The 122018-nt window shown below is 44.3% G+C and overlaps 1 protein-coding gene across 2 annotated transcripts; it reads left to right on the forward strand.

Moving 5' to 3' along the window:
* Positions 1-17105: 17105 nt before the first annotated feature.
* MCM10 (minichromosome maintenance 10 replication initiation factor) lies at positions 17106-100792 on the forward strand. 2 transcript variants are annotated; one of them, XM_073619506.1, is made up of 21 exons: positions 17106-17499; positions 19993-20074; positions 20712-20753; positions 31902-32204; positions 34721-34846; positions 36547-36690; positions 36778-36940; positions 41246-41411; positions 42507-42674; positions 53662-53778; positions 54201-54397; positions 56071-56171; positions 56253-56366; positions 56475-56592; positions 57146-57362; positions 79834-79975; positions 83435-83550; positions 89807-89920; positions 97919-98064; positions 98880-98922; positions 99379-100792. In XM_073619506.1, the coding sequence occupies exons 2-21, from the start codon at positions 19996-19998 to the stop codon at positions 99460-99462; spliced, it is 2700 nt and encodes an 899-aa protein (XP_073475607.1). In that variant the 5' UTR covers positions 17106-17499; positions 19993-19995; the 3' UTR covers positions 99463-100792. The 2 variants fall into 2 exon arrangements, with proteins under 2 accessions (XP_073475607.1, XP_073475608.1); XM_073619507.1 differs by lacking the exon at positions 19993-20074.
* Positions 100793-122018: the final 21226 nt, after the last annotated feature.

Raw genomic sequence — 122018 nt, forward strand, 5'->3', positions numbered from 1 at the left:
AGTTTGTGTTGGGGGGCTTTGTGATGGGGGGATCTGTCATGGGGGGGCTTTGTTATGGGGTGAGTCTGTGATGGGGAGGGGGGGTCTGTGATTGGGAGTGGTTCTGTAATGAGGGGAGTCTGTGAAATACTGATAAGTTCATATTGATTACAATTGTTCTTTATTTTAAATATTGTACAGTTTTTTTCCTGTTTTTTTTTTTTTTTTTTTGCACAAATAAGATGTGTGCATAGGAATTAGTTCATATTTTTTTTAAACTATAGTGCGGCCCCCCAACAGTCTGAGGGACCGTGAACTGGCCCCCTGTCTAAAAAGTTTGAGGACCCCTGTACTAAAGGCAAATCTACTTTGCACTACAAGTGCACATAAAATTGCAGTCGCTGTAGATCTAAGGGGGATATGCAGGGAAAATAAACAGCATTTTATCTTGCACATGATTGGACGATAAAATCAGCAGAGCTTCCCCACATTTCAGAACTTCCCCTCAGATCTACAGTGAGCTACGTGACTACACTACAAGTGCACTTGCAGTGCAAAGTGGATTTGCCTTTAGTAAATAACCCCCACTGTGTCAGCACAGGGTAAGTGTTCTTTTATTTTTAAAAAGATAAAAAAAACCTAAAAAAGCTAAGTTAAGATATTCACCCTTTTGAAGCATTCAAGTACAAATAAACTATCAGCTAAATAGGCAAAACTGAGCAGTACAGTATCTACCTGTGAGTCTTCTGGAAAATGAAAAATGCTGGGTATGACGTCATCTCGCAATCTCTTTGTCTGCCCAGTAGTGTCAAAGCAGCTTTGTTGGAAGTGCAGGCTGCAAAGCCTCTGGTACCTGGATGGCATCCACAACTCTCCTGTACTTGTGGCTCTTTTCATAGCTCGACACCATTTATCCAATAAGGCAGGATTTGATCTAGGAAATCTGTAATAACAATATTTAGCTTATATTGTATTTATTTTTAATATAGCAAGCAAAACAATCATAAGAGGATCTTCAGTCACCTAAAAAGAAAAGAAATATTAAAAGTCAGCTGCTACAAATACTGGTCTAGGCTACTCCAGAGGAAGTGGGATTGGGTACCTTTCAGAAATAAGTACTCGCTCCCACCACACATCCCCCACAAAAATAACCACCAATAATGTTAAGGAAACTGCTACGACTTTTCTATTAAAAAAAATATTTTAATGGCATCTGTATGAAAATACACTCAGAGAATGATGACCGAGGAAAAATTTAAATCGGAACTCCAGGAACAATCTTTTTTTTTTGCAAACTTACATTGGTCCAGCTTGGCTTCATTAAAAATATCTCCATCTGATATCCTGAGGGCTGAAAGGCTGGTTTCACATATTTGCGGCTGCAGTTTGCAGTCCTGTGCGTTTCTGTATATCAGTTCAGGTGCAAATTTTTCCCTGAATTCACACATGAACCGGAACAAAAACGCAAAAGGACCCTTTTCAAAACCACATCGCAGCCACCCCAGACATGTGTGAACCAGCTCTATTGAAAGCCAGCACAGAAAGCCGTCTGCACTACATAGCCATGATCTTCCAGCTACTGCTATATAGAGCTGCACGATTAATCGTCAAGAATCGTTATCGCGATTTTTTCCCCGTTGCGATCTTGACAAAGGGTTTCCCGATCTTCCCCGATCTCAGCCATCAAAAGTCAAAGTCTGGGCAGTCTGCCAAGTTTTAATACATTATATCAGTGGAATGTTAAGTCTAAACATTGTATCAATTTGTCTTTTACATCAAAGGAATAGACTTCTGTATGTAAATTAGGAACGTTTAACCACTTAAAACACTAAACCTTTTTCTGACAGTTGTTGTTTTCAAAGTTAAAATCATTTTTTCACACTGTATTTGCGCAGCGGTCTTTCAAATGCAATTTTTTTGGAAAAAATTACTTTAATGAATTAAAAAAAAAAAACTAACCAGTAAAGTTAGCCCAATTTTTTTTTTGTATACTGTGAAAGATTTTACGCCGCGAGAATCATGATCTTTATTCTAAGCAAATCATGATTGTGATTCTCATTTTGGCCAGAATTGTGCATCTCTACTGCTATAGCAGCCTTCCCTCTGCACTTTGACTACAGGGGGTCGCTTGTTAAGCACCATTGTCATTCAGAGAACACCATGTATTTTTTTTTTCAATGCAGGTGTTCTCTGATTGAACAATATGGAGAGGAAGTCGCAATCTCCACCTTTTCCAATCAAAAAATTCCTTGTATTTTTTTGAAAAAAAAAAATTACAAGGCATTAGGTGAATAGTGGGTATGCTGAATGAGTGACACCCTGTGTGCAGGGAAAAGGCTGCTGGACCAGAAGATCACAGCTGTCACTGTATGTAGCGCAGACTACTACATTGAGTTTCAGGAACCCCAGCAGCCCTCCAGATATCACATATGGATACTTACACTAAGCCAAGCTGGACCAATGAAGTTTGCAAAAAAGATCATTCCTGCAGCTCAGTTTGAAACTGTCTATTCCATACTTCAGTCCTCAGTGACTTCCACAGAATTAATCAAAAATTGTAAACGATCTACACTCAACAGTGGATCGTGGCTGCAATGTCAGGCTCACTCTTCCTCCCGTTCTCTGCCCACACCTACAGTATGTACAAGCTTTCAGTTAAAGAGCTGGAGGAAGTGTCAATGGACTATAAGTGTGCAGATTACCGCTCTTGTACTCCAATAAAAAACTACAAGTCTGTCTGCTGTAAAAGCAGAGTCAATTTCAAAAGGGACAGCTGCTCATGGGGTGAAAAACCTCTGCATGCTGTCACAGGGGGAGGTGCTTTGTGAGTGGGAGGTTGCTAAGCAACACATTACATGTTACACCCTAAATGTGGCTGTAACATGTACCATGTTGCTAAACCTGGAGTTATCCTTTAAGGTTGTAATGTAGATTACATGTAAAGGCCATTTATGCTAAAAGTAATGTTAGTTTTCAAGAACAATCCATAGAGGCTGCCTTTGCTACTTTCTGAAAGTTGTATGGCTGACCCTTTTGCTTCAGTGCTTTGAGTCACTAAACCAGAAGAATAATGCAGATATGGCTTCTGATTTTACTTTGAGAATTTAGAAAATACAGAAGTCAGCATAATACAAAAGGCAACAAGTATTTTCAGAAGCAGGTCAGATATGGTGGCACCATGCTTCTCTTAATAAAGGCTTACTTTAAAGTTTAAATGTAGTTTTGATAGATAGATAGATAGATAGATGGATAATAGATCTATCTATCTATCTATTATACATTTATAACAATCCTCAGGAAAAAAAAAAATAGAAAAACGAAGATAAAACAAATATCAAGCAGTATACAAGATAAGGTACCTGTGAAATGTAATTCCTTTTTCTCTTGCCTCAAGGGTATACCTTGATTTGCATCCTGAGGCAGCACAGGATACCGGCATCTTGATGCTGTCCTCTGAAAAAAAAAAAACAATTTAATGTGAATGAGTGTCAGAATTTTTCCAGTTCAGAAAGGCCTCACATTCCATGGTAGAGGGAGCAGATGGAAGATGCAAACTATGCAAAAATGGATAGAAAAACTTGCATAGCGTGATACCGTAAGACATAAATTTATTAAATAGGATAAAATTATATAGTTACATAGTAGGCGAGGTTGAAAAAAGACACAAGTCCATCAAGTCCAACCTATGTGTCAGTAATACATTGTATATCCCTGTATGTTGCGGTCATTCAGGTGCTTATCGAATAGTTTCTTGAAGCTATCGATGTTCCCCGCTGAGACCACCACCTGTGGAAGGGAATTCCACATCCTTGCCGCTCTTACAGTAAAGAACCCTCTATGTAGTTTAAGGTTAAACCTCTTTTCTTCTAATTTTAATGAGTGGCCACGAGTCTTGTTAAACGCTCTTCTGTGAAAAAGTTTCATTTCTATTGTAGGGTCACCAGTACGGTATTTGTATACTGAAATCATATCCCCTCTCAAGCGTCTCTTCTCCAGAGAGAAGAAGTTCAGTGCTTGCAACCTTTCCTCATAACTAAGATCCTCCAGACCCTTTATTAGCTTTGTTGCCCTTCTTTGTACTCGCTCCATTTCCAGTACATCCTTCCTGAGGACTGGTGCCCAGAACTGGACAGCATACTCTAAGTGCGGCCAGACCAGAGTCTTGTAGAGTGGGAAAATTATCGTTTTATCTCTGGAGTTGATCCCCTTTTTAATGCATGCCAATATTCTGTTTGCTTTGTTAGCAGCAGCTTGGCATTGCATGCCATTGCTGAGCCCATCATCTACTAGGGCCCCCAGGTCCTTTTCCATCCTAGATTCCCCCAGAGGTTCTCCCCCCAATATATAGATTACATTCATATTTTTGCCACCCAAATGCATTATTTTAAATTTTTCTACATTGAACCTCATCTGCCATGTAGTTGCCCACCCCATTAATTTGTTCAGATCTTTTTGCAAGGTTTCCACATCCTGCGGAGAAGTTATTGCCCTGCTTAGCTTAGTATCGTCTGCAAATACAGAGATTGAACTGTTTATCCCATCCTCCAGGTCGTTTATGAACAAATTAAATAGGATTGGTCCCAGCACAGAACCCTGGGGAACCCCACTACCCACCCCTGACCATTCCGAGTACTCCCCATTTATCACCACCCTCTGAACTCGCCCTTGTAGCCAGTTTTCAGCCCATGTACTCACCCTATGATCCATGCCAACGGACCTTATTTTGTACAGTAAACGTTTATGGGGAACTGTGTCAAATGCTTTTGCAAAATCCAGATAAACCACGTCTACGGGCCTTCCTTTATCTAGATGGCAACTCACCTCCTCATAGAAGGTTAGTAGATTGGTTTGGCAAGAACGATTGTTCATGAATCCATGCTGATTACTGCTAATGATACCGTTCTCATTACTAAAATCTCGTATATAGTCCCTTATCATCCCCTCCAAGAGTTTACATACTATTGATGTTAGGCATACTATTGATGTTGGGCCCTTTTTAAATATTGGTGCTACATTGGCTTTTTTCCAATCAGCTGGTACCATTCCAGTCAGTAGACTGTCTGTAAAAATTAGGAACAACGGTCTGGCAATCACTTGACTGAGTTCCCCAAGTACCCTCGGATGCAAGCCATCTGGTCTCGGTGATTTATTAATGTTAAGTTTCTCAAGTCTAATTTTAATTCTGTCCTCCGTTAACCATGGAGGTGCTTCCTGTGTTGTGTCATGAGGATAAACACTGCAGTTTTGGTTACTGAAGCCCCTCGATTCACTCGTGAAGACTGAGGAGAAGAATAAATTCAATACCTTCGCCATCTCCCCATCCTTTGTAACCAGATGTCCTTCCTCATTCTTTATGGGGCCAATATGGTCTGTCCTCCTTTTTTACTGTTTACATACTTAAAGAATTTCTTGGGATTTTTTTTGCTCTCCTCCGCTATGTGTCTTTCATGTTCTATCTTAGCTGTCCTAATTGCACCCTTACATTTTTTGTTGCATTCTTTATAAAGTCTGAATGCTGAGGATGATCCCTCAACCCTGTATTTTTTTGAAGGCCTTCTCCTTTGCTTTTATATGCCTTTTTACATTGGAGTTAAGCCATCCAGAACTTTTGTTCGCTCTTTTACATTTATTACCCAATGGGATACATTGGCTAATGCCCTTATTTAATATACTCTTAAAGCAAACTCATCTCTCCTCTGTATTCTTTGTTCCTAATATTTTATCCCAATTTATGCCTTTTAGCAAGCTTTGTAGTTTAGGGAAGTTGGCTCTTTTGAAATTCAGTGTCTTTGTATTCCCTTTATGTTTCCTATTTGTGTGATTTATACTGAAACTAATTGACCTGTGATCGCTGTTACCTAAATTGCCCCGTATTTCCACATCCGTGATCAGGTCTGTATTGTTGGTAATCAGTAGATCCAGTAATGTTTTATTTTTAGTTGGTGCGTCTACCATCTGACCCATAAAATTGTCCTGCAAGACATTAAGGAACTGGCGAGCCAGTTCCCTCCGCCCAGTCTATGTCTGGATAATTAAAATCCCCCATTATGATAACACTTCCCATCCTTGCTGCTAATCCAAATTGTGATAGGAGATCTGTCTCCACTTCCTCCCTCAGGTTAGGGGGCCTATAGCATACTCCCTTACTAAAACTCACTAATGATTTACTAACTGCTAAAACCAACAGCCAGTACTCCATACTCCTACTACTTGACCTCTCTGCGGCCTTTGATACTGTTGACCACCCGCTCCTTCTCAATAAACTACATTCCCTTGGCCTCCAAAATTCTGCTCTATCCTGGTTCTCTGCCTATTTATCACAGCGCTCCTTCAGTGTCACCTACAATTCTGTTTCCTCCTCTCCATTTCCCCTTTCTGTGGGGGTCCCCCAAGGCTCGGTTCTTGGACCCCTTCCCTTCTCTATCTACACCTCCTCCCTTGGTCACTTAATAACCGCCCGCGGCTTCCAATACCACTTATACGCTGATGACACCCAAATCTATCTGTCTACTCCTCACCTCACTCCTTCAGTCTCCTCTCGCATTACTAACTTACTAACTGACACATCAGCATGGATGTCGCACCACTTCCTTAAACTAAATCTCTCTAAAACTGAACTATTAATATTCCCCCCCGCCGTGCCCCCCTCCATGACTTTTCCATCAAAATCAACAATGCAACCATCAGGCCCTCCCCTCATGCCAGGGTACTAGGTGTAATCCTAGACTCTGACTTGTCATTTCAGCCTCAAATCCAATCATTGTCAAATGTTTGTAGAATTCACCTCCGTAACATCTCTAAAATTCGCCCCTTTTTAACAAATGAAACCACCAAGCTCCTCATTCACTCCCTTGTTATCTCTCGCCTTCACTATTGCAACTCCCTTCTCATTGGCCTACCTCTCCATAGGCTATCCCCTTTTCAGTCTATCATGAATGCTGCTGCCAGACTTATCCACCTTACCAACCACTCAGTGTCTGCCAACCCTCTACTCCAATCCCTACACTAGCTCCCAATCACCCAGCGAATTAGATTCAAAATACTAACCACAACATACAAAGCCATTCACAACTCTGCCCCGAACTACATCACTAATCTTGTCTCCAAATATCACCCAAATCGACCTCTCCGCTCTTCTCAAGATCTCCTGCTTTCAAGCTCTATCATCTCCTCCTCCCATGCTGGCCTCCAGGATTTTTCCAGAGCCTCTCCCATCCTCTGGAACTCGCTACCTCCATCTATCCCCTACTCTTGCTACCTTCAGGCAATCCCTGAAAACTCATCTGTTCAGGAAAGCCTATCACGTCTCCAACTAATCTCCTACCACTTCAACCAGCTCATTCCCCACAGTTACAACCTTTTGTAACACCTGCCCCACCCTATTAGATTGTAAGCTCTTCTGAGCAGGGCCCTCTTAATCCTCTTGTATTATAACTGTATTGTCTCCCTTTTATATTGTAAAGCGCTGCGTAAACTGTTGGCGCTATATAAATCCTGTATAATAATAATAATAATAATAAAATACTCCCAGTATTATTTTCCCCTTAGCTTCATCCCTTTGGAGCTCTACCCATAAGGATTCCACCTCCTCCCTAGCTCCCCCAGTGATGTCACATGATAGAAGATCATCAAAAGCATTCATATAGCTACAGGACAGCTAAGATAGAACATGAAAGACACATAGCGGAGGAGAGCAAAAAAAATCCCAAGAAATTCTTTAAGTATGTAAACAGTAAAAAAGGAGGACAGACCATATTGGCCCCATAAAGAATGAGGAAGGACATCTGGTTACAAAGGATGGGGAGATGGCGAAGGTATTGAATTTATTCTTCTCCTCAGTCTTCACGAGTGAATCGAGGGGCTTCAGTAACCAAAACTGCAGTGTTTATCCTCATGACACAACACAGGAAGCACCTCCATGGTTAACGGAGGACAGAATTAAAATTAGACTTGACCCATAGATGGTATGCATGGTATGTGAACACTGAATCTCTGGCTCCTATTAGAGTGCTAGCCCTATGTTGATGTCCAAGATCATTTGTGCCAAGTTGTAGATTCGAACCAGGATCTGTTGTGCCTACCCAGACAGTCGCACCTTTCCAGCTAGTTGGTTTATAAAGCCTTTATGATTTGGGTGGTATAAGCCTATCCAAATCAACATCTGGTAAGCCTCCTTCGGTTCATTGGTGGTGGCTCACTTACTATCCTAGTTCATCTGAGGTGTTGACATCTGATGAATATTTGTCCAAGCGTTTTTCAGGATTATTTTCTTCATCCTTGGACTTTTATTTACACATGTGTCAGCTATATTCTGGACCAGGGGTCCTCAAACTTTTTAGACAGGGGGCCAGTTCATGGTCCCTCAGACTGTTGGGGGGCCGCACTATAGTATAAAAAAAATATGAACTAATTCCTAAATTCCTATGCACACATGTTTTTTGTAGTGCAAAAGAATAAAAGAATGAATAATAAATAATAATATATATATATATATATATATATATATATATATATATATATAATATATATATATATATATATATATATATATATATATATATATATATATATATATATATATATATATATATATATAGGGGATGAACAGGGGGACAGAGGGATGGACAGGGGACAGTGGGATGGACAGAGGGGTGGACAGGGGGGACAGTGGGATGGACAGAGGGGACAGTGGGATGGACAGAGGGGACAGTGGGATGGACAGAGGGGACAGTGGGATGGACAGAGGGGATGGACAGGGGGACAGAGGGGATGGACAGGGGGACAGTGGGGTGGACAGGGGGACAGTGGGGTGGACAGGGGGACAGTGGGATGGACAGAGGGGTGGACAGGGGGACAGGGGAATAGTGGGACAGTGGGGTGGACAGAGGGGTGGACAGGGGGACAGTGGGGTGGACAGGGGGACAGAGGGGTGGACAGTGGGGTGGACAGGGGGACAGTGGGGTGGACAGAGGGGATGGACAGGGGGACAGAGGGATGGACAGGGGGACAGAGGGATGGACAGGGGGACAGTGGGATGGACAGAGGGGTGGACAGGTGGACAGAGGGGTGGACAGGGGGATAGTGGGGTGGACATCGGGACAGTGGGGTGGACAGGGGGACAGTGGGGTGGACAGGGGGACAGAGGGACAGTGGGGTGGACAGAGGGACAGTGGGGTGGACAGAGGGACAGAGGGGATGGACAGGGGGACAGAGGGGTGGACAGGGGGACAATGGGATGGACAGAGGGGTGGACAGGTGGACAGAGGGGTGGACAGGGGGACAGAGGGGTGGACAGGGGGGGGACAGAGGGGTGGACAGGGGGGGGACAGAGGGGTGGACAGGGGGGGGACAGAGGGGGTGGACAGGGGGACAGAGGGGGTGGACAGGGGGACAGAGGGGGTGGACAGGGGGACAGAGGGGGTGGACAGGGGGACAGTGGGGTGGACAGGGGGACAGAGGGGTGGACAAGGGGACAGTGGGATGGACAGGGGGACAGTGGGATGGACAGGGGGACAGTGGGGTGGACAGGGGGACAGTGGGGTGGACAGGGGGACAGTGGGGTGGACAGGGGCACAGTGGGGTGGACAGTGGGGTGGACAGGGGGACAGTGGGGTGGACAGGGGGACAGTGGGATGGACAGGGGGACAGTGGGATGGACAGGGGGACAGTGGGATGGACAGGGGGACAGTGGGATGGACAGGGGGACAGAGGGGTGGACAGAGGGGATGGACAGAGGGGTGGACAGGGGGACAGAGGGGATGGACAGGGGGACAGAGGGGATGGACAGGGGGACAGTGGGATGGACAGAGGGGTGGACAGTGGGATGGACAGAGGGGATGGACAGGGGGACAATGGGGTGGACAGGGGGACAGTGGGATGGACAGAGGGGTGGACAGGTGGACAGAGGGGTGGACAGGTGGACAGAGGGGTGGACAGAGGGGATGGACAGAGGGGTGGACAGAGGGGATGGACAGAGGGGTGGACAGAGGGGATGGACAGAGGGGATGGACAGAGGGGATGGACAGAGGGGATGGACAGAGGGGATGGACAGGGGGACAGTGGGATGGACAGAGGGGTGGACAGGGGGACAGAGGGGTGGACAGGGGGACAGAGGGGTGGACAGGGGGACAGTGGGACAGTGGGGTGGACAGGGGGACAGTGGGATGGACAGGGGGACAGTGGGATGGACAGGGGGACAGTGGGATGGACAGGGGGACAGTGGGGTGGACAGGGGGACAGTGGGGTGGACAGGGGGACAGTGGGGTGGACAGGGGGACAGTGGGATGGACAGGGGGACAGTGGGATGGACAGGGGGACAGAGGGGTGGACAGGGGGACAGAGGGGTGGACAAGGGGACAGAGGGGTGGACAAGGGGACAGAGGGGTGGACAAGGGGACAGAGGGGTGGACAGGGGGACAGAGGGGTGGACAGGGGGACAGTGGGATGGACAGGGGGACAGTGGGATGGACAGGGGGGTGGACAGGGGGACAGAGGGGTGGACAGGGGGACAGTGGGATGGACAGGGGGACAGTGGGATGGACAGGGGGACAGTGGGGGGGACAGAGGGGTGGACAGTGGGATGGACAGGGGGACAGAGGGGTGGACAGGGGTCCTCACTTGTTAGCAGGCTGTTGCCTGAAGCCTCCGCTCTCGATGTCACCCTCCGTGCCTCCTGTCTGCGTGAGGAAGACGTGAATCTGTGCTGTGAATCGCGCGGGACTGTGCTGGAAACTACACTTCCCAGCATGCAGCGCGGCACACGGAGCCCTCCATTACTGGGGTGGGGGAGGCGGCTTGAGCGGAGCGGATATGCTCCCTCCTGAAGCAGAGTGGACCTGCCTAAGCCGAGCCGACCTGGCCCCGGCCCGGGCCTGGCCTGTCAGGAATCCGGCCCTGGGTGGGGTGGGCCGGATAAATGACCTCGGCGGACCGCATGTGGCCCGCGGGCCGTAGTTTGAGGACCCCTGTTCTGGACTTTTGTTTTTCACTAGTTGTTCTTTTGTGTCTGCATATTGGCACTTTATTCACATTTATTATGATATTATCACTTTATTCACTTATTTTGTGACTTTATTTGATTTTTTCAACTAAGATATGTATATATGTATGCATTGCAGTGTATATATGTAACACGTACCACTTCCCTATTGGGTTAGTTTTGTAATAATAGGATTTTTTATAACAGCTTACCTATAAGCCCTCATGCACACAGGCTGTTAAAAAAACGTTATGAAAACGCCAGTATTTTAGCAGCGACTTTTTTCAGCTTTTTTCAGTGTTTTTGTAATAGCGTTTTTTAGCGTTTTTCCGCGTTAGCGTTTTTGAGCGTTTTTTTTTTTTCAAATTTTTTTTTTTTTTCCAATGGATCAAAAACGCTAAAAAACTTTGGTGAATGACGTTTTTGAGCGTTTTTCAGCGTTAGAGCGTTTTTACAGCTGAAAAACGTCTCTCAGAACCCACTGGTCCTGGGTTTTTTTTACAGCTTAAAAACGCCTATGCCACTTGCAGCTCAAAAACGCCTAGGTGGGCATGAAGCCATAGACTAACATAGACAGGCCTTTTTAAGCTGCAAAAAAAGCTCAAAAAAGCAGCTGTAAAAACGTCCGTGTGCATGAGGACTAAAAATCCTTTTCTTGGAGTTTATAGGACACAGAGCCTCAAGTAATTACTTATTGGGTTATAGCCTACCTTCAGGTGTTGACACTGGCAATCATTAAAGGAAGTTGACTCCCCTATATAACCCCTCCTCCTTCCAGGAGTCCTCAGTTTTTGTAGCCAAGCAATATAGTTATACTCCATATGACAGAAGGGAGGGACCTCTGTGTCCCATGATGTACTCCAAGAAAAGGATTTTACAGGTAAGCTGTTATAAAAAATCCTACTTTCTTTATCGTACATCACAGTACACAGAGCCTCAAGTAATTACTTACTGGGATGTCCCAAAGCAATACCACTTGAGGGGAGGGAGACACAGCCCATAAGGCACCCGCAGACCTGAGGATTTATACTGCTGCCTGCAGCATACAGCGCCCAAAGGCGACATCCTCATTCTTTCTTACATCCACTTGATAAAAATTTGTGAATGTATGGACCGAAGACCAAGTTGCGGCCTTGCAGATCTGAGTAAAGGAGGTCTGGTCACGCACTGCCCAAGAAACACTAACCGCTTTGGTAGAGTGCGCCTTAACCTGAATAGGGGAATCTTACCCCTTAAATCATAAGTTTAAATTATAACTTGCCAAATCCACTTAGCAACGGTGGATTTTGACGCTGCCTGTCCTTTCTTAGGACCCTCTGGCAGAATAAATAAGACATCAGTCTTACGAATCTAAGCAGTCTTCTTTAAATACATTTTAACTGCTCTTACTAGATCAAGACAATGTAGTGACTTATCTTCCCTGAAACATGGTCTTGGGAAAAAATTATGGCAGGACAATGTCTTCATTCCGATGAAGGTCTGAAATCACTTTTGGCAAAAAGACTGGACGAGGGCATAACACAACTCTGTCCTCGTAAATATTCAAATATGGCTCCTAACAAGAAAGAGCAGCCAAATTTGATACCCTCCTAGCTGAGGGTTTAGGTGTTCTACTGCAGTGTGCTAATGCACATGCATTAACGTGCATTGAGTTAGAGTGGAACTAAACCATCCTATCCTTTACATCCAAGGAAGCTTCTACCTTAGCCTCTGTTTGATCTGCAGTTGCCATAGTGCTGCACATGCGATTAGCTATGACCACCAGCCAATTGATGGCTTGGCAGTTCAACGAGAGCCAGCATAAGCTCACTGGCGACAGACAGTTATCATTCACAACATGTCCCGAATGTAATTGTTTTTGGAAACAGTTAAATCGGTGGGTTTAGTTCTGCTTTAAGGCAGGCCAGAGCACCACAATGGATAAAAAAAAACGTACATGATCCTTTTTTAAAAACAAACCGCACCATGATGCATAGTAATATATGCCTTCTGGTGCACTACTGTGTGTTGGGGAAGATGATGTAGCTTCTTAGACGATCTGCTTGAGAAACGCACTAGTTAGGAGTGCCGTCAGCAGCTCCGCCCTATGCGTTACGTCAAAAGACTTCGGCAGGGGCATGTACCTCCTTGTCACTTTGCATTTTTTAAACCTGTGACAGGCATACTTTTAAAAAAGCTACTAAATGTAAAGAAAAAGGTAGGTCTGCATGGTGGCAGTGCTGCAAGGAAACCTTCTTACAGCCAGAAATTACAACTTGAGAAACAATGATTATTCTGGATGTTTATAAGCTCATTCTAATTTTGTCTGTGGTCATCTCTTCTTCCCTGTATTTCTGTCATACATTACAATGGTATTGCACAGTGTGGCCCCTCTTCCTACTCATCTGGGGTTCCCCACCAGCGCTGTTAACTCCTCCTCTTCTGTGTCTGCCACCATACCAAGCTTCTTGGTACAGGGGCAGACGTGTGGGCACTCTCCTGAGCCTAGCCAGCCCGGGTTCTGCCCCACCCCCTGCTAACAAGCTTTGACTGAGAACAGCAGGAGCCAATAGTGACCGCTGCCTCAGCAAAGCCTTGTGATGAAACGTGTAAGGCGTGGTTACGTGGTACGCATACGTCTCTTGTGCGTTTTTCCTCTGGACTTCCGGTTTCTGGTAGGCAGGCTGTGGAACGCACGCCGCTACCACGCTGTTGCTGCGGCTATCGGCTTTGAGCCAGCCGGTGGAGCACGACTGGGGGTGCAGCGGAAGACGGGGAGCACTTTCTACATCACTACATCAAGAATTTTCTTATTGGACTGATACATTACAGTTTTTCTCAGACTTTATTGATTTTCTTTCAGGACACTGAATTTTTATTAGCACTTTTTACACTTAGTATTTTTATATCGCTATTTTTGTGTTTTTGTTACTTCTTCACAGCGGTTTAATGTGGTTTTAGACGACAGATTTTTTACAACATGTCATTTGGTGTTTTATATCACCGTTAGTTAATTCTTTATTTTTTGTGTATTGTATTCCACTGATATAGTTCAGATCACATATTTTCTAGCACTTTGCACTTTACAGTATAGTATAATATTTTGGTACATTCTCACCTGGAGTATTTATCACTTCACATATTCTTTTATTCATCTATTCTTTATTCATTTTTTAGTCATCTATTTACTTATTACATATTATTTAATACTTATTGTACACCTTTTTGAACAGCGCCAATTCCCCCATTATAGGATCTCGTTTGTTTGAATTTCACCAAGGTGATAGTCTGTGTTGGGGGGGGGCTGCAGTTCCTTTTTTCTTCCTAAGCGTGGAATAACTGATTTTCAATAAACACGCCTACTCCCATGGGAGGAGAGGCAGGAAGTGCCACAATAAAGTACAATATAAAGGTAATTACAGCGATAAAAAAAATTTGTTGTGGGGCATTTGAACATCTATGCAATTAACTGAAGGGGGTAAGATTAAGTTAAAAATTTGAGTGGAACCTCACTTTAACCCTTTGATTGCCCCAACTCCCTTCCCAGCCAGTGTCGGTGTACAGTATTATCACTGATCACTGTATTAGTGTCATTAGTAGGAATGTCCCGATACCACTTTTTTAAGACCGAGTACAAGTACCTTTTTTCAAGTACTCGCCGATATCAATTCTTTTTTTTAATGTCATGTGACAGTGACGCACTGATGGTTGGCACTGATAGATGGGCACTAAAAGGTGGCACTGACTGATGGCTGGCAGTGGCACTGATAGGTAGCACGCACTGATGGCTGGCACTGACTGATGAGCACCGATAGGTGGCACTGATGCAGCACTGATGAGCAGTGCACTGATAGGTGGCACTGATTATGCAGCACTGATAGGTGGCACGCACTGATGGCTGAGCACTGACAGACGGGCAGTGAAATAAATGACATGAGAGAAAAAGAAAGGAAACTAAACTACCGTATTTATCGGCGTATAACACGCGCCGGCGTATAACACGCACCCCAATTTAGGAGGGAATTTTAAGGAAAAAAAACTTTTAGGAGGGAAGTTGAAGGGAAAAAAACTTACATTTAAATGCCCATCATTGCAGCCTTCTCAGTGCAGCCTTGCCCCAGTGCAGCCATGTCAGTGCAGCCTTGTCAGTGCAGCCTTCCCCAGTGCAGCCTTCCCCAGTGCAGACTTCCCCAGTGCAGACTTCCCCAGTGCAGACTTCCCCAGTGCAGACTTCCCCAGTGCAGACTTCCCCAGTGCAGCCTTGCCCCATTGCAGCCGTCGATCCCCTGTCCCTGCCATATTGGGCTTCAAAATCGCCGACCGTGATTTGAAAATGGCGCCGCCGGCGCCGAAATACACAGAGCCGGTCCTCGGCTCTTTCCGGCGGCTCTCGTTCATTTTCGGCTCCACTCGTAGTCCCGAGCGGAGCTATCCGAACCTAGCCGAGTAGGTTCGGATAGCTCCGCTCGGGACTACGAGTGGAGCCGAAAATGAACGAGAGCCGCCGGAAAGAGCCGAGGACCGGCTCTGTGTATTTCGGCGCCGGCGGCGCCATTTTCAAATCACGGTCGGCGATTTTGAAGTTTTGACACCACGGGATCGCAGGGGATCGGCGTATAACACGCACCTGCGACTTTCCCCTGATTTTAAGGGGAAAAAAGTGCGTGTTATACGCCGATAAATACGGTATATTGCTATGCTGCCTGCGATGCCCATCTTGGTACACCCTGCACTCGGCCGCATAAAATCAGCAGCGCACATCTTGTTACACCCAGCCCGAACTATATGGGCTGGGTGTAACAAGATGTCCACTGCTGGCTTAATGTGGCCGAGAGCAGGGTGTACCAAGATGGGCACCGGGATGTTCAAGCACTGAGCATGTTCAACACAGAGCATCACTTCAGTTACCAAATGCGATGGCTCCGGTCACCGATCCCGATGGATGATGCGGCTGCGCCCTGCACCCCTGCCAGCTTACCTGCTTGAGGACTCGCTCTCCACTCCGCCTGCTGACTTCCTGTTGCACACCGCTTCTCTCTCCCATCCCAGGCATCGGATTAAGCATCGGGAGCATTTGTGTGAGTACAAGTACTCACGCAAATGCTTGGTATCGGTACAACCCTATCCATTAGCGACATCAATATCAGTAAGTAACCCTCCCAGCCAGTGTCTGTTAGCGCCATATTGTCCGCCACCCTATTACAGTCTCACTATAAATAGCTACGAAAAATAAGGATGAGGGCACTCTGGTGGAGGTGGATGACTGGTCTAGAGGGACTAGAAGTAGCTGATCACCGCCATTAGCGCCTATAGCTGCTTAAACTCCAGTATGCATACTATAGTTTGTAGACACTTTAAATTTCCCACAAACCAATTGGATTTTTATTTTATTTTACCAAAGACATATAGCAGAATACATTTTTGGAAGAAATTAGATTTTTTTAATTACTGGATATATTTTATAACAAAGTGCAAATATTGATTTTATTTTCAGTCTTTTTTTGTTTATATAGCAATAAATAAACCCAGTGTTGATCAAATGCCACCAAAAGAAAGCTCTACTTGTGTGAAAAAAACAAATAAAAAATATTTGGGTATAGTGTTGCATGACTGCGCAGTTTCCAGCTAAAGTAGCGCAGTGCTGAATAGCAAAAAATGGTCTGATCACGATTGGGGAAAACCTTCCAGAGGGGAAGTGGTAAAAGGAAATAACTTGGCACTTTCACACTGGGATTGTTGAGCACAATTCCGTTAAATAGAATGGGATGATATTCTATAATCAGAAGTATTGATCACACAGACTGATCTACATAGAGGGGTCAGGCTCTGTATACACAGGTCATGTGACCCTCCCTCCAGCCATGACCTCATAGAGTGCTGGTACACTTCTATCACTCCAATATTATATCCAATGGATGATGTGTCGGTGAGATCTCACACAGTCCAATGTTCTGGAGTTTCAGTAAAGAAGCAGCTTCCCTCTCTCCTCTCCTGACACACACACACACCCTCCCATCCTATTACACATGGCAAAACAAACAGTCACACGTCATTTTCATCACAAACCTGCGATGAGAGGCTCGAGACACTTACCAACCAAAAGATGGCCACCAAACTGCACGTACTGGGAGGGCAACTTGCCCACACACTTCCGTCTTCACGCCTTCTTGCCAGCAGTAAAAATGGCGCCCGTGAGGTCGCTCAGGTGTTTCGTCAGACTAGACGACCCCCCGGTGTGGCCCAGGGTATAGCAATTGAGGCTCATTAAAAACGTATCGTTCTTAGTAACAATAGACGCCTATGGGTAGTGGATTTCCCTCACTGAACACACTTTCTACATTTGCCTCATACTTTCCAGCTCCAAGTGGAGTTGCTGGAGCGATTGGCGCCAAACGTCATGACGCCCGGTGTGGGCGGGGCGACATTGGATTGTTGGCGGGTATTCTGAGTCTGTGGCCGGGTTGTGTTGCTTCTAACCGGAGGGTGAGGGAAAGTGAGGGGAACCTGGGGCTTCTGTATACACAGCCTGCTGAGCACCGCGTCCTAACAGCACTGATAACGAGGTAAGAAGCCTGGTGAGCCCACAGGGGGAGGGCATCCTTCATAGCAGTGCACCTGGATAGTTCCTTCTCACTATAATGTCCATTGAATCACACAAGACTACAAATCCCAGTATGCTTTCTTCTCCCTGGAGTCACAGGTGCAGTGTTCACCCCTCTGATCGCTGCCTGCGCGCCTGTCACCCACCCCCCCAAGCGATCAGCGCCTGTCAGCCCCCCCCCCCAAGCGATCAGCGCCTGTCAGCCCCCCCCCCCCCAGCGATCAGCGCCTGTCAGCCCCCCCCCCCCAAGCGATCAGCGCCTGTCATTCCCCCCCAAGCGATCAGCGCCTGTCGGCCTCCCCCAAGCGATCAGCGCCTGTCGGCCTCCCCCAAGCGATCAGCGCCTGTCAGCCCCCCCCAAGCGATCAGCGCCTGTCAGCCCCCCCCAAGCGATCAGCGCCTGTCAGCCCCCCCCAAGCGATCAGCGCCTGTCAGCCCCCCCCAAGCGATCAGCGCCAGTCAGCCCCCCCAAGCGATCAGCGCCAGTCAGCCCCCCTCCCCGGCGATCAGCGCCTGTGAGCCCCCCTCCCCGGCGATCAGCGCCTGTGAGCCCCCCTCCCCGGCGATCAGCGCCTGTGAGCCCCCCTCCCCGGCCGATCAGCGCCTGTGAGCCCCCCTCCCCGGCCGATCAGCGCCTGTGAGCCCCCCTCCCCGGCCGATCAGCGCCTGTGAGCCCCCCTCCCCGGCCGATCAGCGCCTGTGAGCCCCCCTCCCCGGCCGATCAGCGCCTGTGAGCCCCCCTCCCCGGCCGATCAGCGCCTGTGAGCCCCCCTCCCCGGCCGATCAGCGCCTGTGAGCCCCCCTCCCCGGCCGATCAGCGCCTGTGAGCCCCCCTCCCGGGCGATCAGCGCCTGTGAGCCCCCCTCCCGGGCGATCAGCGCCTGTGAGCCCCCCTCCCGGGCGATCAGCGCCTGTGAGCCCCCCTCCCGGGCGATCAGCGCCTGTGAGCCCCCCTCCCGGGCGATCAGCGCCTGTGAGCCCCCCTCCCGGGCGATCAGCGCCTGTGAGCCCTGCCCCCCCCCCCAGCGATCAGCGCCTGTGAGCCCTGCCCCCCCCCCCAGCGATCAGCGCCTGCGCCCCCCCCCGTCATCCCCCCAGCGATCAGCGCCTGCGCCCCCCCCCCCATCATCCCCCGAGCGATCAGCGCCTGCGCCCCCCCCCCCGTCATCCCCCCAGCGATCAGCGCCTGCGCCCCCCCCCCCGTCATCCCCCCAGCGATCAGCGCCTGCGCCCCCCCCCCCCGTCATCCCCCCAGCGATCAGCGCCTGCGCCCCCCCGTCATCCCCCCAGCGATCAGCGCCTGCGGCCCCCCCCCCCCCGTCATCCCCCCAGCGATCAGCGCCTGCGCCCCCCCCCCGTCATCCCCCCAGCGATCAGCGCCTGCGCCCCCCCCCGTCATCCCCCCAGCGATCAGCGCCTGCGCCCCCCCGTCATCCCCCCAGCGATCAGCGTCTGCGTCCCCCCCCCCCCCGTCATCCCCCCCAGCGATCTGCGTTCCCCCCAGCGATCAGCGCCTGCGCCCCCACCCTGTCAGCCCCCCCAGCGATCAGCTCAGCTCCCCTGTCTGCCGCCCCCCCCCAGCGATCAGCACCTGCACCCCTCTTCTCACCCCTCCAATCCATCGCTGCCTGCACCCCTCTTAGCCCCCCATAGCTCTGCCTGTAGCCCTCTCAGACCCCCAATCCCCGTCTGCAGCCCTCTTGGCCCCATTCACACCTAAGTGTTTTGTGATTGTGCGTAAAGTCAGAGGTGCATGAAAAATGTTGCGCCTTTATTGTTAAATGGTCCCCCCCCCCACAAATGCAGGAGGCACACAAACAAGAAAAGTGAAGCTCAAAAAGCTACTTTGGTGCATGTGTAGGGCAGCCTATTGAAATGAATAAATTGTCTTGTGCATGTGAGAATACACCCATAAATGTGATGCCAACTGCCCTTGTAAACAGGGCCTCAAAGGCTGACATGCACTGCAGCTTGGACCCCTTCTCACCTCTATCTTCACCTCCTTTCTTGGGTCACTTGAAAACCTCCCACGGCTTCCAATACCATCTCTATGCCGATGACACCCAAATCTATCTCTCTACTCCTCACCTCACTCCTTCAGTCCCCTCTCACGTTACTAACTGACACATCAGCATGCATGTCACACCACTTCCTAACCACGCCATATGGACATTTATTTCTTTCATTTATTAATTATGCTATTTGTTCATTCGTTAATTTGCTTCTTGTTGCATATATTAGTTTGTTCACTTACTTGGTTGCGCATCTATTTTTATGTTACACATGATTTTGAGCTGAATATTCCAGTTTTTTAGTGGCAGCACCGTCACTTTACTGGTTTGATACCAAATACATTTTTTTTCTATGAGCACTTGTATTCATAATAGGGGGTAGCGCAGGTTTTTTCCACGTTACAAAACATTAATGCATTAATCTCCGGCTCTTCTCCCCTCAGCGGATGCCAACTGTACCCCACCTCTTATCTCGACTAGCAGTCTCCAAAGTGGTTCCAGCAGCAGGAAAGAAGAGATCTTCAGGCAAGTGTGAAGCAATACACTGGGCATAATAGTACAGGGCTGCCTTCACTCTGATGTGCTGCAATTTACCCACACCGCGGGTGCAGTGCACCTGCAGCTTTTCTGTGGGTTTGCTGCACTTAGCCATAGACTTCTATTATATCCTGCTTTTTTTAATCACAGCCAACTTTACGAGCCATAAGCGTGCTGCTGCTGAATGCAACTAAGGGCTCATTCACAAGTGCTGCACCTCTGAACAGCTATTCGAGTGTGTATTGAGGAGGCAATATGTTGCCTCCTCACAACCTGATTGAAGCCTATGATTGCTGTGCAGTGCACGCGTTTGCGACATGGTAGTACTGCAATTAGAGGCTCAAATCAGGTGTGAGGAGGCGACACTGTGCCCAGTGATCTTTGACTTCTCCAGTGTTGTTCAGGTAGATCTCTACCTCTTTAATGTTGCCTACCCCTGTTTTACAGCATTTTGCCTCTTGTGCTGATAAAATCCGCCTTTTTTATGGAGCCATCTTTTGTTCCAGTTGGTTTTGATAATTTTTAGGATGTGGCACGGTTAAGGTCCTTCATATTGAATCTTTAATAATACACTGTATTTCTTCATGCCTATTACAAATTTATTATTTCCTATTTTTATATTTAGGTATCGCACTTGGTGGAGGTCCTGCCTTTAGAGTAATGGAAGGTGAGCAATCTTTTAGTTTTTTTTTTTTTTTTTTTTTTTTTTTTTGTTTAATATATATAAATCTCTATCTCTGACTATATCTCTATCTTACCTAGTTAATTCAGAGTTTGCAAAGGGGTGGTGGGTAACGCACCTCTGGACAACATGTTAGCTTGAAGGCTCATGCATCCCTTGTGTTCTTAAAATCCAAGTTTGTCAAGTAGCATGGCAACTTTGCTTCCTTGTTTGTGTAAACTAGTTTATATATTGTACAAAGTAAATTGTAAAACAGATGTTTTGTTTACCTCTTCTCTTCCACTTACATTAGCTATATGTAGGGCTGCAACTAACAATCATTTCCCCCCTCACCTTCCAGGACAGCTACTTGAGAGATGATTGGCTCCGCCCTCTACAGGAAACACAAATCAAATACAATTTAAAAGGCCCCTCCCTTTCCTCTGACCCTCAGTTGTTTTGTGTTTCCAGACACTCCAGGAGCACCGACACGTTTTTTGTTTTCTTAAGGTCTGGTAACTGGTTGGTGGACCCCCCCTTTTCTAAGGGTTACTTGCCTATGTGAGTGGTGGCAACTCCCTTCCTTTTTTCCCCAGCGCTGCTGTGTGGAACTGTGCCCTCCTAAATGCTTCATTTCGATGTATCAAGATGGCGTCAGGAGGACTTTCGGTGACACGGCAAGATGGCCCAGGAACCGGAAGTCACATGACGCACTTCCGGACGCCGAGTTTTTTTAAAGGAGCATGGCGTGGAGACACTGAGGACATGCTGCAGGGGTATAGTGTGCTAAAAACGCCATTCTAAGTGCAGTTTTTCAGTACAGCAGCAGTCTTCTCTACGGCCGTTCTCTGCTTGCTTCATGGAGCTTGAGGACAGGTCTGAGGATGGAGCATCTCCGCTCATATTGAACCAGCGGCAGCATCTGGGTCCCATACTCTCCCCAAGGTAAGCCCTTGTCTGTGGATAGTCTACAGCAAGGGACTTTTTTGTATGGAACCTTTTTATTTATGGTCCTTGTTTCTGCTTTTTTTCTAGGCCAAACCGGTGAAGAAGAAATGTGGGAACTGTAGGGCCAGGCTTTCTGATAGTTATAAAAAGCTATTTTGTGAGAATTGTATTCCACCCAGAGCTAGTTCAGAGTCTTCCTCTTTTAAGGAGTTAATGACTTCTATGAAGGAGGTAGTGGACTCCTTTCGGTCACTTAAAGGGGTTGTAAAGTTATATTTTTTTTTTTTTTTTTTTAAATAACAAACATGTTATACTTACCTTCACTGTGCAGCTCGTTCTGCACAGAGTGGCCCCGAACCTGGTCTTCTGGGGTCCCTCGGCAGCTGTTTCAGCTCCTCCCCGCAAGCATTTACCACCTTCATGCGAGCTCCCTCGCACGGTGGTGAGTGCTTGCGGGCGCGCTCCCGTGATACAGCCGGCGGCTATAGCCGCTCGCTGTATCACTCGGCCCCGCCCCCCGGCGCGCCGCATCATCGGATGTGATTGACAGCAGCGCGAGCCAATGGCTGTGCTGCTTTCAATCCATCCACTGCAGCCAATCAGCGACCAGGCTGAGCTGCAATGAAGCTGACGAGGAGCGAAGATTCGAGGCGTCAGGTAAGTAAAACGGGGGGCCTGGGGGCGGCGGTACTGTCAAAAGTTTTTTCACCTTAATGCATAGAATGCATTAAGGTGAAAAAATGTTTACCTTTACAACCCCTTTAATGACCGGGTTACTAGTCTAGGCTCTTCCTCAGCTAGACCCATAGCCCAAGACCTTTCTAACTCTGCCAGGTCCCTTCCCTTGTTAGTATCTGAGACTATTAGTTAACATGATACCTCTGATCTGGAAGAAGGTGAGAATACAGTTTCTTCATCTGATGAAAAGTCTGCATCAGAGGAGGATACAGGTAGCTCATCTAAGTATCTTTTTCCAGTTGAGGATATTGATGAAATATTAAAAGCAATATATACCTCAGAGCAGATTGAGATGCCACAACAAGCCCAATCTGTACAGGGTAAAATGTATAGGGGTCTACAGGGACGTAAATCAATAACTTTTCCGGTACATCAGTCTCTTAGGAACATGATTCTGTCTGAATGGAAAGAACCTGAAAAAAAGTTGTTTCAATCCAGGGGACACAAAAGATTTCCTTTTCAGTCTGAATTTGAGGAGGTTTTCTTTAAGTGTCCTAGATTGGATGCCCCTATGTTGCAGGTGTCCAAAAGATCAGATCTTTCTTTTGAAGATTCTGGGGTCCTTTAAAGATCAAATGGATAGAAAGGCTGACTCATTGCTACATAAGGCCTGGGATGCTTCAGCTTTTTCCTTAGGCCCGGCAGTAGCATCCACCTGTGTGGCTAGAAACTTAGACGTATGGGTTCAGCGTCTGGATGATCTTCTTGCATCTGACACCCCCAAAGAAGAGATTAGGGAATCCCTCCCACTCATTGCCAAGTCAATCGCCTTCTTAGCTGATGCAGCAGCAGATTCAGTGAAATCCGCAGCCAGAGCTTCTGCTCTCATTAATTCAGCTAGGCGAGCTATCTGGCTTAAATCTTGGGAAGGTGACCTTACTTCCAAGAATAAGTTCTGTGGCATTCCCTTCTAAGGCAAACTCTTCTTCGGTTCTTCCTTAGAAGAGGTCTTAGCTCCTTCCTCTGAGAAAAGTAAACGATTCCCCTTTTCCCAAAGGAATAAGCCCCAGAATAAGAAGCCCTTTCGTAGCTTCCAAAACAAGGCTAATTTTAAAGCCAACAGGCAACAGACTAAAAAGAAATGGTCCTTTAACAAAGACAAGCAAAAGGGGGGGCTCCCTTTGCTCCTTCAGCCTCTTCCAAAAATACCCAGTGATGCCAGGTTTGGGGTAGGGGGAAGATTGTGCCATTTCATCAAGGAATGGGCAGAAATTTCCACCAATTCCTTTATCCTTCAAACTTTGGAAAAGAGTTACAGGCTGGAATTCAAAAGTCTTCCTCCCCAGAAGTTTGATTTCTGTGTGGGAAACAGAGGGAGTTATTTCTCCTGTCCCAGAAATTCAGAAGTTCCGGGGATTTTATTCTCTCGTCTTGCTGGTCAAGAAATCTTCCGGCGGCTTTCCTATGGTCATAAATGTAAGCGTCCTGAACAAATACATAGTTTACAGATGTTTCCGAATGGAGGACATTTATTCGGTAAGGAATCTGTTGTTGCCAGAGGTCTTCATGGTGACCCTGGACCTTCAGGACGCTTATCTTCATGTACCAATCTGCCAGAGCCACTGAAGGTTCCTCAGGTTTGCAGTTCTCATGGGAAATGAGCCATCTCACTGGCAGTTCAATGCCCTTCCTTTTGGTCTCTCGGCAGCACTGAGGATTTTTACAAAAATCATGGCAGAAGTCGTGGCCTTTTTTCGGATTCAAAGTATATCGATCGTCCCATATCTAGACAATTTTTTGATTTTTGCTCGAGACAAGGAGTCTCTTGTTCAAGACCTACAGTTGGTTTTGCGGACTTTTAAAAAAATTAGGGTGGAAGGTCAACCAGCAAAAATCTTGCCTGGTACCCTCACAGAGCATACTTTTCCTGGGTTATCTAATGCCCTAAAAAATGTTCTTCCCGAAGAGAAGATTTTGAAAATTCTTCTCTCTGTGCAGGCCTTCAAGCTGCTCCCTCAGATTCCCTTCGGCGGATCATGCAGTTGCTGGGTCTGATGACTGCGGCCATTCCAGGGGTGCCTTGGGCCCAATTGCACTCCAGACCCCTTCAGGCTTTTCTTTTACTCCATTGGGATCGCAGGAAGGATTCTCTGGATCAGCTGGTAAAATTACCAGAAGGGAATTTTCTCGATCTCGCCTGGTGGGAGCAGCGAGAACATCTGCAGAGAGGGAAGATTTGCACACAACATTCCCCGGTCAAAATTACTACACACCAGTCTGTGGGGTTGGGGTGCTTACTCACAGGACTGGCAAGCACAGGGAGCCTGGTTGCCAGAGGAAGCAGGTCGCTCCTCAAATTTCAGAGAACTTCTGGCTGTGAGGAAAGTACTTATATCTCTGGAAGAGAGGGTCTATTCAAAAGACCTATTGATATTTTCAGACAATGCCACAACAGTGGCCTACCTGAACAAGCAAGGGGGCACTTGCTCAGAATCGCTTCTGTCTTTAACACAGCAGATTCTGTCCTGGGCGGAGATCTATGTCACTTCAGTAAGGGCAGTCCGCATCAAGGGGTCAGAAAATGTGCTGACGGACTATTTGAGCAGGGTGAGCATCAGTTCCAGCAGTTGGGAACTACATCAAGGCATGTTCCAGGAGGTGGTGCTAAGACGGGGTCTCCCCACAGTGGATCTTTTTGCCTCCAGTCTCAACAGGAAACTGCCGGCGTTCTTCTCTCTGGAGAGAGAAACAGAGTCCTCGGGGACGGATGCTCTGTCCTTCCCGTGGGACTTCACTCTGGCCTATGCCTTCCCTCCTTTTCCCCTCTTGCCCCTAGTTCGGAAAATTATTCAGGACAGGGCAGAAGTTGTTCTGATTGCCCCCTGGTGGCCCAGGAGGAGTTGGTTCTCCTCTCTTAAGGCCCTATCTGTGTATCCTCCCTGGCCCCTACCAGTTCGGAAGGATCTGCTCCATCAGGGTTCGGTGTTACATCCAAACCCTCAGACCTTCCATTTGACGGCCTGGAGGCTGAGTGGCGCATCCTACAGTTAAAGTGATGTTCTGAGAGGGTTATTTCAACTATCCTGGACAGCCGTAAGTTGGTCACAAGAAGAATCTATGGGAAAGTTTGGAAAACTTTTATTTCCTGGCAAAGGAAAACTGGTTTAGATTCTTTTTCTACTCCCTGTATATTGGATTTTTTGCAGGGGGGAGTGGAAAAGGGGCTCTCTGTCAGCATCCTTAGGGTTCAGATTGCTGCCCTATCTTTATTTACAGAGAGAAGACTAGCGGAAGATCCCTTAGTCAGGAGGTTCCTTTTAGCCAGATCTAGACATACTCCCAGGGTCATCAAACATATTTCTCCCTGGGATCTGTCGTTAGTATTAAATGCCCTCACAAGGGCTCCTTTCAAGCCTTTGCATGAGACTTCCCTGAAAATTATTTCTTTGAAGTTGTCCTTCCTTTTGGCTATTACGTCAGGGCGAAGGATTTCTGGTCTAGAGTCTCTTTCCTGTAAAGACCCCTCCCTGAGGATTCTTGAGGACAGGGTAGTGATTAGACCTGATTCTCTCTATTTACCCAAAGTTTCTTCCAACTTTCATAGATCCCAGGAGATAGTCCTTCCTAGTTTCTGCACCTCTCCCAAAAATACGGAAGAGGAAAGGTTTGGTCTTTTAGACATAAAGAGGTGTCTTCTGCTTTATCTAGAAAAGACCAGTGGGTTTAGGAGTTCCTCCCAACTGTTGGTTTTGTTCAGTGGCCCCAAGAAAGGGTCCAAAGCATCTAAAGGTTCTATTGCTAGGTGGATTAGGGGCGCTATCTGTGAGGCATATAAAGCGTCAGATCGCACCCCTCCTTCTAGAATTAGGGCCCATTCAACGAGATCCATGACCACATCATGGGCAGAAAGAGCGGGGGCTTCATGGAAAGAAATCTCTAAAGCTGCCGTCTGGTCCTCCTCTCATGCATTTGTCAAGCATTATAGAGTTCAGATGCTTTCCAGCCAGGACCTTTCCTTTGGTGGGAAAGTGCTTCAAGCTGTCGTCCCTCCCTAAGGTATAAAATCTTGCTTATCCTCTCAAGTAGCTGTCCTGGAAGGTGAGGGGGGAAAACCCCCATTAGACTTACCGGTAACGGTATTTACAGGAACCTTCCAGGACAGCGTCTATATTCCCACCCTATTCAATTTTTGCACTTGTGGACCATGTTTACCTGGTGGTGGTGTGTTTTATGGTTTCTGTTTTTTTTCCTCTGCCGAGTGCACCTTTGGTGGAGGTTACTTGATCTTCTAAACAACTGAGGGTCAGAGGAAAGGGAGGGGCCTTTTAAATTGTATCTGATTTGTGTTTCCTGTAGAGGGCGGAGCCAATCATCTCTCAAGTAGCTGTCCTGGAAGGTTCCTGGAAGTACCGGTAAGTCTAACGGGGGTTTTTATAATCGATTAGTTGGCCAAATCTTGTTAATCGATTAAAAACCTCAAAACTGAGGTGTATAATTTAGTTAATATGTATAGTATACACAAATTAACTTTTCCTTCGAAAACTCATTTTAAGAACGTTTGTTTGATTTTCTAATAGTGGGGTCAGATCGAGGTTTGTTTTCAATCGCAGTGATGGAAAAATTCGAAGGAGCAGGACATTCACCTTTTCCTCTTTCAACCACTGTGTGGTCAATTATTGCTCTGAATGTATGTGTGATTAGGAGCACAGCTGCCACCCTGTAGCAGTGAAACTGCTATGGGACAGACAGCAGGTGGTTGAACCCATCTTGCATGGCTTAGTCAGAGCCCAGACTTGAACCACATTGAAAATCTGTGGAATGACTTGAAGACTGCATTCTACAAACGGTCACCATCAAATGTCACTGAACTTGAGCAGTTCTGCAAAGAAGAGTGGGCAAATATTGCAATGTCTAGATGTGCAAAGTTAGTAGAGACATATCCCAACAGACTAAAGGCTGTAATTGAGGCAAAAAGTGGTCCAACAAAATACTGACATAAGGGGGAGTTGACCCTTTTTCCAACTCAGTGACACACATCTTGTTCCTGACCCAGAAGCTTCGTGGATGATGTCACTTCCAGGACCTGGTTGTCGCCGTCCCTGGCCATCGAGGCCGGGAAAGAATGTAATTCAGTGCGATCTGTTCTGCATTACATTCAGTGGAGCACAGGGGAGACAACCAGGGTCTTTTAGACCCTGAATGTCTCATTAACCACTTCAATACCAGGCACTTTCCCCCCTTCCTGCCCACGATAATTTTCAGCTTTCAGCACTGTCGTACTTTGAATGACAATTGCGCGGTCATGCAACACTGCACCCAAACTACATTTTTATCATTTTCTTTTGGTGGTATTTGATCACCTCTGGGGTTTTTTTTTTTTTGCTAAACAAACTAAAAAAGACCAAAAAAAAAAAGTTTTTCTTAGTTTCTGTCATAAAATTATGTTTTCTCCTTCACTGAAGTGGCACTGACAGGCGGCTGTGATGGGCACTGACGGGCGGTACTGACCCTATGATGACAGGGTGGCACTGACGGGTGTTACACTGGCACTGTAGTAGGCACTGATGGGTGTTATTGCTGGGCACTGGCACTGTGGTGGGCACTGACATACTTTATTATTGGGGCACTGCTGGCAGCTGTTGGGCACTGATTGGCATCTGATGGGGGCTGTGCTGATTATCAGCACAGACCCCCCTCTGGCTCTCCCTGTCAGCGCGAACCGAGGAAGGCTGTTTACCGGCACTTCCTGGTTCACGCGATGATCAGCTGTGATTGGTCACAGCTGATCACGTGGTAAGAAGCCTCTGACAGAGGCTCCTTACCACGATTGGAGATGCGGCATGTCAGACTGACACGCTGCACCAGCCATCGCCCCGCGCCGGCATGTTATCCTGCTGGACGTCATATGACGCACAGTCAGGATAACAGAACCACTGTCTGGCCGTCAATCTGTTATAGGCCGGGCGGGAAGTAGTTAAAGAGAACTTGTCACAAAAAAATCATCAGAGTATATAATGAAAAAAACAAAATTAAAGTTACACCAAAGCACATAATTTTTTTGAGGTCCCCCACATATACACACACGCACAAATGAAAATGCACGCGTATGCATGAAAACATAGATTGCGATACACGTTACATCAGGGATCGACAAATCCCAGACACAAGGTCGCATGATGACCAGAAGCCACGTCCCGGTGCCTGGACCCCCTCCAGTTCACCCACAGCTGGCACAGGCATGAGCAACCCCCACTGCACGATGCCCCGGACATGCAACTCCTGGCCAGCCAACCCAGTTCCAACATCCAAAAACAAACAAAAGAAAACTCCAGCTCTGCTGCTTGCCTGCAGCAGAGACAAAGTTTTCCCTTTCCTCTCTGCACACTGGCACGCATCCCCTGAAACCACCCAGCGAGAAAGCCGCCCCACCCAGCAGCACACATTCCAGTTCTCAGGGATTTACTGACCTGTACGGACGGTGTACTGAGCTGTATGTGTGTTGCACTGTATTTTCTGATATGTAAAGAAATGATGCATTCTGTTTGCAGGCCAACTAATTGGCTAACCGACTCCTAGATTATGAAAATAGTTGACAACTATTTTCATAATCGATTAGTTGTTTCACCCCTAGCAACAGTATCTCACAAAAGTGAGTACACCCCTCACATTTTTGTAAATATTTTATTATATCTTTTCATGTGACAACACTGAGGAAATGACACTTTGCTACAATGTAAATTAGTGAACGTACAGCTTGTATAACAGTGCAAATTTGCTGTCCCCTCAAAATAACAACACACAGCCATCAAAGTCTAAACCGCTGGCATCAAAAGTGAGTACATTTTTCCCTCCCCGGTGTCATGTGACTCGGTGTTACAAGGTCTCAGGTTTGAATGGGGGGAGCAGGTGTGTTAAATTTGGTGGAATAGCTCTCTCGCATACTGGTCACTGTTCAACATGGCACCTCATGGCAAAGAACTCTCTGAGGATCTGAAAAAAAGAATTGTTGCTTTACATAAAAATGGCCTAGGCTATAAGAAGATTCCCAAGACCCAGAAACTGAGCTGCATCACGGTGTCCAAGACCATACAGCGGTTTAACAGGACAGGTTCCACTCAGAACAGGCCTCAATATGCTCGACCAAAGAAGTTGAGTGCACGTGCTCAGTGTCATATCCAGAGGTTGTCTTTGGGAAATGGACATATGAGTGCTGCCAGCATTGCTGCAGAGGTTGAAGGGGTGGGGGGTCAGCCTGTCAGTGCTCAGACCATACACCGCATCAAATTGTTCTGCATGGCTGTTGTCTCAGAAGGAAGCCTCTTCTAAATGATGATGCGCAAGAAAGCCCGCAAACAGTTTGCTGAAGACAAGCAGACTAAGGACATGGATTACTGGAACCATGTCCTGTGGTCCAATGAGACCAAGATAAACTTATTTGGTTCAGATGGTGTCAAGCGTGTGTGGCTGCAACCAGTTGAGGAGTACAAAGACAAGTGTGTCTTGCCTACAGTCAAGCATGGTGGTGGGAGTGTCATGGTCTGGGGCTGCATGAGTGCTGCCAGCTGGTTGAGGGAACCATGAATGCCAACGTGTACTGTGACATACTGAAGCCAAGCATGAGCCCCTCCCTTTGGAGACTGGGCCACAGGGGAGTATTCCAACATGATGACCACTGCCTTGCTAAAGAAGCTGAGGGTAAAGGTAATGAACTGGCCAAGCATGTCTCCAGACCTAAACCCTATTGAGCATCTGTGGGGCATCCTCAAACGGAAGGTGGAGGAGCGCAAGGTCTCTAACATCCACCAGCTCTGTGATGTTGTCATGGAGAAATAGAAGAAGACTCCAGTGGCAACCTGTGAAGCTCTGGTGAACTCCATGCCCAAGAGGGTTAAGGCAGTGCTGGAAAATAATGGTAGCCACACAAAATATTGACACTTTGGGCCCAATTTGGACATTTTCACTTGGGGGTGTACTCACTTTTGTTGCCAGCAGTTTAGACATTAATGGCTGTGTTGAGTTATTTTGAGGGGACAGCAAATTTACACTGTTATACAAGCTGTACACTCACTACTTTACATTGTAGCAAAGTGTCATTTCTTCAGTGTTGTCACATGCAAAAATATAATAAAATATTTACAAAAATGTGAGGGGTGTACTCCACTTTTATGAGATACTGTATATGTCTTTTTAGGATTCAGGAGTACATTTACCAATGGCCGCTTTCAGCTGACAGTGCAGAAGCCGAACCACGTTCGGGAAGCATCCCAACAATATTGTTGACAGGAAAATTCCTCCCGTGGAGCTATTTTGTTCTCCTGAAGGGGTGGGGGCTGTGGTACTTGCCAGGACAGTGCAGTGATTACTGTTAGGGGCTATAGCTGGTTCGATGGATCAACTTTGGTATCAGCCTGCCCATAAATGGATCAAAATTTAGCCAGTTCCAACCACCTGAGCTTCCAGCAATCTATTGCCAACTTTATTATTACTCCCATGTTTCTGGAAGGACTACACTGGGTTTTCTTTTGAGGCCTCATTCACACTGGACGTTTTTGGATGTTTTTACTGCAGCTGTTTTTGGCTATAGATGTTATTTTTTTTTCTATAGTCAATAAACTCCCCATCATGTTATCCTATGTATCCATGCACACATAGGCTGTTATCAGCGTTTTTTGGCTTTAAAAAAAAAAAACAAAACTAGTGTGTTCTGAAAGGAGTTTTTCAGCTGTAAAAATGCTCTAACGTCAAAAAATGCTGATTAATGCCGATAAACGCTCAAACATGTGTCTTACCAGCGTTTAACCTTTTTTGTTCCATTGGAAAAAAAAAACGCTGTTAAAAAACTCACTGCAAAGCTACAGGTGTTTTTATAACATTGTTTTAATGTCTTGTTTTGGATGCGGCCTTATATTTGAGTAGAATTCACATGATCCTTATCTCATCTATTCAGACAATGTGTGGTGTGACATTTTAATTGGGTACTACACTTGTTTATCTTTAGATTTCAGAGTGTCAATTGATTCCTTAACAGATGATATATCTTTTTCTTTAGTTCTTTGTATAGGAGAGATTGGTCTTATAAATAATTTATAAATAAACAAATTAAAATTGTAAAAAATAAAGAGAAATAATTCCCTGTTCACATTTGTGCCTTGTGGGAGCATGTGTGACATCGAGCACGTTGTAGTAAATGACTCCTCCACATTGTAAATACCAAGTTGAAATTTAGCGTGGACATTTACTATCTGGGACATTCAGATTTGGCAATACTTGTACATGTGCAAATAGTTTGAAAATCCTTCAGATTGACAGGCACCTTTTTACATCCAGAAATGTAGGCAGCTTGATGTAGGAAATGTGTGACGTTATGCTTCTCAATTTGTCATAACTCTCATGTCATTGGTATAAGTAATTTGATCAGAGATTTTTGCCTAGGGACAAAACTGACTTTCATCAAATGTTATCTATTGTTTTAAACGATATAATGGTCTCAGTAGCAATCCTATGAATGTTCTCTGTGCATCTCACCAGATAACACTGACTTGGAGCTTTTGACTTCTTTGCTGGAGGAAAATGAAGCTGCTGAAAGCAGTGATTCACACTTTTCTGATGCTTCAAATGAGCCTGACGCATATAATGAATTATTTGATGGCGATGAAGAAGGGTCTTACCATGAAAGTGACAGCGCAGCTGAAGAGCAGGGAACTCGGGTGAAAGAAGATTTTAATACACTGTTTGGTGATATTGAAGATCTTGAAGATGATAAACCTGCTCTTCCAAACAATACGCAATCCCCTTCACCCACTCAGGAAAAATCTAAAAAGGAACTGGAAGGTACGTTTTGCTTATTTCCACAAGTGGAATTGTTTTAGGGTGAATTGTGTTTCTTGCATGTACATTTCATACCAAAATGTGAATATATTCTACCACATGCAGCTGCATTGTAGTAATTATATATAACTATATATAATATTATAAATATATAATATGCCTTTAGTCTTGCTTTTTAATTTAGCAGGGTATTGTGAGTGAGGCCGGGCATACACTCGACTGGTCGAAATTCGAACCTCTAATGGGCAGGCTGAATGTACAAAGTTGGTGGATTGATCAGCTTGCGTATAATTAGCCTGTCGAATACTCTTAGGATTATGGCTAGTGGCTGCTATAGCCGCTAACAATAATCACTGTCTTCTCATACTGGGGACGGCTTTCCCCGCTCGGAGCAATGGCTCAGCAGGAGGGATTCCCAGCCAGCACTGTCTGTGCTTATGGGGGAATCGTGCTTGTTTCTTGCCTGCAACCCAGGGTTGCAGGAAAGAAATTTGCACCATGTATGGCTGGCCTTAGACTATATGCAGTCCTTTCTTCTTACTGTAAATAGCCTATTGTAAACCGTGCTCAACTAAAAAAAAACTGATTGTTTTCTAGTCTAGAAGTGTGATCTTTGTAAACGTATAGATCACCCTTAAAGAGGTACTCCAATCTGCCCCCAAAAAATAAAAAATCGGCAGCTACAAATTCTGTAAAACAAAGTTCATCATCTGCTGAACAAAGTCCAGCAGATGATCTACTGTTCCAATAGATCAAATAAGAACACAGGTGCTGTATAAAGTGCTACTGCAAATGGAATCCAACGATATCCTCCACCAAGTGACGTCACCAACATATAGTCAGAATGTACTCTTACCCCACAGTGTGGACCCTCTCTTATGGAAGGCCAAATACACTTTGGGATATATCAGCTCCAGGCATCAATAAGGAAGTAGTGCAGGCAGTGCGCGTCTCTCCAGCCATTCCTCCCACTGCAAAATCAAAGCCTCATATCAGCCAAGCAACACCCAAAAGAAATAAAATGGGGATTCCAATAGTGTAAAACCTTTTTAAGGTGTTTATTAAAATACATGCACTAAACAGAAGGTGCATCAAATGTTTGAAAAAAAAACTGCAGCGTGAATTCCTTTAAAAAAGTTGCGGTGACTAGGATAGCGTCTCCTCCCCCGACCGGTTTTGTCACGATTGGACATCTTCCGGGGAATGGGGAACGCTTCCTGTCCTCGCAATTAAATAGCAAAACAAAGCCAGACAAGCCTTGCTTTCACACACGGATGCAGCGGCGCTGTAACCAAGCCTCAATCTGAATCACTTAATGACTAACGTAGAGCCAGCGAAAGTGATGGCTTAGCCAAGCCTCCTATTCATACTGAGGCCTGGCTAAGACAATTAGTGTAATCGCCTTCAATAGTGGAACCACACTCAGAGGAAGAGAATCTTCCATACCCGGATGTGATATTCTGAGTGTCCCCAAACAGGGAAAGTAAGAGCAACTAAAATATATAAATGTATTCATATAAATTTACAGAAATGTATGTTGTTGGGAAAGCAAGATATCGCTAGAATTCAAGCAAGCAATAGATTACAACACAAATGTCAATGTAATTATTTATAAAAAGGAAAAATAAAAATATTCTAAAATACATTTAATTTAGAATATGTATAAAATATATATATAGATAGAGATAGATATATATCTATCAGGACTAGGAGTTATTAACAAAGCAGTTCACATCCCAGTCGACATTCAAACCGTGTGGAATGTAACTTTTAAGGATACTGAATAATGTAGCTGCACTTTACCTGCCCCTGGATCCAGCTCTATCCAAACCCAATCTGATTCTTCAGTCTGCTTTGGGTCCAGACACCAGCATCTTGACAAAGGGAAACCAGCAGTGAAACCTTTCGGCTTCACAGCAGGCTTCCAACTGCGCATGTACGAGCTGCAATGTGCTCTGTGAATGGTCCCGCAGTCTTCCGGGACCTGTGATGTGTCCCAGAAGGCTGTGGGGGAAGGAGGGTGGACCGAGCTTTCACTCGGATCACAGTGGCGATTAGACCAGAAGTGCGGGAGTAGATACCTGTCCCCCCCCCCCCCCCCCCCCCCCCCATAACAGTTGCTTACAGTTTCGCTGCACTTTAATACCCTAAAATGCATTGCCTGCATTTAGGTAAACTCTTTACAGCTTTCTGTACATTCCTACCCCCCCACCCCCATTTGGCTTCTGCTGCTTTCAATCAAATACTGTAAGGAGGAAGTGGGGACAGGGCCAAGTCACACTGTGTGTGTGTCTATAGAGCTTGGCCTGTGCAGCGACTGTGGTTATGCTTTACTGGCTTCTGAGACTGACCATAGTGTTTGTTTTTTTTTTTGTTTTTTTTTTATAAAGCAAGCATAGTCTATAGAATGTTTATAAATATGGAAGATTGTTTGGAGCAATGACTGATGTCAGGGCACTAAAGACCTGTTCAGTTCATCTAACCCTAATGGTGGTAGTGATATACTATTTTCTGTTAAGAGGAGCTACAGAAGATGCAGGAGCAAATGAGAAGGCTACAGGAACAGCTTCAGCATACTGGGATTGCTCAGTCACCATGCACAGCACTGCCTCTGAAATTGCCAGCCAAAAACATGAGGATAACAGGTGATCTGTGCAGTTTCATTTGATTTATTGATTTTGTGTAATTATCCGGGTTTATGGAACATGAGATCTAATGAATTATAATATTGTATCATACAATGTATAAATGCTGGAATACATAGCTTGGCAAAAAAAGGGAGAAGTCGCAACTGTCATATTGCTGGGTTTTGGTCTTCTATCTTGTATACCACTGCCCAGTTTTGTAGAAAAACATCTGTTAGATGTTCACGTCTGCAATGGGCACATTCCAGTTAAAAAACACGTGAGACTTATGCACCAATACACATTCTGAGTTTGTAGCTGAACTATCACATCCAGATTGCGTCGTCTGTGCTTTTAAAAAATGTGATTTATAAGGTAATAGGCACAGTTCTCAAAGCTTTGCATAAGCATAGGGATCCTCTTCTTCTTTTTTTTTTTTTGCCAAGTGATTGTAATTTTCAATGTCGTTAGACTCAAATTATAACTATAAAAATGGGGATCCTTATCCTGGTGGTTTAACAATGTGGTCTTGAGCCTATTGTTTGCAAAGTTCTCCCCAAGAAGGTGTGATATTGCGGAAACAAAATGGATGTTTCCATTTTGGCAAACTGGAACACCAGTATTTCTGTTAATTGAGCTGCAGCATGGATCATATGAAAACATTCCTGCTAAATGGAGATTTCAGATACAAAATCCCATTAAAGTTTAATGCACTAAAACATAGTTAGATTGTATGTAAACCCCGTTCATGAAATCTGACCTGGGCGCATATATGTAATGTTTACTTATCTCTCTCCAAAGCTCTGAGTGCTGTGTCTTTCTGCTGCTCTGTTCCTCTGTTATCAGCATGATAACTTCTGAAAAGCTCTCCAACACCAGATAACAGCAGCTGGAAATTTGTGTTGGGGTGGGAGCTTAGAGTTAAGCAGAGAGCTTTTCTATTCAAGCTTCAGCTCTACAAGTTCCTTCTTCCTCTGCCTATGTGGAGGGAGGGGTGTGCCTTTCCTCCAATCAGCTCTCACACAGTGTGGGCCCAGACTCCCCTCCCACTGCTGAATGAGGAAGAAATATTTGTGACATGATCCTCACTTTCTAAAGAATGTAGAAAGGGAAATACAGCAGATATACATGTAAAACGTAGGTAGGGAGATTTTTATCATCTCTCTGTATCATCTGAGGATGAGTGTTTACATCCTCTTTAAGGCTGAAAGTGAATCTCTAGTTAAACTTTTCCAGAAGCTTTGGAAATGTGAAATTGTTAGAACTCCTGTCATGTTTTAAAATGTCTGTGTTCCATTTGGAAGATGTTCTTCACTTAGTGTCTTTGTGATCTAATTGTCACTTTGGCAAGAAGTTGGGAGAAATCTCTTATGGGAACACAGCAATAATAACCTTAAAAATAACATGTACTAATTTAAAGCCCCATCCCCATTCTTTCCTAAAAACCTGCCCAGTCCTTTCATCTTGCCTTCATGCTTGAATGGTCTAAACTCCAATAGATTTCAGTGTAAGGCCATCAACGGGTTTACAGAATGCAGAAGCATTAAATTCAGTCAAAGCCACTAATGTGTGGAATGAGAGACTGAGGCACTGGAGCAATTCTCCTTTTGTACTGTATAACAAGTAGTTGTGATTTTGATTTTTGATACTTGTAAATGCTGCTATTTTATCAAATTTTCACCTGAAATGTTTCTTGCTCTCATGAAAATATTTGCTTGTAGCACCAAAATCACAATGCAGTACTTTAAAAGAAAGGAATTTTAAACCTATGCAAGAGTCCAGTACCTTTGCTGCTCAACTTGTTGGTCCATCTACCTCATGTATGAAAAATCAGGATACTGCTAAAAGAAAGCTTCCAATGTCTGGTAAGAACAACACATAGTTCTACATTGCATGCTTGTCCCTGAATTCTAAGATTTGTGCTAATACGTTTTTTCTTTTTCGTACTGCAGAGAACAATAGCCCACCACAGAAGAAAATTCCAATTTCATCTCAGGCTGGAAAACCTGTTGATAAAACTAGCCCTGCAGCAGTAGCCTCATCTCAGCCTGCCCCAAGCAGACCCCCTTCCAGCCAACAGGTGTCTGTTGAAAAATTCTCCGGACTACGACTCAGGTATAAGTCAGGATCTGGGATAATGGTTTTGATCTGGTTTTTCTCTACCACTAATTTATTCTCCTTAAAATGGAGAAATACAACCCCTCCCTATGGTATACTATCTTCCTACTTGAGTATTTATGAGATAAGGGTTGCTTTACTAAAACTGGGTAGTACAAAATCGGGTACATCTGTGTATGGTAGCCAATCAGCTTCTAAATTCAGCTTGTTCAATTAAGCTATGACAGTAAAACCTGGAAGCTGATTGGTTTCTATGCACAGCTGCACCAGATTTTGCACTCTCCAGTTTTAGTAAATCAACCCCATAGTTCACTGCATATATGAATTGCTTACATGCCCCTGTTCAGGTAACTAGACCCATTGGCAAACCTTCATGTGACCAATACGAACCTTATTTAGTGAAATTACAGCCCGCTTCTCTTCTGCTTGTATTTATGCCTATGCACTTATATGCAGTCCAGCAGACATCTGCATAGTGTTTGTGTGTAAACTTCTTAGCACTGGATAACCCTTGTTTTCCATTACCCTAGCTGAAATGAGCCGCCAGAGGGATTTGTCTGTGCAAACGCACAAATCCCTGTTCTGTCAGGGGAGAGGAGACATATTGTTGTTCCTACTTAGTATGAACGATATGTCTCCTCCCCTAGTCAGTCCGATTCCCCACAGTTAGAACACCCCTAGGGAACACACATTCAACCCCTTGATCGCCCTCTAGTGTTAACCCCTTCCCTGCCAGTGACATTTATACAGTAATCAGTGCATAGTTATAGCACTGATCGCTGTATAAATGTCAATGGTGTCAAAAGTGTCCGATCTGTCCGTCGCAGTCCTGCTAAAAATCGCAGATCACCGCCATTACTAGTGAAAAAGAAAAAATGTATTAAAAATGCCATAAACCTTTCCCATAGTTTGTAGACGCTATAACTTTTTTGCGCAAACCAATCAATATGCGCTTATTGCAAATTTATTTATTTTTACCAAAAATATGTAGAGGAATGCATAGTGGCCTAAACTGATAAAGAAAATTTAATTTTTTTTTTTTTAAATTGGATATTTATTATAGCAAAAAGTAAAAAATATAGTTTTTTCTTAAATTGTCGCTCCTTTTTTTGTTTTATAGCGCAATAATAAAAACCAAAGAGGTGATCCAATACCACCAAAAGAAAGCTCTATTTGTGGGGAAAAAAGGACGCAAATGTTGTTTTTGGTACAGTGTCGCATGACCGCGCAATTGTCAGGTAGCCTCCCTGGTGGATTTCCCGAGTGTGGCTCGGGGTTAAATTTCAGCACCATTAGCGGTAACCCCGAGCCACACTCGGCATTACATCTCAGGATCCTTGTACGATATACTTACCTTGTCCCCAGGATCCTGCGATGTCCCCCCCGCTGTGTCCTTCTCCTGAAGCCTCTCTGTGCCGGGCTCCGTTCCCTGCGAGCGTTGCGACACACGGGGGGCGGAGGCTGGCGGCAAATTCAAAAAAGTGAAAATTCATAAAACATACAGTACACTGTAATCTTACAGATTACAGTACTGTGTGAAATCATTTCACATCCCCTTTGTCCCCAGTGCTTTGTCCAGTGCCCTGCATGCAGTTTTATGATATTTACTGTTCTTTCTGCCTGGAAACTGGAGATTGTCCATAGCAACCAAAAAGTGTCCCTTTACGTCAAAAGTGGTTTTAGACCAGCTAGAAAACAGCAATAGTAAATTAGAACACTTGCAGAATTGAGCGATAGTGAATCGTGGGGAGTTTAGTTTTATTATTATTATATTATTTTTTAGAATTATTTATTATAATTTTATGTTTCAAACTTCATCATACCCGGGATATCTACTAGACTCTTGGTGGACAGATTTAAGTGTGTTATTGCTAAGAATTACAGGCCTACAATATAAACAAATTTCTATGCAAAATAATTGTACCGATTTGAGATGCAAAAATCTGAAATAATCATACCGCCAGGGAGGTTAAAGCGACGCAGTGCCAAATTGTAAAAAGTGCTCTGGTCAGGAAGGAGGTAAAATCTTCCGGGGCTGACATGGTTAACTGGTAATTGCACAGTCATGCAATGCTGTACCCAAACGTGATGTGCGTCCTTTTTTTTTTTTTTTTTTCCCACAAATGGAGCTTTCTTTTGGTGGTATTTAATCACCTCCTGGTATTTTTTATCCTTTGCGATTATATAAAAACGAAAAAAGACCGAAAATGTTTGAAGAAAAAAAGGTTTTCTACTTTTTGTTAAAATACAATAAACTCAATTGTAGTCATACATTTAGACCAAAATGTATTCAGCCACGTGTCTTGGGTACCAGTACGTCGCTGGTTCTTGTTGGGCATATGTTGTAATGTGTGTGGGGGGTTTTTTTTTTTTTTTTTTTTTTTCATGCAGCCTGTGGGTTAAATTCAGGTGTGATGCGGGAACCCACACTGGAATCGCATTGGTTCCCGCATCGCACCAATGTGAACCAAGCCTAAAAGCAATTGTGGGCACTGTTGGGGCTACACTGATAATCGGGACACCGATGACCAGTGTCCTGATTATCAGTGTAGATGTCCCCTGTGTGGATTTGCTGTCAGTGTAAGGAGAGGAATGCCAATAACCTGCAAATCCTGTTTACACTGTGATTGGATACAGCTCGTCACATGATAAAGGGCCGCTGTGACCGGCTTTTTTACCCTGAACAGTAAAGGACACATCGATGGCAGGGGACTTGCAGGAAGCACGATCATGGGAGGACATCCATAGATGTCTTTCGGTTAAAATAGTTATTGACCTTTTGTCATGAAATGTGAACATAGCACATATATCTGTAGTGTTGTCTCTCTCCAAACCTCTAACGCCCTGTATACACGATAGGATTTTCCGACGGAAAATCTGTGATAGGACCTAGTTGTTGGAAATTCCGACCATGTGTAGGCTCCATCACACATTTTCCACAGGAATTTCCGACACACAAAGTTTGAGAGCAGGCTATAAAATTTTCCGACAACAAAATCCGTTGTCGGAAATTCCGATCGTGTGTACACAAATCCGACGCACAAAGTGCCACGCATGCTCAGAATAAATTGAGAGGAAAGCTATTGGCTACTGACCCATTTATAGTCCCGACATACGTGTTTTACGTCACCACGTTCAGAACGATCGGATTTTCCGACAACTTTGTCCGACCGTGTGTATGCAAGACAAGTTTGAGCCAGCATCCGTCGGAAAAAATCCATGGATTTTGTTGTCGGAATGTCCGATCAATGTCCGACCGTGTGTACAGGGCATAAGTGTTTCTCTCTGATGCTTCTTTCCTCAGTTATTGGCATGTGTCACTTCTGAGAAGTTTTCCCAACACATGAGCTAAAATTTGTGTCGGGGAGGAGATGAGCGCACAGCTTGTCTATTTAGAATACAGTTTTGCATGTTCCTTCATTGCTCTGCCTATGTGGAGGTGGGGGGGGGGTCCCTTTCCTCCAATCGGCTCTCACACAGTGTATAAGAGCTGTAACTGCTGCTCTCCACCCCCTCCTCTGTACTCCTCACAGATGGAGGATTTCATCACAATTGTGCTTTTTTTTTAAGGGTTGTAGACAAGAGAAGACTGCAAAACTTATGTCGGAGGATTTTTCATCTCTGTGTATAATCTGCGGCTATTCACTTCACTGGGTATATGAGAAAAGCACCTCTAACCACCAAGGGCATCCTTCTTCCTTTTTTTTTTTTTTGCCTGTCTTTTTAGAAACTACCTGTAACCAATGTTTAGAATTGAGGGGCATAGCTTCTAAATAAGAAGCAGTATATGGCCACCCTTTGTGCTTATCTGTGCTATGTACATTTTAGCACCTTATTAATAAAAAATAATGCAGGTTATAAAATCCACCCCCCTCCCTCGCGCCCTCACTTTTTTCTTTTTTCTTTTTTTTTTTTCTCGCCTTCTGTGACTTTTTTTGGGGATATTTTTCCTTTCACTTCCTGTCTTATAGCCAAATCAGAACGTTAGATGGAATCCCTCCAGGGAGTTATGGTTGTCACCAGGGATACAAGAACTAGTGTCTCCATCCATTTGTGGTGTGGGATTTTCTATCACTCTTGTTAACCATAAACAGGACAAATAGGGTGAATCTCCCTAACGAACACAGACGGCAATAAAATCCTGTTCAGTTATGCAAAATAAAGGGGAACTTTTCCCTTAGTTATACTTTAAACGATCCTTGGTATGACTGGAACCTATTTAAAGACTAATTCTAATGTCTACGTTTTTTTTTCCTACTTAAGTTGCTTTGCGTATGTAATTTCTATTTTACACAAAATCAGGAAACCCCGGGTGTCGTCTTTAGAAATGGAGAGGAAAATGAATGGACGAAAGCTGATCAAACTCTTCCAATTACAGAACAAAATTGCAACAGAAAAGTTGGAGGACCAAGATTGGGTTACGTTTGGTGTAATTGTCAAGAAGGTTACTCCTCAGAGCTCTAATAATGTAAGATAACCATTCGCTAAAACTACAAGCATTTTTCTTGGGTCTGTTTCATTAGGATTGAGTTAGTGGTGCTCCTTTATGCTGTATTTTTATTATGCAGTCAAGTTAGGGGATTTTTCATTTTAATTTTTTTTTTCTTTTGACTATCTTGGAAACACTAACGTAATCATGTTGTATTTTACCTTCGTATCCCTAGCTTGCTTATTGAAAACAGTTGGTGCCGTGTTAAAAGGGAACACGCCCTTCTACTTACTTGGCTATTAGCCCCCTTTCACACACTGGGTGGATCCGTTGGACAGACTCTGCTAGCTCAACGGGGGATCGCTCTGTTGATCCCTGCTAAGCAGGTGGATGACAGGTCAGTCTCTGCTCACTGCAGAGACGGACCTGTCAGAGCCCCGCTGTCCTCTATGGGGTGATCAGATGAAAACAGACCAACTATCCGTTTTTCTTCCGATCCGCTGGATGGCGAACGTTTCGCCATCCGTTTGTTTTCAGCGTATCTTATCAGATGGCAGGCGGGTGTCAGCGGACACCTATCCGCTGACATCCACCTGCCCATAGAAATCAAGGGTGGCCGGATAGGATCCGTTTTTCAGGCGGATCCGATAGGGCCGATCATGTCAAAGGGGCCTTTGTTGTAATCCCACAATTCATTCCATTAAAGTTGTTAACCCACTTATATAAAATCATCCCATTCGCACTGTAATATACCAATAAATGTGCCTGTGTTATGTAAAAATTATGCTTATCTGTATCCGCGCGGTTCCCATCGCTCAGCTGACTCTTCCGCTCTCTTCACTTTCCGGCTCAAAGTTCCAGTGGGTGAGGCCGAGCACTCCTGCTGACTTCAGCCGGGGAGGAGAGAGAGAGGGAGAGAGCCGGTGTAAGCTGATCGCTGGGAGCCGCACTGATATGGATACAGATAATCATATTTTTTACATAACACAGGGATACTTATTGGTATATAACATGCTTTAAAGGAACGGAATCAGTTTTTTTTTTTTTTTGTTTTTTTTTTTGGTTAACAAATGCTTTAAGCGTGTGTATTAACATTTTAAACATCACCTATTTGATTTTTTTTTTCTTTTACAGGGCAAAACATTTAGTATTTGGAGGCTGAATGACTTGAAAAATTTTGATACATATGTATCTCTGTTCTTGTTTGGTGATGTACACAAAGAGCACTGGAAAACAGATCAGGGAGTGGCCATTGGTATTTTAAATGCTAATCTCATGAAACCAAAAGATGGCTCAGAAGAGGTATGTTGTATCAGACGTTAAAAACAAATTAGTATGGTCAACCACATAACTTCTTTTCTCTATAGCAATTTCCACTCTATTGACTATTGGGAACTATATTTTATTTATTTATAATATCTCCATACACACACACACACACACTTACACCAGCATCTACTACAATTGCTTTTCTGAAAACATTTTTTAAAGTCTGGTTCATCTGATCCTCCTCTTTTTATTTATTTATTTATTTATTTATTTATTTATTAATTAATTTATTTTTTATTTATTTTTATTTTTTTATGGTAAGACGATCTGCTTAACCACTTGACGACCGCCTCATGCCGATTTACGTTGGCAAGGTGGCACGGACAGGCAAAATCACGTACATATACGTGATTTGCCTTCCGCGGGTGGGGGGTCCGATCGGACCCCCCCCCCCCCCCCCCCCGGTGCCCGAGGCGGTCGTCTTTTGTCCAGCGGCGATCAGAGGTGAGGGGGAGGCCATCCGTTCGTGGCCCCCCCCTCGCGATCGCCGCCGGCCAATCAGATCACTTCCTTTGCTGCTGTATGCTAAACAGCAGCAAAGGAAATGATGTCATCTCTCCTCGGCTCGGTATTCCGTTATTAGCCCCCTGTAGGTCTAGGATACCCCCCTAACCCCCCCCTAATAAAGTTTTAACCCCTTGATCACCCCCCGTCACCACTTGATCACCCCCCCGTATAAGTGTTACGGGTGACGCTGGTTAGTTTGTTTATTTTTTTTAGTGTCAGGGCACCCGCCGTTTATTACCGAATAAAGGTTTAGCCCCCTGATCGCCCGGCGGTGATATGCGTCGCCCCAGGCAGCGTCAGATTAGCGCCAGTACCGCTAACACCCACGCACGCAGCATACGCCTCCCTTAGTGGTATAGTATCTGATCGGATCAATATCTGATCCGATCAGATCTATACTAGCGTCCCCAGCAGTTTAGGGTTCCCAAAAACACAGTGTTAGCGGGATCAGCCCAGATACCTGCTAGCACCTGCGTTTTGCCCCTCCGCCCGGCCCACCCAAGTGCAGTATCGATCGATCACTGTCACTTACAAAACACTAAACGCATAACTGCAGCGTTCGCAAAGTCAGGCCTGATCCCTGCGATCGCTAACATTTTTTTGGTAGCATTTTGGTGAACTGGCAAGCACCAGCCCCAGGCAGCGTCAGGTTAGCGCCAGTACCGCTAACACCCACGCACGCACCATACACCTCCCTTAGTGGTATAGTATCTGATCGGTTCAATATCTGATCCGATCAGATCTATACTAGCGTCCCCAGCAGTTTAGGGTTCCCAAAAACGCAGTGTTAGCGGGATCAGCCCAGATACCTGCTAGCACCTGCGTTTTGCCCCTCCGCCCGGCCCAGCCCAGCCCACCCAAGTGCAGTATCGATCGATCACTGACACTTACAAAACACTAAATGCATAACTGCAGCATTCGCAGAGTCAGGCCTGATCCCTGCGATCGCTAACAGTTTTCTTGGTAGCTTTTTATTGAACTGGCAAGCGCCAGCGGCCTAGTACACCCCGGTCGTAGTCAAACCAGCACTGCAGTAACACTTGGTGACGTGGCGAGTCCCATAAGTGCAGTTCAAGCTGGTGAGGTGGCAAGCACAAGTAGTGTCCCGCTGCCACCAAAAAGACAAACACAGGCCCGTCGTGCCCATAGTGCCCTTCCTGCTGCATTCGCAAATCCTAATTGGGGACCCACCACTTCTGCAGCGCCCGTACTTCCCCCATTCACATCCCCAACCAAATGCAGTCAGCTGCATGGGAGGCATTTTCTTTATGTCCTCCCGAGTACCCCTACCCAACGAACCCCCAAAAAAGATGTCGTGTCTGCAGCAAGCGCGGATATAGGCGTGACACCCGCTATTATTGTCCCTCCTGTCCTGACAATCCTGGTCTTTGCATTGGTGAATGTTTTGAACGCTACCATTCATTAGTTGAGTATTAGCGTAGGGTACAGCATTGCACAGACTAGGCACACTTTCACAGGGTCTCCCAAGATGCCATCGCATTTTGAGAGACCCGAACCTGGAACCGGTTACCGTTCTAAAAGTTAGTTACAAAAAAAGTGTAAAAAAAAAAAATATATAAAATAAAAAAAAATAGTTGTCGTTTTATTGTTCTCTCTCTCTCTCTCTATTTTCTCTTTCTTTTGTTCTGCTCTTTTTTACTGTATTCTATTCTGCAATGTTTTATTGTTATTATGTTTTATCATGTTTGCTTTTCAGGTATGCAATTTTTTATACTTTACCGTTTACTGTGCTTTATTAACCATTTTTTTGTCTTCAGGTACGCCATTCACGAATTTGAATGGTTATACCAGAATGATGCCTGCAGGTTTAGGTATCATCTTGGTATCATTCTTTTCAGCCAGCGGTCGGCTTTCATGTAAAAGCAATCCTAGCGGCTAATTAGCCTCTAGACTGCTTTTACAAGCCGTGGGAGGGAATGCCCCACCGTCTTCCGTGTTTTTCTCTGGCTCTCCTGTCTCAACAGGGAACCTGAGAATGCAGCCGGTGATTCAGCCAGCTGACCATAGAGCTGATCAGAGACCAGAGTGGCTCCAAACATCTCTATGGCCTAAGAAACCGGAAGCTACGAGCATTTTATGACTTAGATTTCGCCAGATGTAAATAGCGCCATTGGGAAATTGGGGAAGCATTTTATCACACCGATCTTGGTGTCATCAAAAAAAAAGCACCCCTGTCACCCCCTGCTCTCGCGCTCGAACGCAAGCGGCGGTCTGTCGTCAAATGTAAACAGCAATTGCACCATGCATGTGAGGTATCGCCGCGAAGGTCAGATCGAGGGCAGTAATTTTTGCAGTAGACCTCCTCTGTAAATCTAAAGTGGTAACCTGTAAAGGCTTTTAAAAATGTATTTATTTTGTTGCCACTGCACGTTTGTGCGCAATTTTAAAGCATGTCATGTTTGGTATCCATGTACTCGGCCTAAGATCATCTTTTTTATTTCATCAAACATTTGGGCAATATAGTGTGTTTTAGTGCATTAAAATTTAAAAAAGTGTGTTTTTTCCCCAAAAAATGCGTTTGAAAAATCGCTGCGCAAATACTGTGTGAAAAAAAAAAAATGAAACACCCATCATTTTAATCTGTAGGGCATTTGCTTTAAAAAAATATATAATGTTTGGGGGTTCAAAGTAATTTTTTTGCAAAAAAAAAATAACTTTTTCATGTAAACAAAAAGTGTCAGAAAGGGCTTTGTCTTCAAGTGGTTAGAAGAGTTGGTGATGTGTGACATAAGCTTCTAAATGTTGTGCATAAAATGCCAGGACAGTTCAAAACCCCCCCAAATGACCCCATTTTGGAAAGTAGACACCCCAAGCTATTTGCTGAGAGGCATGTCGAGTCCATGGAATATTTTATATTGCGACACAAGTTGCGGGAAAGAGACAAATTTTTTTATTTTTTTTTTTTTTTTTTGCACAAAGTTGTCACTAAATGATATATTGCTCAAACATGCCATGGGAATATGTGAAATTACACCCCAAAATACATTCTGCTGCTTCTCCTGAGTACGGGGATACCACATGTGTGAGACTTTTTGGGAGCCTAGCCGCGTACGGGACCCCGAAAACCAAGCACCGCCTTCAGGCTTTCTAAGGGCGTGAATTTTTGATTTCACTCTTCACTGCCTATCACAGTTTCGGAGGCCATGGAAAGCCCAGGTGGCACAAAACCCCCCCAAATGACCCCATTTTGGAAAGTAGACACCCCAAGCTATTTGCTGAGAGGTATAGTGAGTATTTTGCAGACCTCACTTTTTGTCACAAAGTTTTGAAAATTGAAAAAAGAAAAAAAAAAAAATTTTTTTCTTGTCTTTCTTCATTTTCAAAAACAAATGAGAGCTGCAAAATACTCACCATGCCTCTCAGCAAATAGCTTGGGGTGTCTACTTTCCAAAATGGGGTCATTTGGGGGGGGGTTTGTGCCACCTGGGCATTCCATGGCCTCCGAAACTGCGATAGGCAGTGAAGAGTGAAATCAAAAATTTACACCCTTAGAAATCCTGAAGGCGGTGCTTGGTTTTTTGGATAAGCTCCCAAAAAGTCCCACACCTGTGGTATCCCCATACTCAGGAGAAGCAGCTGAATGTATTTTGGGGTGCAATTCCACATAGGCCCATGGCCTGTGTGAGCAATATATCATTTAGTGACAACTTTTTGTAAATTTTTTTTTTTTTTTTGTCATTATTCAATCACTTGGGACAAAAAAATAAATATTCAATGGGTTCAACATGCCTCTCAGCAATTTCCTTGGGGTGTCTACTTTCCAAAATGGGGTCATTTGGGGGGGTTTTGTACTGCCCTGCCATTTTAGCACCTCAAGAAATGACATAGGCAGTCATAAACTAAAAGCTCTGTAAATTACAGAAAATGTACCCTAGTTTGTAGACGCTATAACTTTTGCGCAAACCAATAAATATATGCTTATTGACATTTTTTTTTTACCAAAGACATGTGGCCGAATACATTTTGGCCTAAATGTATGACTAAAATTTAGTTTATTGGATTTGTTTTATAACAAAAAGTAGAAAATATCATTTTTTTTCAAAATATTCGGTCTTTTTCCGTTTATAGCGCAAAAAATAAAAACTGCAGAGGTGATCAAATACCATCAAAAGAAAGCTCTATTTGTGGGAAGAAAAGGACGCAAATTTCGTTTGGGTACAGCATTGCATGACCGCGCAATTAGCAGTTAAAGCGACGCAGTGCCAAATTGGAAAAAGACCTCTGGTCCTTAGGCAGCATAATGGTCCGGGGCTCAAGTGGTTAACAAAAATGAGTTTCTGCATAACTGGCTGATGAAAATGTAACATTTTAATGACACCTTTCACTGCCAAAGCTGTTTTGTTTTTGTTTTCTCTCTTGAATATCACGGGACACAGAGCCTCAGTAAATACTGATGGGTTATATAGGTATCACTGGTGATTGGACACTGGCGCACCCTAACCAGGAAGTTCAACCCCCTATATAATCCCTCCCCCTTGCAGGCATACCTCAGTTTTTACGCCAGTGTCTTAGGTGATGGACGTGTAAAGATGTCCTGTGCTGAGCTCCAAAGGGAATATCCTATACTGGGGCAGGCCAGGCGAACCGGATCCATTCCAAAGTGTCTTTTCTAGGCCGAATTGGATGGTACCCGGGCCTCGTGTCCGAAGAAACGAGGTTTTACCTGTAACACTTCTCTTTTTAGAGAGCTGGACCCCGTATATTAGAAAATTGGTTTTTCTAGCCTAATTTCTAGCCGGGTGCTTTACAGGGCCAGAACTGTGGATCCCCCTATTTGTAGGGGGCCCCAGTCTGACGTTTTTTTCAAACGGAGCCCACCGTGAGAGGAGGGTCGGCTAGCGCGGGAAGCGCTCGTTTTTTAAAAAAAACGGGGGGGGGGGGGGGGGGCGGGGCGTCAGCACAGCGTGCTCAGACGCCCACAGGACCGGCTGCAGGCTATTAAAGGCACTGATTGCAGGTGCACTAAGCCTTCTGGAGGGACACAGAGCTGACGGTCACATGTAAGGTGGGACACAGGCATTCTCCTTGGCAGCATTTACTGAAGTAACACCAGACTGGGCATTGGGTAGCACGGCTTTTAGCCAGACTACATCGCTCAGCAGTCAGTGTTCATCTTGTGATACCTCCACCTTGTTGCTTTGCACTATGGGTAGAAGAGGTTCAAGCACCCCAAGAACCAGAGACTCTAGGGGATCTCGTTCAGGTTCTGAGGGCCCCCTGTCTGCAGCATCCCCCCCCCCCCCCCCGAGGGGCCAGGGACGGCTAGCCAGGGAGAGCCGTCGGGGTCAGGGGCTACACCTGCTTCTGGCACTTCAGCCCCTGTATACATTACACAGGAGGTTTTTTCCTCGGCCATTAATGGTTTAGAGGAAAGATTAATGGCCGTGATTACGTCTTCACTCGGTGGAAGAAAACGCACTAGGCCTTCCTCTGTTCCCCAAGATCCTCAGGAAGAGGAACTCTGGGATAAAGGAGAGGAATCCCTTTCAGAGGATCGGGATGGGACGGATGATTCCTCTTCGGAGGAATCAGGTGGAGAGGGACCCTCTGCGACTTCCCAAGAGGAGAAAGTCTTAGTGCAGATCCTTACTGGATTGGTCCGCTCCACATTTAAGTTGCCCATATCTGAATCAGTTAAAGAACCCTCTTCTTTAGGGTCACTGAAACCTCCTCAAACAGCACAGGCTTTTCCTGTTCATAATTTACTTGAAAAGCTCCTTTATGCTGAGTGGGATCACCCAGATAAATGTTTTTTTCCGCCGAAAAAGTTTTCAACACTTTATCCTATGGAAGAAAGGTTTATGAAAATGTGGGGAGTACCGGCCATTGATGCCGCCATTTCCTCCGTAAATAATAGTCTGACTTGTCCTGTAGACAATGCTCAGATGCTCAGGGATCCTGTAGATAAAAAGATGGAATCCCTATTGAAGGATGTTTTCTCCTTAGCAGGCTCAGTGGCTCAACCTGCAGTAGCAGTGATTGGAGTCTGCCAATACCTAAGAGACCATGTTAAGCAGGTCATCAAGGTTTTACCTGAACAGCAGGCCCAGGGGTTGGCTAACCTTCCAGCGGCCTTATGTTATTGACGCCATCAGAGATTCTATCATGCAAACCTCTCGTCTGTCGCTGTGGTTAGTGCATATACGTAGAATCCTATGGTTGGAAAGTAGGTCAGCCGAAGCGCCATGTAAGAAGCTCCTGGCTGGGTTTCCATTTCGTGGTGAAAGGTAGGTTGTTTGGAGAAGACTTGGATAACTATATCAAGAGAATCTCTTGTGGATAAAGCGCTCTCTTACCTGTTAGGATGAAGAGTAAGCGTCCCTCTTTTAAACTGACTCTTTCCCCAGCACCGGGGGGTTCAGCCTCCAGGCAGTCTCAACGGCCTCCTCCGTCTGAGTCCAGAGACGAGAGTCAACCCCAGGGACAAAAGAAGTCCTGGGGGAAGAAGCCTACTAGGCAAAACACTAAGACCTCTGCATGAGGGGGTGCCCCCGCTCGCTCGAGTGGGGGGAAGACTGCGACAGTTCTCAGGGCTCTGGCAGGAGGATTTCCAGGACAGATGGGTAATCTCCACGGTAACCTTAGGGTACAAGCTGTAGTTTCAGGAATTTCCTTCTCCTCATTTCCTCAGGTCAAGTGCCCCCAGAGATCCAGAAAAAGACAGTCGCTCCTTCTAACGTTAGAGCGACTTTTGTCGCAGGAGGTCATTATGGTAGTTCCCGCGAAGGATTAAGGATTGGGTTTCTATTCCAACCTTTTTAGGGTCCAAAAACCAAATGGGGATGTCAGACCCATTTTTGGATTTAAGGGATCTGAACCGATTCCTAAGGATTCAATCCTTCCGCATGGAATCAATTCGGACAGTAGTCTCCACCCTGCAGGGAGGAGAATTTCTGGCATCGATGGACATCAGAGATGCATATCTGCATGTGCCCATTTTTCCTGCTCATCAGAAGTTTCTGCGCTTCAAGATAGGAGGACGCCATTTCCAGTTTGTGGCTCTGCCTTTTGGGATAGCCACTGCACCTCGAGTGTTCACAAAGGTCTTGGCTCCTCCTCTGGCCAGATTAAGGGCTCAGGGTATAGCTGTCATAGCATACCTAGATGACCTGCTCCTGTTAGACCGGTCGGTAGCCTCCTTGAACGGGAACTTGAGGACCACAGTCAAGTATCTGGAACACCTAGGTTGGATCCTCAACCTAGAAAAATCTTTCCTAAAACCAGTAAGAAGACTGGAATATTTGGGTCTGATCATAGATACAAGCCAGGAGAAAGTATTTCTACCTCAGGCAAAGATCACTGCTTTAAGGGAGCTGATCCTGGCAGTCAGGACCAAGAAGGGTCCCTCTGTCCGCCTTTGTATGAGGCTGCTGGGAAAGATGGTGTCTTCGTTCGAAGCGGTTCCCTGTGCTCAGTTCCATTCAAGACTACTGCAGCACAGTATTCTGTCGGCCTGGAAAAAGAAGGTTCAGGCATTAGACCTTCCGATGCACCTGTCTCATGCGGTGCATCAGAGCCTCAATTGGTGGCTCATGCCCAAAAATCTGCAGAAGGGAAAATCCTTTCTGCCGGTTACCTGGACGGTGGTAACAACAGATGCCAGTCTGTCGGGTTGGGGAGCAGTTCTGGAACAGTCTGCGGTTCGGGGGGTATGGTCCAAGACCGAGAGGACCTTACCCATCAACATTCTGGAGATCCGGGTGGTATATCTTGCCCTAAAGACCTGGACTTTCAGGCTACAGGGTTGCCAGGTCAGGATCCAGTCTGACAATGCCACAGCAGTGGCTTATGTCAATCATCAGGGAGGCACCAGGAGCCGAGCTGCTCAAAAGGTAAACCAGATCTTAGTCTGGGCAGAGAAGCATGTGCCATGCATATCGGCAGTCTTTATTCCGGGGATAGAGAACTGGCAGGTGGACTATTTAAGTCGCCAGCAGTTACTTCCAGGGGAATGGTCTCTGCATCCCGATGTCTTTTGGGCCGTATGCCAAAGATGGGGGGGGTTCCAGATGTAGAACTCTTTGCATCCCGATTCAACAAAAAGATAGACAGATTTGTGGCAAGGACAAAAGATCCTCTTGCACACAGGACGGATGCGTTGGTGATTCCGTGGCATCGGTTCTCACTGATTTATGCATTCCCGCCTATTCTGCTACTGCCACGACTCCTTTGCAGGATCAGGCAGGAAAGGAAGTCGGTACTTCTGGTGGCCCCCGCTTGGCCCAGAAGGACGTGGTATGCGGAAATCGTAAGGATGACGGTGGGTTCCCCGTGGACACTACCGGTACACCCAGACCTGTTATCTCAGGGTCCAGTGTTCCATCCTGCTTTACAAACACTAAATTTGACTGTTTGGCTATCGAGACCCACGTTCTGAAGAGTCGTGGGCTTTCAGGTCCTGTGATATCTACCTTGATCAATGCAAGGAAGCCAGCTTCCAGAATGATTTATCATAGAGTCTGGAAAGCTTATATATCCTGGTGTGAATCCCAGGGGTTGGCATCCCAGAAATAAATGATTGGTAGAATTCTTGATTTTCTACAATTGGGATTAGAGATGAAGCTGGCCTTGAGTACCATCAAGGGCCAGGTCTCGGCCTTATCGGTATTATTTCAATGGCCACTTGCTTCGCATTCTTTGGTCCGAAACTTTATGCAGGGGGTGATGCGTCTTAATCCTCCAGTTAAGGCGCCCCTAAAACCCTGGAACTTGAACTTGGTTCTGTCTGTGTTACAGAAACAGCCTTTTGAACCAATAGGTCAGATTCCTTTGGTCTTGCTGACAAGGAAGTTAATTTTTCTGGTGGCCATCTCTTCTGCTAGAAGAGTATCAGAATTAGCATCTCTTTCCTGTAAAGAGCCTTATTTGATTGTACACAAGGATAGAGTGGTACTGCGCCCTCATCCTAGTTTTTTACCGAAGGTGGTTTCAGATTTTCGTCTAAACCAAGACATTGTTCTACCTTCCTTTTTTCCAGATCCCTGTTCTCCGGAAGAAAGATCACTACATTCTTTGGATGTAGTGAGAGCAGTTAAGGCCTATCTGGAAGCGACTGCTCAGATTCGCAAAACGGATGTTTTGTTTGTGCTGCCAGATGGTCCCAGTAGAGGACAAGCAGCATCAAAAGCTACCATTTCTAAATGGATTCAACAATTGATCATTCAAGCTTACGGTTTGAAACAGAGGATTCCTCTGTTTCAGATCAGGGCACATTCCACAAGGGCTATTGGTGCTTCTTGGCCAGTGCATCACCGTGCCTCTATGGCTCAAATCTGCTAGGCCGCAACCTGGTCTTCAGTCCATACATTCACCAGATTCTATCAGGTGGATGTGAGAAGGCATGAGGATATCGCCTTTGGGCGTAGTGTGCTGCAGGCAGCGGTACAGGGTCCTCAGGTCTGATTGCACCCTACTTGGTTGTGGTTCCCCCCCCCCCCCCCCCGAGATAGCATTGCTCTGGGACATCCCATCAGTAATTACTGAGGCTCGGTGTCCCGTGATGTTCGAGAAAGAAAATAGGATTTTTTTAAAAACAACTTACCTGTAAAATCCTTTTCTTTACACTATATTGCTTGGCTACAAAACAGAGGTATCCCTGCAAGGGGGAGGGATTATATAGGGGGTTGAACTTCCTGGTTAGAGTGTGCCAGTGTCCAATCACCAGTGATACCTATATAACCCATCAGTAATTACTGAGGCTCTGTGTCCCGTGATGTCCATCAAAAGAAAAGGATTTTACAGGTAAGCTGTTTTAAAAAATCCTATTTTTTTTTTTTTTTTTTCCACAGATGTTAAATTTGTGGCATAAATATTAGTTAAAATCCCCAAACATAGACCCTGGGGAATAAAATGGTAATGTTCCCATTGTTTAAGTCGCAGAATATTGGCAACTTATATAATACAAATTTCCAGTCAAAAAAAAAAAATACACCAAACTTAATTGTAGTGCACACAAACACAATATGACCCGTTTTTTTTTTAATTTTAACATTCTGGGTGGTCACCCTGTAAGGGTGCACCAGCTTTTTGTTCAACCATCTCTAGGTTGCTCCGACAGACAGCCATGCAGAGTTATACTCTTAAGGCTTGATCTTCCTCCCTTTTCATGTCAAAACATGCATCTAGATCTGTGATTGCTTCTTGGACTTTTTGGTATGAAGCAACTGTTTTCCAGATCTGCAAGGTTGCCACCTCATCTTCTGTTTACATATTTTCTACATTCTACCAGGTGGATGTTTTAGCTCCATCGGATGTCAGCTTCATGTGCTGCAGGCTGTCCCCAGTTCTGTTCTTTCTTGGGCTGATAGTGTGCTCTATTGCCCACCCATACGTGGACTGCTTTTAAATGTCCCAAAGGTGACCTTCAATAAATGAGGATGAAAATTGAGGTTCAGATTGCCTTCGTTGTAAGCATATCCACTTTTCACAACAGGTGTGCCTGTCTGTTGACAATCCACAAAAGATCTTGTTACTGGGAGAAGCAATGGATTTGGGAACATGTAAAGCTCGTAAGAAGAATGGTGATCCCTGCACACAAATGGTCAATGTGGTAGGTGGCCAGTTTGTTCTCTGTCTCACTTTCTACATGGAGATCATTTCCAGATCCTGCTAAGTTGTCCTTAAGTACTTCATAACTAAAGGCTTTTTACTGCATCTGTTAAAATAAGATAAACATGTCTGTGTGTATGGGTTTCAGGCTATGTGATTGAAACTTAGAAACTTTTAAATAGAGTATTTTTCAGTATGTAGCTAAGATCAAGAGCAACTCAAACTAGCGTGGAGGAAGCTTTAAAACTAACATTAGCCATTTGTATTTATTAAATGGTAATATATTTTTTGAATTAAATTATTTTTAATAGCTATTTCAGTAATCTGTTGCTGCAAGAGAGACAGAGTAGCATGGTTGTTCTGTTTTAGATTATGTATTTATCTGCTTTCTTTAGCTCTGAAACATTGTTTTGTTCTAATTAGAATGAATGTGAGTACTGTCAGTATCATGTGCAATCTCAGTATAAGAAGGTGAGTGCCAAACGAGCAGATCTGCAGTCAAGCTATTCTGGACATGTCCCTAAGAAAATGGCTAGGGGAGCAAACAGCCTGAAAGAGAAACTGTGCCACAGTGGATTTCACTATGGTGGTGTGTCCTCTATGGCATATGCAGCTTCACTGTAAGTAGATTGCTAATGTATCTGTACTTTTGGTATATAAAAAAAAAAAACATTTAATATCTGTATCTGTTGTATCAAATTCCAATTGATATGAAAATTGATAGTTTACAGAATTAGGTTTTAGTTTTACACCATACATTTTGGTACTGGCTTGCAGGGCATACTTAAAGGGAATACAAAAAATGTGGAAATAGAAGGGGTCTGAATATATGTAGTTCTTAAGACTTTGTATAAGGTTCTCTTTTCACTGGGTAATGATCCAAGGTTAAAATTGTCTATCCCTGCCTTTCTTTGGACGTTGCTTCTGGAATATACATGTATCAGGTCATTAAAGCAACTTTTGTAGTCTTGCAAAAACTGTTTAGCTAAGCTCAGCATTGAAAAGTAGCCACTACAAGGTGTCTGATAGTGCCACTAACTCTGCTGACTTCTTGCAGTGACTCTAGACCCCAGTATGTGCACTGGATAATGTAACATCTGATCGAAGCATGTCTACTTGCCCATGGAGGGTTGAGTTTTTTAGAAGAGCCCAGTGGCAAAGTAATGTTGAAGATGCTATCCTGTCGATTAACTTTGTGAATCTGTGAAACAGCAGAGTTGCTTTAAAGACCAGTTCCAAACGGGGCCTGTTCATGCCAACCTGCACAGCGAATACCATGATTTTTTTTTTTTTTTCTTTAGTTTTTGTTTTTTGTTTTTTTATAACTTTAAAGTTGCCAAAAAAAATGAACTTCATGCACCTTGTTGTGGTGGTTTCCATTGCATGGTGCAAAATGTTGCTTTTTTACGCAATACACATGCATAGTGTGAACAGTACACATAAAAAAGAATGATTTTCTACAACATATGTGCCCATGCATTAAACAATGCAGATCAGTGCAATTGGTGTCAACAAGCCCTTACTGTTAAAGGAGAACTCATCAGTTGTCCTTTTCTGCTGCAGCCAGGGACATATATATATATATATATATTTATATTATTTTTTTTTTTTTTTACTGTTAGTTTATTTTCTTTTTACATTTTTGAAAGGAAAACAATCAAGGACATATACAGAAAGTGGGAGAATAGTTCTATGCCTCTTGATTTGCACATAAGAGAAAAAAAAAACAGGTTCTACGTTAAGCCACTTACATTGATGTAAAGCCATTGCAGCACCCAATGCTGCAGAAGTACATGGCTTCTACAGATTGTGTGAACTGATGTAGAATTTTCAGCGGAGCACCAGAAGACTACCATGGTAAAACTCTGCCTAATGCTGGTTTGAATGTTAAATGGATATTAATCTTTTGTTGGTACTGGAGACAGTTGTATTTCTGCCACATACCTCCTGCAGCCTTTATTACTGCTGAATTTTTATATTCTGGAAAATAAAGCATGAGGTGGTAGAACATACAAACCTGGTGGGCAAGAACCGAACGGAGAATTATGGTAAGATCATCTCATGTTTTGAGTATTCAAGACATACAAGGCAAAAGACCCACTCTGCCCATCATGGTCTGTTTATAACTAAATTTTAAACTCTTAGGCCAGGTTCACTCTGTTGTTGTGGTGTGTTAACACATACGGTACACCTTTGCATGATTCTTTGGAAGTCTGTTCTAAAATATGAATATTGGAAAAATTTTGCATAAAATGCCTCTGTATATTAACTTTTTTATTGTTTGTGTTTACAGTGCATCAGCTACAGCGCCTAAGAAATCTGTCCAAACGACTCTATCAAATATGGTAGTTAAAGGAGCAGGTGCCATAGCACTGGAAGCAAAACAAAAAATGGGTATTTGACTTTGTGATCCCAGTACTAATGTCACGTTTCTAGAATAACAATATCTAAAATAAAAAAAACTTTGTTCTTCAGCTGCTGCAAGGAAAAACACTGTGCAGTGTTCAGATGAGTTCAAGGAGCTTTTGACTGTACCAACTCCAGGAGCCCTCAATCTGAATAGACATTTGTCTGGCCTGAACTCAAAAGGTACAGAACTCTTCCACATCCACTCATTTGTACTTTAGGTATTGGGTAAAAAACTTTTTTTGTTTTGCATTCAAAGGTTTTTATTTATTTAACAACTTTATTTTTAAGGAACCGCTGCTAAACCTGGATCATCTATTCAGTCTATCTCGGCTTCAGAGCTTTTGAAACAGCAGAAACAACAGTTGTTGGATTCAAGAAAACGGAGATCAGAAGAGATCCAGAAAAGGTTTATTTAGACTATAGTTTCTTCATCACACTTTCCATATACAAGAAAGTGTATCTGTGGCATGTTATTTTACCCCCAAAACTAATTTAATTGACAATAATTTGAGCCTAATTTAAAGGCTGTAAATATTTAGTACTCTGTGGAATCGGCCACTTAGTAGAGCAAACATTGATTTTAAGCATTTAAGGACTTTTGGTGTTCAAGGTACAACCCCAAAATATTTAAGTTCCTAGGGTGTAACTCTTTTTAAAACTATTGCTGAACAAGGTAGAATTTTTTTGTTACTACTTTTTTGCCAGTGGACTGCTGGGAAATAACATAGATTTTGTAAGGGCATGTTGTTAAAAGAAAGCTGTATATATTTTGGCATCATAAGGAAATGCAAAGTTTTTGCTGAATTAGTACGCCCATTGAAAAATGTAAACTTTTCCCTTGTCTGTCAGAGGTGTAAGCGGACACCGAAAATGCCAGTTTAAATTACTCAGTTAATTGGCAAATATTGTGTGGTTGATGAATGTAGTCTTCTCATAAAATGAACCATATTGTTTCTAAGGTTTCTTGAAAGCACAAATAAAACAGAACAGTCAAGCTCCACTGCAAGTGCTGGGCAGGCAATATTTCAGTCTCCAAAGCAAGCTGCAGAGTTCCCCAAAGCCCAGAAGATGTCTGCCCCCAAGTTGGGTCGTGGTGTTACCGAGGGTGAAGATGTTCTCTTCTTTGATGTGTCTCCACCTTCCTGCAAATTAAAGGCGTCTGCAGAAGCGAAAAAGGTATAGTAATAGTTCATAGTAAATATACAAATTCTTAGCGATTTTATATTCATGTTAAAAAAAAGTGGTTAGCGTTTTCCCTAAACCTGCTACACTGCTGACTTCCTTCCTTCCTTCCTTCCTTCCTTCCTTCCTTCCTTCCTTCCTTTTTTTTTTTTTTTTTTTTGTCATCTTCATGGCAGCTCCCGGTGCTGCATCACAGGAGTGGAGGCCTGGAGTCTTTTGGCACAATTAGTTGGGCACAGTGCACTCTCTCCTCTCCTTGATGTATTGGCAGCTAGGGCACAGTGCACCAGTACCATCATCGGGGACTGGCTAACCCATGGCTGCAATCTTAGACCGGGAGAGGAGCACATACGTTTCTGTGCTGGTGGGAGCTCGCTGCACACCACTTCTAGGGTTACTGAGCTATACATGGGCAGTAATCATTTTATTTTTTTTTACCCCATGGTATGGGTAGAACATCTGTTTTGGGACCATTGCCCCTCACCCAGCTGTGGACTGCTTTCACGTCTAGAGCCACGTATTGTCAGCAGGTCATGTCTCAGCGATTAAAAGTGGGGGAGAAGGTTCCCAAATTCTATCAGGCAGGAAGGAACCTAGTCATAGCTCCCCTGGCAATGGGTCCCTGGGGGGGGGGGGTCAGTTACTTCCAGATGGCTCTGATTCTCAAAATTACTCTGGTTTTTGCATTACAAAGGGGCATCTTTCGGTTCCTGTGTCAAGTGAGGATGTTGCACATCGTTCCTCTGAGGAGTCTACTCTTCAAGAAGCCCAGTGTTCTCTCAAACCTTAAAGGGCATTTGTTGGTTTCCTTGCAGAGGTAGTTCGAACTAAATTTCAACAACTGATTTTTGCCGCTTCCAGAAATGCCTTCTCAAAAAGTTACCAGACTGGTGTCCTGTCTTCTGCCTTGGCACCCCTAATCTGTTCTGCTCGCCCTTGCTCAACAGTTCCTTTTAAAGAGCAAGTTCATCAAAAAATGAAGCATGCCAGCTGTCGTTCTTGTGGTTTCATATCTGAGCAGGACCTTGATGGTTTCTGTGGAGGAAGTACTGGTCTTCAATTGTTCTTCGGATAAGCGCCTCTAATGCCGCGTACACATGAGCGGATTTCTCGTCGGAAAAAGATATGACGGCTTTTCCAACGGGATTCCGCTCAAGTTTGCCTTGCATACACACGGTCACGCAAAAGTTCGCTGAAATTACAACCGTCAAGAACGCGGTGACGTACAACACTATGTCGAGCCGAGAAAATGAAGTTCAATGCTTCTGAACATGCGTCAAATTGTTTCTGACCATGCGTAGGGATTTTGCGCGTCAGAATTGCCACAGACAATCGCATTTTCGGATAGGAACTTTTCCCGACCGAAAAATTAAGAACATGCTCTCAATCTTTTGCGGGCCGAAATTCCGATCGTGTGTATGCGGCATAAGACTGATTTAAGCCTCCCTTTGCCTAAAAAAGGGAGTTGTGCAATCGACCGTTGCAGCCGTGGGTGTGTCAGGCTCTTAAGGTTTGGGCTTCTGGGATGGTGAGCGAAAAGGATTCTGACCAAAGGGCTATATTGAATCTGCTAGGTGCCTGGAGTGTTTACCTTGAGCACTCAATTTCTTAGTAAAAGCCTTGAAGGGTTCCATGCAACAGCTTCCTCGCCTGGGCCCTTTGTCTGTACATATGGTCAGAATCCTTCAGTTGAAGTGTTGGTCAATCAGAACTGCCTCGTGAAAAATTTGTAGAACGTCTACCATTTCCAGGGAACATTTGTCGCCTGGGTCTGAAAAGTGCCCGTGGGTAAGAGTATTTTTTTACTGCTGAAAAATGCAAAGTCCACTACAGCTGAAAAAGGCAAAGTTGGGAGTACAGAAACCTGTCGCTCCATCCCACTTCCAAAAAGCCTACCTTTTGTCCTTTGCAGGATTCCTGCTCAAAGCCGAAACCCAGTTGCGCTAGAAGTCTTGGCCAATGAGGGATTTGCAGTGTAGTATCTTGGGGTTACAAATTGGAATTCCTAAGCTTTCCTTTTAACTTTAATGCTCTCGGATGTTTCACTGAATCCACAAAAAAAGCAATCTCTTTTCAGGCTCTCGATTGATTGCACAGAAAGTGATCGCTCTAGTCCCAGAGGGAGAAAGGTTTCAGTGTTTTTTTTCAAATTTTTTCACAGTAACGAATTTGCAACGGATACCCAGTTCTGGATCTGGAGAGACTCAACAGGATCATTCATATGCAAAAAGTCTGAGGTAACCAGACAGATTCCATTCAGGAGTCTTCCGGTGAAAGTCCAGTCGGACAATGCCCCCAATCAATCACCAGGACAGAATTAGAAGTCGCACTGTTCAGGCAGATTTTCCCACCAGACATGGCTGAATCGGGGGGGGGGGGGGGGGGCGCGGTCTTTTCACCCACAGGTGTTTGAGGCATTTTGTTAGCAATGTGGTTGCTGGATGTGGATCTTTATTGCTCCGGTTCAAGATTGCTTTGCTTGCGTCTATCTAACAAGGTTACTTTGTGGTATAAGCAAGGAAGCTGAGACCTCTGCAGTGTGTAAATGTGCTTTTACTATACAAAAATGCTGTACATACAAAACTATTACAATATTAGAAATACAATACAAGACTGACAGATATCTATAACAAGCAAAATGCCTAGCAAATAAACAGCCTATGGTCTGTAACAGTAGAAATACACTTAAGTTACTTAGCTCCAGTTACTGTGTTCATGATCTCCGTTGCTCCTGGAGAACAGGCACCTTCTTGTTAGCTGATTACAGATTTGAGCGTCCTTCTGTGTTAATCCAAGTTGAGTGGCCTCCACTATCCGTCTCTACTAGTCCTATTATTTGGGCTTTTGTTTACCATTATCACAAACTTGTTTTCCATAACAACCGACTAACGGTCATTCTTTCAGTTTACTGTAGCTATAGAGACAATAGCCTATTCAAACTGTCAATTGAATACAACAATGGTATCTACGATCCCATTGTATCCAACAGCATTTGTTTGAGAAATATCTACTCAAACCAAAACCTGACAGTAATCTGATTTCTATGACCAACTACTATTGTAATATTGTCCCCATGTAATGTTATGTCTGAGTAATATAAAAAAATCATTTTAACAAACGCAACACATTCTGCCCTTGATTTTTTATTTTTTTTTTTCCCTTTCTGACTCCATACGGAAAATCACTTCATTACTAAGAAAACTTTTTCTAAACATTTAATTTTCCTTAAATGCAACCCCTCCCATATTTCTCTCATTGAGAAGGTGTTTCAGTCTTTTGGCTAAAAGTTTGTTAGAAAGTCCATTCTAAAGTTCTTTAGAAACAAGTCCAGGCTTGTGATACATCAAAGGCCTTGCTCTCCACAGCTCTTGTGGTCTTCCATCATTCTGTCCATCATGTAACCACTTTTCTCTAGTCTTCCTATGGATCTAACCGGAGACAGCCTGTGGAGTGGAAAACAAAGCGGATTATCTGTTCCTTCTAATAATACATACAGTAGATCCCGGCCCTTCAGCTACAACCTTTCCTCTAAATGGCTTCTTGCCAGGATATCTGACCAATACTTTGCCACCTGCCTGTATCCACTTCTGACCCTCCCAAAGAACATCAATAGGGAGGAGAGCAAATATACTGATATTTCCCAGAAGATCACTGCTGTTTATTATGGAAAGGTTTGATGTTATGTAGCCTCACTTTTCGCTCTTGCTGAGAAGTATCCACTAAACAGTCGGAGTCCCAGCCACTGTCTTGAAGCTCATCTGCCAATGCAAATATAACTTCAAACCTTCCTGCCAGATTCCCTCTCATTCCTAGATAGGCTTCAGCTTCAGATATGTCACTCTTGGTTTTGTATGTCATGGGAAGCAGTAACCTGGTATCTGTTAAGCCCTGTTCTTTCTGGAACCTTACATAAACACTAAACTCTGCACTCCAGCTGTGGAATCTGTGCACCAGCCCCTACCATCCTCCCATATGGTGTGCTATTGGCCTAGAACAGTGATGGCGAACCTTGGCACCCCAGATGTTTTGGAACTACATTTCCCATGATGCTCAACTACACTGCAGAGTGCGTGAGCATCATGGGAAATGTAGTTCCAAAACATCTGGGGTGCCAAGGTTCGCCATCACTGGCCTAGAATTTAACAATATGACTGCCTGTGTGAGGACCCGGTCCCACCCCCTTAGTGTATGTGTGGGGTGTAAGTTTGCGTATCTATCTGGTCCTTCAATAGCCCGTTGTATCTTTCAATCAAACCAGCTGCTTATGGATGGTATGGAATGTGTCACAACCAGTACACTCCAGAATCCTTGGCCCACTGTTGTACTGTTGATCCGGTTAAGTGTGAGCCGCTATCACTTTGGACCTGTTTGGGACAACCATAAGCAACGACAAGTTTCTGGAGCAGTTGAAGCGTTGCGGCTTGATCTGCACATTTGCAAGGATGAACAAGCATAAGTCCTGAATATATAAGTGTCCACCGCAGTGCAACAATATCTCAGTCCATTGTTTCTCCGGGGCAGGGGACCAATGAAGCCAATCTGCCATATCTCTGCAAGCCTCACCTCTCTTAATCGACCCGGTGGAGTACTTTTGCAATGGCCATTGTTGCACTTCTCCACACACTGTACAGTTCCCTATTACAGTCTTTATGTCCATGGATATAGGCAATCCTCTCTGCTGTGCCCATTCATATGTTGCTTTCTGCCCCAAATGTCCAGATTGCTTGTGGGCCCAGTTGGCCAAGTTCATCAAGAAAGGATCAATTGGCACAACTGCCTTCACTTTGGCGATTTCATCTGCAACTCTGTTATAGTTTTCAAAGTCTGCGACTAGGGGCACATGTGCATCAACATGCCCCACTTTTATGGTGCAGGAGTGAGCTTCCTTCCAGATGTAGTCCCAGACTTCCTTGCCTCCCCACACCACCTTTCAATGAATCATCAATTCATTGGACTTCCACGTGGGCATCCAAGTTGTCAGTCCTTTAAAAACCACCCAGCTGTCAGTGGATCCTCCTGAAGAGTCATCACTACAGCTTTCAACTCTGCATACTGACTGCACCCTCCAATTCCAGTCTCCTGCAGGCCTGTGTCTGTACTTGGGTTGTAGGCTGCTGCTGTCCATTTACGCCCAGACAAGGCAACTATGGCTGATCCATCGGTGAACCACGCTGACTCCTTTATGTCTTCTGACAGAGACTCAAAGGGTGGAGCCTCTTGAATGGGGGATGACTGCAGCACTGGAATTTCTTCTGGCTGGGTGCTGATAAAAGTAACAAGCCCTGCCAACTGCTTTGAAATGTCTCTAACATCCCCAGCAGCAATACACCCTCTTTCATGAAGGTACTACTTCCATGTCATCAATGTCTGGTTCTGGGCTACAGCTGACCTAGTGGTCAGTCCAATATCCCTCTCCCATCCTGCTATTGGCAATGCAGTATGTATGGTGACTGTGTCCTTTCCTGAAATGGTCTCTACATGTTGAAGTGCTGTGTAGGCCCCACACAGGTACTTCTCTAGGGGCGTGTATCTCTTCTGTGCCCCTGTCAGTTGTTTGGACCAAAATCCAATTGGTATTGCTCTCAGTCCTCTCTTTTCATTTGGCTGCCACAGACTCCAAGATATGGTACTATTCTGCTCCACTACATCCAGCTGAAATGGTACTCCTTGTCTCACCGGTCCTAATCCCTGATGCTGCAAAATAGCTTCTTTAGCAGCCAGGAATGTGGTCCGCTGCTCTGAACCCCATGACAACTCAGTCTTTTTTTTCTGGTGACATATATATACATATATACATATATACACACACCCATACACCTCAGAATCCGTCCAAGATGTGGGATGAACGATCTCCAGAACCCCTGAACTTCTGTGCCTCCTCTTTGATAGTAGGGGGCGACAGCTCCTGGATAGTTTGCACAACTGTCTCTGAAATTTTCCTCTGCGGCCCAGTCCACATTATTCCCAGGAATTTAACTTCTGTGACAGGTCCTTGGACCTTGTCTTTGTCGATAGCCCACCCTCTGTTCTCCATGTGCTGTATCAGCAGATGCAGTGCTTCAGTTACATCTTCTTTTGTTCCAGAGATCACAATGTCATCAATGTAGTTAAATACAGCAACTTTCAAACACGGGGTACTTAAATCTCGGGCAATCAGTTCATGACAAATCGTTGGAGAATGAACATAGTCTTAAGGAAGCACAGTGAAAGTGTATTGGCGGCCGTCCCACACCATAGCAAAATGGTCTTGACACTCTGGGTCTATCAAAATCGAAAAGAAAGCATTAGCCAGGTCTATCGCAGCATAATAGTCTCCTGCCTCTTTAGCAATTTTCTCAACAAATGAGATCATATCTGGTGCAGCTGAATTCAATGGAGGTGCCACTTTGTTTAGACCTCTGTAGTCCACAGTCATTCTATATGTCATATCAGGTTTCTTTACTGGGAACACCAGAGACAAGAAAGGACTTGCAGCAGGTCTAAAGATCCCTACTCTCAACAGTTCTTGAATAGTCTCCCCAATTTTTTGTGGCCTCCAGGAAGTCTGTACTGCTTGAGACAGACTGGCTTCTCTGATGGAGGAATGTAGACCGGGGTCCATTTCACATGACCTCTTAACACAGCCTTCACCGCCCTAACCAGATACGCTTTATCAGGATACCCGAATGTGAATGTACCCTTTTCAGTCTGAATTGACTGACCTTGAAGTACATCCATCCCAAGAATATTTTCGGGTAACTGATACCAAAACATTTGTCATAAATCCTGATCCCTTTCCAATAGCCAACTTCATCCGTATCCTAACTGCTGGTGTGGTTTGCCCTCCCAAAGCTTCTACATAAATCAATTCTCCTTTGTGATGGGAAGGATTTCCTTGCAAAAGTGTAAATTCAGCTCCAGTATCCATTAAATCCATTACATGTGTAGGAGATGACTTCCCCACCATACAATGACAGGTGCATATGGGCGTCGGTCTCCTGCTGTCACTGCCCTCACTGCTATTACAGGAGACTCCTCTTCCCTTCATAAAGGAACCAATCCCCTTTGCTGATTCTCTTTAACTCCTCCCCAGGATAAAGGGATTTGGGTTCATGTTCAGTTTTGGGAATTGGTTTGAGGCTAAGAGGAGGGGTCTGTTCTGTTTCCTCTAAGTCTAGGCTGATGTTATCTTCATTAGGAGTAGTGTTTCTAACCCTGTCAGTTTTCCCTACTAAATGTTTCCACCTCTTCAGCATTTCTGCAGTAGAAATCCCATCTATCTCATCTTAAAAGGCAGGTACTCCTGCCTTTTAATAGGTCCACCCACATTTTTTTTTTCTAGAAATAACTAGCCTTGGTTTCTCTTCACCTCCTGTCTTCTCTCTCACATTCTTTCTTTGTTCTTTTCTGCTTTTATTCTTCCTGTCTGGCCTTGACCTTATCTACTGCCCCGACAGGTTTTGTTTTAGGCTCCTAGCTCCCCCCAACTGGCTTAAGAGGGCAGTGGCTTCATGAATGTTGCTGTTTTAATCCCAGGCCTCCCAGCAAGGACAATAAAAGGAACCCTGAGATTAAATGGTGCAGACTTCATCAGCTTGGAGCGCAGAGCAGATGTAAAGGGTTCCATATCTGAGCCCATCCATTCTGCAAATGTATTTAATCCAGTTATACAACCCATCTCGCGTAACCTGGAAATACCCTCTCCTATTCTCCAGGAGTAAGTATATTCCAGGTCACTAGGACTAGCGTATACTCGGACTATTCCATCCCTCACGAGGTCTGACAGTGAAAAATTCACACTAAACTCTCGGGCTTTTCACATTACTTGATGCAATTGTGGATCATGGGCTAACACTCCATAGCCACTGCTTCCTTACCTGACAAAACGACACTGTCAGCCCCTTCATCCCACAAGCGTAAGAGCCAACTCAATAGGGGCTCCCCAGACCTTTTGTTTGTATTGTTTTGCCAGCTCATGAAGTTCAGTTTGTGTAAACTCCTGTACTTCTTCAAATTCAACATCACTGGGGTTGCGATAATGCCCATCTGTCATATCCTCTCTATCGTGTTGCCGTTTCCTATGCTTAGTAATGAGAGGTCTGGCATACTTTTTCTTTCCCTCTTCATCATCTGAAATATCAAATTCTATCTGCTCATCCTCACTATCATTTGAGAGCACATCCTCACAATCCCAGTTTTGGGATGTGATAATGGCACGTACCCTGGCTTTACTAACCGTTTTACGGCCCTTCCTTTTACTTAAGGCATTAATTGATTTGGTCATGAGGGCTGCACACTGCTTTTACAAATCATCAGCCTAACTAGCAGTTGAACGTACACACTCTGAAGCAACTGCTAACTGGTCTTTTAATACTTTAACTTCTGCCTCTGCCTTCTCCCTTCTATGTGATTTGGTATAAATAGCATGAAGGAAGTACCAACTCACTGTGGACACTGTCCTCTTCTCTTTTTTTACTTAAATCCAACCCCTTAAAGCTAAAATCTACAAAATGATCTGAGATTTTATCACCCCAAGTCATATTCAAGGGAGAAGCATACTTCACAAATTCTTTAGCAAGAGGCCCCCACTCATTGTCTCTGGCCCAGATAGGTAAGCTGCACACTTTCTTCTGGCCACTAGAACCCTCTGCAGCCTTGCTTTTTCCTAAACAGCTTACGCAGTATTTTACCTAGCACAGGCTACACAACACACCACAGAAAAACAGGTCTGCTTCAGTTGAACTATAGCACAGATCGCGGAATGAGTCCCCAAATTGTTTTGCTTGTGTCTATCTAGCAAGGTTACTTTGTGGTATAAGCAAGGAAGCTGAGGCCTCTGCAGTGTGTAAATGTGCTTTTACTATACAAAAATGCTGTAAAAAAAAAAAAAAAACTATTACAATATTAAGAATACAATACAAGACTGACAGATATCTATAACAAGCAAAATGCCTAGCAAATAAACAGCCTATGGTCTGTAACAATAGAAATACACTTAAAGGTTACTTGGCTCCAGTCACTGTGTTCATGATCTCCGTTGCTCCTGGAGAACAGGCACCTTCTTGTTCGATTATAGTGATTATAGATTGGAGTGTCCTTCGGTGTGAATCCATGTTGAGTGGGCTCCACTCTGTCTCTACTGCTCCTTTTAGTTGGGCTTTTGGTTACCATGGTTACAAACTTGTTTTCCATAACAACCGACTAACAGTCATTCTTTCAGTTTGAGAGACCCTCTTACCTGCTTATTGTAGCTATAGAGACAATAGCTTATTCAAACTGTCAATTGAATACAACAATGGTATCTACGTTCCCATTGTATCCAACAGCATTTGTTTGAGAAATATTTACTCAAGCCAAAACCTGACAGTAATCTGATTTCTATGACCAACTACTATTGTAATTGTCCCCATGTAATGTTATGTCTGGTTAATATAAAAAAAAATCATGTTTTAACAAACGCAACACAAAGATGGAACTGGACATGTTTGTTTACACTACCAGGGACCCTTGCGATGGATGCCCTGATGACTTTGTATGACCGGTACTTTATGCCTTCCTACTGCTACAACTTCTGCCTCAACTGTTGCGCAGAATACAGTTGGGATGGGCGGGAGTATTCCTGTGATTTTGGTAGCAAGATATTTGTGTTGCCTTCTGTCCTAAGCCTTAGACTCTGGGGGACAACAAAACTTTTCATACTTTTGGATGTGGTTCCTGTGGTGAGTGTTTTACCTATAGTTGACAACATCGATTCGAAAATCTGCCTTATATATTCAGTGCTTTGGGACATCCCCGCCATAATGGATATAAAGATGTGTGATTAGAGGTGCACGATTCTGGCTAAAATGAGAATCGCAATTTTTTTGCTTAGAAGATCACGATTAACATCATCTTTCACATTAAAACAAAAAAAAATTGGGATAACTTTACTGTTTCGTTTTTTTTTTTTAAACTATTTTTTCCCCAAAAAATTGCGTTTGAAAGACTGCTGGGCAAATACAGTGTGACATAAAATATTGCAGCAATTGCCATTTTATTCTCTAGGGTCTCTGCTAAAATATATATAATGTTTGGGGGTTCCAAGTAATTTTCTAGCAAAAAATATTGATTTTAACTTAAAGATGTCTCAGAAAAAGATTTAGACTTTTAAGTGGTTAAACTTCCTGCATTTACAGGTTGTTAAAAACTTGGTAGACTGCCCGATTTTTTTTTTTTTTTTTTTTTTTCTCTTTACACATAAGTTTATCCCTTTGATCTAAAAAGGAAGCGTTAGTTACAATGTTTCATGTTAAAAACTTGGCAGACTGCCCGGATGTTTTCTTTTGACACCTGAGTGAGCAGATAAGTCTCTCCACTTGTTATATGAAAGCAAACTCTGCAATAGAGATCGTAAGGGGGGGTTGAATCGAGATCACAATTTTTTAACGAATAATTGTGCAGCTCTACCTGTGATGTACTCCCAGAAAAGGATTCTACAGGTAAACAAAGAATCCTTTCTCCCCCTTTTTTTTTTTTTTTTTTTAATTTTTTGTTTTTTTGTGTGTAAATTGGCTTGTATAACAGTGTAAACTTGCTGTCCCCTTAAAATAACTCAACACACAGCCATTAATGTCTAAACTGGCAATAAAAGTGAGTACACCCCTAAGTGAAAATGTCCAATTTGGGTCTGTTCTGAGTGGAACCTGTCCTGTTAAACCGCTGTATAGCCATTAAGTGGTTTAGACATTAATGGCTGTGTGTTGAGTTTTTTTGAGGGGACAGCAAATTTACACTGTTATACAAGCTGTACACTCACTACTTTACAATGTAGCAAAGTGTCATTTCTTCAGTGTTCTCACATGAAAAGTTATAATAAAATATTTACAAAAATGTGAGGGGTGTACTAACTTTTGAGAGATGCTGTACATCCTTGCTTTTTGTTGGTTTACCACTGAGGGACTGAGCGCTGACTTCATCTACGTGGAGTGTTGTAGGCACATGCTTTGTGCTCTTTCCACCATTCAGTGTTGAAGCATCATCCCACTGCTGCTCCTAAATGCATGGAACATATGAATTATCCTTGGTTGCTCTCTGCTGCCTGCCTACAGTGTCCTGGTAACCTTAAGCCATTTGAACATCTCCTTCCAGCAGCTGTAGCCTGAGTATTCAAGGGCCTAGCCTTTTGTTGCTGAGCTGCAGTCCTGTACCAGGTGCCTCCAACTTACCATCCACTTAACTGCTTCAGTGCTGCCTGCAATGCACTGCTGAAGGTCCCTAAACTGACAGAATGGAATTTTACTCTCTCTGAGTCTGCCATCTGAGTGTTGCCCCTCCTTTCTGTCCCAGGAGGAATTCATTGTAGTCATGCTTAACATGGGCCAAATTGCAACTTGTTTTGCTGACTCTGTAGAGACCATAAGCATAAATACAAGCATTCTGCTGCAGAGTCTGTCTGCCCCCCAGTGATCTTGACAGGCTCAGTGTCTTTAGACTGTATAGGACGCAAAATCCCTTAAAGTTCCTTATGGACAGTGTTGCAGCTGAAGAGTCCCAGGCCTCTGCTCCCAGACCCAGACACGGTCTTAACTCCAATAAAAGCATATTGCACCACCTTGAAATGCATGTATCAGCCTGCAGCTGTACAAGCACTGTTCCCAGCCAAAGTCCCTTTAGTGGCCTTAAGACTACCAAAAACTTTCTGATGCTTTAAAGGAACCCTAACAAACTGTTCACCTACCCCAAACGACTGGGAGTTCTATAAGTAGGGCTGTATTAAAGATGGACCACTCCTTTGTGGATCTGGTAAAATCCTGCATTAACCACTGCAGAATATAAATGGAAACCTGCGCTAAAAAGTAAAAGACTGATAATAAACTGGACAGCAGCTGCAACAAAAAATACACTAATATCTGTCATTTTTGTTTATTACACAGATATTAGTGTTTTTTTTATTAACCACTGCAGACCTGGAAGGTTTCACCCCCTTCCTGACCAGAGCACTTTTTACAATTCGGCACTGCGTCGCTTTAACTGGTAATTGCGGTCATCCAATGCTGTATCCAAACGAAATTTGCGTCCTTTTTTTCCCCACAAATAGAGCTTTCATATGGTTCTATTTGATCACCTCTGCAGTTTTTATTACGCTATACACAAAAAAAGACCAACAACTTTGAAAAAACTATTTTTTTATTTATTTCTTCATCAGTTTTGGCCAATATATATTCTACATATTTTTTTGTTAAAAAAACTAGCAATAAGCGTAATATTGGTATAGCATCTACAAACTATGGGAAAGATTTATAGAATTTTTTTTTTTTTTTTTTTACTAGTAATGGCAGTGATCTGCAATTTTTAGCGTTATTGCGGCAGGCAGATCGGACACTTTTGACACATTTTTGGGACCATTGACATTTTATACAGCGATCAGTGCTATAAAAATGCACCGATTACTGTGTAAATGACACTGGTAGGGAAGGGGTTAACACTAGGGGCCGATCAAGGTCTTAAATGTGTGTTCTAACTGTATGGGGACAGGACTGAATAGGAGAGGAGACATTTCGCTGTTCCTTCTTACTAGGAACAAATGACATGTCTACTCTCCTCTGACAGCACAGGGATTTGTGTGTTAACACACACAAACCCCCATGCTGGTGATCGGGCACACGCGCCCGCCCGCCCTCTGGCGGTTTTTAAAGGAACCTTGTACCTGTACGGGGTTTCACGCAGCAGTGCCATTGTGCTGCATTTTATGTTTGCGAGCCGGTCGGGAAGCGGTTAACAAGGTATTGATGATCCTCTTGGAGGATACATTTGTGTTTAACCGCTTCAGCCTAGGAAAATTTTACCCCCTTCCTGACCAGAGCACTTTTTACAATTTGGCACTGCGTCGCTTTAACTGACATTTGCGCAGTTGTGCAATACTGTACCCAAACACATTTTTTTTTCCCCACAAATAGAGCTTTCTTTTGGTGGTATTTGATCACCTCTGCGTTTTTTTTTTTTTTTTGTTTTTTTTGTTTGTTTTTTTTGTTTTGTTTTGGCTTTTTTTGCGCTATAAACAAAAAAGGAACAATTTTTTGAAAAACTTTTTTTTACTTTTTGCTATAATAAAAAAAAAAAAAAAAAAATGTATTCATCAGTTTAGGCCAATATGTATGTATTCTACATATTTTTGGTAAAAAAAAAATCGCAGTAAGCGTATATTGATTATTTTATGCAAAAGTTATAGGATCTACAAAATGGGGGATAGATTTATAGACTTTTTATTATTTATTTTTTACTAGTAATGGCGGCGATCTGCGATTTTTGGGATGATTTTTTTAGGAGTGACGGGGGAGGAGACGTATCGTTGTTCCTTCTTAGTAGGAGCAACGATATGTCTCCTCTCCCCTGACAGAACAGGACACACACCCCTTGCTGGCGCTCGTGCACGCAATGGTGGGTAGCCAGTGACTGGGCGCCTGCCGGCCACGCGCATCGAGATCCCCCGCTTGCAGCAGGAGCGCGCGCCCTCTAGCGTTTTTTAAAGGGTATGACGTACCCATAAGGGGTTTCGCCCAGTGGTGCCATTTTGCCGCATTATATAATCATGAGCCAGTTGGTTAAGTATACCATCTCTAAGTGACTGGAGATCAATTCTAAAATATTCTGTGTTCTGTACTGTTTTAAAAACCTTTCTTGGCCGTCATGCTGGTTTGTCAAACTATAGTCAACTGAACAAAAGCCATGTACAGGTGTCCAACCTCCTTCCAAGCTGATCCCTTGCTACTGTGTGGACTGTTTGTTAGACATGTTGTTTATTATATTTTGTCTGTTTTTAAAGATAGAAACAAATGTGCTTTAAACACCCCTGAAGGAGTTTCCTGAAACACGTTGGGTGTGGTCCATGCGACTTGCCGTGGTGACCCTATCACGTTCGTCCCTGGACCTCTCTAGAGTTTTGTTCTTCTGTTTTTTGCCATATCTATGTAATTCAGATGTCTATAGCCACCTATTGCTTCAAATTTTTATTGTTTCTATTTCAATAAACTTTGTTTACTCCTTTACATACTCTGTGTACTACTACTTGGGCCATTTAAAGTCCCGTAAGGGGGAGTTCCTTCTCCACTCTACTTTTTGGGATGTAGGCCCAGCCCATCGGTCAACCATACCACCCCTCTCCTCTTTGTGCCTTTTAGTAAAAGTGTTGGCCTGCGGTCAGGCATATAAAAAAAGAATCTGTGCGCATTCCCTGCAAAGCTACCATGAACACCCTTATTAAGGATGTCACTGGAGGTAAGAATATTCATCTGCCCCAGCAATAGAAGCTTCACGCTCACACCAGGAAGGTTCACCCCTCCTTGGAGACCAAGAAGAGTTCCTTTCATTGCTCCCAGATCTTAACCGTCATAGCCAAACACAAACCTAATAACCTCCAGCTAAGGGAGCAGTCGGCACAGGTTCTGACTGGACACCGTAGCTGGAACCGCCCAGACCTTGAAAAAGTTAGGCTGGGTTCTGAACTTTCAGAATTGGCGCTGGAAACAACTTATCACTTGGAATATCTGGGTCTTGTCCTACATACAGCTTAAGACTTGGGTTTTCCTTCCTAAAGAAAAACTTCAAGCGCTCCGGTCCAAAACTCGGACTCCAATCCCAAGAGTCACCCAACTCTTCGTTTCTGCTTGAGTCACAAGGCTGCAGGTAGTCTCCTTTGTCCATATCCATTCCATACCCCTTCGACAAAATATTCTGCCTTTTGTGGATACGTCAGTCCAAACCTTGGACTTGACCTTATTGCCTGGAGGTAAACACTAGATTGTTCCTGGCCTGGTGGCTCAAATACTTCTATGGTTTGGAGTACTAAGAGAGTCGAATTCTGTCCTGGATACAACTTCACATTTCAGCCTTGTTTCCTGTTTACATCTTGGGTGTGAACCCGGGGGAATAGCCTCCTCACCTATTGATGTTCCAAGGCATGTGCCATAGTTTGGGGATGCTTGGTGTGGATTTCCTGACTTCAAAAACAACCTGGGTAGATATTTCTGCAGCTACATGGATCTTCTGGAAGAAACTGGATGCGCTGGTGGCTCCACGGGATCAGTACAGCCTTATCTATAATTTTTCTCCTCCTAAATCCCCTTCCTTGTCTGTTCCGGCAGGTTTGAAGTGGACAACATCCAGGTTATTCTTGTAGCATTAAGTTGGCCCAGGTAGATGTGGTACTCTCACTTGATCACACTTGTTCTGTGCTCTTCTACATAGTCTGGATCTTTTGTTCAAGCACCAGTTTACCATCCTGCTTTATGGTCACTAGCTTTTTTTTTTTTTTTATAATTGTATTTTTATTGGTTTTCAAAAATTAAGTACAAAGTTGTAACAAACGAGCATTACATTATCAATGTATGTGCATTATACAGCAATCATAATAGAAAAAAGGAAAACAAAGTATAAAATAACAAATATAGGTAACAAACAGTGTTCACAGTAACAAAACACATAAATATAGTAGATCGATTCCCTATGGTGTGTATAATAAGCGTAATATTTGAGGGAGTCTGGACCCTTGAGATCAGTTCAGGCCATATACACAGGTAGTATAGGGTTGAATTAAGATTAGGGTGAACCTGGCGACATGGGGGTCCCGTACTCCGAAAGATCCCACGGTTCCCATATTTCAGTAAATTTGGAGACCCAATCGTGTACCGAGGCTGTCAAAAACTCCATTGTCCGAATCTCAGCCACCAAATGTAGTAATCTGGACCGTGGAGGAGGGGTATTGGATAACCAGAATAACGGGATAAGTCTTCTGGCGGCTAGTAATATGTAGGATATTAATTTGTTTGTCTTTTTAGATATCCCTGAGGGAGGTAAGCCCAATAGATAGGTCAAAGGATCCACCGGAAGGGACACCCCAGTCACCTTTTGTATAAGAAAATGTACATCACACCAAAAGGGTTGAATCAAGGAGAACTGCCAAAAAATGTGGAACAGTGAGCCTATATCAGTTCCACATCACCAACAATGCTGTGAGACTGAAGGGTCATACTTATGAATTACATCAGGAGTTCTGTACCAGAACATGAGAATTTTAATGGTTGTCTCTCTCTGAGTGACACATTTGGAAGATCTAAATGTAGAGGACCAGATTCTATCCCACATCTGTATTGTAACAGGACGGCCCACTAGATGAGACCACCTGCGCATATAAAGATGCAATGTCTCTGTGATGGGAAACGACTCATGGAGGATACTATAGATACAGGAAATTAAATGTAATTGATGAGGGCCTTGGGCACACAGATATTCAAAAGTAGTAGGTTTATCTAGAGTTAGGGATGGTGATTTAGAATGAAAGAAATGTCTAATTTGCATATAGAAGTGGAAAAGATGTGGTGGAAGGTCAAATTTCTCACTTAAAGTGTTAAAGGTATGTAGTTTCCTTGTTATGGGATGGACAAGGTTCCTGAGTTGAAAGAGGTGAACATTCACCCATGTGAAAATCCTGGACATACTATCCGGAATGAGAGGGTTAAATAATACGTTTATAAGAGGGGAGCAGGGAGACATAAGGGAAAAGCGTTTAAGGCAGTTACGCCATATATTTAGAGTCAGTATCATTGGTCCAGTACACTGACGTTTATATATAGGATCTAGAACAGGGGGAGCGCCCCAAACCAAGGATCCCGGGTGGACCGGGTACAGTACCCCCTTTTCAATAGCAGACCATTGGTTTGGTGCATGTAAGGAAGACCAAGAGGTAATAGCCCTCAGATGTGTAGCATAATAATATTTAGTGATGTCAGGAGCTCCTAAACCTCCTCTGGATCTAATGGCAAACAACACTGAGCTTGCTATACTGTGCGCTCCGCCATTCCATATAAACTTCAGGAAAGTTCTGTGAAGTGCTTTTAATTGTGTGGCAGGTACAGCTACTGGGAGGGTTTCAAAATAATAAAGTAATCTAGGCAGTATAGACATTTTAAAAAAATTAATTCTGCCTAAGATAGATAGGGGGTATTTGGTCCAGTTCGACAGAGATTTATTAATATCTAGTATCAGGGGAGGGAAGTTGGTATCATATAGGGAGGTATAAGAAGGGGTAAGTAATACACCTAAGTATTTAAGAGAGGTATTACACCATTTATAGGGGAAAGATTCTTTGAGTTGAGATATTAATGGCGATGGAATGTGTATAGGAAGGGCTTCAGTTTTAGAGGTGTTGATTTTGTACCCGGAAATAGCACTAAAAGAGTTCAATACTTTATGTAGTGAGGGAAGGGATATTAGCGGGTTAGTGATTGTGAGCAAAATGTCGTCTGCAAATAACGATAATTTATATTCCCCCTGTCTCATCACCACCCCACTGACATCCGGGTGAACTCGAATATACTCAGCCAGGGGTTCTAGGCACAGAATAAAAAGCAATGGCGAAAGGGGGCAACCCTGTCGAGTTCCGTTTGTCATGGGAAAGCCAGGAGACAGGAAAGACGACATTTGTACTTGCGCAGAGACATTGGAATATAAGGCTTCTAAGGCTGTTAAAAAAGGGCCAACAAAACCATATATCTTTAAGGTGGCGAACATATAGGGCCAACTTAGCCTGTCAAAAGCTTTTTGTGCGTCTAAACTTAGGATCAATGCCGGTCGGGAGGTTCTGTCCAGGAGATCTATCAGATCTATTGTACACCGGGTGTTATCTCCCGCATGTCTCCCAAGGACGAAACCTACCTGATCCCTGTGTATCAGTTTGGGGATGAATACAGAAAGTCTGGTAGCAAGAATTTTAGTAAAAATCTTGTAGTCTGAGTTTAAGAGGGCTATGGGCCTGTAGTTATCCGGGAGAGAGGGATCCTTTCCAGGTTTAGGAATAACCGATATAAAAGAATGGGAGAACTGTGAATGAGGGGGAGTACCCTTGAGAAAGGAGGCATATAAAGCTAACATGTGAGGAGATAAAATATCAATAAAAGATTTATAGTATGAGTAAGGCAAGCCGTCTGGGCCAAGTTCTTCAGCTGTAACTGCTACATTTAAGCTTTCTAAATCCGTTGTAGATAGTTTCGGTAGCTTTATATTGGAAAAAAAGGACTCGAAATTTTCCTGGGTAAATTCAAATTGATTCTCCGGATTCAGGCAATTATACAGTTTATTGTAAAAGTTGCCAAAAATTTTGGACATCTCACGAGGACAATGAGTTCTAGATCCGTCTGGTCGTATAAGAAAATCGGGCAAGGAGTTAAACGGACGAGGGCATAACTTATTGACTAGCATTCTGTGAGGTTTATTGGAGAATTCGTAAACTTTTTGCTTCGTCCACAACATGGATCTAGCTGTTTTGTCAAGTTTTGTTGATCTAATTTGTTCTCTGAGTTGAATGACTTTGCGTAGTTTCAGCACTGTGGGACCACCCATAAGTCTCCGCTCAGCAGTTACCAGAGCAGACATTAGGGACTGTAATAGGTTATTTCTATCCCTCTTCAGTCGAGAACCCTCAGCAATACATGTACCTCGGAAAACGGCCTTGTGTGCCTCCCACAGTGTAGAAACCTGAGACACCGATCCAGTGTTGAGTAAAAAATACTCTCTCAAGCTATTTGCTAGAGTAGAGCGGGAAACTTCAGACTGCAAGAGATGATCATTGAAACGCCAATGACAGGATTTGGTGTAGGTCTGAGATAACATTAAATCTAGCATAATGGGTGCGTGGTCTGACCATGTAATGGGAGAAATATCTGAATCAACTAAATTAGGGAATAAGTGGGGCTGAAATAAAGAAATGATCTAGACTGGAATACATATTATGAGATGATGAGTAAAACGTAAATTGTTTAGCAGAAGGGTGTTTTATCCTCCATGAGTCAAAGTCTATGTGACCTAATACATTTACGGAAGGCATTAGCCTGAGACAGTACTCTTTTAGATGAGGTAGGACTAAAAAGTGTTTGTCTCTAGTGGGTGACATGACCAGATTGAAGTCCCCACCAACTATCATAAAAGGTTGTGAGCAATATTGGGGAGTATCAAAGAGTTTGTTGAGGAAATCAATCTGGCCCGTGTTCGGGGCGTACAAATTAAACAGTGTAAAAGAGGTAGACATGTATTCACACTCTAGAACAAGAAATCTCCCGTGAGGGTCTGCATGAGACCTCCAAACTTTAATAGGACATGTTTTTCTGATCAGAATTGCCACTCCTGCCCTGCCCATAGAGTCAGAGGCAAGGTAGGAGGTGGAAAAAAACCTTGAGGCAAATTTGAATGATCCTCTTGACCGAAAATGGGTCTCCTGGATCATCATCACATCTGCGCCTGAAGCCCTGAAATCTTTCAGGGCCATCCAGCGCTTACTAATGGAGCCCAGACCCTTTACATTGTAAGACATAATTTTTAAAGCCATGATTGTGGTCTATATAGGAATGCCAATATGAACACTGCTAACACTATAAACATTAGAGTATTTAAAGAAAGAAAATACATATGTTGCATTTTACGGGTATTAATAATAGTAAGCAACCTCCCATCTCTAACTATTGAGATACAAACCCCAAGGCAGATCTCTCTCAAAGTGAGGTAATAATGACCATGGGGTTTCAATCTGTGAAACACAGCAGTGGATATAATTAAAAAAATTAAAAAGGAAAAACAAAAAATTAAAATAAAAAACAAAAAAGCAAAAAAGAGTTCAAAACTCTGTGTACCTGAGAAACAACAATCTCTCAGGAAGCCCTGGATGTAGACCAGGGCCTGGTAGGGACGTGAACGGACTCTCATCTGGCGACTCTGTCTGAGGGGATGAGATGGGTCCGCTGCTCACCTTGTGCATTTGGTTGCTAATAGAACAAAGTAGGACAATAGTCATTAGAGGAGTAAGAAGAAAACAAAAACCTGTAAGTCCTTAAAGAGAAAGCAAGGTTAACAAATAAAACAGGTACGTTGAACACTTAAAATTTCAAAACCTTTAGTGAGTGCATCTCATGGGATGAGAAAGGATCTTCCCCCGAAAATAAACTGGGCAGATTCAGAAGAAAACTGGTAGGACCAGTACAGCAACATCGTTTCGTCGGGAAAGAAAAAAAAAAGAAAATTCCAGAGGAAACGGAAATGCAACAAAATTTGAGAAAATAGAACCAAAAAAGGAAATTCCAGAAAAGTTCAAGGGGGTTGTTTAGAGGATCGCAGACGTTGAGGAGTGGAAAAATGCTTCTTAGATTTACCCCGGACAGGGGCCCAGATGCGAGTAGGAGTAGTCGGAGGTAGACGAGCTTGTGTGGCCGGAGGGATCATGTCCTCTTCCGGGAGGGGGGGGAGCCCCAAATTTTTCAGGAAGGCTTCTGCTTCTTGCAATTCACGTAGCGAGTATTGGGTGCCCTCTTTGGATACAGTTAAACGGAAAGGGAATCCCCAGTAATACGGAATCTTGAGTTGTTGCAGATGTGAGGTCAGGGGACGTAAGTTCCTACGTTTAGCGAGGGTGATGGGAGAGAGGTCGCTAAAGATTTGCAATTTAGCACCTTTGAACATTATTTGGGATTTATTGCGAGTCGCCATAGTTAGTGCCTCCTTGGCCTAGCTCCAGCCGGAGGTTTTGGACCCAGAGATCGATGGGCCCTATCCAGGCGCCAATCTATATCTACCACCGAGGGAGCTAGAGAGTTGAAAAGGCTCAGAAGGTAGGCTCGGAGCTCAGAATCACCCACCGTCTCGGGTATCCCTCTGAATCCAAGGTTTTGTCTTCTTTCTCTATTTTCCAAGTCCTCCTGTTGTATTTGTAGTTGAGATACAGAAAGGTGTAAAGTATGGTTTTCCTCCTCAATTGCTTGTACGTAATTTATAATTTCGTCGAATTTGTTCTCTAGAGTGTCTGTGCGGTCACCAATTTGGGTTATTTCCCCCCTCAATTCGGCAGCTAGTTTGCTTACCTCGGCCGAGACATTGGACGTAATCTGTTGAAGTAAAAGTTGTAGCTTGGAATCCAGGATGTCAGGGGTAAGAGTCGCATTTGAGGATGACAAAGTGGGTGCAGGTATCTGCGAGTTGATTAGAGAGGGGTTTGTAGCATCTTCCGAGACTAAAGAGGGATCCAGCAGGGCAAAAGGATTTACGGAAGGATTAGAGGAGGTAGGTTGTGATCTGGTAACAAAACGTTCCATGTTTGGTTCTTCTCGTGGTGCAATCAGTGATTTGTAGTATTGTTGCTGTTGGCCGACTTTGCCCATGAGGTATGCAGAGGATTTAGTGGTCAAACTTGTAGGCTTACCTCCGACACTGTGTATAGCTATTGTTGTTGTACGGAGGTCTCGGTGAGCAGGCTAGGACCCTGAGTTTATTTAAGCTGCATCCTTTTCATATGTAGTAGCAAGCTTCATCTGGATCCTCAGATCCCCCTGTTTGCACCTCCCCTCCTCCCCACCATTAAACTGGGAGAGAGGAGACAATATCCACAGTCCCCAGCACTCTGTGTGAGCCTGTGCAGCCTAAGGGGTGAGATGAGTGACACTGGGAGTAGATTGGAGTCCCAATATGGCTGCCGGCTTCCAGGGGTAGGCCGAAGCTGCGGACTAGCCTAAGGGACGGCCGCCGGAAAGGTGTACACGGCCGCCCCCGGTCTCCAGAACCCCCCCGGGGATATGGGAATAGAGGGTCAGGTAGGCCTTTGTCTCCTGGGGACTCGGTTGTGGGAGATATTGCGGGATGTCTTACTCACAGTGTCCCGGGAGAGCGTCCGTAATCCGGGCCGCGTCTAGTTGGTAGGCCGCAATTTGCTCAAGTCGGCCGCCGGACGGAACCCCGCGGTCCCTCTGTGTTTGCAATGTAATCCGCCTGTCTCGCAGAGACTTTGTGATCCCCTAGGCCATGCGATCCATCCGTCCACCTCTCAATCCGCACGGCCAGAGGTACAGAGCAGAGAGCCTGCCTGTAGGCCCCAAGATGGCGGCGGAGGGTCACGGTGGCAAAGGGGAATCCTTATTTATGGAGAGGATCTGGCTGACAGGAGGCAGAAATATACTCCCAGAACCGATTAGCAATGGTCTGGGAACAAAACGTGCAGTTTGTGGCTGTGATGGGATGAGCAAAGACAAAGGATGGCTCCAGATTATTGCGGGCTGTGAGGAGCTTAGCTCACACACGTCTCTCCAGCTGCACGTCCGGACATGCCCCCCCTGGTCACTAGCTTTAATGGCATGGCTGTTGAAGCCCTGTGTTCTGTGAGACCTACAATGTTGCAAGCTGGGAAGTCTACTTCCCTTAAGGTCTACCATCATACATGGATGGCCTACTTTGCTTGTGCAAAACAAAGAACTTTCATTCCAGAAAAATGTGTAGGGTGGATCCAGGAGGGCCTGGATCAGCAATCTTGCCTGGCGTTTAAACAAGAGTCAAATTTCAGTGGTTGAAATCCTCTTCCAACGATCATTAGCAGGGTCTCTCACATGTGACTCAATGGAATCTGAAATATTCTTTCCCCTGATAAACTACAAGAAATGGATTTTACAGCAAGTTCAAAATTCAAGTTTTTTTCTTTTTACAGATTGCTGCTCTCCGGAAACTACAAGCAAAAGGACAGATGCTCACAAAAGAGGATCCTAACGGTATCAAGAGAAAGCGTTTCAGCTCAATGGACATTGATCAAGTGGCCGAAAGGGCGGACAGAGATGCCACATCACCTGAAGGTAATCTGCCCTAAATGGCTGTTTTGCAGTTGCATTGAAGAGAAGTCGTCACACAGCACAATATCTTTTCCAGATAGGCTGTGACTTGTCGTGCGATTTGACCTGTCAAATCGCATGACAAATTGCTCCAATGTGAACGAGGACTTTATCTGAGATTGGGAGACTGGCTTTTCTGAATCCATTGCCTAGGGCTTACTATACTCAATGGAATTGTACCTGGACCCCACACTGGACATGCGGGGACGGCCCGTAATGTTGCCGGTGGGCACTGGCCCCTGTTTAATAGGACCCTGTGCAATGTTATATTGACCTGTGAACCAGTAGGGTGCTTTACAGGCATAGGGCATGTATCCCCAGCTGGTAGTTGAGTCCCTGAAGGTCCTTTGTGGCATAGCCTGCAGAGGTGGGTGAAGATTGGACCTCCCTGGGGGTTCTACATCACAAAATGGTGAGTGCCCTGTTGGTAGTTTAGTGGCGGCAATCATGGATACCACATGTGGCGGTGGGAGAGCAGCTCTCTGAGGTGCTGTAGAACTACATGCAACAGCAAGTATTTTTTAAGGGGCCACACAGCAGTTCTATGATATGATATGCCATGCTATATATCTTCGCTGCTACCTCTGGGATTGCACTGTCCCGCTTGCTGCTCTAGATGCCTGTAATGGCTTTCACTATCATCCTGGCTTACTTTTATCAATATTGCTTCACATACCTGTGCCACTATGATGCTTTCTCCCAGGGTATCCGTGAGCTATGCCATTTTAAAAAGCAATCTGCAACACCACGCATTGACATTTTGCTTCCAGCAGCACTAGTAGCTCTATCTACCACCTTTAAAGCAGACTTCAACCCTCCGATCCGTTACAACCAAGGAAGCTCTGTTTGTCTGCAGTTGCCATGCAACAATCCATTTATTGGCTTGACTGTTTGGATGAGAGCTAACATAAACATATTAGCCACTGTGACATTTATTATTTATGGCATGCCTCAATTTAACTGATTTGGAAAACCATCACATTTGAGGGTTTAGTTCCACTTCAATACTGGGCACTTATACACCTTCCTGTCCAGACCAATTTTCAGTGCTGTCATGCTACACTGTACCCAAACTAATTTTTTATCCTTTTGTTCCCACAAACAGAGCTTTCTTTTGGTGGTATTTGATCACCTCTGGGATTTTTATTTTCTGCTAAACAAATAAAAAAAAGACCGAAAATTTTGAAAAAAAAAATTTTTGTTTTTTTGTTTCTGTTACAAAACTTTGTAAATAAGTAAGTTTTCTCCTTCACTGATGGGCACCAATGAGGGGGCACTGATAGGCGGCAGGGATGGGCACTGATAGGCAGTACTGATGGATGCCAAACCATAATGCCTGCCAATAAGTGATGCCCATTGTGGGCACTCACTGGCATCCCTGGTGGTCTAGGGTGGCATACCTGGTGGCTTCCCTGTTGGTCCAATGTGGGCATACTGAGGGGGGGGGGGGGGGGCTGCACTGATAATCGATCAGCACAGAAACCCCCCCCGTCAGAGGAGCAGCCGATTGGCTCTCCTTCACTCGCGTCTGACAGACGCGAGTGAGGAAAAGCGGATCAACGACTCCCCCTGTTTACATCATGGTTGGACACTGCTGATCATGTGGTAAGTCTCCGTCAGAGACTCTTTACTTAGATGGGAGTTGCGGTGTGTCAGACTGACACAGAGCAACAACGATCGCCGCGATGCGCGCTCCCGGGGGCGTGCAGTGGCTTGTTATCCTGAAAGACATCATATGACATCCGGTTGGGATATTGAAACCACTTTGCCGCCGTCATTTTGCTATATGGCGGGTGGCAAGTGGTTAAGCAGTTAAGAGCTGTACAGTACAATTCTTTTTTTTATTATCTTTCTAAAACTGCACTATTGCTCCTTCTTATGGTTTCCACCTTCCCACATAACCATACACCTACCATATTTCTATGACCAATCACCAGTTTACAGAACTTCTGGGGAAGCTTCAGTGTCCCGGTCTGTGTGTTACTATTACAGCTGTGGGCTTGTTTTAAAACTCTCATTGCATGATATGTGGGACATGTTTGCAGTCAAAAGGGTGTAACATGAATGTAGGTTGAGTCTAGAGGTCGACCGATATGGGGTTTTCTCTGGCCGATGCCGATATTTAGAAATCGCGGTGGCCGATGGCCGATATGTGATGCCGATTTTTTGGGCCGATATATTTGGCCGATTTTTTTTTTTTTTTTTCCCTTCATCTCATAAAATCTAACAGTTAGACCCCTTTCACACTGGGTCATTTTTCAGGCGCTTTTGGGCTAAAAAGAGCGCCTGTAAAGTGCCTGTAAAACGGCTCCCCTGCAGTCTCAGTGCGATATCCTGAGTGCTGTCACACTGAGGCGATGCGCTGGCAGGATGTAAAAAAAAGTCCTGCGAGCAGCATCTTTGGAGCGGTGTATATCGCTCCTCCACCACTCCTGCCCATTGAAATGAATGCGCACCACTGCCAAAGCGCCTGCAAAGCGTTTTGGCAGCGGCGCTTCAGGGGCGCATTTAACCCCTTCCTCGGCCGCTAGCTGGGTTATAAGCGCCCCGCTAGCAGCCGAATAGCACCTCTAAAATGACGGTAAAGCGCCGCTAAAGCTAGCAGCGTTTTTACCATCATCTCCTGCCCGCTCCAGTGTGAAAGCAGCCTTAAGTAATAAGTGATACAGAAAATTTTTTACATTTAAACATTAAACAAAACAAACCTCCGATCAGTTCACTTGTATGTATAATTTAGAAAAAAAAAAAACTATCTTAAATATTAAATACACAAAAACAGGTAATCAAAACTTTTGGACGAAAAAAAAATGGGCTAACTTTACTTAGTTTTTTTTTTAATTCATTACTGTATTTTTTTTTTTTTTAAATTGCGTTTGAAAGACCGCTGCGCAAATACCGTGTGACATAAAATATTGCAACAACCGCTATTTTATTCCCTAGGGTCTCTGCTAAAAAAATATATATATATAATGTTTGGGGGTTCTAAGGGATTTTCTAGCAGAAAATACAGGATTTTTACTTGTAAGCAACAAATGTCAAAAAAGATTTAGTCTTTAAATGGTTAAACTGAGAGCTTCTACACCCGGAGTTCAGTCTATTGATAAAAAGAACTTGAAAAGATACAAATGTTTCTTCTTATCAGACTTGGCAGGCTGCCCAGAGGAATCCTCTCCACAGGCAACTTGCATTGACTTCAATTACAGAAGTCATTTGCAAGTCATGGCTGAAGTTACAATCGGCCTTTTTTATCAGCACAATCGGCCGATGCCGATTAAGTAAAAAACGCCAAATATCGGCCGATATATCGGCCGCCGGTATATCGGTCGACCTCTAGTTGAGTCACACAAATATTTTTGTTTAATTTCCCACAAATCTTAAGCTATTAAGATGGTATATTTATAGTTTTGTGATTGATTTCTCCAGCTGATGACGAAGAACCAGCCATGAAGAAACACAAGGAGCAACTTGCTTATTTACAGTCTGAGGAGTTCCAGAAGATTTTAAATGCCAAATCAAAGCACACAGGTGTCCTGAAGGAGGTAATACTAAAAATCTTTTCTTGCTCATGCATCGCAGAAGAGAGGCGTGACTATTTGGTTGTGTTACCACCTTCGGGTGAATGTACACTGGACAAAAAGGAGGAATCCCTGTCCAGGCATAACCCTTCCCAGCTCTGCTAAGCTTCAGTTTTGTGCTGATGTCCCTCCCTGTTTATCTCTCTGAAATTATCTCTTGTGGGCTTTGTTTTCATTCTTTGCCCGTTCCTCACCGCTGATGGAGCAGAAGTGGGTGCCAGGCTGGTTGCTATGGCCAAGAGGTACTTTGCCTGGACCTTGCATGCAAGAGTGGGGAGGGCCTGTAATGTAACTTATATTGGTCAGAGCTGGATGCAGCAATCCCCAGCGTACAGTGTAGCTCTGACCTTGCTTGCAGGGTGCCATACAGGTCCAGGGTAGTGATTCCCCTGGAGGGCATTTTAGTTGTTTGAGGCCTTGGGGAAAACCTGTCGTGATATCTGAAGACTGGGCCTACTGGCCTTTCAGCTGAACTGAGGAGTGCCTCTGGGCTATGGAATAATATCCCACTGAGTGTTCCCTGTGATTTGTCGGTGTGCTTTGAATTGTTCTGTCTGGGCAATTCTTGAGGCACTATACAGTGGTGCAGAGTACCATAAGGGCGGTCCAGCTCAGTGGCGGTTCTCACTGGCTTGGGGCCTCCCATTAGCTTCCCCTCCTCCCCTTTTCAGGGGCAATGAAGTGCTGGAGGAAATTCTCCATAAAGAGGTTGAATTGTTTAAAAATTACAAATCTTCTGTGGAATATCCTCCCAATTGGGAACCTCGGGGTCTGGGGCTGTCTCAGACACAAGACCATGGTGGGCTTCCTAAAGGATGTGTTGCGCTCTAACCTTGCGTTACTGCTGCCAGAATCCTCTTCTCCTATAATCAGTGGGTTTGGGTCCTGGCGGCTGGCAAAAAAAATCTCGTCTTTTCCCATGTACTCTCACAGGAAGTGATGTGAGCTTGAATCGGCATACCTGGAGGTGTTTTCAACACTGACGTATTTTGCTCATCCTTGCCCCAACGAGGGGGAATTCTACAAAAAATGCTGTTCTCCAGCAGTTGATCTATTTCCTACTTCATAAGATGCTGATGGTCCTGGTGGATGAGGCCCCATATTTTACATGCCACGGATAGGTTAGAATCCTCCTTCAAGCCATCTTTCTCTTTGGTATGATCAGCTCTGCAGCTTGTAATAGCTGCAATGGGAGTTTGCCATACCCTTAAGGTCTAGGCGAAGCATATTCCCCACTGCTGAGAAGCTGACCTCAAAGGTCCTGCAATCTGGCAGTTCCTGGAAGATTTTTCGAGAGCCTTCTTGCTTGATGCCAAATATTTCATATGCTGCTCCAGGCAAGGTGTGGCTCCAAACGAAACCACATTTCAGATGCTGGTTTGGCTTCTTTGAGAAAGTGGCTAGCACAGAATAGAACTTGTTCTTGCTGACTATTTTAACAAAGAAAGTTTATTATATTGCTCCTGTGAGGTATTCCTGTTACTGGTACAATTTCTCAGTTGATGCCTTGGAAGATTCCATTATATTTCTAGATTGGGGACCATGTATGTCCACATGAGAGGAATCCTATTACTCAAGTGTTGGTCGGATACACATTTTGCGGTTGCCCGTTAAGGGCGAATGCTTCTTTGGACCATGCTTGGATGCCTTCATATAGAAGGTGACTGTAGGGAAGAGCACGCCCCTACCCCATAGGGGGAAAGGGATCAGGTCATAGACCAGCGATTCTGTAGGAATCCTAGAAGAGCTCCTTTTTGTAAGAAAACAGGTTGGAGCTCTAAGCATAAGCCCAAATTCCAGTCTCCTAGGAAAAACTGGACTCCCGATGCAAATCCTTCTCAGTGAAGTGGCAACCCCACTTGTGTGGGTGTGGAGCTTGTGGGCTTTCGCTGCAGTTAGGAAGTCAGACTGGTTCTGCAGTGGGGTATCCTGATGCTACTAACTGGAGTTTTGCTGCTTTCCCCTCCACATTCTATGCTCTCAATAGTATCTATGGATTCGCAAAGAGTCGTTCTTTTTGCTACCATGAAAAAAAGGGGTCATCGCTCCTGTCTCGGCAAAAAAGTCTGGCTTTTAATCTAACCTGTTTACAGTTCCCAAGCCTAACAGATGTCTGTGTAATAAGTAGTAACAGCGCCACAGATGAACAGCTGCTACTCCAATAGTTGTGAAATAAAACATTTAGTGAACTGCTTAAAGTGAACTGGCAGTCACAATGTCCCAAGCATCCTGGCCCTGCTCTACTTCCGTTTTGTCGTGTGACGTCTTCACCAGCGCCTCACCAGTGGTTTCTGCAATTCAAAGTGGAAGATCAAGACTATACATTTATGGTGTTGCTTTCAGCCACTCCACAGCACCCAAAGTGTTTATCAGGGTGTTGGCTCCTGGTTCTGGGGTAGTTGAGGACTCTCAAATGTACAGCAGGGTATACAAGTCCTAGAGAGGTTTGGTTGGATGTTGAACCTCCAGAAGTCAGCCTTGCTTCTTTTGCAACATCTGAAGTACTTAGGCTTAGTGTCTGCCAAGGAGCAGGCGAAGGTGCTCCTTCTATTTTAAAGCCCAGCTGGAGTCCCTAAGAGCATTAGAAAGTTCCTTAATTCAAATCTGTATGCAGGTGTTGGGAAAAATGACAGCTACCTTTGATGCAGGCCCTATGCTCAGTTTTACTCCTCAGCTCTGCAGTACAATAGCCTGTAGGTATGGGACACATGTCTTCCTATGCATCTAACTTCCAAGACCAGGTTGACTCTGGACTGGTTGATGGCCAGGCAGAAGCTGGATACTGGGAAATCCATCCTTCCCTTAAAAAGTAAAAAGTCTTTATGATGGAATGCAGCCTGCAGGGCTGGGAAGTTGTTCTAGAGAACCTCTCCGTTCAGAGGTTCGGTCACCAGAGGAGCAGAAGTTGCTGATCAGCATCTTCGAACTTTAGGCGATTCAGCTGTCTGTACTACATTTGATCCTTTTTGAGTGCTTCGCATTAGGTTGCAGTCAGACAGTTCTACAGCTCAAAAAGAAGCGGACTTGATCTTTTTTCAGGTAAAACATCCTGTTTTGGCCCCCTCTGCCATGCACACTCCTGGCGTGGAAAATTGTTATGTGGATTTTCTCAGCTGTAAAAAGCTGAATCTGGGAGAATAGGATCTTCCTGGAAATGTTTGCAGAGATTTGTGTGCAGTAGTGGATGCCAGATCTGGACCTCTTGGCATCCATATTCAACAATACACTGAACAGGTCCTTGTCTTGTGCAAGGGATCCTCAAGCGTTTCCTACTGATGCCCTGGTGATACTTGAGATCAGTTTTCCCTGATCTATCCCTTCGCTCCACTGCAGCTTCTTCCTTGCCTATTGCAGACAAAGGTGGAGGGCATTCCATTGATAATGATAGCATCTGCCTGGCCAAAAAGGGCATGGTAAATGGACATTGTAAATATCCTGGCGTTTGAGCCGTGAGCTCTTCCAGATTAACCAGATTTGCAGTCGCAGGGTCTGATTATCTTTCCTGCATTGTGATCACTGACTTTAACGGCATTAAAACCAAGTCCTGATGGATAGGGGTGTTTGATTCTGTTATCCCTACCCTCCTCAAGGCTAGAAACATGGAAGGCTTACTACACCTGGTGTATGGCTCGTAACTTTTATTCCAGACATTACAAGCAAAGACAGATCTCAGCTTTGGCCTTTTCTTTTTTCAGAGACCTATATCCTCTGATTTCTTGGTTAAAGCCTTTTGTGCAGGGTGTCACAAGGCTTTTTCCATCAATGAGGCCCCGTTTGTCTCTCGTTGGACCTCTGCCCTTACCCAAGGCTTTTATTCTCAGAGAAAAGGTGCAGGAACTTGCCTCCCCTAGGTCACACCCTCCTCGCAGTCATGCCTATTTCTACCCCTAGTACCACCACTTGTCTCCACCCTACACACCTCCTAGCACCACCCCCTTTTGAGAGCAGGGAAGAAAGTATAATTTGGGGAGATATACAAGGTAATTTGTATGGAATTTATTTATAAAAAGCAATTCAGTAAAATGTACAAAACATTAGAAATAGCCAGTGCTTACCAAAGTAAGCTCAGACACGGGCCCCATATCCAGCAAGCAGCAACACTGACAGTTTAGTTACCAAAATCAACGTACTTACCTCAGGCAGGCATGTAATGTACCACAGGCAGTGAGAAGAAGTCATAGGACAGGACACCACATGTCAACTCTCTCACAGTAACATCCGCTCTGCTACAGGGATAGGCGGAGTGTAGCTGATATCACTCCGCACTCCACTCTCTTAAGGCTGCAGCCGGAACTATTAAGAGCTGTGTAGGATTATGCAGCTGCCAGCTCACTCTGTGGGACTGCAGCCACATAAAACAAGCTATAAAAAAAAAACTGCTCCCAGGCAGAGGTGCCGGAAATTTCCGGCAGAAAAAAAAGCCCTCTCATTACCTCTACTCACAAGGTCTGCGTTGGCTGCGTGAAACCCTTTCTGATTCTTAACCAGGATAAAGGGTTGTTAAGGCCTCAGTCACATTTCTTACCCAAGGTGGTTTCTTTGTGCCACCTAAATCAGGACATTGTGTTGCCAGTTTTTTGTCCTAATCCTAAGCAAAAGGTGCTTAACTTTTTGGATATTCAAGTTGTTTGAGTTTATCTTAAGGACACTGCTTTATTCAATCAGATTCCCTACTTGTGTTACCTGAGGGTTCTCCGCGGTCAGGTGGCTTCTTAATCCACTATCCAAGTGGATTCATCAGCTCCTCCTTTCCTGGTCAAGGTCCATTCCACCCAGAGTGTCAGTGCTTTCTGGGCTATTCAGCATCAAATGTCCTAATTTGGGGTTGACCTTGTTTCTGTTTTGTTCTCCCCTCGTGTTCCTTGCTTTGGGATATCCGAACAACTATTAATGAATATCAATTCTTCTGTGTCCTGTGAGATATTATTAAGAACTTAGGAAAAATTATTTTCTTGGTGTACATAACAGGACAGAGACCCCCCTCCCTATTTTCTGTTATCATTGCTTGCTACAATACAGACTGTGTGGAGCTGAGAGGGGTTATGCCTGGATTAGGATTCCTGACCATCCATTCACCTGAAGGTGGCAGCATAACCCAGGTATTCATGACTAACTCCTGTGTGTCTTGTGGTGTACTCCCAAGGATATAGGTAAATCAAACATTAGAAATGTAAACTTTTCAGCATTTATGAAATTGTGCCCTGCAGTGTTTTCTTGAGTATAGTGGACCTCAGAAGTTTACTGCATTGTCCTATTATTAATATTATTTTATTTTTATTTTTTGTCTGTCAGATTGTTTTCAAGATTGTGTGTTTTGGGGGTTTTTTTTGGACAAATTTAAGATATAGATATAGACCACAATAAAAAGACACCACCTAAATAAATAAAAATCCCACTGGATTGTCCTAATAATGGACTTATTCAACCTCGCTTTAGGTCTAATTGGCAGATTAGACAATAGTCATAAGTTTGATTTAAACATATTATTATTTTATTACAATACCGTTCTATTTATTAACAGATGGCTTATGCGATCTCTGAATATGAAGACCAGTCAAGAATGGAAATTTGGTTACAATCTGAATCTCCACCCTTAAACTGTTATAGTGAACCCTTAACTTTCATGGATAGGTGTGTGCACTGTAATTTTCTATTGGAGTAGAATTGACAGGCTAGGAGGTCCCAAGTGGCCTGTTTCCTGTCCTGGGGTCAGGGCGGGTGACAGGCACTCTCTGGGTTTCAGGAGGGGGAAACTGTCACTTTACAAAACTGTGGGGTTTTCTGTTCTTTTTCTCATCACTAAGCTCAGGCAGTGATGGTGAGCGTTAATTTAATCCCTGAGTGGTTTGTTAGACTGCTGCTGGTTCTAAATTATGAGTGGAGATCTTTGGTAACTGATTCTATTTAGGAGTATATTCAAGGTAACCTATTAAAATGAATCCTTAAAGTGCACTTACTGTTTGTCCAGGTGTACCAGTACTGCACCAAGTCGACTCCATGTCTTGCATTTGGCCATCTTTATCTGGGCAATGTAATTGCAATGTGTGAAAATCAGCCCAGGTATTCCTAATCCCAGCCAATGTATTTTTGCACACATGCGATGAAGAGCTCTGTCCTGCCCAGCCGTACATGTCAAATGTTTTTTCAATAAGCATTAGCAGATTTCACTTGTTGCCTAAAGTTGGCTCCTATGATTTAACTGGATTTTTTCTGATTTAAGGCTGAAGCAGAATTACAGGAACAATATTTTGAGCCTCTTGTGAAGAAAGAACAACTGGAAGAAAAGATGAGGGGCATAAGAGAGCAAAAGTGTCGTGCAGTGACCTGCAAAACAGTGAGTGTCCTGACTAAAGGCCTTGTATTCCTCATAAACTGAACAAACTGAGCAATTTAGCACTAACATTGTTCTTTGTAAATATCTGTGTCTGTCCTTGTAATGGGGTGATCTTGAGTCATAATAATGAGTTGCTCAAAAGCTATTCAAGCCCATTCACACTTTTTTGTGTGTGGTGCAAATTTTTTTCTCTCTCTGCTTAAGAAACCCCATAGAAACGTAGTCCGGATGCTTTCCAGTGATGATCATTCTCTTTCACTAAAAAATACAAGGGGGAAAATGGAAAGATGTGAATCCAGCCTTCTTCAGGTTTAAGTGCCTATAGACATTGAACTTGTGTAAGCTATGACGGTGTTCCTCAAACATTTTTCCATCAAGGCACTCTTTGTGCATGTTTTTAATCTTGAGGCACCCAAATCTAAAATGTAAAAAATTAAAAAAGGTTAAATGCAGCAGCATCCACACACAGGACACCCAGTATTAAAGGTGATTTATTTTTACACACTGGTACTGACTAGTATTCCAATGTTTCACTTCTCAGTTTCTCTCCCGCACGCAGCTAATATGACCCCAGTGCTGATGAAGAGGGGGTAAACAGGCATGCTGTGCGGACACCCAATGTTCTTCAATGACATTGGTTGTTAGGATGCCTGCACAGCACAGTGCCCAAGGTTGTAATGCTGCACAAGAAAACCCTTTTGGCTTTATGTAACAAAAAAAATAGAAGTGTGTCACCCTTCAGCTTGATGACCATTTTGAGGAATAAAGACATTATTATGGATAATCATGCACCAGCAAGTGTTTTTTTTTTTTTTTTGTTTTGTTTTGTTTTGTTTTTTCTACTGTAGATCTGTTAAAGCAGAAGTCCCAGCCTGAGCTCGTTTGGCTGGGCTTCTCCTATGGGTCACAGGAGTACAATTCGTTCTCAGCAGAGAGCAGTCCGCTCTCTGCTGACGTCACTGGAATCAGTCCAGGCATCATGACAAAGTCTGGATCCGCCAGGTGCCTGGACTGATTCCTTTCTAAGCCTCACAGCAAGCCGCAGAGTGGCTGAGACTGACGCTCCCCGCCCCTCCACAGCTCAGCGCTCCAGTGAGCGTGGAGGAGCAGAGAGGAGAGCTTATTGACTTATCCTTTTCCCCTTGAGCCCCTTTCACACATACGGACCGTTCATTTCATCAGTTCAGTCACGTCAAAATGGATGAAGTAGTCTGTTTTGTAAAAAAAAAAAGTAACTGAACTTCAAACACTGTAGCTGGTTTCTAAGAAGGGGCCCGGGAAGCTAAATGTAAAAAAAAAAAAAATTTGCCGGAAAAAAAAAAAATCACTAAAAAAAAAAAATTTGAGTTTAGTATGGATTCGGAGGGGACCCTCCCATGCCAAAATTTTTTTAAAAAATGGCGTGGGGTCCCCCCAAAATCCATATCAGACCCTTATCCGAGCATGCCAGCCGGTTGATGGCGACAAAGAGCCTCCTCCCGACAACCCTGGCTGGTGGTTGTCGGGGTCTGCGGGCGGGAGGCTTATAAGAATCTGGAAGCCCTCTTTAACAAGGGGCGAAAACACAATAGAGGAAGACAGTCACAGAAGAAGAGCAACTATTTTTTTTTTTTTTTTTTTTTTTTTTTTTAAGCATGCAACCGGCAGTGGGAGAAGAAAGCTATTTTCTCAAGTCATCTTCCAGGACGGCACACCTGAGAGATGAGAGGCTCCTCCCCACAGGAAACACAATCAATCAACAGCTGTTTTAAGTCCACACCCTTCCCCCTGATCCTCAGTTTTTGATTGTGTTTCTCCCTACACGGCGAAACTGTTTGTTTTTTTCCAAATGACCGAAGCCTGGGGCTGGTGGTCTCCCCCTGGGAGCCGGACCAAATGCCTGGGAAGCCTCTGGGTCTGGCGGGATATATTTATCCTTCCCGGGGGGTTCCCCTATCTTTCCTCAGGGGGGGCAGCAGAAACTGGGAAAGCCCCCCTGAGAGCTGAAGGCCCCTGGGTACAGTGGTGTCCCCAGAACTTCAGGGGCCTTTATCCTGTCCCCCCCCCCCCCTTACCTGTCCGGAAGTCCTTTCAGACGGGGGTGCTGGCCGTCGGTTCTTTCCAGGGGGATCGTATCCCCTGACTCCTGGGTCCCTGGTAGCTCACGTGGGCTGCTGGGGAGGGCACCGCCTGAACGACCCGCGTTCTTACCCAGAAGGGAAGGCTGAGAGTCAGCAGGAGCAGGCGCCCACATCCTCCTTTCGAGGAGGCACCAGTTTACTATGGTGAATGTCTGCCTAAACCACCTCATGGGAATGAGGAACGTACGGCATTGCCCCCCCCCCCCCCATGTGTATATACTGACTGGACAGAGCAGGACACAGCCTAACCTTGCAGCTCCCTAAAGGGACAGCAGTTGTGGGGGGGGGGGGCACTTTGGCGGCTATCCTCCTTGCGTGTGGACCATAAGGATGGAAAAGCAAGCCCGGTGGCTGTGGAAAAAGGGGAAGACGACAACGGTGAGTCAAAAATCCCCAATCCCAGCCAGATGGTTTCTGGGCATTTGAGATAATCTCCCCTGGGGTCTGGATTCGAATAGCCCAGAAGCTTTTGCTAAAGACACCAGCCACAGCTCCCTTCTACATCAGAGATGCTGTATGGTGGACAAGTGGTGCAGAGGAGCGAGTGTGCCTAAACCACCTCAGATGGGAAAGAGGTAGGTAAGGCATTTTTTCCCCTTCCACCTGTATTTACTGAGTGGTGCAGTGCAGGACCTGGGGTCTCCATAACAAAATAGCCCAGAAGCTACTGCTAAAAACCACCAGCCACAGCTTCCTCTTATAGCAGAGACTGTGGTTATCACAACAGTAGGTTGCCAGCCTCTCCCTACATACCCGGTTGTGGTACATTAGTAGGGGTGAATACAGCAAAGAGGGTGACCTGGTAGAACAAAGAGTTCCTTACTGACCAGGTATACCACTGAACAAGTTATTAATGGTGCAATGGTTGAAGGATTCAGGAGTAAGCTCCCTTGCTCAGCAGGTGCACTAGGTTATCTGGCCCTATTAGCCCAGCTGCTAGGAATCTGCTTAAAGTTGCTCCAAGATGCTTAAAAGCTGACCTAACTTTCAACAAGGTGGCAGGGACCAAGCTTCTGTGTGGCACAGTATGGGTTCCCTTGTGACAGATCCTCCTTTTGGGGGTTGCTTGCTATGGGTAACTTTTCATAAGCTCCAACCTCCCACTCCACTCTTACATTGTGGTTATATTTTAATGCAGGGGGTAAGAAAGACCTTTTTGTTGGTTTGGGCTACAGTCCACTCAGTGACAGATCTAAAAGCGATTTACCATAAATCATTTTTCCTATATCCTTTGATTAAGGATTTTCTGTGCAAACATATGCAAGAGCTAGATGGCTATATGATTGCTTCTTTAAGGGCTGCAGGTGGCTATTTACCTCCAGGCTAAATTGGTAACCACCCTTTTTAGAGGTCTTATATTGGTCTCTAGGGCTGGGCTCATTGAGACTTTAGTTACTGATCAGCCCCACCCGTGTATGAGCTGGCTAGCGTTTGCTCAATCTACGGAGGTAAGGTAGGACAACAGCTACTATAGTAAGGTGTCCAACCATTTTAGGATTGGTTCCTTCACTGGTGGTGAAGGATTAGTATCTACAGCCCAGGCTATGCCTATGAAATAATTTGCTCCTGTTTGGTTATTTCATAAAGGGATACACCATGACTCCTTCTTGGCTGCTCACCAGTAGACCTCAGTAGTGAAGGTTTGTCCCTGCTGGGGTGTTTGGTGGCACAACTAAAGTACATTGAGATTTGTGACCTCTCTGCTGAAGCTTGTTGGGTGTCCTTTATATCCTAAAGGTACTGCTTTGTTTGGCTACAGATCAGAAAATACAACAGGGAAGGTGGTCTGTACTTTCTGGTTTTGTGCCGCACGCCAGAAACGCACATCATTGAGTCTGGTGATGACATTTCTGCTCATAATTGTTATATTGCTGCACATCAGACCTACACAAGATTGATGTCTGTCTGTGGGGTTTTTGTGTCCTGTATTACTGCCTTATTGGTTGCTTATCAGAAAGGCAGCAGGAAAGATTGATGGCAGGGGTAGTACATATACTGCCTTTGGTAATCGGTACAGCACCACAAGGTGGCGTCGTGCTGATTCAGACAGTGCTATTAACGGCAATAGCTGCCGATTTTAGGCATGCGATTTGACATGTGAGTCGCATGCCAAATCGCTTCAATATGGATGTGCTATCTCTGTTCAGAATTGTTAGATTGTTGCACATTAGAGATATACACGATTGAAGTTTGTCTGTGGGTCCTGTATTACTGCCTTATTGGTTGCTTATCAGAAAGGTAGCAGTGAAGATGGATGGTCCTGATTTTGTTGGAAAATACAAATTGAACCTGTGCCATGGGTAGTACACATACTGCCATTTGTAATCGGTGCAGCACCACAAATTGACGTGCTGATTCAGACAGCACTATTAACAGCAATGGCTGCCGATTTTAGGCATGCGACTTTGACATGTTGAGTTGCATGCCAAATCACTTCAATATGGATGTGCTATCTCTTTTCATAACTGTTATATTATTGCACATCAGACATATACAAGATTGAGGTCTGTCTGTGGGTCCTGTATTACTGCCTTATTGGTTGCTTATCAGAAAGGCAGCAGTGATGACGGATGGTCCTGATTTTGTTGGAAAATACAAAATTGAACCTGTGCCAGGGGTAGTACACATACTGCCATTGGTAATCAGTGCAGCACCACAAAGTGGCCCGGGCTGATTCAGACAGTGCTATTAACGGCAATGGCTGCCAATTTTAGGCATGCGATTTGACATGTTGAGTCACATGCCAAATCACTTGAATATGGATGTGCTATCTCTATTCAAGATTGTTGTTGCACATCAGACACATACAAAATTGAAGGTTTACTGCCTTATTGGCTGCATATCAGGACACAACAGTGAAGGTTGTTTGTCTTTTTCTGATTTGTTTTTGCTGCTCAGCAGGGAGACACATTGAGGGTAATGACATCTCTGCTCAGTATGGGTATATGCTACACATCAGACATACACAAAGATTGAACATTGTTTGTGTCCTGTATGTCCTATATTTACTGACTTATCGTCCGTATATCAGAAAGGCACAGCAGTAAGTGGTGTTTCTCATTGATCTTCCTTGCTGTTTCTTAGGTATACACAGTAGGGGGTTGTTGGCTGCACTCCTCCAGGGAGCCACAGCATGGGGACCCCTTGTTTGTTCGACCCGAAAACTGCTTTTCCTGCGACCTGTGTAATCTTGAGGTCTGTGGTTCCGTAAGCAGGGACTGCTGGATACACTGCGACCTGGAGTCGCACAGTCACGAATGATACCCTTTGGAAGCCATAGTATGACTTCTCATGCGTCTTGCAGTCCCAAGTGGCAGGTTGGGTCGCACGGGTGTGGGAACCCTAAGCTTATCTGTCCCTTCTGGTTCAGGTTTTGCAATGCTGCAGGAATACTCATTGTGGAGTTATTGCCTTATTTTGCAGTAGACCAGAAAGATCGCAGCTGTAAAGGCTGTCTGTTGTTTGTTTTTATGTTGCTGCACAGCAGAAGTACTCAACATTGAAGCTTGTTGGTGCTTTCTGTTTCATATTGCCTTACCTTATGGCACTTCAGAAAAACACAATGCTGTAGGTTGCTTGTGTTCTTTCTCTGTTGGTTCTATGTAACTGCACTACAGAACTGCATAACAGGAAGGATTGTCTTATAACTGTACTTGGTGGTTCGTCATAAATACGCAACATAGAAGTTTGGGTCTTTCTGTCTTCTCTTTATAGCCTTGTTTTGCTGTACATCAGTAAAACACCACTGTAAAAGGGGGTTCCCGTCCTTTCTGTATTTACCAGTTATGACCTAGCTAGCTGCACTTCAGAAATGCGCAGCATTTAAGGTGTGTTTGTATCTTAATGCTTACATATTGGCCGCACATCAGAAAACCAGACTGTGAGGTTCAGATTTGGGTCTCTTCCCATATTTGATATTTTGGTTTAGCTAGTCACACTCAGATACACAACATTGATGTCTATGCTTGTGTCCTTTCTGTCTAAATCTATTGTGCTATGTCCACAATCTATGATTTTTTTTTATTTGTGATATTAATAATACATGTATCACCTTTTTGTATTTCAGCCTTCTCTTCCGTGAAAGGGCCAGGAGTTCTGGTGCAGATGTCACATGTCAGAAAGCCTCGACCCCCTTACATTCAGGGATGCCAGAGCCATTTCCTAGGGTTGAAGCCCAGTAGAGTTATGGGTCACTGGAGGAAGGCGATAATGAATCGCCCTGTTTAATAAGAACTTAGGAAGTTCGGTTCAGAGGAGTTTTATGGCCTGAAGATGAAGTATAAACATGTATACCCGACCAAATTTGGCCTTGGCATGGCCTTCTAGCAAAACTAGATGTAGCAATATGAGTGTTCTTCTCCTGCTATAGATGTTAATCTCCTGAGTAGGCTCTCAGGCGTAAGTAAAACTATAGATTGGGCATGCCTTAAACCCAGGGATTGAGTTTTTGTTAATCTATTTCCCTTAAGTAGGTTTCCCTTCAGTCTTTGCTGACGTAAAGCTAAAAATGAACAAAAAGGGGTTGTCTGTCAGGTGCCACCCTTTTTTCGGCAGTTTTATTTCCCTGGACAGGGTTGTGTTAAGACAGGCCCCCTTATGGATCAATGTAGTGTCCTTGTCTTACAACACAGGTCTCCGATTAATCTTTTTAGTGGTTCTAAACAGCACCTATAGGCAGAATAGGCCATTGTTGGTAGATGTGTGACAGGCAACATTGATAACCTACAAGTTTAACATGTTTTCTGATTCCATCTTTAAGAGCCCACTCCACCTAGATCCTGCATCCAAAACAGAGAAGGCAGGGACACCGGTGGAGTAGACCGGCAGATCAGCCGCATGATCCAGCTAAGATACCTTCATCAAGCATATGGAGTAAAGGTAAAGCTTACTGCAGAACCGAGGTTCGCCAAGAGTCTTGCAGTGGTCCCACCCTAAGGTAGGCCTGAGGTACTTGATTATCCTCTCAGGTGTGCCGTCCTGGAAGATGACTTGAGAAAAGTACTAGTTACTTACCGGTAACTGTCTTTCTGGGAAATCTTCCAGGACGGCAGGCCTACTTCCCACCCGTTGGAGGAGGGAAAATTTTAGAACACTAGAAGGTGAGTGCCTATGAGGAATGATTTCCCTTGTGAACCAGGTTCAGGAGTTACTTCTCTACAAACTGAGGATCAGGGGGAAGGGTGTGGACTTAAAACAGCTGTTGATTGATTGTGTTTCCTGTGGGGAGGAGCCTCTCATCTCTCAGGTGTGCCGTCCTGGAAGATTTCCCAGAAAGACAGTTACCGGTAAGTAACTAGTACTTTTTTCACCCATTCACATAGGAGGGTATCGGGTACAGGAATTAATTTTTTTTTTAATTCGGTTGTTATCGGTTGTTAAGAATGCGGTGGCCGGCTTCCCGGCCCCCTCCTTAGCAACTAGGTATATATAGTGTGTTTAAAGGGGGGGGGGGTTTAAAAACGTATGTAAGCAGATGTCGTCCACTTTTCGTCCGTTCCTTTTTTTTTTTTTTTTTTTTTTTTTGGACTGATGAAAACTAGGGCTTATATCCGTTCAAGAAAAAAAGAGGTTGACGGAAGCCAATGAAAATGGGTGCAAATGAATGATCATCCTTTGTCGTCCCTTTTATCATCCATCAAAAGATGGATGAAAAACGGAAGAACGGTCTGTATGTGTGAAAGGGGCCTTACTACTTGTCCTGGCGATACCTTAGAAATAAGCAGTAATTTCCAACACTAAGCACATGAAATCTGTTCTATGCCTTAACCACCCTAGTGGAAAAAAAAAAAAAAGTTGCATCTGATTTTTAAGTGCAGTCACTTTGTCTCAATATGTGGAAGGCAAAACTCATGGACTTTTTTTCCACTTGTATTAACAGTGCAAGTACACTCACTATAAACCCCTAGACACTTGTGTAAGTGAAAACCATGATTTCCACTGGCATGATGCTGTGAAGCGTTTCTTCAAATGTCCATGTGGCAACAGAACAATCTCATTGGACAGACTTCCCAAGAAGCACTGCAGGTATGAGTCTTACAAACCATATTTCATTTCTTTATGTAGGATGCTTTTTAATCTCAAAGAGGTATTAAACTGTAGAGCAACCATTTTAATTTATTGCAGCTTACCAATCCTTAGTGATGACTGCACTGGTTTTCTTTTAGACCCCTTTCACACTGTAGCATTGCCGCGTTATTTATTTCAGGTACTTATATAGTGCCATCAATTTACGCAGTTAGCGGTAAAGCGCTGCTAGTTCTAGTCTTAGCTGTCTGGCGGAACGGATATGATCAGATGAAAATGGACAGGCGGTACGTTTTCACCCAATCTCCCCATAGAGGAGAACGTGACTGTGTCCGTTTCCGCTCTGCACAGCGGACCTGTCATCTGGGGGATTAGCAGACCGATCCCCTGCTGAGCAAGCAATTTCCGTCCCACGGAGGTGCCTGTGTAAAAGGGGCCTTGCGGTGTCACATTTGGCACCATTTGACCTATCTTTTATTATACAGTTGGATATGATGTGTATATATTTATACTGTATATTGTCTATTTTTACTTTTACTTTTTTGTACCACAATTTATCTTCAAATAAAAGTTTGTAAACAAAAAAGAAATCCTTCAGATTAAAGTAGCATGCTGGGGTGCTAGCTCTGCCTCAGTTTTCTGCACTAGTATTGTCTACCCTGAGTAAGATTACCTAATGCTTCATATAAACTTTGACTTTCTTGATTGTGTTGTTTAACTGTATTTGTAATGGAACTATTCAGAGCTAATTGTTGGGCTGTGTTTTTATGTTTTTTTTTTTTTTTTTTTTTGTTTTGTTTTTTTATCTCCACTAGCACCTGTGGGTTGTTCAAATGGGAAAGAGATAGTATGCTTAAGGTGAGTGTACTTGATCAAATGTTTCAATTTTCAGCTAATGTTCATTCTCAAGATGCAGGGTGAAAATACAATACTGGCAAATGTTTTGGCTGTACATAAAAGTCCTGTTCTTTTGACATGAATTTTATAATGTGGGGGCTTAAAACTGTAAATGGTCCAAAGTAGTCACTGTTATTGTACTGAACATTTATGCCTCTGGTCCTCAGAACTGTTATCAGTGCTTCGTTCCTCTATGTGCACTAGTATTATGGTGCTAAAGCAAACGGAGGGGTGTGTGCAATATATCAGAGGAAGGTGTATTAGAAATGATGTAGAAATTAAATGTTTTAGATTATTAAAGATCATGCTTTTCATCAAATACATGTCTGGTTTTCTAATAATCTGAAAGACCTTTACGTTAAGATTTCTTATTGCAATATGTTCTTGATTTTTATTCTTATTATTTTTTGCCAATAGGAAAAAAGAGGTCCAAAAATTGGAGGGGAAACGCTGTTAACAAGAGGAGAGGAACATGCGAAATTTCTCAATAGCCTTAAATAAGATGTCTTGCATAACTCCAGTTAATGGACTGGCTGTCTTCAGACTGTGTAATTGGGTTTAAAAAAAAACATTTGGATGGGAACCCTGAACAGCCCCTGGAGCCCTGTCGCACTATTCTCACCATGACTGTTGGAGACAGATATTTTAGTTTGTTTTTCTAATAGAGAGCACAAGTCTGCCAGTATGTGTAATGGGCATTTTCTACCTTCCCTTACCTGTCAACACTAATGTGAACTTGCTTGATGAATAGACAAGCCTGCCATTGCTAAACTTCTATAAATGATGGTGGCCTGACTGTCATGCTTATCCAATGGCTTCAATCTTTAAGTCACTGAGCCAGAACAAGTGTGCATATCATATAAGTTGAGCTGGGTATACACAGAAAGTTGATGTGTGTTGTGTTTTTTTTTTTTTTTTTTTACCGCTGGTAAAAAAAAAAACACACCCAGCATTCACACAAGCGATGTGGAATATCCCCTACTGTGCTTTTGTATTCTGATCGTGGGGACTCCCCATCAGAATACACACACCAGGGCTGCGGTTTTCCAGCTGAAGAAGCTGGTCCAAACATCCTCTTCTGTTGTACAGAGGAATACACACACATCACAAGTCGTCCTGTTCCTGCTAAACCCACCAAGTTTTATTATGTGTATACCCTGTTTTAGAATTGCTTATCTTGTTCAGTGTCAGGACTGTGCATCGAATCTGCAGAATTAGCGTGACTGACTGGAAACTAATATTTTCAGAGGTTAGCAGTAGTAGTCTACCCGTTTCTCTTATGACTGGTAGGTTACCCTTTTTTTACATTTTGTTTTTGCTTTTTATGTTTTTACTCTGTTGTAAGCACATATGCTAGCACAGTGTTTCTCAACTCCAGTCCTCAAGGCGCCCCAACGGGTCATGTTTTCAGGATTTCCCTAAGATGAAATGGCTGTGGTAATTACTAAGGCAGTGAAACTGATCAAATCACCTGTGCAAAATAATGGAAAGCCTGAAAACATGACCTGTTGGGGCGCCTTGAGGACTGGAGTTGAGAAACACTGTGCTAGCAGATCCTTGTTTACATTGTGGGAAAAATATCAATATTTGATGTGGATTACCCAGAAAACCTTAATGTATGGATGGCAGAAAGCATTTTACCTTTTTTTATTGTTACTGTGAAGCTGTGGACTTGTATAGGAAAACCAATGTAAATATGTATGTGTTCTTTTTGTTTTTGTTTTGTTTTTTTTAACTTGTACATGTATCATGCATGCTGCAAATACAGTGCACTGCCGCCACAAATCTATTTATTCATACAATTTTGAATGACAATAAACTGTTTCAGATAGTACTTTTTCCTGCCTGCTCTTCTACTGCTGCTAGGCTCAACCTCTGCTTTTCACCTTAGGTGGCCAGATCATTTTTCACATTACCATTTTTCACTTACAACTTAAACCATACCATACATTTTCTGGACAATAGGAAGGACCAATACACTGAACCAATAGAATAAGAGGATGGTGCTAAAGATTTTTTTTTTTAGGTCCTGTGATAGTTGTGCAAATGTTTTATCAAAATAAAAATACACTAAAACCATTATTAGCACACACAGACACAACATAACTTGCGCAATTGCAACTAAATCTAAAAGTAAGAAAATACATGCAAGTTTGTAACCGTGCCTTATTGCAGACATTGAAAATTGAAGGTATGCAAAACTGTAAAATAAGCCACTTGCACTAAAAATCTGAACATTGGCTTTTCACCTACTTGTCATGGTGATGCCCGATCCATAGTGCTGTGTGTGCATTTCGATGAAGTGAGTTGTGATAAAATGATCCAGGTAAGTGGGTTTTTTTTCCTATTTTTTATTGGCGCAATTGGGCATGTACAGATCTATCGCTGCAGGAAATCTTCTTTTGACAGTAAAAGATAAATCCAGAACATGAGATGAATGCAATACTTGCACTGAGCAGGATTGTGTGAAATATTGCAATGCAGGTTTTGTCCCACAGATAAAGTCCCATTTCACACCTGAGCATTTTATAGCTTAAAGCTCCAAGATGCTCAATAAGCAAAATCCCATTCATTTTAATGGCTTCTGTTCAAATCTTAGTGTTTTGTCACCTGTAGCAGAATGACTGTTGCTCAAAAAAGTAAATTGGCTTCTTTTCAGGCAGATTGGAGTGTTTCTGGCCCCATAGACTTCAGTGGGAACGCCCTGAAAGCGCACGAGTGTCACAAGTGTCAATAATATCCATTCATTCTGCTGATATCTTTCCAAATTTCCCAGGGCATCCTCCGGCTTCATAACTCGGCCTGTATAGCAGTAAAGCTTGGTTTATCAACCTCTAACAGTCAACGATTTGTATGGGAGAGCAGTATTGGTCCACTGTAAGACTTGTTTGTTTTATTTTATAAAAGTAGAGTAAATAGGTAAATTGCTTTTTTTTTTAGCAGAGCTTATCTCAATCTCTCCCAAAAACCCAATAAGGATTAGGGGTGAAAAAGTTATATGACCTGAATTCTATGACTGTTGACCAAAAGGGTTTAATTTTGCTACAGCTCCAAATCATGTGCAACAAGTCATACTCTACTCATTGACATTTATGACAAACAGGTGTGTCAAATTAAACATTTAAAATCTGGATGTAGTGAAGTAGACTGGGTACCTGAGCTGAATTAAGATTTGCTGTAACTCCCCCATTGATCTCTAACTTTTTGTTAGAAGCTGGATATTTTGTATGGAAAGGCAAAGGTATTATGGGTTCCAATATAAAGTTCTGAAGAGTGTTTTTCTGAAAGCCAAACTAGGCTAAAGTGGCGTGTCAAAGACGCACAGTATATTTGAAATAGAACACATCAGGTAGGTTGTAAGTCTGCAGGTAATGGTTGGAGTTCTCCTTTATTGTATAGTTGATGTAAATATTTTATTCCCAGTCTTCCCCATTCAGTGCTATCAGGATTAGATTGGGATTATGTCGTTTTGGGTTGTTAGGCGAGGTTGATATATCTGAACAAGTCAATGCTTGGGAGCAAAGCTTGAGTATTTTTAAGGACATTTTACATAACAAGAAGCCAATGATTGGGGGCAGAATACCTATAGAGTATATTAGGCTTTCATAGGATGGAACAAGGGCTGTTTCTGTAACCATGGCTGCATTGTTTAGGTGCAGTAACAGCCACCAGTGAATGTATACCAGTTGGGAAGAAAAGTAATGGAGTAGAAGGTTGGACAAGGCTAATCTACCATGTGTTCTTTGCAGCTGCAGTATGGTCAGTGAGAATTGAGGAAGTTTAGAAACCCATGAACATTTATTGAGGAGAGGATGGATTTCATGTTGTGTGTTTTTAGCTTTAGGGAATGAAGTTGGGGAGTTAGAACATAGAATAAACTTGGGTAGAGTGGTCATTTTTTTTTTAAAGAGGTTCACCCAGCCCATCAAGTTTAGATTACTCCAATTGTATATCCTGTTTTTAAAAGTTGTTATAAGTGGATTCTGATTTTTAATGTACTGTACTTTATTTTATGTCCTAGATATTGAATATTACTTTATGTTCTAGATATTTCATTAAATTATAGTGGGCACACCTCACTTAAACATAGATCTGCATCCTCGTCAACCGAAAAGATGTTGAACTTCCCCCAATGTATTTTAACTGCAGAATAGGTTCTGAATTATTTTATCCAGAACTTACCTGCAGGGTGTGTTTTTTGGGTTGGATAAATAAGCATGTCATCTGAATAGAATTACTCTTTCCAGGTGCGTCACTATGAATGTGTAAGCTCCACCTCCTCCTAGACCCTCAGGACAGCTCCCTTGATTAGCTATACCCTCCTTTGCAGCCGATGTTTCTGTTTTCTCTTGAGACCTAGTGGTTCCCTGTTGGTTGGGATGTCAGGATTTGTCTGAAAAATCCAGGTGGGGTTATGGAAAACGTATCTGTGTTCTTAGCAGTACTAAATCTAAGGATGTTGCAATACATGGACATTCCTGCAGAATGCACTCCCCTTGACCTAAGGGGAAGAGCCCGAAGTCACCTCATCATGGCAATGACGCTTCTCCAAAGCACTGGTGTCCCTGCATGGATCTGAGACTCATGTGGGTTTATTTGCTAAAACTGGAGAGTGCAAAATCCTGGTGCAGCCAATAAGCTTCTAACTTCAGATTGTTTAATTAAGCTTTGACAAAAAAGGCTTCAAAGCGGATTGGTTTCTGTGCAGAGCTACATCAAGTTTTGCACTCTCCTGTTTTAGTAAATCAACCCCTCGGAATATTCTAGTGTTTGGCGTTCACAAAGTTCTATGATCTCCTGCTCATCAACCCACTGTAACGCCTCAGGAGGGATTTTTGCAGGGCCTGTCAAGAGCAGGTGATGCTGGGAAAGAAAGGGAGGCTTGGTTCATTCAGGCAGCCCAAACCTCTGTTATAGTGTCTGGAGCGGTCAGTTAGCTCATTAAAGAGGAACTGCGGTCTACTCACATAATTTGTAATAAGAACATCTTTGCCATTCTGAAGCTTCCCTCCAACCACTTTGCATATTATTTAATATATACTGTGATTCTGTACTTGCCAAATATGCTGCAGAAATCTCCCTCCACTGAGTCTGGCTTCAACCATTTTAACTGTGGGCAGCTGAAGCTGCTGCCTGTTCACTTCCTGGATTTACACAGAGGCGCACACTGCAGCTCTCATTGGCCCTCTTATGACTCATCCCACCCTCCCTTCCTGGCAAGAGAGTGGGAGAGAGCGCTTTGCATGATGTCATAAGTCTAGGCTTTTTACCAGACAAGAAACAGGAAGTGGGCTGTATAAGGTGTTTACTAGCAGAAAAAAAAATGTTTTGCTATCCAAAGTTAAAACAACAAGGACAGGAGATTTAATAGATGGAAAGATGAAAACAATGACTGAAGGAAGCTGTTAACTGCATGTAAAGTTTTTTTTTTTTTTTTTTTTTTTTGTTTCGGACCAAAACACGCTGGGCAGAAAATCCCAGTATATACCCTAAATCGTAGAATGTCAAACCAAGCTCAACAAACAGTTTTCTGGTCTGGTAATGCTTGACTTTTTTTTTTTCATCTCCCAGATGACACATTTCCAAGTTCATATAAATATTTTCTCCAATGAATAAATACAGAAACCTAGTGCTCTCTGTTTTTGATAGGAAACAATCCAGCGCTATATAAATCCTCTGTATCCAGCTCCAATCACTCAGCTCAAGCTACACTCACCTGCTCTTTGTCAACGTTCCTCACACACAACGGTGTCCCTGAGCCACCTCTAGCACAATGAAGTCATCAGGGAATGCTCTGCCTTCCTTTATCATTGGGCTCTTATTCAATACAACATATGTATTGGTATTATTAATCAGCCTATCCATTTATTTTACATAATCTTTTTTAAGGACTACAATACCCTCCTTCCCCTTTAACTGCAGGTCTAAAAATTGAAATTTCTTCTTTCCTCTAAATCTTGGTTCCCCTTCTTGATGTCATTGGGATCAATTACTTTTGTAATCCTTTTTTATTTTTCTTTCTTCCTTCTAGGTCTTCCACCACTATATTTCAAAAGATCTCTTTATATTGATTTAATGGATTAAACGGTGATTTGTTTTTCAAGGTACTATTCCTCAAATGTATTTTAGGTTCCTTTTCAAGGCCTTATCCAGTACTTTTATTCTTTTTTCAGGGTCTCTTTACCTAAATTATATATACCGTCCCCTAAATTAATCTTTTTTTGTTTGTAACCTCTTTCCTGCCCTTTTACTTCTCCTCTTCTCCATCCTCTGTTCTCCTTGAATGTGTGTTGTATATTTTTCTCTCTCTCTGGTCTTCCTCTTCCCAAAAAGAAGCTGACATTGATGATGTCATCATCATATTTTCTCTCGCCTAATGGGGCAAATCTTGTAAATTTGCAATCCAGTACAAATTTCTTCTGTCCTTTTTAATTTTCATATCTTTTTGGTCTCTCCCATCTAATATAAATTTCAATTACTTGCCTCACCAAGTGAAAGCTAATGCCGCGTACACACGGTTGGACTTTTCAGCTACAAAAGTCCAACAGCCCGTCCGGCGGACTTTCAACAGACTTTCTAACGACTGGACTTGCCTACACACGATCACACCAAAGTCCGACGGATTCGTACGTGATGACGTACACCGGACTAAAATAAGGAAGTTCATAGCCAGTAGCCAATAGCTGCCCCAGCGTCGGTTTTTGTCCGTCGGACTAGCATACAGACGAGCAGATTTCTGGGTCCGGCGGAGTTACGAAGTAAAGATTTGAAGCATATTCCAAATCTAAAGTCCGTCAGATTTGCGACTGGGAAAAGTCCGCAGAAGGTCCGGTGAAGCCCACACACGATCGGATTGTCCGCCGGATTTGGTCCGTCGGACAAGTCCGGTCGAAAAGTCCGACCGTGTGTACAAGTGAGTGAACTACTAATCCCAGAGCGTTACAAGGGAAGCAACACTGAGAGCCCCAATAGGGCTGGGATCCAAACGCCAAGCTAGGCCTGGCTGCAGAAGAGGACGACAAAAAAAATCCTGGGGAAGAAGTCCTAAGGCTTACACCAAGATAAGCATGCATCACATGTCCAGTGATAGATTTAACAAGTAGACCTCTCAGGTAGGTATCAAGGGATTCCTAGACTTCATGGTCCCCAGTCTCAGAACTTGAGCTCCAATCATCAAACTGTTAAAGGCAGCTTGAAGCTGTATGGCAAAAAAGAATTCCTTGGGAACAGATGATCCTGATCCAGTGGATCTTTCAGAGCAATTGTCTGGCGACCCTTTGGGTTGGCGTATCACATCTGCCTGGAACAATGAGGAACATCGGAATGCCTTCCATCCTGAACATGTGAGACAGCTAAAGTGTAAGTAAACCCCCCTTATCATTTTCAGCCAAGGAAGCTGCCATCTTTGCCTCTGTTTAATCTACAACTGCCATGATGCTGCACATGTGATAAGTTATGACACCAGCCATTGGATGGTATGACAGTTTGGTTGAGAGGAGCACAACCAATGGGAGTGTTACATTTCTGGCACGTGCCGGAAATGAAACTTTTATGGATGGGTTTACTTTAAGTGAAGCAATGGGTCAGGAAGTACTAAGTCACCAGAGGACCACTGCCCCGAGACAAAATTTCTTAGTCTTCAGTTTGACCTGAGGGCCAGGTAATCGACCTCTTAAGTTGCCTACCTGTGACACCCCCCCAAGGAATAGCTCTCACAGGTTTAAATGCTACTGTCTGATGCAGTCTGCCTGCCACTGTGTGTACCTGGAATGCTCATGCCTGACAAGCCTGATGTTTTGCCAAGGATACCAATCTATCTTTTTGGTATGGCAAAATTCTGGATCCACCTGACAATTAATGTACGCCACCTTCATGGCATTGTTTGCTTAACAGGAAGGGAGGACGCCCTCCCTCCAGAGCTGCACCATTGAGCCTCAGCGATAGTCCTGACATACTCTTAAGGTCATAGTGCTGGGGTTTGCAGTCTGGAAGAGGGTATTTTCTATACCTTGGGTTGTATTTCGGGTTCTTCTTGCATGGTATATTCCTGTCAGTAGGAGAGGCTGGGCTCTTTAGCCAAGGGAGAGGCCTGTTAGCACCTCAATCCACTCTTTTAGTAGTACAATGCCTACCTGATGACCCTTACCTATAAGGAACATGTATATCTTTATTATGCAGTAAGCTCATGTAGGGCAGCTGCTATACTGACATTTAGTCAAGTACAATAATATTGTAGCACTGAGACATGAGTAAGGGGGTATCTACAGTGGGAAAAATAAATATTTGACCCCCTGCAGATTTTGTAAGTTTTATCACTTACAAAGAAATAAAGGGTCTATAATGTTTATCATGGATGTATTTTAGAAGATAGTGACAGACTATCAACCAAAAATCCAGAAAAAAAAAATTATACAAATGTTATAAATTGAGTTGCAGTTCAGTGAGTAAAATACGTATTTCATCCCCAAGCAAAACATGACTTGGTACTTGGTGGAGAAACCCTTGTTGGCAAGCACAGACGTTTCTTGAAGTTGATTACCAGGTTTGCACACATCTCTGGAGGGATTTTGGTCCACTCTTCTTTACAGATCTTCTCAAAATCCTCAAGGTATTCTTGGCTGTCACTTGGCAACTCGAAGTTTCAGCTCCCTCCGTATATTTTCTATTTAAGGTCTGGAGACTGGCTAGGCCACTCCATGACCTTAATGTGCTTTTTCTTGAGCCGCTCCTTTGTTGCCTTGGTGGTATGTTTTGGGTCATTGCCACACTGGAAGACCCATCTTCAGTGTTCTGACTGAGGGAAGAAGGTTCTCATACAAGATTTTACAATACATGCCCCTTCAATGTAGCAAAGTCGGCCTGTACCTTTAGCAGAGAAACCGCCCCAAAGCAGAGTGTTTCCACCTCCATGCTTGACTGTAGGGATTCTTAAGGTCACAATTCACATTTTCCTTCCTCCAAACATGGCCAGTTGAGTTAATGCCAAAGAGCACTCAATCCATGGCGGTGTATTTTGTTACCAATGGTTTGGTGACTGTGGTCCCAACTGTCTTGACCGTAGTTGCTTCACAAGCTCCTCCCATGTTGTTCTGGGTTGATCCCTCACTTTTCTCATGATCATCCTTACCCCATGAGGAAAAATTTTGCATGGAGCTCAAGACCAGAAGGGCGATTGATGGTTATTTTGTATTTCTTCCATTTGCGAACAATCGCTCCAACAGTTTTCTCCTTCTCACCAAACTTCTTTCTGATGGTCTTGTAGCCCATTCCAGCCTTGTGCAGGTCTAAAGTTTTGTCCCTGACATCCTTTGACAGCTCTTTGGTTTTGCTCATGATGATGAGATTTGAATAGAAAAAAGAGATTCTGTGGATAGGTGTCCTCATTTTTTACACATAACGAGCACCTTCTTAAATTGACACGACTAATATGTGTACCACACGAGCACACACTGTAGCCAGTCTGTAGGAGCCAGAATTATTGTTGGTTGGTAGGGGATCAAATACTTATTTTACTCCTTTTACTGAACTGCAGCTCAATTTATAACATTTGTTTCATGTGTTTTTTGGATTGGATTTTTGGTTGATAGAGACAGAATATCATTAAAATACACCTATGATAAATTATAGACCCCTCATTTCTTTGTAAGTGAGCAAACTTACGCAATCTGCACGGGATCAAATGGTTATATTCTCCACTGTATCTGCTGGTAACAGAAAATGGTCCTTGATGTGGGGTTTGCAGCTATGGGCATGCTATCCTAGACCATGGATGCCGCTGGCTCTTTAACCAGCCGAGTGACACCTACAGTGAGTCCGTCATATGACGGCCTCCCGTGATTGCGCCCGCTGCAGGGTGCGCCCTGTGATTGCACTGGCCGGAGGATACTGATGATCACGGATTGAGGTAAAGAGACAATCAGTGGCTCTTTACCGAGTGATCAACTGTTTCCAATCACAGATTATCACGGATGTAGACAGAAGCCGGTTATTGGCACTCCTTTCCTCATGCTGACAGCATGAGGAGAGGAGAGCCGATAACTGGATTCTGTAAAAGGGACATGTACACTGATAATCGGGGGACTGATTATCAGTGCAGTCCCAACAGTGGCCACCAGTGCAGACTCATCAGCACACATCAGTGAAGGAGAAAAATTACCTGTTTGTTAAATCTTATAACAAACTGAAAATGTTTTGTTTTCTTTTCAAAATTTACAGTCTTTATTCGCTTATTTAGCAAAAAATAAATAACCCAGTGGTGATTAAATACCACCAAAAAAAAGCTCCATTTGTGTGAAAAAAAATAATAATAATTTTGTTTGAGTACAGTGTTGCATGTCCACGCAATTGTCATTCAAAGTGCGACTGAAAGCTGAATATTGGTCTGGGCAGGAAGAAGGTAAAAGTGCCCACTAGGGAAGTGGTAAAACCATTCTCCACCATGTTTCTGCTTGCCTCTAACTCCTGGCAATCTTCTTGCTTCACCCGTTTCCAAGATGGCTCCTGGGCAGTTTATCCACTTCACCTGGTCATCATTATGCATTATTATATCATTATTGGACAAATTTTTGTCAGATTTTTGTTTGATGCTACTCTCAAATCAAAAGTGAAGAGGTTACTCACCATCAGAAAATTTTCTGAAGACAGAATTCAACGTCAGAAGTGACGTAATTGTTTTGTATTCTTTCATATCTGAGCATGCCTAGTCTTGCTCTTCAGATTTTTTTTTTTTGTCAGAAAACCGTACTAATGAAAAGAGCCTGCACATCCAGTTTTTGTCTGCCGCAAATTCGTAATCGGCTGTCAAAAGCAGCATACTAACGATCAGAAAATTGGCAGATCGTTCATCGGCCGAAATTTATCTTCAGATTTTCTGACCGTGTGTACGGGCCTTTAGCTTTTCTTTCCAAAATGGACACTAGAATGCAAACTGTAACAGTGCAACTACAGCCCATCTAATAGGAGATGTAACACAAAACTTTTGAGGACATTCACAAATAAAAAAAAAAAAAAAAAAGAAACGCTTCTTTTGGAAATGTGATGTCATAGTTTTATGACACCACTTCTTGGAAGGCAAGCTCCAGTCCAGAAGAGCACTTCTGATGAGAAGAGTCCTGGCTGCACGGCTGTATGTGGGGCTACTTAGCACCCAATTTTTCAACCCCAATGTTCCAGAAAAGGGGTTCTCTGCCTTATCAGAACCTTCGCATCCCAAGGTCAGGGACTGCCCAACAAAAGAGGCTGAACCTGCTCTAAAAACCACCAAAGGCGGCAGGTAAGGGTTTCTCCGCTTCACGTTAGCTGTGATTTCCATGAAAACAAAAAGGGTAATGGATTATAGCGTGGGCGTCAAAACTTTTTTTTAAAGCTCTACACCGGTCTGGGCGGAAGTAGGTAGTGTCCATTTTCCTGTCCACTGAAGCAATCAATCAATCAGATTCCAATCTCTCCACCTTGGCCAAGACCAAAGAGATGTCCAAGAATGTCAGGGACAACATTATAGACCTACCCAAGGCTGGAATGGGCTACAAGACCATCGCCAAGCAGCTTGGTGAAAGGGTGACAACAGTTGGTGTGATTATTCGCAAATGGAAGAAACACAAAATTACTGTAAATCTCCCTCAGTCTGGGACTCCATGCAAGGTCTCACCTTGTGGAATTTCAATGATCATGAGAACAGTGAAGAATCAGCCCAGAACTACACAGAAGAATCTTGTCAATGATCTCAAGGCAGCCGGGACCATAGTCACCAAGAAAACAATTGGTAACACAATACGTCGTGAAGGAATTAAATAATGCAGCAAGGTTCCCCTGCTCAATGAACATCTGAATGATTAAGAGAACTGGGTGAAAGTGTTGTGGTCAGATGAGACCAAAATCAAGCTCTTTGGCATCAACTCAACTCGCCGTGTTTGGAGGAGGAGGAATGCTGCCTATGACCCCAAGAACACCATCCCCACCGTCAAACATGGAGGTGGAAACATTATGCTTTGGGGGTGTTTTTCTGCTAAGGGGACAGGACAACTTCACCGCAAAGGGACGATGAATGGGGTAACATACCGTCAAATCTGAGAACCTCCTTCCCTCAGCCAGGGCATTGAAAATGGGTCGTGGATGGCATGACAATGACCCAAAACAGGAGTGGCTCAAGAAGAAGCACATTAAGGTCCTGGAGTGTCCTAGCCAGTCTTCAGACCTTCATTCCATAGAAAATATGTGGAGGGAGCTGAAGGTTCGAGTTACCAAACGTCAGCCTCGAAAACCTTAATGACTTGGAGACAGTGGCGGCCCATCCATAAGAGGCGCAGGGGGCACCCCCCTAATCCATGCACCTGGCCCCTAATCTACATGCAGGGTGCCCAAAGCATGGATTTCAATGGGGAGGGGGGGTTTTGAAGCACAATTAGAGCTTGAAGCTCTAATTGGCTTAAAAAAAGAGTGGGCTCGGGGCACAGAGCACTGCGCTCTGAGCCTGCCCAGTTATGTGAAATAGACAATAGCGAATATTAATTTGCTAACTAATTCTCCTCCCGACCAATTGACCAGGGAGTCTTAGGACTCCTGGCCAAATGGGTCTCGGGATCCACTTCCTGTTCGACTGGGAGGAGAAGCCCCGGCTCTTTCTGGATCCTGCAGCAAAGAACAGAGAGAAGCACACCGCTCCAGGCAAACTCAGGTGCAGGATGGATCACAGGTGCAGACCTCGGCTCACCACCACAGAAGACGAACAAGACAAGGAATTGGTCGCACACTGGAACTCCAAATTATCTCGATGTCATCTTTATTGTCAAAAAAGGGTCAGACAGATACAGGCAATGGTTTACCATTGCTCCTAATTGCTTGGCGTCTGTTCAATTATGTAATGATTCTTTTTGTCTTCTGATAATGTCTCCTTGCACATACATATGTGCTGTCCACTGCCTTACTATTGTTCTATACTGTTATTTCTGTTAATGTATTACAGTTTAATGTTTGACTTCTCTATCCGTTTTTTACTCTTACAGATGTTATTCGTTTCAACTGTCTCTGACTAAGGCTCTATGTCTCTGGCCTGCGGTGGAGAACCTTCTGGCATTATCATCTGGGCTCCTATGGCATGCTGGTGTTGCGAGCTACATGTGCGGCCGGGGAGCCGCAGTCTGTTCCCTGTTTGGTATTGACATTGCGGCTTGGGGTCCTGGTCTGCTATCCTCCCACTTGTGGTTTCTTGCCCTCTCTCCTTTCCTCAGTTATTTCATCACCCACCTATAGGCTCTCTATATCTGCCCCATACAGCGCTTTCTGGCGCTGTCATCTTGGAGTGTCCACTTGGGGGAGCTCCCAGCCCCGAGACCTCTAGGGCTGCGCTCCTCCTGCACGGCCGCGCCTATCGTAGTCGCTGTTGTGTACTGTGCATGCGTGGCCACGGTGTGGTTGTGCGCGCAACTCTTCCCGGCCGAGTCAGGTGATGCGGAAGTTCCGCACATCTGATTGGGACGTGCATATAAGGCTGTTTATTTAGCCTTCTATCACGGCACCTTTCTAAGAAGGTCGTCCGTCTCTGGATCCCTTTACAATGTACTACCATATCTACTCTGGAAAGGTATCTATACTCTACCCTTTGTTTGCTGAATTCCTTTCGCTGGGCTGTTTAATTGTATTGATTTTAGATATATTTTTCTCCCTTTCTAGATGGCTTGGAGCTGTCACCCGTTAATCTAATGTGCTGCTTTATTATAGATTTCTACTAAGCCTCCCTCTTGGTGGCGGTCCATTTGAAATATAATCCCCTCTTTTTTTATATAAAGTTCCTTCATATAATTTACCACGATTATAAGGTGAGATTGTGTAACTTATTAACACCATCTAATAATGCTACAAATAGACCACTTCTAATTAGTTTTGCTTTCTTACTACCATATATACATTTTACAGGTGGAGGTGTTTATCGCCAAATACAGCTCCATCCCTCAAGCTCATAATTTATGAGCATACATCATCTATCTAGATTTATTTTTTGTTGTTCTACTAAGGTAGGCTGGATAGTTTTTATCTGACTACACCTTTCTCCCTTCTTCCTGCATGGGGTGAACTTTTTGACCCATCTTAGTTAACCCTTTATAGGTCTCCTGCCTATTTTACATTTGGCAGTGGACACTTACCTCACCTCTACCACTTTCTTTACACTCTAAGATGTTTATCAGGCACGTCCCCAAGTGTGATTTGCGTCACCACATGCATGCTGTGTCTGGAGCCCTCTTTTTGACTGCCTTTCGGTACTCCCTGCAAACTTTTAAGATCTTTTACCAAGATTATTACTGTTAATGTTATTGATTGCTTGTACTTTTCTCTCTCCTGTAGAATAATTAACAAAGCTCCAGAAGAAGCAATCACTTGCGAAACATGTAGAGCTTTTCTATACCATAATCCAATACAAGGATATACTCCTGTAATGTTATGCCTTTGACGTACATGACCTATATTGGAGAGATTTAGCTAGCTTTTTGCATTTTACTTGCAATGTTTTAATGATTTTTTGTATCACATGTTTAATAAAAATTACATATATTTGTTATAATTGGTGCCTGAAAAGTCCATTCTTGCTGCTTTTCTATTTAAATCTTCCTCCTCACAGTAAGGCCTCTAAACCCCTACCTTCCCATCCGTCTCCTGCGTGGGGGGTTGGGGTGGGGTGGTGTCGGCAGTGAGAGTGAGGGGGCAGGTTTGTTTGCCGCCCCCTCCCCCCAAATTATTGAGCACCAGCCGCCACTGTTTGGAGAGGATCTGCAAAGAGGAGTGGGACAAAATCCCTCCTGAGATGTGTGCAAACCTGGTGGCCAACTACAGGAAACGTCTGACCTCTGATTGCCAACAAGGATTTTGCCAGCAAGCACCAAGTCATGTTTTGCAAAGGGGTCAAATATTTATTTCACTCATTAAAATGCAAATCAATTTATAACTTTTTTTAAATGCGTTTTCTGGATATTTTTGTTGTTATTTTGTTTCTCACTGTTAAAATAAACCTACCATTAAAATTTTAGACTGATCATTTCTTTGTCAGTGGGCAAACATACAAAATCAGCAGGGGATCACATACTTTTTCCCTCACTGTAGGGGCATGGGAGCTAAACCCCCCCGGAGCGGTCAAGATGTAGTCTCCTGCAGTACTTACCTAAAGGGCCCTTAGCCGAGCTGAAGTCCTACGTAAGGCGGAACAGTATTTGTGAGTAGTGGTGGAAGCTTGAGAAATGTATGCCATCCGGTAGAGTGCCCATCTGGGCAGAGACAAAGAGGGATATTGGAAATAGACTGGTATACTATAGAAGTCCCTTTGATCCCCCTGACCCTCAGGTGTGGGTCCTGTGATGAGGTGATGGAAGCTAATACTGTGGACCACACATGGGGAAGCAGTCCCAAATTTGTGGTGCTCTCAAGAAGGGGGAAAAGAGGTGTAAATATGGCTAAAAAAAGATATATGCTTGCATTCTAAGGAAAAATGACAACCATAGAATGTCTACTCCTGTGTGTGAAATTCTGCACCCAAGAATTCTTATAGTCAAATATCAGCTGAAAATCTCTGTGAAGTTACAGTAAAGTGTGGATAATGCATTTTATGTGTAGACATTCCTTTATTCTGCAATATTAAGACCACTGACCGGGATGTTGAGAGCTGGCCTAGGGCCAGGAGTATAAATTCAAATTTCACCAGAAACAAGATACAAAGCAAGGTTGACCAAATGATCAGACAGGGAGCTGTCCAGCATCTCAGGTGACACATGAGAAGAGCTACAGTCAGACACCGCAGAGGTCCCAGGTTCAGATCCAGACCCTGACACAAAGGATCCTTCTCATCAGTGGCGACCGGTGTGCAATATTTTTTTGGGGGGGCGGCAAACTAATGCCTCCACCCCCCACAAATGGGTGGGCTCAACATGCAGTGCTCTGCGCCCCGAGCCCACCCTTTTTTGAAGCCAATTAGAGCCTCAGGCTCTAATCATGTGCTTAAAAAAAAAAACATTTAAATCCATGCGTCCAGCCTTGCATGTGGATTAGGGGCCGGGCGCATGGATTAGGGTTGCCCTATATGGGCGGGCTGCCACTTCTTCTCATGTAGACTGTCATGGTGCCCTGCCGTGAAGGCTGTATTTCAAGGAATCCACCAAGAAACTCAGAGCTCTCAGAAAGTCTTCCAGGATCTGCCAAATTGTAAGATCTTCTGGATCTGATTCCTGGAACGGAGCACCCACTTAGTCCAGAAAGAGCACGTCTTACCTTTCATTCACAGCAGGATCATCAAGGTCATCTTTAAATAAGAAATAGCTGGAGAATCTACATCTCTTGTAGACTTTTTTTCTCTGTGGATTACCGGTGAGCAAATCTGTTTGTTGGTGAAAACACTATCTCTGATTTGGCTCAATCTGCATACATCACTTATTATAAGTGATGGCACACTGGGAAAGACTTGGGCATTTTTGGTTTGCCATAACTAAAAACTTTTGGGGAAGAAGATTTCGGTAGTGATAACTTAAAGTTAGTACATACAGTATCTGCCAGGTAGCCCTCCATGATTTTCTGTGTCTGAGATCCCCTGGACCCTGAGACACCTCCTGTGAGGACTCATCTATTCCTGATCCTTAAAACCTTCCACTTCTTCCTCATCCAAAGGAATTTCCTCTTATGCCTCTTCCCCCTTCAAAGGGGGAGAAGGGGAAAGAGAGAACCCACATTTGCATCACAGGTGTTCCAGTGAGCACTCCAGAGAGCTCATCCCATAGTCCAGATATGGCTACAGACAATTTCTCTCTTGACACAAAGAAAGCGGAGGACTGTGCCCCTGAAGCGGTGGAGATACCGGATAAGGGCAGGGATCCAGAGCTAATCTGACCTTTGCAAGGGGACCTCCCAACCCGATGAATGGATTTGGGAGTCCATCCTATTGACCTTCTCCCCACCTTACTGTCTGTGCAAGGCCCTGGCTTGCTGGGGGTTAATCAGACTTGTGTACCCCAGAGGAAATCAGCCACTCAGCTGACAGAATGTTGACCTCAACCTGAACACCTGAGGCAGTCACTGCCCAAAATAGATAAGTGCCTTGGTACTTGCTGTGCCCAAACATAGGGATCACTGCAGCTGGTAGGGGTTGGAAGCAGGATGGCACTGATTCAGGCTGGATTCTGCATGATGTCCGTGTAGGGCACAGGAGAGTAACACATGTACTCTGGAACTGTAACAAAATGGAGAATGTTCAGACACGCACAATGATGTCATAACGCACGCCACACCAATTTTATGTATTGCCACTAATAAATGCCATTTTATAGTGGAATCACTGTACCCAGCTGCCCAAAAGCTTTAAAAAGCCCAGAGGATACTGCCAAGGAGAAACTGTCACAGCTACACACATAAAGAGGCACTCACCAGTCTACAATGCAGGGCCATTTCAGACCCAAACTTCAGCCAACACAGTGAGTGCCCCACAGGCACTCAACTTTTCTGAAGGGGGGTCATTGTCCTGGACCTGTGGAGCACACTGTCAGCATGGCCACTCGGTACTCTGTAGGGTCCAGCACGGAACAGCAGACATTACAGGCCATCCTCATTCTGGCATGCGGGGTCCGGGTACCGTTTCTACTGGCCGTAGTGACCGATCCAGATAGAGCCCACCTCTGCCCCAGTAGGGTTGTAAAAACTGGCCATTACATGTGGGAACAAAGTTCTTCAGAGATTTTCAGAGAGGCACAGGGAAGCATCCATCACCTTCAGACACTAGCACAAAACTGAGGCTTAGCTGAGCTGGGAGGGGTTATATCTGCGTGGAAATACCTGCCTTTTTTTTGCCCAGTGTCCATTCACCAGAAGGTGGCAGCACAAGTAGTCCCAAGTATTAACTCCTCTGTGTCCTGTAATGTACGATTAAAAATGCAAGCATGTCATCCACATTTACTATCCCACACTGAATACTCCTGTGTTAATTTACAAAAGTCACAGTAAATATAACAGGCATATTTACTGATCCCTGCTCTCCATCCTGAACTGTGACAATCCTTCCCCACTGTTTGCAGGGCCAGATTAAGAGCAACATGGGCCTGGTGCTAAGGATTTTGGTGGGCCTTTTTATGAAAATAAATAAAATGAAAACGCAAACAATTTTTTGTTGAATTAAATTAAAGAGAGAGAGGGGTGTGAGAGAGTGGTAGAGAGAGAGAGAGGGGGGGGGGGGTGATAGCGAGATAGGGGGCTGAAAGAGAGGGGATGAGAGGGAGGGGAAAAGAGAGAGAAAGGCATTGAATGAGAGAGATGGGGATGAGAGAAAGGGGGTGAGAAAAAGGGGAATAGAGAGAGGGTGAAAGAGAGAGAGGGTGGTAGGAAAGAGGGGGTTGAAGGGGGCAAGAGAGAGAGAATGGGGGATGAAGGGGGTGAGAGAGAGAACAGGGTGAAAGAGAGGGGATGGAGAGAGAGGGGGGTGAAAGAGGGAGAGGGGGGGGTGAGAGTGAGGGGGTGAGTCTCTGGGGGGCACAGCATAGTACATTACACGGGGGGGGGGATAGCACAGTACATTACATGGTTGGCACTACACATTACATGGTGGATACATGGATACAGCACATTTAATGGTGGGCGAAGCACATTACATGGCGGGCACAGCACATTACACTGTTGGCACTGCCCAATACAGCACATTAAAAGGTAGGCACAGTACATTATATGGTGGGCACAGCACATGACATGGTTGGTACTGCACAACACAGCACATTGCATGGTGGACACAGCACATGCACACGGTGGGCACAGGACCTTATATGGTGGGCACAGCACATGACATGGCGGGCATAGCTGAGCACATTACATGGTGGGCACTGCACATTACAAGTGGGCACTGCACAGCACATTATATGGTGGGCACAGCATATTATATGGTGGGTACTGCACATGGCATGGTGGGCACTGCACAGCACATGGCAAGGTGGGCACTGCATGACACCACATGATATGGTGGGCACTGCATGACACAGCACAGCACATTAATTGGTGTACACCGCACATGACATGGTGAGCCCTGCATAGTGCATTCCATTGTGGGTACTGCACGGCACATGCCATGGTGGACAATGTACAGCACCTTACATGCTGGGTACAGCACATTACATGGTAAGCACTGCATGGTGCAGCATATGACATGGTGGGCACAACACAGCACGACAGGTTGGGCACTGCACAGTAATTTACATGGTGGGCACTGCACATGACACGGTTGGCACTGCATGGCACAGCACATTACATGGTGGGTAGAGCGCATTACATGGTGGGCACTGCATGGCACAGCACATTTCATGGTGGGCAATGCAACTGCACATTACATGTTAGGAACTGCACATGACATGGTGGGCACTGCTGAACAGCCCAGCACATTGCACAGTGGGCACAACACACGGCAGGGTGGGCACAGCACATGACATGGTGGGAACTACACATGACATGGTGGGCACTGCATGGCACATCACATTACATGGTGGGCACTGTACATTACTTGGTGGGATCACTGCATGGCACAGCACATTACATGGTGGGCACTGCAATGTACAGCACATGACATGGTGGGCACTGCACATTACATAGTGAGCACTGCAATGCACAGCAAATTACATACTGGGCACAGCACATTACATGGGGGGCACTGCAATGCACAGCACATGACATAGTTGGCACAGCACATTACAAGGGGGGCACTGCAATGCACAGCACATGACATAGTGGGCACAGCACATTACATGGGGGCACTGCAATGCACAGCACATGACATAGTGGGCACAGCACATTACATGGGGGGCACTGTAATGCACATGACATGGTGGGCACAGGCACAGCACATACATGGGGGGCACTGCAATGCATATGGCATGACATGACATGGTGGGCTCAGCACATTACATGGGGGGCACTGCAATGCACATGACATGACATGGTGGGCACAGCACATTACATGGGGGCACTGCAATACACATGACAGTGGGCACAGCACATTACATGGGGGCACTGCAATGCACATGACATGACATGGTGGGCACAGCACATTACATGGGGGGCACTGCAATGCACATGACATGACATAGTGGGCACAGCACATTACATGGGGGCACTGCAATGCACATGACATGACATGGTGGGAACAGCACAATACATGGGGGCACTGCAATGCACATGACATGACATAGTTGGCACAGCACATTACATGGGGGGCACTGCAATGCACAGCACATGACATAGTTGGCACAGCACATTACATGGGAGGCACTGCAACGCACAGCACATGACATAGTTGGCACAGCACATTACATGGGAGCACTGCAATGCACAGCACATGACATAGTGGGCACAGCACATTACATGGGGGGGGCACTGCAAAGCACAGCACATGACATAGTGTGCACAGCACATTACATGGGGCCACTGCAATGCACATGACATGGTGGGCACAGCACATTACATGGGGGCACTGCAATGCACATGACATGACATGGTGGGCACAGCACATTACATGGGGGGCACTGCAATGCACATGACATGGTGGGCACCGCACATTACATGGGGGCACTGCAATGCACATGACATGGTGGGCACAGCACATTACATGGGGGGCACTGCAATGCACATGACATGGTGGGCACAGCACATTACATGGGGGGCACTGCAATGCACATGACATGACATGGTGGGCACAGCACATTACATGGGGGCACTGCAATGCACATGACAGTGGGCACAGCACATTACATGGGGGCACTGCAATGCACATGACATGACATGGTGGGCACAGCACATTACATGGGGGCACTGCAATGCACATGACATGACATGGTGGGCACAGTACATTACATGGGGGCACTGCAATGCACATGACATGACATGGTGGGCACAGCACATTACATGGGGGCACTGCAATGCACATGACAGTGGGCACAGCACATTACATGGGGGCACTGCAATGCACATGACATGGTGGGCACAGCACATTACATGAGGGGCACTGCAATGTACATGACATGACAGTGGGCACAGCACATTACATGGGGGCACTGCAATGCACATGACATGACAGTGGGCACAGCACATTACATGGGGGGCACTGCAATGCACATGACATGACATGGTGGGCACAGCACACAGCACATTACATGGGGGCACTGCAATGCACATGACATGGTTGGCACAGCACATTACATGGGGGGCACTGCAATGCACATGACATGGTGGGCACCGCACATTACATGGGGGCACTGCAATGCACATGACATGGTGGGCACAGCACATTACATGGGGGGCACTGCAATGCACATGACATGGTGGGCACAGCACATTACATGGGGGGCACTGCAATGCACATGACATGACATGGTGGGCACAGCACATTACATGGGGGCACTGCAATGCACATGACATGACATGGTGGGCACAGCACATTACATGGGGGCACTGCAATGCACATGACAGTGGGCACAGCACATTACATGGGGGCACTGCAATGCACATGACATGACATGGTGGGCACAGCACATTACATGGGGGCACTGCAATGCACATGACATGACATGGTGGGCACAGCACATTACATGGGGGCACTGCAATGCACATGACAGTGGGCACAGCACATTACATGGGGGCACTGCAATGCACATGACATGACATGGTGGGCACAGCACATTACATGAGGGGCACTGCAATGCACATGACATAGTGGGCACAGCACATTACATGGGGGCACTGCAATGCACATGACATGGTGGGAACAGCACATTACATGGGGGGCACTGCAATGCACATGACATGACATGGTGGGCACAGCACATTACATGGGGGCACTGCAATGCACATGACATGGTGGGCACAGCACATTACATGGGGGCACTGCAATGCACATGACATGACATGGTGGGCACAGCACATTACATGGGGGGGAAGCAGCAGTCTTTCCCCTAGCACAATAAAACCCCTCCCTAACAAATGTACTAACCTTATCTCAACAACAGCATGTAAGATGTCCTTCCTCCCGGGCTCCTGCTGGTTAGAACATCAGCGCCCCTCCCCCAGACAGCTCCCAGGCACTGAGGAGGATCTGTGTGAGTGGAACAGATCCTGACAGGAGTCAGGCATCGACAGAGACAGGACTCGGCTGCACTAACACTTGGCTCCTCTTCCTTCAGGAAGTCACACAGATATTTATAAGCCACTTCCATGGGCCTATATTGAGGGAGGGGCCTGGAGCTGCAGCTCCACCAGCCCCTATGTTAATCCGGCCCTGACTGTTTGCCTGCAATACTCTGGAACCCGCTGTCTGCTGGTACAGGCAAGAGTAGAGCAGTAATGATTCTAGGAGACACAGGCACACAGACATGGGGAGGAGATCAGGCACACATTAGGAATGGGGGGAGTGGCCAAATTTAACAAATTGCTGCAATTAGCTTCTCAAATGCTGATAACAACTATTAATTTGTGAAGAGTCTAGGGGACCCTTTTGCTATAGTTACGTCGTCACTGAAGTGACCATGAGCCAACCTATGGCTTACTGAGCTGGCCAGCTGTCAATGGTTCTTGTTCCACTGTAAGCCTTTACGTCTGTGGCAGTGAAAGGGTTAATAGCCATGACTGTGTTGATAGATCATGGCCCACACCCTTCTTGGTTTATTTTACATCTACCATTACAGAAAGCTGCTGCTAAATGATCTTGGGAGATGGATTTATTTATCCCAGTGCAGAGCAGGTCTCCTGGCAGTGGCTTTTAATTGTAGCCAGCAGTAGCTTTCTGTGCAGGAAAGGTGATAATAGGGAGTGACCTGTGCGTAATGAGGTGGGTAGATTTTACTGGTGGTATGGTGACTGACCAATGAATTATGTGCGCCAAGGTGGGGATTTAACTGGTAAGGTGCCCCAACCTGAGCATCCAATCAGTGCCTGTGCCTTACTCAAAGGCATGAATTAAATTAATTTTGTATACAAGAATTAAAATAATTCCAAAGTACATGTTTGTTTGTCAACTACAAAAAGCATTTGGTTGCATATAGCTAATAAACTAGTTAGTAAATATA

The sequence above is a fragment of the Aquarana catesbeiana genome, linkage group LG03 (genome assembly GCF_042186555.1).
Source record: "Aquarana catesbeiana isolate 2022-GZ linkage group LG03, ASM4218655v1, whole genome shotgun sequence".
NCBI classification, from domain to species: domain Eukaryota; kingdom Metazoa; phylum Chordata; class Amphibia; order Anura; family Ranidae; genus Aquarana; species Aquarana catesbeiana.

Coding starts and splice junctions, on each gene's coding strand:
- MCM10 (XM_073619506.1), top strand. CDS start 19,996: ATGCCAACTGTACCCCACCTCTTATCTCGACTAGCAGTCTCCAAAGTG. Junction 20,754..31,901: donor TGCCTTTAGAGTAATGGAAG/GTGAGCAATCTT, acceptor GCATCTCACCAG/ATAACACTGACTTGGAGCTT. Junction 36,941..41,245: donor TTCTCCGGACTACGACTCAG/GTATAAGTCAGG, acceptor ACACAAAATCAG/GAAACCCCGGGTGTCGTCTT.